The 129308-nt window shown below is 41.7% G+C and overlaps 2 protein-coding genes across 6 annotated transcripts; both read left to right on the forward strand.

The window, feature by feature from the left end:
• The first annotated feature begins 51615 nt into the window (after positions 1 to 51615).
• LOC121865064 lies at positions 51616 to 97897 on the forward strand. Of its 4 annotated transcripts, none has more exons than XM_042364396.1 (13): positions 51616 to 53308; positions 86962 to 87079; positions 88909 to 88988; positions 90120 to 90235; positions 90511 to 90725; positions 91175 to 91283; positions 91791 to 91885; positions 92128 to 92182; positions 92415 to 92493; positions 92934 to 93092; positions 93418 to 93686; positions 94566 to 94649; positions 94773 to 97897. In XM_042364396.1, exons 1-13 carry the CDS (start codon positions 53074 to 53076, stop codon positions 94908 to 94910), a joined length of 1752 nt encoding a protein of 583 aa, XP_042220330.1. In that variant the 5' UTR covers positions 51616 to 53073; the 3' UTR covers positions 94911 to 97897. The 4 variants fall into 4 exon arrangements, with proteins under 4 accessions (XP_042220330.1, XP_042220331.1, XP_042220332.1 ...); XM_042364397.1 differs by having other exon boundaries at positions 90123 to 90235; XM_042364398.1 differs by lacking the exon at positions 51616 to 53308 and adding an exon at positions 73589 to 74010.
• A 4274-nt stretch (positions 97898 to 102171) lies between these two features.
• LOC121865065 (multiple inositol polyphosphate phosphatase 1-like) lies at positions 102172 to 120370 on the forward strand. 2 transcript variants are annotated; one of them, XM_042364400.1, is made up of 11 exons: positions 102172 to 102453; positions 103474 to 103674; positions 105422 to 105562; positions 107622 to 107797; positions 111901 to 112026; positions 112524 to 112677; positions 112881 to 112981; positions 113704 to 113813; positions 114093 to 114165; positions 116654 to 116787; positions 117220 to 120370. In XM_042364400.1, the coding sequence occupies exons 1-11, from the start codon at positions 102447 to 102449 to the stop codon at positions 117386 to 117388; spliced, it is 1392 nt and encodes a 463-aa protein (XP_042220334.1). In that variant the 5' UTR covers positions 102172 to 102446; the 3' UTR covers positions 117389 to 120370. The 2 variants fall into 2 exon arrangements, with proteins under 2 accessions (XP_042220334.1, XP_042220335.1); XM_042364401.1 differs by lacking the exon at positions 102172 to 102453 and having other exon boundaries at positions 103558 to 103674; positions 104136 to 105562.
• Positions 120371 to 129308: the final 8938 nt, after the last annotated feature.

Raw genomic sequence — 129308 nt, forward strand, 5'->3', positions numbered from 1 at the left:
GAATAAAATCTATTCTTAGGGTCTTGTATATATGTTGAGTTTGGTTTTGGATTCAATATTAAAAGTTAGTTTGATTTTGTTTATTGTTTAACTTATCGTAAATATGAAGTTTTTGATTGGTCTTGTTGTGGGAAAATTACTTTGTATTGTACCTTTGGGGAGCTTGTAGGTGTGGCTGGTGTGACCTTTGGGTACGAGGTTGTGGGTCAAAAGGGTCATAGATGGAATTCACAGGTTATAGGTCACTCATATTTGGAGAGTTGTTGGTATGGCTGGTGTACAGGACCAATCAAGGTCATACAGATGAAATGTTTACCAAGAATATTTTCAATGTAACATCTTCGGAATTCACCTTGTAAAAATTTGCCTCCTCTCCTAACCAAAGTGCTCACCTGAAGTTTCACCCCTAAAGTGCACACCTGTAGTGATTCACCCCTTAAAGTACTCCCCTGAAGAGTCACCCCCGACATCTCAATCTACCTGATGTTTAATCACCCTGATGCTACCTGAAGGAGAGAGAGGGAGGCAGGAGAGGGGAATCTTCAGGTACTAATAACATTATCTTACATTTCAACTATACTGTAAACATTTCTTCATTTTTTTTTTGCTTTCTATCACCATTGTATCCTATGTTATCACCTTGTTATCTTCACGTTATCATTTGTGGTGTATTACTGAAAAAAGAGACACGCTGTTGTGATTGTTCCGGACACGAGGATCACCACAAAATATCACCTGTGTTCTATTTACGTCTTGCTCATCTGTTCTGGTGATAAGTGCAGGTGGTGTTAATTGCCTTGTTTGGTGGTAATTACCCCCCCCCCCTCGTTACCTGGTTATTAGTAATGTGTTAAGCGCATTTGTTGTTGTTTTTGTTGATGTATAATAGAATCAAGCGCAGTTGTTATTGTTCTTGTTGATGTATAGTAGAATCAAGCGCAGTTGTTGTTCTTGTTGTTATACAGTAGAATCAAGCGCAGTTGTTGTTTTTTTTGTACAGTAGAATCAAGCGCGATTGTCCTTGTTATCTTACAGTAGAATCAAGCGCAGTCCTCCCAGAATGTTATAAGTAGAGATAAGCGCAGTTGTCGTAGTCCTCGTTATCACACAATAGATTCGTGCGCAGTTGTCTCGTCTACACCGCGATGATTTTTATCTAAATCTCCCTAATTGTATCGACGGACACCATAATAATGCCTTTGTTGTGACCATCAGTTTATGACCAGACCCTGAATTATACAAGGCTGTTGGGGGGTGACCTCAGTGTTAAATGAGGAATATCTCTCTCTCTCTCTCTCTCTCTCTCTCTCTCTCTCTCTCTCTCTCTCTCTCTCTCTCACATTCATAAGACAACCCTCACCAAGCGTCAGACATACCAGGGTAGCTGATGACGTCACTATAGGCAGTAGCGGTGAGGTAGTAGTATGGATAAAGACTTAAATAAAGACCCTGGTGGTATTAATTTATTAGAAGTCTTTAATTACATATACTTTTTTAGGCTTATATTAATTCAGCATCATTATTTATCAAGTTCTTATTTAATGGGTTTTTTTAATATAAATTCACCATCCTTCTCTAAGTATGGTGATTTTTAATACTAACTCATCATCCTCATCATTTATCTAGCCAATCAAAAACACGATCAGACTTGACCTTTCTTAGACCTTGTCATTAATTCGTCGTAGAGAAAATGTTGTTGTTGGTAAATGATAAAAATGTTCCCAGTGGTGAAAAAAAAATATGGTTAAAGAAAATGGTAAAATAATATTGTTAAAAAGTATTATAAAATATAATGGTAAAAGAACATGTCATAAAAACATTGAAAAAAAATATGGTAAACGAGTATAGCAAAAGAGTATTGTCAAAGAATATGATAAAATAGCATTGTAAAATAGTAATGTCAAAGAATATGGTAAAAATAATCATACGAACCTTGAGGAACGTTACTTGCATGTGTTTATAAATAGAAGGAAGACAGTGAAGGAACAGAGAAGCGGCAGGAGGAGCAGGATTCTGGGGAAGTTAGTGACCTCGAAGTAATCCAGGAACGACCCGGTCACTCCTGCAGGACCCTCGGTAACTAAGAACCAATAAAAACCTGGAGACATAAAAGTAGTAATGACGTGTAATGTAGGAGATGGTAATGACGTGTAGTGTTGGAGATGGTAATGACGTGTAGTGTAGGAGATAGTAATGACGTGTAGTGTAGGAGACAGAACTCATTGACGTAACCAGGAAGGAATGAAAACCGGAATTAATGTATTTGTTGGTCACTGAGGATCCAAGAAAGAGCTGACTGAGGAAATAACACCCGTGAAGACTGAGCAGAACCTGAGGAAGGAGTGATCGGGCCTCACGAAGACCCCTAGAAACTGTTGTAGGTATTGACCATTGAGATCTAAAGGAACCTGGGCGTCCTCGTGTCCAAAGGAATCTCAAGAACTCTGAAGAATTTGCAATCATAAAAGCACAACTCAGTACATGAAGGACTGGCTGTAAATACTAACGGAAGTTTGTGGTTACTCAAAATCTCAGAAATTGGAGGATTCTTAGTTTTCTTTATAAAACCGTGAGAGACTTAACCAAAACACAAGGACCTGGTGTTTTACAGGAACTCGAGGAATGTGTCTCTTCAGGTTGTTTGTGTCCATGGCAGTGAAGTCTTCGGTATTTTACCCGCCCAGAAATTTATGGGTTGTATCGTGTTCGTTCGTTCTGTTTTCATTTCTACACCTGACTGTAATAAATGTCGTTATATCTCTTAATTAAGGAGGAAATTTATCGAATTTGGGTTTCAGCAAAATTTTCACACGTTGGATCTTTGAGGCCAAGACCAAAACACTTCTCTTCGTTGGCAGTTTATGTAATACTCCGCCTTTTGTGTGTTTTTTGTCTATCAAGTTGGCGCTGTGATGCGTGAAAAGCCCTGAATTAATCGTGCAGTCTTGATGTTATGCAACAAGGTCCAAGGTAGGCGGATCTAATCATGATGCTGAAGGGACCTTAAGTTGACTGATAAACGTGAGGGTGACGCTTGATGTCTCCCTGGGTGCTACAGAACAACCAGAGGAAACTTAGGGTTCCAAAATTTTTATAAACCTTTGAAATAATACCTAAAGAAATCTAAGGCGTTCTTCGCTCGAGCACAGGGCAAGAGCTTTAGAACGATACGTAAAGACTCTTTTTTTTTCTCCAAGAGGACACCTGAAGACCCTGGAATGACGGTGAGGAGGAGGCGGTGACGTTGGAGGACACCCAGGTATCATCAGATGGACCCAAAATGACTCTTCAAAACTTGGTGTAAATTACAAGTGTCGAGGGCGAGACACTAGGGGTTAAAAACGGCAGAGTGGGAGTGAAGGTCCGGGACGACACCTGAGGGCCTTAAGAGAAGTTAAAGAGAGACTTGATTATGTACATTTGATGGAGATTGACCCTGAGGACCCAAGATTGACGGAAAGAGGCCCAGGGCTGATATTTGATAATGTTGAGACTCTTGGCCGCCCTTAGACGACGGCGTAGGAGGGGGGGGGGAGGTGCAGCACAACCAAGATGAGGGGAGCCGTGATGTCATGCCGATGCACCATTAGCAGGCAGCGGTCCGTGACGGTGTTGCGTCATTGCTGGCCCAGAGGTGATCACGCTCCGCCCGCCCTAACCCCACCCAACCAACCTCTAACCCACTCACCCACCTCTTACCCACCCCTAACCCACCCACCCAACCAACCTCTAACCCAAACCACCCACCCGGGGTCAGAAGGGCCAGGCTTCCTTCACCCTTCTGAGCGACTCTCTCACCACGCTCGAAGCTGTACCGTATGTTGTCTCTGTTTTTGTCCATCACTGAATGACCTCGAGGCTAAACTGTTCAGTGTAGGATTTTGGGCCCGTGGGGGAATTTTGCCCAAGAGGATTTTTGTCCACTGTTGGTCTTAAGTCCTTTTGTGTCCACTTTGTAGGGTTTTTTCTTCATTATGTAGAATTTTTGTTTACTTAGTTTTTTGTTCACTATACAGTTTTTTTTTCCAAATTTTTTCTTACCAATTTTTGTTCACTTGTTGATTCTCCTTATACACAGTTTTGTTCATTTTGTAGATTTTTTTCACTGCAGGGTTTGTTTTTGTTCGTTAAACAGATTTTTTTCTTCATTCTACAAAATATACATTCATCGAAGGCACTTACTGGAGTGAAGGCGACTGTAGTGTATACTGTACCTTCACTCTGGGCACGACTGTAGTGGGCAGGTACTTAGATACCCGCCTGAGCCAAGATATTCAAGGTCAAAATGAAAGAGTTTTGATTATTTTGTCCTTAAATTTTTTGCTGAATGTTATAATGTGATAGGTAGATAGATAGATTTATGAATGTGACATCTTAAATGGTGGAGAGAGAGAGAGAGAGAGAGAGAGAGAGAGAGAGACCGTAAAATCGTCATGCAGGTTAACATTAATTCAGCATTTACATAAACAATACAGGTTTCGTAACGTAATACCCCCCTTCACCCCCCCCCCTGAAAAATATACATAATTCATGAGATTTAATCTAATGTAGGAGGATTAAAAATATAAATATCATTGTGGTGGTGAGTGTTTGACAATACTTATAATTAAGTGCTTGTGACCCGCAGCTGGACACGTGAGCCCAGGTCAAGGTAGGCTGACCCTCACAGTCTTGTGGCTTTAAGATCCTTGTGAGCTTTGGTTAATGACGAAGAACCATGTTGAGGAAAATATATACAGTACACACACACACACACACACACACACACACACAGTTACAGTTACAGTAATAATAATGGTAATGATGATGATGATGATAATAATAATTTACGGTTCTTTGAGAGAAAATTGCAGTCAAGTGCTGAAAATACGCAATAAATAGAAGTTGTGTGTGTGTGTGTTCGTTCACGCAAGTTTTTGTAAGCCAGGGGTCAAGAACATGTCATGTGATCATTAGAAACCGAAGAGTTGTCTTGTACAATTAGATGGTTGAGTATTTTAATAAAGTATACAGCAAGCGTTGTCTTGTGTCGTGGTAATACAGATAACATTTGAAGGTCAAGTTTCATCCTTGAACGTAACTCTCGTGTCGCTCTACATGTTACAGCTAAACGTAACTAGGATGAAGGTGTGTCGTCACCAAACAAAGTGCAATATACTCTACCATGAGTCCGATACGTCCGAGGTAAAGGTCACACTCGAAAAGTTTTCCCGAATATGACCTTTGTACCGTGATGAAACCTCAAGTGAATAAGTGATGCAATAAATTTTCATAGTGGTAAATGGCAAAGGGAACATTTAGACAAAGGGCGTTTTGGGGATGGTTTTGGTGCCGGAATTTTGAGTCAAGGACCTGGCAGCTGTGGTTCAGGGTAGTCCTCATTAGTCTGTGGGCTCATGGGTGCCATATAAGACTACATGCAGGTGACAGTTTACTGGTTAACCTGGGCCCAGAATCATCGGTGACTGGGCCCGTAGTGGGTACTTACAATGGGCGGAATAAGTTATGGTGGCTTTATGGAACAATAGACTGGTTGTAGAAATAGTTACGTTAGTGCTCCTGGTCTGTAATATGATACACCGCTCACTGATACTCACGGCGCGGCGGAACTTATTAAAACAGATGTTAGTAAATTTAGGGCAATTTCCACACAAAATTACTGAGAATAATTAGTCTCAATTTTTACATTAGTTTTAGTGATCATTTCCTTTGTATCGTTGACTGTGAAACTTAATGTCAGCCTCTTGGAAGTGTTTTGTTTCTCGGTATACTTCTCTTGTCACTGTATTCCTGTATTGTAACGTAACACCACCTGAGTATGGGCTTGATCTATGCCTCGTTATGTTCTTGAAAACTAAGTCACTCTGTTCTTCTGGTAGCTGTAGATCACGTTTTGACTTATGTTGGACTATGGTCTGTACTCACACCAGGGTTGTTCTGCATCCTCACCTAAATGACTCATAATTACGATTGTGAAAAATATATAACTATGAACCTTGGCCACAGTATATTATAGGTCACACAGATTATCCGCTGACCATCTATTGAATAATATGTCACTGTGACCTGCTTTTGGGGGAATTCCTTTATACCACTGTACGTTCGTTTGTGTTATCACCACGTACCCATCCTCGGCCTATGAGAACATCTGGGAGGATCCATGCCACCTCTGTTAAAATTCCATCTTACAGAACCTCTTCTTACCAGACTGCCACAGTACCCAGTATATTTTTCCTCTGTCTGATAACCTCGAACCGTTTAAAACATCCTTCTTCGGATATCTTCAATCTCTGGCGGCAGGGGGACGCGCCTCGCTGAATACATCTGACATTAACATTTTTCTCCCGTCTCCTTGTGGGTTTTTTTTATGTTAATACAAAGAACCACTGGTCATTGTGATGTGATAACCTAATAACATATAATCACTCCCTTGAAAAAGTAGGTCACTGTGATTAAAGAATAACAATTGACTCATATTTTGGGGATGTTTTTTTTTTTGGGATATATAGGTCAATGTCACAATACTATCCAGGCACCTACTGATGGTTGCTGCTAGGTGGCTGTGACCTGTTCTTGGGGCTGTACTGTAACACAAGACGATACAGCCACCAGACGCCATGGACACACACAAGTCTACCTGGTCTCGTCTTAAGGTTAGGTCACAGTGACGTATTTTGAAGAATTTATGTGTCACTATTTTTCATGTACAACTCTGGGTCAACACTATTGCAACATACACCACTCATCAGATTTCAAGTGTGTGTGGGTGGGTGGGTGGTGTAACGCCCTCGCTATGCCGCCCACCCTAACAAGCCACCCACGCTCATGCCACGTTGTCCACACCACTGAACCGCACACGCCCACGTAGCCCGCCGTAGGACAAGCTGCGACCACCCAGCAGGCGTGTAGTGTGTTGTATTACATGTGTGGTGAAATTTTCCATGTGTGAGAAATAAAAAATATGTCTTAGCGTCTACCACTTACTGGAGGTGTTTTCAACGAACACTCGCCCACTAGAGGGATACACGCCCACCGGGGGGATACACGCCCACCGGGGGGATACACGCCCACTGGAGGGATACACGCCCACCGGGGGGATACACGCCCACCGGGGAATTGTAATGGAATAATGAGGCTGTGGGTAGTTATGGAGTGGGAGTGGGTAGGAGTATTTATTGGAGTAGTGAGGGTATGGATGGTCATGGTGTGGGCGTGTGAGTAGGAGTATTTCTTGGATTAGCCACATTTCATTTGGACGAAAATGACCTTGACTTATAAAGAAATTGGACTAATGTAAACTCTCTTCATTTACACTTAATATGCGCCCAACTAATGTCATCTTTGTCATACTGTTGTCATACTGTTGTCATACTGGTCAATAGAAAACCCCCTATCTGTTTCTCTCCCATCACGGGTTACAGGTACAGCAGCAATCATTCCCCTGGTATTGATGTACTGTAGGTGGTGGTGGTGGTGGTGGTGGTCGCCTGTAATTTGTGCTGAACCTCAAGGAAGATTAACAATGAGGTGATGTGACGGGTAGAACTGTCTGTTAAAATGGACGTGAAAAAGACTCTGGTACATTGACGGGTGGGGGGATGTGGACTTGCATTGACGGATGGAAATCTGGACTCTTACATTGACGGGGGATGGAAATCTGGACTCTTACATTGACGGGAGGAAATCTGGATTCTTCTAACACGTAATTCTCTTCTCAACTATATACAGTACAGTAGTCCACAAAGGCAGTTCATCGTCTGTTATCTAGAATACTTTCACCTCCTAATTTCCCATAACCAACCATAACCACCTTTATTGTTTACAAGACGGATAACCTTTCACTTAATTACCAAAGGAAAGACCAAATGAAATATGCCGGTTGGAGTAGTGTGGGTGGCTTTAGTTTGGACGTGGGTAACTATGGTGTGGACGTGGGTAGTTAGATCGTGGGTAGGTATGGTATGGGTATAAGCGTCACAGTACACGGGGCATGATCACTTATCAACCAAATGAACTCCCTGGGAAAAAAAATATCAATCTGATTCTAATATTTCGGTATCATACTAATATAATGCAAGTTACAGTCACAAGTTACAGTCACTATTACAGGTTACAGTCACAAGTTACAGTCACTATTACAGGTTACAGTCACAAGTTACAGTCACTATTATAGGTTACAGTCACCAGGCGTGGTCACCTTGTCACTCCTCTTTTAATTTTTGACCTTATGTCCAGGAGTATAAGTCATGTTTAGTCTTTAACTCTTGTCACACACACACACACACACACACACACACACACACACACACACACACACACACACACACATATATTATTAGTCGTCATGCCAGTTCTGTTTTAATCATTGTATTCCTGACATTTCACATTGTTTCTTGCCTCTAACCTTTACTCCTCTTTTGTGTAAATTATTCCTTGATATTCCACCTGAGAGAGACGATACTGAGGACCCATTGAAGGTGAAGATAAAATACAGTGGGATTTCAAGGTTGTGATTTACTGTATAGGGTATTGTGTATGAAGTGGTTGGGTGTATGTATGATGTATGATGTATTTTATTAATGTAGGAATTTTATTACTAATTTATTCATATTTTTCCTGTTTATTTTTATTTTATTTTGTTTTATTTTGGTGATTCTAGAATTGAGTTTTATATGTTTGTGTTTTTGGTTTTTTTTAAGGAAAGTTTGATTATACAAATTTATTCAATCTGGGGGGGGGGGGTCCTAAGATGGATTTTAATTAATTTTAGTAATTATTTTTGCTGATTTGTTTAGTGAGAAAAATTATATACTGTATATATATGACTACAAAAAGAAAGATTAATTTGGCTAAACTTTTTTTCCTCCTCATCTTTTAATTTTCCTTTTACGTTTTCTTCTCTAATTTTCCCTCCACTTTTTCCCCTTATCTATTTTCCTCCTCCTCCTTCTTCTTCTTCTTCTTCTTCTTTATGTATAATCTACATTACAGTACAACAAATTCTGATATCATATCCATTTTGAAACACTAGCCTAACCTAACACTATAACACTAACCCAACCCCACACACAACCTCACTTTAGCCTACCTAGGAAGCCCACCCCACCCACCCAGCCCCCACCCAACCTCACCCAGCCCCACCCAACCCCACCCTAAACATTACCAATAAACTCAATTTAAAATATTATGATAAAGTAAATAAGAATAATTTATACGTTTATGTGTAAGCTTGGATTTTCCCAACACACACACACACACACACACACACACACACACACACACACACACACACACACACACACACACACAATATTCAAATGAGAAAGACCTAGACAGCCACACACCTCCCGGCACAAGCCCCTGACGTGGTGGGCTGACATCAGTGGTGACATAAGCTGGCCTCCTGTAAACATCAACTTGGTCCGATCCCTCCTACTGTCTTAGACTACGATTTGCGACTTTCTGGACACACACACACACACACACACACACACACACACACACACACACACACACACACACACACATGTCGCCACCTCCATGTGTTGTGTTCGCCACCGCCGTCTCCTCTCCTCTCCTGCTGCGTTGTTCATTGAGAGGAGGGAGAGAGAGAGAGAGAGAGAGAGAGAGAGAGAGAGAGAGAGAGGTTGTTAGGTGATCTTTTGTCTTTGTTCGCGTTTATGAATCATTGTGTATTTGTTTGAATATTTCCGGATATTTATTTGTTTCCGTGTGTAATCCTCTATATATCCTGTTTTGTATCCTTGTCTTTGTATTTTGTAACTGGTTGGTGAATAATGGTGTATTGTGTGTAGTCTGTGTTTTAAATTGTATGCTTGTATTAATGTATTCTAAGTATGGCTGTATTTTTAGGGTGATTTATTATTATTGTTGTTGTTGTTGCGGTATTATTATTGTTGTTTTTTCTTTACTATTATTATTATTATTATTATTATTATTATTATTATTATTATTATTATTATTGTCATTATCATTATCAATAGTTTTATTCATTATTTTGTTCGTAGACGCTGGACTTTCCTTGTTTTTTTTTTGCTTAACATTTCATTATAGGGTTTCTAGTTAGTTATGTATATTCCTGTGTGTGTGTGTGTGTGTGTGTGTGTGTGTGTGTGTGTGTGTGTGTGTGTGTGTACGTGCCTTATCAGCTGGTGACGTATTTCTTGAGGTTTGTCGTTTCTACACTTTCTTCTGTTTTTTTTTTACTCTATTTTCCTTATGTTTCCTTCATTCGTTATTATAATTAAGCTCTGTCACACCCATCTTTATCATCTGTTTCTTATTACCTATGTTTTTCTTCTTTTTTATCCTTTGTTCTTTTCGTTTATCAATTATTTTATCTGGGTTCTTTTTTCTTTATTTCATTCTTCCTGGAATTATTAGTTTTTATTATTTATTTAGTTAGATTAAAGCTTTTGTTATCTGTTAAAGCTTTTGTTATCTGTTAAAGCTTTTGTTATCTGTTAAAGCTTTTGTTATCTGTTAAAGCTCTTGTTATCTGTTAAAGCTTTTGTTATCTGTTAAAGCTTTTGTTATCTGTTTCTGCCTTTTTTTTTTTCGTTTAATTTCATGTCATTAGTTTAGAGTCTCATGTTATATCCTGCTGTTATTGTTGTTGTTGTTATTGTTTTGGTGTTGGTGGTGTTGTTGTTGGTGGTGGTGGTGTTGTTGTTGGTGGTGGTGTTGTTGTTGTTGGTGGTGTTGTTGTTGTTTTGGTGTTGATACTGGGTTTTTTTTTTTGGATAATGTTATTGTTATTTTGTTGTTGGTGCTGCTGTTGTTGTCATTGTTGTTGTTTGTTATTATTGTTGTTGTTGTTTTTGTTTTTCTATGTTACATTGTCATTACGTTATTTCTCTCCTATTAAAAACTTCAAAGGACTAAAACAAACATTTCTAAGCTTCCGACTGTGAGGTTATGTGAGGTGTGTGTGTTTTTCTCAAGGTCTATGGTTCGTGTTTATAAATGTTGTGTTTTACTCCTCTCAGGTTAGGTTAGGTTAGGTTACTGAGGTTAGAGTAGGGTAGGGTAGGTTAGGTTAGAGTAGGGTAGGTTAGGTTAGGTTAGGTTAGAGTAGTGTAGGGTAGGGTAGGGTAGGTTAGAGTAGGGTAGGCAGGTTAGAGTAGGGGTAGGTTAGTTAGAGTAGGGTAGGGTAGGTTAGGTTAGAGAGGGCAGGTTAGAGTAGGGCAGTAGGTTAGGTTAGAGTAGGGCAGGGCAGGTTGTAGAGGTTAGGTTAGAGCAGGGGTGGGTTAGGTTAGGTTAGAGGGTATAGGGGTTAGGTTAGAGTAGGGTAGGTTAGAGTAGGGGTAGGGTAGGTTAGGTTAGGTTAGATTAGAGTAGGGTAGGGTAGGGTAGGTTAGAGTAGGGTAGGTTAGGTTAGAGTAGGGTAGGTTAGATTAGGTTACTGAGGTTAGAGTAGGGTAGGGTAGGTTAGAGTAGGGTAGGTTAGGTTAGAGTAGGGTAGGGTAGGGTAGGTTAGAGTAGGGTAGGGTAGGGTAGGTTAGGTATTGTTAGGTTAGAGTAGGATACGATAGGTTAGGTTAAGGTAGATTATATAAGGTTAAGTTACGTTAGGGCCAGACAGTTTTCATTGGACCAGGGTAGGACAAGTTAGGTTAGCTAGATGTGTGTGTGTGTGTGTGTGTGTGTGTGTGTGTGTGAGTTACAAACACCAGCCTGTACAAGTTACCTGTATATGTTACCTGTACGCTCTTGTTTATATGCTAATGACATCTAGGTGTTCTTTCTGTACCCACTGATTCATCCTCCCGTGTTGAGTGAGTGTCAGTGAAGGCAGGAGATGAAGTGTGTTACTTTATTATTTTATTCTTACCTGTCCACCTCCACCTTAACATATTTATTGAGATTATTAATTTTGTTATAATCCAAGCACACTAAACCGTGATTATTATTAGTTTATGATAATCCTAGCAGACAAAAACAGTGATTATTGTTATTATTGTCAGTTTTATGATAATCCAGTGAGACTTTTAAAACCGTGATTATTATGATTATTGAAGGTGTTTTAATTAACTTTATAGACTCGAAACTACTACTACCTAAGGTTGAGTGATAGTTTGGCATAAATAGTAGAAATATATACTGTAGTAACTGCTGGGGGTCAGTCAGGTGTAGTGTATGTAGGTAGTTAGTTTATTAGGTAGGTAGGTAGATGTATGTATGTATGTATGTATGTATGTATGTATGCTAGAAACAGACACAGTGTACATATTACAATAGACAACAGATGCATCAGGTTCTCGGCCCAGCAACAAGTGAACCACCCGCTTTACCGATGACATAATTCTTAAACGAGGTTATTTGAGTGGTTCAGCAGTCTCTCTCTCTCTCTCTCTCTCTCTCTCTCTCTCTCTCTCTCTCTCTCTCTCTCTCTCTCTCTCTCTCTCTCTCTCTCTCGGAAATGGAGAAACAGATGAACAGAGACAAACACCAACCCAGACACTCCAAAAATCAGTATATATGGTGTCACGTTTGAACCCCAAGAATGAACCCAAACTCCCAAGAATGAACCCAAACCTCTAAAAATGAACCCAAACCCCTAAGAATGAACCCACGTAAGAATGAACCCAAACTCCCAAGAATGAACCCAAACTCCCAAGAATGAACCCACGTAAGAATGAACCCAAACCCCCCAAGAATGAACCCTTAACTATGTATGTCATGGATAACTAGTGAATCCCATAATAACCAGTTCAGAGAGATTCAAAGTTTCACGTATTGAGATCATGGTGAAGGTAAGGTATCAGATGTGCTTGAGTTTTGTTTGTGTTTATGAAGGTGTGTGTGTGTGTGTGTGTGTGTGTGTGTGTGTGTGTGTGTGTGTGTGTGTGTGTGTGTGTGTGTGTATATATAAAACAGGTTAGACCTCGACTCTATGGTGACATTTTGTTTACATATATATAGGTTATGGAATCCTTGTCACGTTACGTCTTCATATGTTTGGCTATGTGTGGTTGAGGTCTTGCCAAGGGTCGTGTTTGTTGACATATCTGGGCTTGAACTCCTGACATAGTTTATAATATATACCTGTCACCTGTTCCCTCTCTCCACACTTATACCTCTCACCTATCCCCACCCACACCCACACCCTCCACACCTCCTCCTCCATACCCACGCCTCCCTCCTCCACACCTACCCCCTCCTCCATACCTACGCCTCCCCCTCCTCCATACCTACACCCCCCTCCTTCACACCTGCCACCTGTAAATTTAGTCGTGTGAATATACCTTGAATCTTTTAATTATCTAATGTGAGTGTGTGATTTGTGATGTACGGAAGATTGACTGCTTATGACTTTACTCTCGAGTTATTTGATGTATGTAGGTTGTAACACACACACACACACACACACACACACACACACACACACACACACACACACACACACACGCACACACACACACACACACACACACACACACACACACACACACACACACACACACACACACACACACACACACAAGTGTTTGTTTACCGGTATATAGGTTGTAATAGAACTTATTGGTGAGTTCAGGTGGTCACCTTACCTTAATACATTACAAAAGAAATTACACGTTTGTTGTACGAGGCACTTGGGCTTATAACTAACATCATGAAGGTCAGAGGTCATAGGTCAAGATGTAGGGGTCAAAATCATCCTTTCGTCCATTCCTCCTCACCAGCCAACATGTACACGACTAATGCTGGTGTCTGTAAATGTGTTGCCCTCGTACTCAGTTGGTCATAGCTAAATCTGATGGTTATCTCAGGGCGTTGGTTCACGACTCACCACACTACTGAGCTTCACTACACATTACCTTTAGAAATCTGGAGCCTTTGTGCCGTGACTCTATGGTCGTAGTTCTGTGTGTGTATGTGTGTGTGTGTGTGTGTGTGTGTGTGCGTGTGTGGGTATAACTAAACTGGGAGGTTGGGTCACTGTGTTAGCCACTTGGCACTACCTGGCCCTCACAGATGTGGCCCTCACTGACCAATTAACACTCTGCTGCTTGAGGCCTCCACGGTGACCTCTGTTGTCTCTGGGGTCACATGACTAACATGACCCTTGAGTGACCTGTGTCTTAAGATTCTTTTACACCCACTTGACCCAGTATACATCTGAGGTCGCTCGACTAACATGACCTGTGTTGAGTTTGGCTGAGGTCATATTACACACTTGACCTTTGTTGAGGATTACTTAAGGTTCTATTACAAAACCTAACCTCATAACCTTTGTTGAGGTGTGTGCGTGTGTGTGTGTGTGTGTGCGTGTGCGCGTGTGTGTGTGTGTGTGTGTTAATGGAAGTTCATTGTGTGTGTCTTCTCCTGCTAACACTGCTGTAGTAATAATATATATATAAATAAGAGTGAACAACTGGACTCAAATCTTTTCACAGCTGTTTAGTTTATCTTTAACTCTATAGTGTCATCTTTCCTATGTTATTCATAAGTGATACTCCACCACACAATTATTTTCCTGCTTATGCTCTACCACACATAAACACGTATACATGAGCTCATACTTCCCATAGCTGTTTATTCAATCTTTAACCATATTTAATTTTATCTTTTTCCCCAAACTAAAAAAAAATAGTTAAAGTAGAACATAAATAACAAAAACTAATGACTGTCGTTATAATTATTGCGTCACTGTGAGTTAACCAATCAAAAATATTATTAATAGTCCCTCAGGCAAGTGGTGATGGTGTGTGGTGGTCTTGCTCACTAGGTCACATATTTATCCCTAAATTGCCAGAACCTTAAGACCTGTGGCCCGACCTCTAGCGGAGAGAGAACCTGGGACAAGTGTCAAGGTACACTGGTGCTGAGGGAGGAATGTGGAGTGAATATGTCAAAGGAAGAAATGTGTGTGTGTTAACGGAGGCTACAGTGAGGAATCCTGTCGAGAAAGATGCCATGGGGAAGAGGAGGAAGAATGGGGATGGGGAAGATGTAGAAGGATGGGGATGATGGGGATGGGAGTATTGTGGAAAGATGTGATGGGGGGAATGGTATGGGGAAATGTGTCAAAGAAGAAAAAGAAGAGAGTGTATTGTTTATTATAGATGGGTGTAAACAGTAGACAGAGTTTAAGAGAGGAGAAATATTGATGTGTTGAAGAATGGATATAGTGAAGGGTTAGGGGGGAGCGGCTATAGACGGCAGGTGTTAAGGGGAGTGGCTATAGACGGCAGGTGTTAAGGGGAGAGGCTATAGACGGCAGGTGTTAAGGGGAGTGGCTATAGACGGCAGGTGTTAAGGGGAGAGGCTATAGACGGCAGGTGTTAAGGGGAGTGGCTATAGACGGCAGGTGTTAAGGGAGTGGCTATAGACGGCAGGTGTTAAGGGAGTGGCTATAGACGGCAGGTGTGGAGGAGGAGACGGCAGATGTGGAGGAAGGAGATGGGACGGTAGACAAGAGACGGGGCATGTAGAACTAGGATACAGCAGTTATGGAGGTAGGAGACGCAGATGTATAGACAGGAGACAGGGGGGGGGCTGTAGGAGACAAGACCAGTAAGGGAGGAGAAAGTAGGGAAAGACGTCTCCAAGAAGGTGCTGGAGGCAGATCTTCCAGGAAAGTGAAACGACCCACAAGACCTAACCTTTCCGGGAAGATATTAGATTATGGGGAAAAATAATATTATCTCAGATGCCAACACTGGTGAAGGTGACGGGACAACACGATTATTATGTCTACCCATTAATTCCTCATTAATGTATTTTTTTTAGAATCGTGTATGTGTATAGGTATGTACGTATGTATGTGTATATGTATGTATGTATGTATGTATGTATGTATGTATGTATGTATGTATGTATGTCCCCCCAAAAAAAACAAGATTCACCATCATTCCCAATTCATCATTACCACAGACCACCAGTACCCCATAGTATTAACACCCTGTACACACAAACACCCATAACCTGCAGTACCTAACAGCACACCATTCTACAAGAGGTATTTCCTAGTTCAGTACTTCCACCTTCTCCCTACTGTTTCTAGCTCCTATGACAAGTATTTCCTATGATTTCTAAATTCATTTCTCATCACCGAATACTTTCTCCTAGCACTACAAGGACTAACTTCTGTCTCAAGTATGTGGTAGTTGTTTTAAGTAGTAATAAGTAATTTTAGTAGTTTTTAATATTTTGACTTTGTAGTGTTCATGTGAGCCTTTGTTAGTGGGTCCTGTTCCTCATTCCAATTCTTCTTCTTATATTTTCATCCTTCCTTAACTTCCTCCTCCTCCTCCGTCATCCTTCTCCTTCTTCGTCATTCTCCTTCTTCATCCTTCTCATTTCTCTATCATCCTCCTTCCTATATCATTTTCTTCCTCCTCTTTCTTCCTCAATTTTCCTTCTTCTTCCTCTATCCCCTCCTCTTCTCCCTTCTTCCTCCATCCCCTCCTCTTTTTCCTTCCTCCATCTCCCTTGTTTCTATATCCTCCTCCTTCCTCCTCCTCCTCCTCCTCCTCCTCCCTCCTCCTCCTCCTCCTCAGTAATAATTTCATTTTAACAACAGTGACCTTGACCTCTGAACCAGTGACTCCAGGATCAATAGGAACTCTGTCAGAGAGAGAGAGAGAGAGAGAGAGAGAGAGAGAGAGAGAGAGAGAGAGAGAGAGAGAGAGAGAGAGAGAGAGAGAGTAGGTCACGTGACTTTAGAACAGTTTTAATGTTGCTGCCTCGGGGTCACGTGATGGAGGAAGAGGGGGAGGAGAGGGAAGTGTGGAGGAGGGAGGAGAGGGAAGTGTGGAGTAGGGAGGAGAGGGAAGTGTGGAGTAGGGAGGAGAGGAGAAGTGTGGAGTAGGGAGGAGAGGAGAAGTGTGGAAGCTGGGTAAGCATTAGTGTTTAATCATCAGATAACATTAACTAGGGTGCCTAATCATCATGTAATCCATTGCTATACACAAATAAATTAGTAAACAACTTAACTACCCCCTACACGTAACTAACACAGCCAATGGCACTTTAAGGCATTCCTCAACCACCGTACCTGAAACAGCTTGGCACTTAAGGCACTCTCAACCACCGTACCTGAAATGTTTTGGCACTTAAGGCACTCTCAACCACCGTACCTGAAATGTTTTGGCACTTCACCTTGTTGCAGAATACATGGGAGGTGTGCTCAATAAACTAGCGCTCTCCTTCGCTCCTCGCGTTACAGAATACATGGGAGGGGTGCTCAATAAACTAGCCCTCCCTCCCTTCCCTCTTTGCGCTTATGGGGAAATCTGAATCTGAGGAGAGACTGGGATTGAGGGATTAATCTGGAGGTATACAACGCTGGGATTGTTTGGGTATACTACACTTTATTACTGGGATTGTTTAGAATGGAAGTATTGATTGTTGGGTAAGGTTTCAAGGTTATTACACAGATACATCAAGATATTTACAGATTTAAGTGCAAAGTGCAGATTTTAAGTGAAAAGTGTAGATTTTAAGTGAAAAGTGTAGATTTTTTAGAGTAAAGTAGATTTTAAGTGTAAAGCGTAGATTTTAAGTGTAAAGTGTAGATTTTAAGTGTAAAGTAGCACAGATTTTAAGTATAAAGTACATATATAAGTGTAAAGTACAGATTTAAGTATTATGTAGTTATAAAATGTAGTTTTAAGTGTAAAGTACAGATTTAAATATAAGTACAGATATAAGTATAAAGTACAGATATAAGTATAAAGTACAGATATAAGTATAAAGTAGAGAAAGTCCCGTGTTGTGGCAGTATGATAATCTTGATATGATTACCAAAATATAGCCACAAATAATTATCACTTAGATAAAAGTGGAATGTAATTTTCAAGTGTTAAGTGGAATCTATTTAAGCGTTTTACAGTAGTTTATAAAGTGTGTAACTAGCCAAGGGGTGCGTCATCATTAATAAAGTGCGTTGTGCAGTGGGGTGTGGTGCGTATCAGCGTAGTGTGTGTGTGCAATGAGAAAGTAAATGTTGGAGAGCCCCATGTTTCTAAATATAGGTACGTGTGTGTGTGTGTGTGTGTGTGTGTGTGTGTGTAGGTGTGTGTGTGTGTGTGTGTGTGTATACGCCTAAAAGAGTATTTGCAACAACAACAACAACAAAAAAAAGCAAATTAATAAACAAGTACTTCCCCCCTCACGTCCTCCTTCTAACTGTAATGAAGAATAAAAAACAAAAAACAAACAAACAGAAACAAATATCAAGGCTACTAGACAAAAAAAATCCTGTACTGGCAACTTTATTTATCAGTATATGTAAACAACAGAACCTTCGGTAACCAGTTAGTTGTTAGGTGGGTGGGGGAGGCCGTCCTGATGTATGTATATAACTTAGGTAACCTACACTTCGAAGCTTCCTCCATTAGGTGGTGTGGTGGTGGTGGTGGTGCTGCATTGTTGTGAGGCAAAACATTTATCACCTGTCGTCTCATTGTTTACATAGATTTTTTTTTTTTTTTGGCGGAAGGGCTACTATTGACAGATTTTTTTTAGCGGGAAGACTTACTATTGACAGATTTTTTTATGGGAAGACTTGCTATTGATAGATTTTTTTAGCGGGAAGAATTTATTATTGACAGATTTTTTAGCGGGAAGACTTACTATTAGCTGACAGATTTTTTTAGCGGGAAGACTTACTATTGACAGATTTTTTTAGCGGGAAGACTTACTATTGATAGATTTTTTTAGCGGGAAGACTCACTATTGACAGATTTTTTTAGCGGGAAGACTTACTATTGATAGATTTTTTTAGCGGGAAGACTCACTATTGACAGATTTTTTTTTAGCGGGAAGACTTACTATTGACAGATTTTTTTAGCGGGAAGACTCACTATTGACATTTTTTTTTTTCAGTGAGAATTCCCAATGTTTACTTAGATTTCTGACAGACAATTGCTAGTCATCTTTACGTACTTATTAATGTCATTTTTATACAACAAACTCTTTTTTTTTTTAATATCTCCATCTTTTTCTTTGCAGGTAAATATGAGTGATGACGTTTGTGTGTACAGATGGCGGTGAGTAATGTACAGTATTTTTTTTTATATAGATATATTCTCTCTAGTTTTTCCTAATATAAAGGTTAACGATATAATATTGGAACATTATCCTACAGTCGGTTAATGTTCGATTAGGTTAGTTTAGGTTAGGTTAGGTTAGGTTAGGTTAGGTTAGGTTAGGTTAGGTTTTATTAAAGTATTGTTAGTTAAGTAAGGTAGTTTACGTATCCACTAATCTTTATTAATTAACTGTTTTACCTTTATCACTGCCATACTATGTGGTTAATGTGACGATATCTGAACATTATCATCATCTGGTTAAAGTTTATTGAGGTTCATTGTGTTTCGGTTAATTTAGATAAGTTTACTAAGTTAATAGTTAATGTTTTGATATCGTAACATTATCCTGATCGGAATATCGGGACGTCAAGGCAATAAGGCTGAAATCCCTGATACCAAACAATGGATTATTGACCTTTATAGTTCTTAAGTCGTCATATCGTAAACACTATCGCCTGTCTTTCTATAAATGACACAGTAATGCGGTTTGTGTGTATGATTACTGGCTATATGGGTGATAGTGGTATCCAACAGACCTATGTAGAGTATAGTTCAGCCATAGTGTGTATTTAAGCCACCAATTTATGTCTGAGTTAGCTTGTTATCTTTTTATGTACAAGTTAGTTTGTTAAATTAGCTTGTGTTGGCGTCTCAAAGGATCGTACATTATTTTCTCTTAATTGTTGGTGCTAGAAAAAAAATTCCTGCTTCGGCTACGGCACAGTGATAGCAAGTATGGCGGGTAAGTTGTGCCGAGACTGTAGTGTACACTGTAGCGTTTACTCCCTCCCTCACTGAGGATAAATTTAACAAACGAATCGCAGAGCCCGGAGCTTCTTTACCGGGCGAGTGTTAACCAGTTGTAGTATTTGTTATTGTTTTTGTTTTGTTAGTGTTGGCGGCCCGTGCTGAGGTTATCTCGGCGTGTTGGTGAATGTTGGTGGTGATAAGTGTGGTAAACAGCGCCTCGCATGCGGCCACCAACACCTGCCGCATCACCGCCCTTACTACACATGCGCCACTCACTATTGACCTTTTAACACACCCGGGCAAGGTGAACCACACAGGTGATCATAGTTACCACATGTCGCTACTCTATCCTGGATTCTTGTCTTGGCGGAAATAAAGCAGTGGGGGAATCTGTAAATAGTAGCGTAAATCGAGCATGTTTTGAGTCTCTCTGGTGTTCTCAGGTTGCAGGTTGGTTGGGGGGATGATAATATGTGAGGAACGGGAGCGGCACTCCAGCGGCGCAGCCACTGATTGGCTGACAACGACGTAACCGTCGAGTGATTGGTCGCCGCTGACGCCATCCCGTCTCTCATTGGTTGCTGATGATGTCATTGGTTATTTCTCTGTTCCGTGGCGGTGTGTTCATATTGTTGTTTTTGTGTTTGCCGTCGCGAGGTGTGTAAAAGTTTTCAACGGGATTAGAAAATCAGCTGTGAGCTTTAGCACTTGTGTTTCCTCCGGCGTGTAATACAAGTGTGCCATAAGTGGTGTGTATGAGCGGTGACAAGTGTTAGTGGAGGAGTGTGGAGGCAGGGAGCGTGCGTGGCGCCCCGCTGCTGGGAGCTACAGTCTCTGCCGCCCCTCTTGCTCTTCCTTCCTCCTCCTCCTCCTCCTTCCCCATCGCCGCCGTCACCATCGCCGAGCCTGTGTGGGCGGAGGTGTTTGGGTGTTGGTCCTGCCATCTGCCACACTCCTCCCCTACACCCTCTGCCAACACACCCCGCAGGTCTCTCGTATTCTTAACTTACACATTTCGGTAATGCAGATATAGCGTAATGTATGTTTATGTGTACCTGTGAGTGCATGTGTACCAAGTAGTATGTGCGCGTGTGTATACCAAGGATAGTATGTGCTTGTGTGTGTCTACCAATGATGGTATGTACATGTGTGTACTAAGTAGTATGTACGTGTTTGTGTTCATCATTTAGTATGCGCGTGCTTTAATGTGTATGAGACAGCATTTATGTGTACAATCGCAGTGTGTGTGTGTTTGTTAATAGTGTAAGTGTACATGTGTGTAGACCAGATAATGTGTGTAGGGGGTAGTGTATGTGTGCGCGTGTGTATATACCAGATAGCGGATGCGTGTGTGTGCGTGTGTGTGTAACAGGTAGCGGATGCGTGTGTGTGTACCATATAACGTGTGCCTGCCTGTGCACCAATTAGCGTGTGCGTGTGTGTGTACCAGATACCGTGTGCGTGGGTGATTAACGGGTCGCGGATGCGTGCGTGTGTATCTGATGTCGTGTGCCTGCCTGTGTACGTGTGTGTACCAGATCATGTGCGCGTGTGTGTGTGTACGAAGAAGATAACAGCTATCTGCCTTATCTGTTATCGCAGGTGCTGGTATCAATGATAGTAGGTCAACGAGGAGGCCAGACGAGCAGTTATCACGTGATCTGTCCCGATAACGTGTTTAAAAGGCAATTGATAACACGGTCGAGCAAGGTCCAAATTTATCAGTGTAAATCCTTGTAATTATTTTGTGGTAAAAGTTATTATCTTTTCTTAAATTATCTTATAATTTTTTGGATCACCTGAAGATTAGACACCCTAGCTTTTGTCACCTGATAATTAAAACAGCCTAATGTTACCTGAGGGGGGGGGGAAGGAATAGGGTGGTTAATCTTAAGGTGAAAATAAGCTTTGTGTGTCTAAGCTTGAAGTGATTTGTACTATTTTTTGGCAGGAGTTAAAAGTATTAAAAGTTTACATTGAATATAACTTTGGTTTTGATGAATATTTATGACTGTAGCTAAGGTTTATATTGATGTAATATTTTGAAATTATACTTTGATATTTTGTGAGCGAGTTGTATATTTTACTGTATTATTTTGTACTTGTAATTAAGAGTAGTAGCTTGAGGTGGAGTAAGGGATGGAGTGGGTGGAGTGAGGGAGGGAGTGGGTGGATTGAGGGAGGGAGTGGGTGTAGTGAGGGAGGGAGTGGATGTAGTGAGGGAGGGAGTGGGTGGATTGAGGGAGGGAGTGGATGTAGTGAGGGAGGGAGTGGGTGTAGTGAGGGAGGAAGTGGGTGGAGAGGAAGGAAGTGGGTGGAGAGAGGGAGTGAGTTTATATAAAATGAATGCTTAGGTACGTTGTGTGTGTGTGTGTGTGTGTGTGTGTGTGTGTGTGTGTGTGTGTGTACATAAATTGTGTGTGTAAGACCGTGGTTATATATGTATAGGCACGTAGTTGTATTATTAGGCAGTTCGTTGTATTCTAAGGCACGTAGTTGTGGTTGTAAGAACGTTGTTGTGTTTATAAGTTCTTAGTTGCATATAATAACATAAGAATGGAGGAAACTGCAGCGGGCCTATTGGCTCATACTGGGCAGTCCCATTTACACCCAACCCCTATTGCTCATATATCCATCCAACCTGTGTTTGAACCTATCCAGCGTATTCGAGTTAATGATGATATTTGGTAATTTGTTCCACTCGTCCACTACTCTATTTCCAAACCAGTGTTTACCTATCTCGCGCCTAAATCTAAATTTGTCTTAATTTTAAACCATTGTTACGAGTTCGCTCCTGGTTGGATAGTTTGAGTACCTTTGTTATGTCACCTTTATTTAACCCTGACTTCCATTTATACACCTCTATCATATCGCCCCTCACTCTACGTCTCTCGAGGGAGTGCAAATTGAGATGCTTTAACCTGTCTCTGTACTCAAGGTTCCTAATGCCTGGGATTAGTCTTGTCATTCTCCTCTAAATTCTTTCTAAGGATTCTATATCCATATGTAGGTACCTAGTTGTGTGTGTGTGAAGGTACGTTTATTTATTATTGTTGGTAAGTAAATTTACGTCATCCAAATACGTATAAGAAAGTGGAGGTCTCTCTCTCTCTCAAGATAACAATATACCTAACCTAACCACATATGTCTTCCATCTCGTCACAACAACAGTTACTAAAGACGTGCCGGTGGACACAACAGTTACTAAACACACGCTGGGCATAATAATGAATAAATGATGCTGGTCAGGGTGATGGTGAGGGAAGAAGAGAAACAGGCTTATGTATGACGTCAACTATCGGATATAACGCGGGAAGATTCCATTATTATTGTTTTCTACTGGGGGTCGTGTTGTGGGGGGTCGGGGTGCTGATGGGGTGTGTGTGTGTGTGTGTGTGTGTGTGTGTGTGTGTGTGTTAAGATCACTATAGGTTCCAGAGTGTTGCCATGGGGTACGCCTGTGTTTACATCACCAGTTAACAACCTCGTGAGTATTACATCTGATAACACAAAGAACAATAATCGCGATATGATATGAGAACACAATCAGATGCTAAGATTATGTACATTCATGAGTTTAGTTCTTGTTGATGTTATAAAAAGAAATATATTTATCTTGAGTGACCACAAAGGCAGATATGAAGGACCTTGTAGTTATGAATATTTAATACGTATATATGTAAACTTTATATCTTAAAATGAAAATAGAGTTAATATTTTAATAGAAGATATGATAAACCTTTGTAGTTTTGAATTCTTGTAATATGTATACATGTAGAGTTTGTATTTTAGTTTACATAGAAGGTACAGTTGTTTGGTATTGTGGTGGTGATGGTCGGTCAAGCGTTGCATTCTTTTGTATCGAAGAAAAATTAATTTTTATATTATTTTTTCATAATTAGGAGAACAGATTGTAAATCGTGGACATATTGGAAGTAGATCTTGTGTTACCTGTTGTGTGGTCAAGGTGTTGTTGATTATACTTACACAGGTAATGGAAATGTACTGAGTATTGTGTTATATAATTTATAGAACTAGAACTTGTATAATCACACGAAACTTTCTCAGTAGTAGGTCTGGTGGTCTTAATTTTACCACATTTTCTATAATCATGAACTGAGATCAAGAGTTTTTTTTTATTATTCAGAACTACAAATAAAATTTTCTTTATTGATGAGAAAAATAAAATATAACTTATCATTATTTATAGCCAGGGGAAGTAAATCAAACTTATATTTAATTATTTATGGCTGACGATAACGATTACTGTTATCACAACTTACGACACAATTCTCTGCCTGTGATTACAATTTCTTCTTACCTGGGACTAAGAGAACGCTTCTAGAGGTGATAAGAGTCTCTGTGTAACTTAGAAGTCATTTTGGTTAGGTTATTTTAAATTAAATTAGTTTAGTTTATTTGAGGTTAGGTTAGATTAGTTTCCATTAGATTAGGTTAGGTCAAGTTAGGCTAGGTCAGGTCAGGATTGTTATGTTAAGTTAGGTCAGGTTAGGGAAGTTAGGCTAGGTCAGGTCAGGATAGTTATGTTAGGTTAGGTTAGGTCAGGATAGTTATGTTATGTTAGGTTAGGTTAGGCCGGTTAGGCTAGGTCAGGTCAGGATAGTTATGTTAGGTTAGGTTAGGTCACAGATAGTTATGTTAGGTTGATGTGTTAGATTAGGTTAGGTCAAGTTAGGCTAGGTCAGGTCAGGATTGTTATGTTAAGTTAGGTCAGGTTAGGGTGTGTTATCTTGTGAGGTGGTTGTCCTCTGAACGTAAGTGTAATTATGTGTACTTTTTCTTGACCTTGAACTAATTAATGTTTAATTGTGTGTGTCAGAACCGGTCTGTATGTTGTTCATTGTATCGAACTTGTTCTTGTTATTGTTCTTGTTAGCTTTTGTTGTTCTTGTTTTTATTTGTTTTTTAATGTTTTTATAGTTGTTTCTGTTATTTTTTTGTGGGTCTTGTTATTGTTTTTAATGCTTTATGGTTCTTCCTGTGAATGTCCTTAGTTAATGTTTTTGTGACTGTTCTTGTACTTGATTTTTGTTTTCTTGTGTGTCTGAGTCTGCGTCTGTCTGTATGTGTGTGTATAATACATTATTTATTTCTGGACGGTAAAATACACCAATGTACCAACTAAGAAGTGTAATTGAGACGTCTCTAATACACACACAACACACACACACACACACACACCCACACCCACCCACCAAGTACAGTATATTGTTACCTCTGAATTCATAATACACCATAAGAATCTCTTGCTGTCTGGCCTTGTGTATATGAGAGGAAGGGGGGGGAGAGGAGGAAGAGAATGGAGGAGGAGGAGGGAGTGGGGGGAAAGGTGGTGCAGAGGAAGGAATGCAGGGAAGTTGCACTTGGCACCTGCAGTGCTGTGTTAGTGCTGTTGTCTGCAGTGAGTATGGGGAGGGTAGGGAAGGGGTAGGGAAGGGGTAAGGAAGAGAGAGCAAGCGAGGAAAGGAGGGATGTAAGGAGATGAGGGAAGGGGATGAAAAAGGGTGAGGGTAAGGGGTGAGGAGATGAGTATATGTGTAGGGGCAAAGGGGTGGGGTGGTAGGGATCTGGCAGCTCAAAGTGTGTGGGGGGTGTAGGGTTCTGGCACAAGGGAGTGTTTAGGGGAGGGGGGTGGTGGGGGTCTGGCACAAGGGGAGTGTGTGGAGGGAGGGGGTGGTGGGGGTCTGGCAGCACAGGGAGTGTGTGGGGGAGGGAGAAGTGTGGGGTTCTGGCAGTGTAAAACAGGTGGGAGAGTGTCTCATAGGGAGGGAGCGGAGGAGGAGGAAAATGGAGTGGGTTAAAGGAGAGGGAGGGAGGGAAAGGAAGGGAGGATTGAAGGAGGAGATGGAGTGGGAGAGACTGAAGAGAGACCGTGTGTGAGAGTGAGGAAGGAGTGAGTGAGTACAGTGATGATTCTGGGAGTTTAGTTGAGGCCTTTCATCTTCCCCCCTCCCCCCCCTGTCATCACCGCTCAGCCTTCCTTACATAAACTGAAGGGGTGGTCGTGTATAGTCGTTACGGTGTTATGTGACGCTCGATTGTGTCATAATTGTAGTGATATTACAGTACGGAGATGTTATATATGACAGTGTATGTATATATGTATGTATGTATATATGTATGTATGTATGTATGTATATATGTATGTATGTATGTATGTATGTATGTATGTATGTATGTATGTATATATGTTCCTCACTCTAGAAAGCTGTGAAGCATCAAATAACATTATAATCCCGTGCTACACACACACACACACACACACACACACACACACACACACACACACACACACACACACACACACATCAAAAGACTCCCTCACCGTAACATAACAGGTCTACGTTAGTCACACAGGTGTAGGATGTCACCTGTGTGTCTTGCCAACCCTGAGAGTGTAAGCCAAGGCCTGGGTGTAGGTATGAATGGTTGGGGAGGGTGTTGGGGGTGGGGTGGGGTGTGGTGGGGGAAAAATACAGTTATTTGGGACTCTCACTAACTAACGTGTGTGTGTGTGTGTTTTCACTTTTGTATGATTTTCTCTACACACACACACACACACACACACACACACACACACACACACACACACACACACCAAATTTGTGTGTGGAGTTTAGGATCAAGAACAAGTAAGTATAAACACTTCTCGAAATAGATCGTTAGTGGTCTCTCTCTCTCTCTCTCTCTCTCTCTCTCTCTCTCTCTCTCTCTCTCACGAAATGTATTTATAAAAACAGATAGGAATAATTGTTGTTAGTTATGGTGTTATTTGTTGTTCTTATAGTTATGGTGTTTGTTGTTCTTATTAGTTATGGTGTTTATTTGTTTCTTGTTGGTTGTAATTATTTGTTGTTGTTGTTAGTTATGGTGTTATGGTGTTGTTGTTCTTGTTAGTTATGGTGTTGTTGTTGTTCTTATTAGTTATGGTGTTGTTGTTCTTGTTAGTTATGGTGGTGTTGTTCTTGTTAGTTATGGTGTTGTTGTTCTTGTTAGTTATGGTGTTGTTGTTGTTATTGTTCTACTGCTTATGTTGTAGTGGTTGTTGTAGTGGTTGTTGTTGTGGTTGTTGTAGTGGTTGTTGTAGTGGTTGTTGTAGTGGTTGTTGTTGTGGTTGTTGTTGTGGTTGTTGTAGTGGTTGTTGTTGTGGTTGTTGTAGTGGTTGTTGTTGTGGTTGTTGTTGTGGTTGTTGTTGTGGTTGTTGTAGTGGTTGTTGTTGTGGTTGTTGTAGTGGTTGTTGTTGTGGTTGTTGTAGTGGTTGTTGTGGTTGTTGTGTCTGTTTTACCCTGTTAGGAAGTGGAGACCTGGATGTTAATGGATAGTGTTCCGAGTAATGGTTAGCCAGTGCAGTTGGTGAGTTGTCCGGTCATCTCGGACTATTCCTGACACTGGGTTCATACAGCCCATTAACTTAGGGTGTGATGGTTGTGTTGGTGACAGCTTCTACACCTTAAACAAATTCATGAGGGACAATCATTATAATTATAGATGATGATGATGATAGTGATGATGATGATGATAGTGATGATGATGATGATAGTGATGATGATGATGATAGTGATGATGATGAAGATATATGAGATGAGATGATGATGAGAATGATGATGATGATAGTGATGATGATGATGTGATGATGGGATGATGATGATGATGATGATAGTGATGATGATGATGATTTAGGTAAGTAGAAACACTCGACAGTATTCGTAAGATGAAGGCAAAAACTAAAGAATTTGGCGACTAACGAAAAACCATTATAAACGGTAGAACAGAAAATAGAAAAAAAAAACAATAACAAAACAAGAAAACAAAAGTCCCAGTATATGTAAACAAAGCAAACAGAGATGCTGATATAATTACTGTCTAATATAAACCTATCAATTGTTTATGTCTTGCTATTATGTAGAAAAAAATGTTTCTTTTTATACCTGTGTAATTAGTTTCTCTCACCTTGATATAATGCCCAGGTGTTCAGGTGTTGGTCTAACAGGTATCTGATCACCTGAAGATTCGCCGATACTCATCTTATTGTCTTGGGGGTTAGGTTAGGTTAGTGTTGGGTTAGGTTAGGTTAGTGTTGGGTTAGGTTAGGTTAGATTAGGTTAATGTTGGGTTAAGTTAGGTTAATGTTAGGTTAACGTTAGGGTGGTTAATCATCAGGTGACAGTAACACTCCAAACACAATTCACACAGTAATATTTCTTCTCTTAACAAAAACAAACAAATGAAGTATTACACAGTGTTGGGTTGAGCCACTTTTTTGTGTTGCTGCTGTCGCCTCCTCTTAAGTGTTGTGTGTTAAGGGAATGTTTTTTTTGTGATGGTGTGTTGACTTCTGGAATGAGAGTTGAGTTATGAAGCAACTTGGTGGTGGAGGGTTTGTGAGTGGTGTGGGTAGGTTTGTGAGTGGTGTGGGTAGGTTTGTGGAGTGTGTGGGTAGGTTTGTGAGTGGTGTGGGTAGGGTTGTGGAGTGGTGTGTGGGTAGGTTTGGAGTGGTGTGTGTGGGTAGGTTTGTGAGTGGTGTGGGTAGGTTTGTGAGTGGTGGTAGGTTTGAGTGGTGGGTAGGTTTGTGAGTGTGGGTAGGTTGAGAGTGGTGTGGGTAGGTTTGTGAGTGGTGGGTAGGTTTGTGAGTGTTGTGGGTAGGTTTGTGAGTTGGATAGATTTGTGAGTGGTGTGGGTAGATTTGTGAGTGTTGTGGGTTAGTAATAGTGGTCAGTAGGTGTGTTGTAGCAATGATTTATTTTGTAAGTAATAATTAGAATTTGTATTTTGGACTTACTGTTACAAATGTTACCAATATTACAAAGATTTTAAACGTCAAAAGGATATAATTGTCTTGTGAAAAAAACAATAATTGAAACTACTGAACAAGAAGAGTGACTTAATCGTTTATCATTTGAGGCCTGGTCGGTTACATACCAACCAGCGCCTTTCGAGCGAGCTGGAGGAAAGGTGAGAAAGACTTTATTACTTGGAAAAACGTTTACGAACATTTTAAACTCGGCTAAAAATGTAAGTTGAGAATCCCTGCATAAACAACACTATGTAATATAAACAAAAGAAAGGCAATAAATGAAATAAACACAAACAAAGCCGTAATAGTATAAACAAAAGAGTAATGATACAATAAACAAAACAAAGCTGTAATAATATAAACAAAAGAGTAATGATACAATAAGCAAAACAGTTATAATATGGGGTTACGTAAACAAGACCAAAGTTGTAAGAAGGGCGTGCCTCCTGCCCACGCCCGGCTTACCGGCGGCGTGTGTCTCCTTCCCACGCCCTCCACACTCACTAAAAGTCAACTTGTGCACCTAAGCTACACGCCCTCCTACTCCCCAACGTAGTCTTCCAGGCGCCGACCTGCCCACTCACACGCACACACCACGCGCGCCAGGACGTTTTCCAACGACCTGTGTCTCCACGGCCTTTCTCCCTACGCCCTATATACCCACGCCCTATATCCCCACGCCCTCTGCCCCCACTCCATTTGTCGCCATTTCTTTTGTTCCCGCACCCCCTGTCTCCACAACTTCTTTTCCCATGCCATCTGGCCCCGCGCCCTCTGCCTCCACGCCCTCTGCCTCCACGCCCTCTGCCTCCACGCCCTCTGTCTCCACGCCCTCTGCCTCCACGCCCTCTGCCTCCACGCCCTCTGTCTCCACGCCCTCTGTCTCCACGCCCTCTGTCTCCACGCCCTCTGTTCCCACGGCATCTGTCCTCGCGTCCCCTACCCTCATGTCCTGTGTTCTTACAACAATATGTGTCATCACTAGACAAAAGTATAGAAACTCTACTTCAAGTTAAAAGTCACAGGTGAAGGCTGAGGCCACAGCTGGAGGTCAAGGTCTCAAAGCTGAAGGTCAAGGTGTCAAAGCTGAAGGTCAAGGTCACAGCTGGAGGTCAAGGTCACAGCTGGAGGTCAAAGAAACAGCTAGTGGTTAAAGGTCAAATCATTATTTTGAGCATAAATTTTACCGATACACATACAATGATGGAACTTCCCAAACCGATGTGTAACAGGTAGACGGAGTGCACAACAATACTGGTGTGTATATCAAAGGTCAAGATAACAGCTGAAGATCAGAGGTCATAACTTTAATTCAGGTAAATTCAAAAATTATTCTTTTTCCACCTGTATAAAAATAGGTGGTCGTAAACACAGTCCCTTTCCACTCTCTCACACCGACTTTTCCGTCAGGTGTCTCTTTAGTTAACAGGTTTTATTCTCTGACTTACGGTTTTACAGAAAAATTATAATTAGGACAAAAAGTTACATATATTTTCTCAACCACTGTAAGACAATGCAGTTTTAAGTCTTACAAGTCTGTGTATACGCCACTGTGCCCCCGACTCAACCTCCCCCCCCCACACACACACAACGGGAGAAGAATGTACCCGTGAGAGGCTGTTGTAACCTGCCAGTCAGTCCACTTAACCTGACCTTCCTCCACCAAACTGAGTCTATTCAAGTAAAAGTAACTAAATTTAACTGTGTCAGCAGCTCTATGTGTGATTAAGATGGAGGTTTTTTTTAGGTTAGGTTAGGTTAGGTTAGATGGAGTTAATGGATCCTTGATGACATATTTTACCTATTCGTGGGAAGTCGTGTTGTTTATCAGCCACCAGGTCTATGAGTGATAAGTGTGTGTGTGAGAGAGAGAGACTAGGAACCCATGAAAACCTTTACTTCTCTCTATATCCTTACCTGGAGAGAGAGAGAGAGAGAGAGAGAGAGTTAGTTTTAGTTTAACAAATTTATTGACAAATCCTGAAGTACAGTTCGCCTATTCCGAGCAATTCAGTCAGGAGGTCCTGACACTTCTCTGCCACGCAGGACAGAGGTTCATACACAAAGAAATACATCGTATTCATTGACAGCATACATATACATATATAATACATATGCATACACATACACACACATACCTACATATATATACATAGATCAGATTCATGTGGGTAATGTGTGTGAAATGAGGAGTGAGAGGGAAAGAGAGAATTAGAGAGAGAGAGAGAAAGTGATGTGGAGCAGGAGGTAAAGAAGAAGAAGGAGAGAGAGAGAGAGAGAGAGAGAGAGAGAGAGAGGCTTTGTCCACTGTAGTATAATGTATGAACCAGTCTCGCCACCTGCACTCTCAGCTTCACCCCCGCCCACAACACTCCTTCATACACTATCACATCCTCTTCCTCGCCCACACACACACTCCCACGCCCACACACATGCCCACACCCACACACATGCCCACACACACACACACACACACACACACACACACACACACACACACACACACACACTCTCCCACGCCCACACGTACGCCCAAACTTAGGGCATCTATGCTGGTTTCAACCCTCATTATCCCCAGCCTAAGGTGTACGACCGACTGACGAGGGAGCTGTGTCGTGGCCTCAACCATCTGATACGCCCACACCTGTTATACGCCCACACCTGTTATACGTCCACACCTGTTATACACCCACACCTGTTGTGCGCACACTCACACCTGTTGTACCCCCACACCACCTGTTGTACACCCACATCTGTTGTACACCCACATCTGTTGTACACCCACACCACCTGTTGTACACCCACACCTGCTGTACGTCCACACCTGTGGTCTTTATACGTGTTGGCCCGTTACCTGTCGCTACTGATATAATAGTGTAAATATTTTAGGTGTAATGTCATTTTTATTACTGTTCTGATATATCACCTGAAGATTAGCCCCAGTTTATTTTACCTGTGATTCAATGCCTTAACACTGCCTGTGGGGTTAGGTTAGGTTAGGTTAGGTTAGGGTGTTTAATCATCAGCAATATTTGTGTGTGTGTGTGTGTGTGTGTGTGTGTGTGTGTGTGTGTGTGTGGTTAAAAGATACTCCAGAGATGGTCGAGTTAAAAGTAATGGGTCCGGTTAAGAAATGCATAGGATGATTTGTGGTGATTTATAGCTGGTGTGGGCGTGAGTTAGAGTTCGACTGCCTCTTGAGTTACCATTGTGGGTTAGGTTGGGGTTGGGTGTGGTTAGGTTAGGTTAGGTTAGGTTATGTCTTTCTGGGAACTCTCTATATAATTTTGCGTGTCCATTACAACCAAAAAATAGGACAGATTCTTACAGTTCATATTAAACGCTTATCATTATATCCCAGAATAAGTTAGTGGAATATTATGGGATTTTTTTGTGTCTGCGTTCGTTGCGCCTTCGTCCGTTGCGTCTGCGTCCGTTGAGTCCACTAGATCACCACTGGAAGTATTTTTTTTCTGCTGTCCCTGTGATAACTCGAACAACATTAAGTGGATAAATATCATATTTGGTGAACACATTAGTACCCCCCATGGCTCGAGACCTTTTGATTATGGACCAGTTACCTTTATCATAATTGACTTGACAGGCACTTAAACGTTCATACTATCAATAATATATTACTTGGTCGACACACATGCATATATAACGCTTACATGGCTTGGCTCAGGGGCTGTCAGGGTACACCATATTAAATCTTGTGATGTATCTTGAAACTGGGAGAGTTGACTGTAAGTGGGGTGGTATGTATCCCATTTGTCCATGTGTCCTTGTGGCTATGTGTGCAGCCACTCCGTTCGTCCTCCTTGACCATTCAGTAAGCCAGGGTCGGGGAGAGGAGTGATGGACGACCTTAGATGACACTTAGTTCCAAATTACCTTCTCCTTTCCTTTCCATTCCTTCCTTTTACACGTCGAGTTAAGAGATGGATGGGTAGAAATCTCTCTCTCTCTCTCTCTCTCTCTCTCTCTCTCTCTCTCTCTCTCTCTCTCCTCCCCCCAAGTTTACATGCCCAGGTGAACGAGATGTGACGTAAGCATTTTTACCTGGAGGGAGAGAAAGGATCCAGTCGATTTTAGGGTTAATATGGGCGTCTAATGTGCCGCCCGCAGTACTCTCGTCCATGCTGCCACTTCCTCTTTATTTTCTCCTCTTACTTTCTCTCCTCTTTATCTGTCATTTCCACTTGTTTTTCTCTTCTCTTTCCCTTGTTCTCTCATTTCTCCTTTTGTTCTTCTACGCCTGACTCCTCCTCTCCTTCATCCATACACCAGGTACTCTATGTTTTCTCTCCCCTCTTCCTCTCTTACTCGCTCCACCATCACCCTCTCCCACACCATCACCTCCCCTCCTTCCCTCCACCATCACCTCCTCTCTACCTCCAGCGTGAGTGACCTTTGACCCCTAGGCCGAGGACACCAAGTCGATCAGCCACCTGGTGACCTCTGCATCGGGTCTGGAGGTCGCTACCTGTGTAGGGTAGGAGGGGGTAGTTCAGGGTGGCACACACACACACACACGCCCATGATGGTATGCACAACCAGTTGTAAGTGGCCTAAAGAGGAGACTGATGATTGCGTATCGCGCCCACACCAGCCACTGACCCCCGTGCGTGTGGGCGTGGGCGTCACCGTTCAGGTCTTACGTGGGCGGGACCGTATAGCTCTTATGTGGGCGGCAGTGTCCAGGTCTCGTGGGTGTAGGCAGCGTCTGTCAGTTTTTACGTGGGAGGGACTTTTCACCTCTTTATGTGGGCGTTTGGGGCATCTGCCAGATTTCATGTGGGCGTGGGCGACATCTCTCAACTTTCATATAAGGTGGGCGGCATCTTGCATCTTTCATATGGGCGTGGGCGGCCTATTTCAGCATTCATATAGCGTAGTGTTCGTGGTGGGGGTGGTGTAGGTGGTAATGCTGTTGTCGCTGTGTCGTGCAGGTGGTGCAGGTGGTGTAGGTACTGTAGGAGGTGCAGCTGGTGTAGGTGGTGCAGCTGGTGTAGGTACTGTAGGTGGTGTAGGTACTATAGGTGGTGCAGCTGGTGTAGGTACTGTGGGTGGTGCAGCTGGTGTGGGTGGTGCAGCTGGTGTGGGTGCTGCCAGCTGGTGTGGGTACTATGGGTGGTGCAGCTGGTGTGGTACTGTGGGTGGTGCAGCTGGTGTGGAGTGGTGCAGCTGGTGTGAGTGCCTATGTGGCCTGGTGTGGGGTGGTGCAGCTGGTGTGGGTGGTGCAGCTGGTGTGGGTGCTATAGGTGGTGCAGCTGAATTGTAGGTGGTGCAGCAGGTGTGAGTGGTGCAGCTGGTGTGGGTGGTGCAGCAAGGTGTGGGTGGTGCAACTTCGGGTGTGGGTGGTGTGGAAGGTGCACTGTGGGTGGTGCAGCTGGTGTGAGTGCTGTATGGCCTGGTGCAGACGGTGAGAGAGGTACAGTTGGTGTCAGCAGCCAGACACCCGGGCAGTGAGTCCCAAGGTAATGGTTATGTTGCAAGGTTATGGTTTGGTGGGGCGTGGCTGGTCCCTCATGGTGGTAATGGCGATGATAGTGATACAATATGATGTTATGGTGAGGACAGGAAGATGATGATGAAGAGAGAGAGAGAGAGAGAGAAGAAGAGACGTCTTCATGTTATAGTGAAGGCCAGGACACATTACCTACTAGCTTCCTATATTTGGCCAGTGTTTGTATATTAGTGTGAGGGGCTAATAACACACTCTCTCTCTCTCTCTCTCTTTCTCTCTCTCTCTCTCTCTCTCTCTCTCTCTCTCTCTCTCTCTCTCTCTCTCTCTCTCCTCATCCTTCCTCCCCTTTTCCCAATCCTTCTCTTCCTCCTCCTTCCCCTCTTCTTCCCCTTCCTCCTCCTTTCCTCCCTCCCCTTCCTCCTTCCCTACCTCTCCCCTTCCTCCCCCTCCCCTTCCTCCTCCTTTCCTCCCTCTCCTACCCTCCCCTCTCCCCACTCCTCCTACATGCACTAATATACTGGAGTTTAGTCACATATGTGGGGTTTGAATATATTGATGTTCAGCTTGATAAATGGACCTGCCAGACGGGACGATTTTAGTTGTCCCTAACGAGGTTGTGTGTTGTGGTAGATCATCAATCACAGTGTCGTTATCCTGAATCAATCAGTCATAGTGTCATCATCCTGAATCAATCATAGTGTCGTTATCCTGAATCAATCAGTCATAGTGTCATCATCCTGAATCAATCCCAGTGTCGTTATCCTGAATCAATCACGGTGTCGTCATCCTGAATCAATCACAGTGTCGTTATCCTGAATCAATCATAGTGTCATCATCCTGAATCAATCCCAGTGTCGTTATCCTGAATCAATCAGTCATAGTGTCATCATCCTGAATCAATCCCAGTGTCGTTATCCTGAATCAATCACGGTGTCGTTATCCTGAATCAATCACAGTGTCGTCATCCTGAATCAATCAGTCATAGTGTCATCATCCTGAATCAATCCCAGTGTCGTTATCCTGAATCAATCATAGTGTCGTCATCCTGAATCAATCATAGTGTCGTTATCCTGAATCAATCCAGTCCTTAGTGTCATCATCCTGAATCAATCCCGATGTCGTTATCCTGAATCAATCACGGTGTCGTCATCCTGAATCAATCACAGTGTCGTTATCCTGAATCAATCATAGTGTCATCATCCTGAATCAATCCCAGTGTCGTTATCCTGAATCAATCACAGTGTCGTCATCCTAGATCAATCCCAGTCATAGTGTCATCATCCTGGATCAATCCCAGTGTCGTTATCCTGGATGGTCATAGTGTCGTCATCACAAGATCAATCACAGTGTCGTTATCCCAGATCAATCACAGTGTCGTTATCTGGATCAATCACAGTGTCGTTATCCTGGAATCAATCACAGTGTCGTTATCCTGGATCAATCCCAGTGTCGTTATCCTGGAATCAATCACCCAGTGTCGTTATCTGAATCAATCCACGGTGTCGTCATCCTGGAATCAATCACAGTGTCATTATCCTGAATCCAGAAATCACGGTGTCATCCTGAATCCAATCACGAGTGTCGTTATCTGAATCAATCACGGTGTCGTCATCCTGAATCAATCACGGTAATGGGTATCCTGAATCCCAATCATAGTGTCGTCATCCTGAATCAATCACAGTGTCGTTATCCTGAATCAATCACAGTGTCGTTATCTGGATGTTCCAATTAATCGTTATCCTGGAATCAATCACAGTGTCGTTATCCTGAATCCAATCACGGTGTCGTTATCCTGGATCAATCACAGTGTCGTCATCCTGAATCAATCACGGTGTCGTTATCTGAAACAATCACGGTGTCGTTATCCTGGAAACAATCACGGTGCCGTTATCCTGAATCAATCACAGTGTCGTCATCCTGAATCAATCACAGCGTCGTTATCCTGAATCAATCACGGTGTCGTCATCCTAAATCAATCACAGTGTCGTTATCCTGAATCAATCAGTCATAGTGTCATCATCCTGAATCAATCATAGTGTCATCATCCTGAATCAATCACAGTGTCGTTATCCTGAATCAATCACAGTGTCGTTATCCTGAAACAATCACAGTGTCGTTATCCTGAATCAATCACGGTGTCGTCATCCTGAATCAATCACAGTGTCGTTATCCTGAAACAATCACAGTGTCGTTATCCTGAATCAATCATAGTGTCGTCATCCTGTCTGAGAATTAACGTAAAATATAAGTGTCCAAATGAAACCTAACCTTCCTCCTTCCCTTCCTTCTCCTTCCTTCCCTTCCTTCCTTCCTTCCCTTCCCTTCCCTTCCCAAGTTAAGGGAACCAAGACAATAAGTTAAGGGGGATGAAGATAACAAAATAATTAAATTACGGGAATATAAAAATCAGGTTAAGTTAAGTTAAGAGTATGTTAGGTTATGTTAGGTTAGGTTTGGTTAGGTTAGGTTAGGTTAGGTTAGGTTAGGTTAGGTTAGGTTAGGTTAGGTTACAATACTGTTTTTATTGGCATTTTTTACACAACAGAAAATCTGGTGGTTAAAAAAAACTTGTCTGTTGGGAGGAGTGGCCAGGCAAGTATCATGATCTAACCTCTCAAGTTTGTCCTCAAGAGCTGCTGCTACCACCACCATTAGTACCACCACTACCACCAGCACCACCACTACCACTCCCCCACCAAAAACACCCCCACCAAAACACTCTCCACAAACCTCCCCCACCAAAAACACCTCCACCAAAACCACCCCCACCAAAACCACCACCTCCACCATCTATACCATACCACCACTACCACCAACACCTCCACCAGAATCACCACCATTAGCTACCATCACCACTCTCACCACCACCCATCACTACACACGGCAATAACACACAACACCTTACCGTCACACCTTCCTGAATTAAGACATTGATTAAAGTTCTTACGACGGTGAATTGTTAATGGGATCAGGTTTTCCATCCACACATCACATAGTTGCCATGATTAAGCTGTTAACATGACCCCCCCCAATATTAGACATAACATTATCTATTTATTTATACCTTAATTTCCCGCTGTTAAGTCTTACCTGCTGGTTTATGTGATACTGAAGGCTATTATAAATTGTTGTAGAAAGGCGGGTTTGTGGCTCATATTATCCTGACGTCTGGGTTTCTAGATCAGTATCCCTGTTAGTAGAATCGTTTATACTGTGGTGGTTTGGTGACCATTATGAAAGTCCACTTGTGTCTTTAATTTTACGTAATAAAGTTAATGAGACGAGTTGTAACTCCTCGGGTGTTCTCCAGCAGGCATGGGGCCTCCTTCGTATTCCCCCCAGCAGGCATGAGGCCTCTCCTTCGTGTGTATAGATGGAATGATAGAACATACATGCAGGAAGCGTTGTTGTGTCGTCAGGTGAAACAGTCTCAGTTCAGAATTAGGAAGAATGGGAATTGTTTACAGACCTCTGACTAATGAGAAGAGAGAGCGAAGGAACTCATTGAAGCTATAGATAGATATTACCGATATATAACGTGTTATTATATGTGAAATTAATCTCTTCACCTGGACAAACATAAAGTCGATATAATTTACTAAGGTATTTTACAACTGTGATCATTAATAATATTTCCAGGTCACTTAACCTGAGAATTATCGTCATAAACGTTATATAATTTCGTATTTAATGCACCATCATGAAATAGGAAATAACGTCATATGGGTTTTATGTATTTTGTCTGTGACCTTGACGTGTGTGTGTGTGTGTGTGTGTGTGTGTGTGTGTTAGTCATGTTTAGACTCATGAAAGTTGTCATGAGGACGAGCAGTAAGGTTGAGGTCGGATATCCTGAATGTAGGTGTTGGTCCGGTGAGGAGTGAGGGCGGGGGCGTTGATCCCATGAGGAGTGGGGAGGAGTGGGGCGGGGGCGTTGATCCTGTGAGTGAGGGCGGGGCGTTGATCCCAGAGGAGGGCGGGGGCGTTGATCCTGTGGAGTGAGTGAGTGCGGGGGCGTTGGTCCTGTGAGTGAGTGAGGAGGGGGCGTGATCCTGTGGAGGAGTGAGTGAGGGGGGGCGTTGATCCCGAGGGAGTGAGTGGGGGCGTTGATCCTGGAGGAGTGGGCGGGGGCGTTGATCCTGTGAGTGAGTGAGTGAGGGCGTTGATCCCAGAGTGAGTGAGGGTGAGGGCGTTGGTCCTGTGAGAGTGAGTGAGGGGCGTTGATCCTGTGGAGTGAGTGAGTGGAGGGAGGGGGCGTTGATCCCGAGGAGGAGGAGGCGTTGATCCTGTGAGGAGTGAGGGCGTTGGTCCCAGAGGAGTGAGTGCGGGCGTTGGTCCCAGTGAGTGAGTGAGGGCGTTGGTCCTGTGAGTGAGTGAGTGAGTGCGGGCGGGCGTTGGTCATGTAGCTGTGAGTGAGTACAGGACACGCGCTTCCTTCTGTCTTACGCATTTCCGTTTAATAATTTTTACCTGAAGTGTTGTTAATAATAATAGCAGTTGTTTGTTATGTTCGGTGTATGACATTCTCTTATTACCCACACCACCTACACACCCACCGACACACCTACACCACCATTCACACCCACACCACCATCTACACGCCTACACCACCACCCATACACCCCCACCACCCACACACCCCACCACCTACACACCCCCACCACCCACACCCACACAACACCAAACCCCCCACCACACACCCACACACCACCATCTACACCCACACCAATCACACGCCACACCACCACCCACACCACCACACACACCACACCACACACCCCACAACTCCACACACCCCACTACACACCTACCCAGCATACCACCTCACCTACACACCACCAACACACTGCTCCAGGCCAGGGAACCAAGAGTGGCCTGGTATAGAGGGTTAAGGTTAGGTTAGGTTAGGTTAGGTTAGGTTAGGTTAGGTTAGGTTAGGTTGGTAGGTTAGGTTAGGTTAGGTTAGGTAAGGTTAGGTTAGGTTACTCTTAATACACCATAACAGATCAGTGTAAGGCTTTAGGGTAACAGTGACTGCCTTTGACGTTTTATTCGTGTAAAAATGACTATAACATCGAGGAGATATACTTTAAATTTATTGATAATATCTATAATATAATCTGCATTTATGTCAAGTGAATGTCATATAAATATCAAAGTGCCTCAGAAACTGTTTATTATCAATTATTTAGACTGAGGTCGTGTTTATATTTGTCAACTATCATCATTGTTTACTGCTCCTGGCGCTTAAAATATAGTCCCTAAGGCAATATATTGTTGTACATGGAGAGAGTAAAGCAAGAAGTTTAGGATCGGTGAAATATTTAAGTAGTGGGCGTTTTGTCTCGCCAGGATAGTCTGAATACAAAGTCAGGTGTCGGAGTTATTTAGGACAAGGAATAATCAGTAACTAAATTGGTGAAATAGCTCATCTTGTAACTATTAATGTACACACAATCCGAAAATTATCTTAACTATTTGGTGTTAGACAATATAACACAACGGCTGAAGAATTTTGACTACCCTACCGAGACAACAGGAGTCATGCTGTTCGTTTTGAAATTCACTGGACCCAACCGTAAAGGTACTTTTTTGGTGGTGTGTACAAAATCTGATATTATCGTCATCCAAGGCCACATTTAGGTGACAAAGGTTAAATTATTGTAATAAAAAGTGGACAAAATTTTCAGGCAATAGTCTTCCTGTTTAATGAAAAGCTGCATGATATTTCAGTCTTCAGTCTTCATGTAAAGTGAAAAAAAAAGGCCAAATTCTTCAGCAAATAACATATGTGTCATCATAAAGTCCCGAACTGTGTCACAATGGCGTTCATATTTATATTTTGATCGTTGTGGTATTTTAGAGTTCGTAACGTCAACACTAAACTTTGTAGTCACCATCACACAGTACCCATCAAGGTGTTATCTGTAGCTGGCCTTAAAATACACTATATCTCAGTTCTTCATAGACTTCATAATGTTGGCTGGAGTTTGTTGACACTAGATACTGATGTTCCTTAATGCCCCTTTAAAGTGCACGACACAGCCTTAGCGTTGTGGTGAATGTGTCAAGGCTCGTTGATCCTCTTGTTCTTTTATTAAAATATTTACACATACTGATCAGGATTTTTATTAATTTTAGCTGAAGAACCAAAACACAAAGCAAACACTGGAACTTGTTTATATTCGGCAACGGTATAATATTTCGTAATAACAGGAAGTAAAACCTGTCACGTATCATTTAATGGTATAATATATAACGTTTCTGTTTTTGTTTTGTTTTAATATAATGACAAATAAAATCAGTAGGCCCGGAGGGAAGAAGGAGGGAGGGAAGGGGAACGATTTAGAGGAAACTGAATGGGTGGGCGAAACGGTCCACCATTAAAGCCCCACGGCCCCCCCCCCCCCTCCCTCACCAACCCCGTGTCTAAGGCATTGGTTACGTCCTTGGCCGCCGTCAGGGATTTACTTGTCTGCATTAAGCCGGTAGGTAAACAGTGTGCCCCCGCATGATATATTTTATGGGACCTTTAGCTAGAAGTAGGCGGGGCAGTTGATTGCTCAATGTGCCGTGTTTTGGGATTTCAGACGCGTGGCGAGTGACAGAGCGTCCGGGCACAGGAGTAAACAAACACACCTGTTGGCTCCTAGTAATGCAGAGAATGAAATATTTCTCCTACTGTAAATTAATCAAAGTATATAGAGATGATTTTTGTTTGACAGTTGAACCACTTGTTGAGTTTTTATTTGATAATATGAAAGTCGTTATGTTTAGTGTTGGTTTTATGGCAATTTACTTATGTCAAGGCAGATGTTATTGTGGTGCCATGTGGTGCCATGTGGTGTCTGTGTGTGTGTGGGGGGCAGTTATTGCCATCCTGTAGCTGTATGTCATCGTTTAGGGAGAGGAAGTTCCCTGTTGATGTTAGGGTCATTGATAACTGGAACATAGGGGTGAGGGCTGTATGGTTGACCTTAATATTGTCACACACACACACACACACACACACACACACACACACACACACTATTGTCCACTAAACTTACAGCACACCTTCAGAACTATTACTATATGACATTAAAATAATCACCTGCACTTCCAAACATCATGTGGCCCAATACTGTCACCTCTTTATTTAAGTTTTTCTCTCTTATAACATTACATTGTTACTCCTATTCACATTAATCTGATATTCTTTACATACGACTCCTGGGGCAGAATTACCTTGCCCTTATCCATACATCAGTTGATAAACGTCTAGTTATTAATATTTTGATTCACTTTGCAATTCGTCCAAAGTTTATTTGTGAAACTGTTTAATTAATCCTGATGGAATTTAGCGAGATGATGCAAGTTAATAAGCTAATGTGCAGATGACCAACTTCAAGTCTCGAGGTCAAAGGTCAAAGTAATATAACTCTTGCATCAGTGTATATATGATGATGGAGGTTCTGTATTTCACCACTAGATGGGGTCACTGGGTCAAAGGTCAAGGTCAGGAGTGTGGCCAAATAAACCGAGAATCAATGATGAATTGTTGCAAGAAGACCAGCTCAAGCCAGTCTCTGTTAAGGTCAACGGGAGAAACAGTGCAGACCGAGTGGTGGCTCTATGGGTAATACGCTCGTCCCCACAATGGCGATTTTGGGTTCGAAGAAATGGCAAATTTGGGTTCGAAACAATAACAATTTTAGGTTTGAAACAATAGCGATTTTGGGTTTCAAACAAAAGCGATTTTGGTTTTGAATTAATAACGATTTAGGGTTCGAAACAACGATTGTGGGTTCGAAACAATAGTAATTTTAGGTTCGAAACAATGGTGATTATGGTTTCAAATCTCAGAGAATGCCTTTGGGTAAATTTAGTTAGCAGGTTGGTGAAGGTCAGTGGGATATATGCAGATGTGTGTGTGTGTGTGTGTGTGTGTGTGTATAGAGGATGAGCCAGGTGTAAGTGTGGCTCTGTGCCAGACTTGTGTTGCCCATCGTAGTGCCTGGTGACCTGCGCTCTCCTTCCATGCCCACACTCCCCCACCACCGTACCCACACTCCCCCACCACCATAACCACACTCCCACCACCCCTCCACCACCACACTCCCCCACCAACACACCCACCAACATCCACACTCCCCCACCACCACACTCCCACCCCCACCACCCCTCCACCACACACCCCCCACCAACACATCCACTCCCCACCAACACATCCACACTCCCCCACCAGCACCCACAGTTATCTATACCACCAACTACCAAGGTGTGGAGTTGTCCTGACAACTGCTTGGTGACTCAGTAAACCAGCTCAGAAGCTGGAAGACATCTTACCTGAAGACTTTAAACAAACACCATCATTCATTCTGGGTTAATTCAGTAAATGCTTGCACACACACGCACACACACACACGCACACACACACACACACACACACACACACACACACACACACACACACGACATGAGTTGTATATAAGATGATTATGTTCAAATGGGTTATCAGTGACTCTTATCATGGGTAACCATTTAATGTATGGTACAAACTGATCCACCTTTTTTTTGTGTTGTATGTTAACTGATGAGATATTGTGACAACCGATAATATCTCCACCACTACTCCTGTGTGTATTAATATATATCTTCGTACTATTATCTGATCTATGTGTGTTTATGTGTGTATGTCTTTGTGTAAGTGTTTGTATGTGTCTTTCTAGGTCTGTGTTTGTCTTTGTGTATGTGAGTGTGTCTTTGTGTATGTGAGTGTGTCTTTGTGTATGTGAGTGTGTCTTTGTGTTTGTCTTGTGTTTATGTGGATCTTGGTGAGTTTATCCTATGTAAAACGAAGCGCTGAATTATTAACATTAGCCAACAGGGAGGCAGCGGAGTTTATGCTGGCCTTCATAGACTTACTGGGTAGACGAGAGTACCTGAAGTCCACACACACACACACACACACACACACACACACACACGCACACACACACACACACACACACACACACACACAACAAAAACAGTATGATGTCAACTTTGAACTCATGACACGACCTCTCACTGCTATCTGTTGATCTTGGAGTGAGTTTTGACGTCAGTACCAGGGAGAGAAACAAAGTAAATGACATTATTAATAGTGATTTTATCCACCGAAGATGTAAACTTATTTATACTTGCAAATATACTGGGGGTAAGGTTAGTAGGTTAGGTCACACCTGTTGTACCTATAATTTAACAGTTGTACACGTGTTCTGATTGGCGTTATTGGGTTAGACAAGTATGGTAGAAATAGCAGTGGTGGTAGTGTGGTGGGGGAAGTTTAATGGTGACAGTGGTGATGGTGTGGTGACGTGTTCGGTGGTGGTAGTGTGGTGGGGGGAGTTTAATGGTGACAGTGGTGATGGTGTGGTGACGTGTTCGGTGATGGTAGTGTGGTGGGGGGAGTTTAATGGTGACAGTGGTGATGGTGTGGTGACGTGTTCGGTGGTGGAAATGTGGTAGGGGGGTGATGGCGGTGGTCGTGGTGGTGATAGTGGGGAAAGCAGTTTGTGGTATTTTGTGATGATGGTGGAAGCAGCGGTGGCATTGGGTAGTGTGATGATAGTGATGATGATGATGTTTATGGTGTTGGTGGTGATAATGGCAGCATCACACATCACCAGCACCTGAATTAAAACTAAAACCTTTTGGCTTAGAAGGAAATTGTTTAGCTGTCAGTAGGAGTGGCGTGTGTGCATAAGTGGACGACACTGCGGGTCCCTCTTTAGTCACCTCAAAACTCACTAACCTAGGTGACATCCCTAATAACTCATATCATTGTATCATAGCTGGATGATCGTCATATTCGATTCCGAGTGACAGCAAAGTAGTAGTAGTAGTAGTAGTGTGTGTGTGTGTGTGTGTGTGTGTGTGTGTGTGTGTGTGTGTGTGTGTGTGTGTGTGTGTTAACAATCGTTGGTTCGATCCCGGGGTACTCCTAATCCACCCAGCTGCCTCCTAGTGTACCGAAGGCTTGGAACACAATGTACTGTACGTTCTCTCTCTCTCTCTCTCTCTCTCTCTTCCGCTACTCTGTGATTCAGTTCATCTCTCTGTTCCATTTCCTGTCACATCTGATCTTTGGTATCTGAACCATTTCACTTCCTCCATCCTACTTCTGTGTGAGTAAGCTGGTCTCTCTCTCTCTCTCTCTCTCTCTCTCTCTCTCTCTCTCTCTCTCTCTCTCTCTCTCCTCTCTCTCTCTCTCTCTCTCTCTCTCTCTCTCATAGACTACACACACACACACACACACACACACACACACACACACACACACACACACACACACACACACAGTCATGCACGCACAACTAAAAATATAGTGGGAACCTTTTTTATACACATGTTTATCCGAGTGGCGGTGTAGTAGTGTGGTGGTGGTAGTGAAGTCGTGGTGGATTGATGGTGATGGTGGTGGAGTGATGGTGATGGTGGTGGAGTGATGATGATGGTGGTGAAATGGTAGTGATGATGGTAGTGTTAGTGGCGAGATGGTGGTGGTGTGGTAGTGTTGGTAGTGCAGTGGTGGAGGAGTGGTGGAGTAATGATGTCGGTGGTGATAGTGGTGGAGTGATGGTGATGGTGGTATGGTGATGGTGGTGGAGTGATGGTGGAGTAGTGGTGGAGTGTTGGAGTGGGCTCCCTGCCACTGACCTTCTCTCAGGCCCAGGACGTAACGCTGCTGTCACGGATATTTGTGTGTGTTGACGTAGCGTGTCTGTCTGTCTGTCTGTCTGTATTTGTGTCTGTTTTTTTGAGTGTGTGTGTGTGTGTGTGTGTGTGTTTTACTTGTGTCTTTCCGTCTATCAATGTGTGTGTCTTTCATTATCTGTGTGCGTGCGTGCGTGTGTGTGTGTTGAGTGACATTCCACGACGGATAACTAGTTGAAAACACAGTGACATTTCCAACTCGGTAATAATCTGGTATATAACGAGATCTTGGCTGGATCACATCACCGAGATAAAGAGGTCAAGTTTAACGAGTGATCTCCACTTACCACCTGACATTTCAACCACAATATCTCGGTCATCACTTCCATGAGACTCCACACACACACACACACACACACACACACACACACACACACACACACACACACCTCAGGTCATTTTTACTGGTGGAGTAAAACTATCCCACACCCCTAAAATATGTATGTAATAATAACTTTTCTATTGACCTTAAGTACATAGAGAAGGGGTCTCTCTCTCTCTCTCTCTCTCTCTCTCTCTCTCTCTCTCTCTCTCTCTCTCTCTCTCTCTCTCTCTCTCTCTCTCTCTCTCTCTCTCTCTCTCTCTCTCTCAAAATTGTCCAGCTACAAGAACATCTTCTCAGGTCTGTGTATCTGTCAGGGTGTTCAGGGAGATTACCATAATAATCTCTCTGTGTATGGGGTCATTGAGTGGCTCAGGTGTGTGTGTGTGTGTGTGTGTGTGTGTGTGGTGTGTGTGTGTGTGTGTGTGTGTGTGTGTGTGTGTGTGTGTGTGTGTGTGTGTGTGTGTGTGTGTCAGATGGTGAAACTCCTGACACTATACTGATCTTAGACAAACAGTGGTGGTAGTGGTAGTACTGTGTGTGTGTGTGGGGGGCAGCACAGCAGTCAGTCAGAGGTGAAGCAGCCATGAAGCAGCTCGTGTTGGCAGCCTCCTGCCCTGCCCCAGGATGGTTCGAGGCTTCATTCACCCCATATTTTAAAAGCCATACCTGTACTGGTGACAGCTCTCTCTCTCTCTCTCTCTCTCTCTCTCTCTCTCTCTCTCTCTCTCTCTCTCTCTCTCGGGGATCGTTGCCTATTGAACGAAGAGAAAGAGAGAGAGATGGTTTCAAGGTGTACTCAACTAAAATAACTCTGCTAATATAGTGATATAATAGAGTAAAATAGACTGACTCTTTTATCAACTAGGCTGCACTCGAGGGAAATACAGATTCAAGCTGATTGATGCTTTTTACAAAATTTTGACCTTGACCTTTGACCTTTTGACTCCCAGTACATTACAACTGTAGGAGTCACTTGGGGAGTATTTGCCAGGTATAAGCACTGTAGTTCCTTTAGTTCTTGAGTTATTCTTGTAGACACTTACATGACCTTTGACCCCTAAATGTATTCCTGTTGTATTAGTTGTCATAGTGAATACATGTAAACCTTGTATGAACACTTACATGACCTCTGACCCCTAAATGTATTCCTGTTGTATTGGTTGTCATAGTGAATATATGTAAACCTTGTATGAACACTTACATGACCTCTGACCTTTGACCCCTAAATGTATTCCTGTTGTATTGGTTGTCATAGTGAATATATGTAAACCTTGTATGAACACTTACATGACCTCTGACCTTTGACCCCTAAATGTATTCCTGTTGTATTGGTTGTCATAGTGAATATATGTAAACCTTGTATGAACACTTACATGACCTCTGACCTTTGACCCCTAAATGTATTCCTGTTGTATTGGTTGTCATAGTGAATACATGTAAACCTTGTATGAACACTTACATGACCTCTGACCTTTGACCCCTAAATGTATTCCTGTTGTATTGGTTGTCATAGTGAATATATGTAAAGTTTGTATGAATGTCGTAGATCGTTCCTTTCTTAAGTTAAGCTTGAGACATACACACTAAGTTAGATTCAGTAAGACAAATAATACTCAGTCTATATCTTAGTCGACCCTCCACACACACACACACACACACACACACACACACACACACACACACACACACACACACACACACACACACACACACACACACACACACACACACAAGACACTAAATTACCACCTAGTTACTTTCCTTTAAAAAAATAAATATTAAATATATAACTTGGAAAATGTGTTCTATAAAAGTATAATTTATTCAGAAGTAAAAGTTTTGAAGTATGAGATGTACACACTCACTGACACAGCCTCTCACTCCATGAAGTATATAGAATTTGAGTGCGTTGGGAAAGTGTTTTAAGTTCGCTACAGTTTACGCCAGAACAACTTATCAAGCAACTTTTATTTTTTTCTCAGTTTCGTATTAAATATTTCCTAACGTCAATACTTGGAAAACCGTCATTTGAGTTTGACGTGTCTTATTTTTTCCCCCGAGATCGTGTGGTAAAAAATTTATTAAAATCTTTGTTCCTGGTTTTAGAGTAAGTATTTCCCGGTTAAATAAACTTGTTCCCGGTTTTAGAGTATATGTTTCCCGGCTGATTAGATGTGTTCCCGGTTTTAGAGTCAATGTTTCCCGGCTGATTAGATGTGTTCCCGGTTTTAGAGTCCCGGCTGATTAGATGTGTTCCCGGTTTTAGAGTCAATGTTTCCCGGCTGATTAGATGTGTTCCCGGTTTTAGAGTCAATGTTTCCCGGCTGATTTAGATGTGTTCCCGGTTTTAGAGTCAATGTTTCCCGGCTGATTAGACGTGTTGTTTCTCCGTCACCTGGCTTCTCTCACCACCACGTCTGTTTTCTCTTGTTCTTGAGGTGTGTAGAACAGTTGATAGAACAATGGTGAATAACATGAGGTAGTTTTATCAGAGTAGATATGATTAAGAACTGTATCATTACGTAGAATAGATAAATAGATTTAGTGTCATGGAGTTTTACGTAAGTTCTGAGGAAAAGATGAGAAAAAAAATATGAATTACTTGAATATTCGTCTCTTAAGTTATTTCACATGTAGATTAATCACCCTAGCGATACCTGTGGGAGTTTTGTTTAAGTTAGATTTGATTAGGTTGGGTTAGGTTAGATTTTGGTTAGGTTAGGTTTTGGTTAGGTTAGGTTAGGTTAGGTTAGATTTGATTAGGTTTTGGTTTTGTTTGGTTGGGTTAGGTAAGGTTTTGGTTAAGTTGGGTTAGGCTAGGTCCTTAGGTCTGGTCCTCCTGCCGAAAACATCCCAAACTAACCTAACTTCCTAAAGAGAAACTTCCCCTAACATCTCCAAGTTATTTATCTGTTAAGTTTTGTTGGGAAGTTTGTCTTACTAGGTCACGCTCCACAGTTTTGTTTTGTTTTATTGTTTTCTTAACCACGAGATACAGTAAGAGACCGTGAACAAGGGGTCCAGGTCTCAGTACGTGACGAGGCGACCCATGACGTGAGGCACATCATCTCGGAGTCACGTATCCCTGGCAGGCTGAGGCAGGATGCATCTATTTTTCTCTGACAAGTTGTGAAAATGTATTGTTGTTTTTGTAGAGTTGTTAGTTTTTGTCAGTTATGGGAGTTATTTTTTACAGGATTAGCCCACCCGTGCACTGGTCACTGACCCACATCGGGACCTGGGGGGGGAATGTAATAATAATAACAACAACAACAACACTGATAATAATAATAATAATAATAATAATAATAATAATAATAATAATAATAATAAAGAACTTTAAAGAAATACAAAAATGAAAAAACAGATCAATAGTGAGAAACGATATATGTACTGTATGTCATATGGCAGCAAGGTCTACCATTACACAACACATTATGCTTCCAATATCTTCCCAGGCGGTAGTACCTCCCTGTTTGGTAGCTGCCTACTACCTGTGTGTTGTTGTATGTTTGTTTTGGGATTTTTATATTAGAAAGAATTATATTTTTACCTGAATCCATTACGTTAGTTGTTGATGATCTTCGAGAAATGAAACCACCTTATGTACAGCACATTGTATAACTTGTTTGACATATTTAGGAAGCATTAGGGTGAAAGTTGCTTGTGTTGGCAGGAAAACCGGTCAAGAGTGTAACGAGGTTATTATTTGGAGTAATTGCCGGGTTGTAATTGGTTAGTAAGTGGGTGAGAGGGTGTTTGGTTGGTGGGGAAGGGGTGGTAGGAAGTGGGATGTGGTTGTGGGATGTGATGAGGCTGTGGGATGTGGTGGGTGGGGGTGTGGTTGTGGGGTGGGGTGAGGCTGTGGGATGTGGGGTGGGGTGTGGTGGGGTGGGTGAGGGAGCGGAAGGAAGTGAGATGGGTGGGGGGTAAGGGAGAGTGGTGAGGAGGAGGAAGCGGTGATGGAGAGAGAGAGGAGAGAGGGGAGGCACTGTGGGTCAAGGACTGTTATTGTGGCACGGGGCTATGTTGGTGGTAATGGTGGGAGGAACACAGGGCCCTCACAGTGGTTATGTATATTTTAATTCTTCCTCCTCCTCCTCCTCCTCCTCCTCCTCCTCCTCCTCCTCCTCCTCCTCCTCCTCCATTCACCTCATCTTCCTCTTCTCTATTCATCTCCACCTCTTCTTCCGTTTTCATCCAGCTTTCCTTTCTCACTTCATCCTCTCTCCTCCTTTCTACTTCCCATCACTCTACCCACGTTGTTATTCCTGTTATTCTTTCTTTATCCTACACCTCGTCTTCGCTCCCCCTTCTCCCCACTCTCCTCCTTCCACTTCTCTTTCGTGTTAATATTTATCTTTGTGTCTCTATTTATCTCTCCCACCTTTCCTCTTCCTATTCTCTTTTGTTTTATCTCTGTGTATGTATCTCTCCTTCCCTCTTATAATTCCCTCCTATTCTCCCACCCTCTTCCCTTCTCCTCCCCCTTATCGTCCTTTCTCCTCCCCCTTATCACCCCTCTCCTCTCCCTTATCACCCCCTCTCCCCTTATCACCCTCCTCCTCCCCCTTATCGTCCTTTCTCCTCCCCATCCCCCCTCCTCCTTATCACCCCTCTCCTCCCCTTATCCCCCCTCCTCCTCTCTCTCTCCCCTCTCCCTCCTCCCTCTTATCACCCTCTCTTCCTCTCTTCCCCTCTCCCATCCTCCACCTCACTACCACCACAACTGACCCAATATCAGCTGATCCACACCTGCCAGACCCTCATTACCACACCTGTTGTGCCCTTGTAGCTGAGTGGCTGAAAGAGGGGGGGGGTTGGTGATAGAGTGAGTGGGTGGCGTTGGGGGAGAGGGGAATGGCATAGGGTTAACTAGGATCTGGTAGGGAAGTGGGAGGATGGTGAGAGAGGGAAGGAGGGAGAGAGGTTTTGTTGGGGGGGGGGGGTTGTGGACGGAAATAGTGGTAGTGGGGGAGGTTGGAGATAAAGGAGGAAAACTCGTAGTAGTGAGGAGTGTTGGGGATGAAGGAGGGAGGAGTGTGGCACCGATCACGGATGTGTTGAGGGAATGTGGTCAAGGTCGACTCTGCCTTGCTTGATCGCCTTGCCCTCACCACGCCCCCAAAATATAGAGCATATGTGATATTCTAGTGTGTGTGTGTAGTGCTCTAGTGTGTGTGGTGCCTAGTGGGTGTGTGTGGTGCTCTAGTGTGTGTGTGGTGCTCTAGTGGTGGTGTGGTGCTCTAGTGGGTGTGGTGCCTCTAGTGGGTGTGTGTGGTGCTCCAGTGGTGTGGTGGGGTGTGGGGTGTGGGTCTAGTGTGGTGTGTGTGGTGCTCTAGTGGTGTGGTGGGTGTGTGGTAGGTGTGTGTGGTCTAGTGGTGTGTGGTGGTGTGTGTGGTGCTCTAGTGTGTGTGGTGCTCTAGCTCTAGTGGGTGTGGTGGTCTAGTGGGTGTGTGGTGCTCTAGTGGGTGTGGTGGTCTAGTGGTGTGTGTGTGGTGGGTGGTGGGGTGTGTGTGGTGCTCTAGTGGGTGTGGTGTGTGTGTGTGTGTGTGGTGCTCTAGTGGGTGTGTGGTCTAGTGGGTGTGTGGTGCTCAGTGGGTGTGGTGCCTCTAGTGGGGTGTGTGTGGTGCTCTAGTGGGTGTGTGGTCTAGTGGGGTGTGTGGTGCTCTAGTGGGTGTGTGGTGCTGTCTGTTACACGTGTCTGTGTGTGTGTGTGTGTGTGTGTGTGTGTGTGTGTGTGTGGTCTAACTAGTTTGAGGTGTGAAGTGCCACCCATGTTGTGCCAGGCGGTTACCACCCGTGTTGTGTGCTGGGGTACAAGTCTTATGAGTGTAGGGTGCCACTTTTACTGTGCCAGACGTGTTAGTGTGGGGGTGCCAGCCGTGTTGTTAGGTGTGGGGTGCCAGCCGTGTTGTTAGTGTGGGTGCCAGCCGTGTTAGTGTGGGGAGCCAGCCGTGTTGTTAGTGTGGGGTGCCAGCCGTGTTGTTAGTGTGGGGTGCCAGCCGTGTTAGTGTGGGGTTGCCAGCAGTGTTAGTGGGGGTGCCAGCCGTGTTGTTAGCCGTGTTGTTAGTGTGGGGTGCCAGCCATGTTAGGGGTGGGGTGCCAGCCATGTTAGTGTGGGGGTGCCAGCCATGTTATTGTGGGGTGCCAGCCATGTTAGTGTGGGGGTGCCAGCCATGTTAGTGTGAGGGTGCCAGCCAGCCATGTTAGCCATGTCGTGTAGTGTGGTGTGCCAGCCATGTTAGTGAGGGTGCCAGCCATGTTAGCCGTGAGGGTGCCAGCATGTTAGTGTGAGGGTGCCAGCCGTGTTAGTGTGAGTGCCAGCTGTAGGTGTGGAGGGTGCCAGCCATGTTAGTGTGAGGGTGCCAGCCATGTTAGTGTGAGGGTGCCAGCCATGTTAGTGTGAGGCCAGTGCCAGCTGTTATGGAGGGTGCCAGCCATGTTAGTGTGAGGGTGCCAGCCGTGTTAGTGTGAGGGTGCCAGCCGTGTAGTGGACGAGGAGTGCCACTCATCCCGGACGTTCAAATTTTTTTTTCTGTGTTTTTCTTGTTTAGAAACCAGATTCAGCTTTGCCATGTGATGTTCTGCCCCGTCTCATCCCGCCGCTCCCCTCTCAGCCCCGCCTCGCCCCTCTCAGCTCCGCCTCGCCCCTCTCAGCCCCGCCGCTCCACCTTCAGCCCCACTTCGCCCCTCTCTTCTTCGTGTGATCCAACCCTCGTGGCACCACACAGGTTCTCACTGCCCCTTCAATTCTCCAGTAGGTGCAGGAGGCGACCATGTGCGACACGGGTGTAGTGTGTCAGTGTTGGTGCGGAGGAGAAAGTTGTGTTGGCGCGTGCAGCGTGGAGGTGCTCATGCGCGCGCGTGTTGGCCTTACTCTCGTCATTATTGCCACACTCCCGCAGGAGTCGCTGGGGAACAACCTTCGCTGGTGAGAGTAATTGTTGAGCAGTGGGTGGATGTGAGAGCTGTGAGCGGGTGGGACCTGGAGGCAGTCGTCGTTGTGCAGCACCCGGAGCTGCACACACCCTCAGCTACACACACATCCTCGGCCACACACACACAAGTACACACATACACTCACACAGGCACTGGAGGGAGGCAGGACCGGCTCTACAGGTGGGTGCGGGGGGCTCAAGTGTCTAATGTTATACCCTGGACTCATACAGTGTTGCCAGCACCCTCTCTCACCACATTGTCCTCACCCCCCTCCTCCTCTGGCAACATGGCCGTAGGGTGGCACTGTCCTCGAGTATATAAGGACACCTACTTCCTCCCCCTGGTCAGTCACAGCCACTCTCCACCCCGGCAGTGACCAACCCATCAAGTGTGTTCTTGTGCAGTGAAGCGATAGGTAATTAGTGTGCGAGTGGACAGGTTTTCAGATAGAGGAGTGCCTCATTTGGGAAACGGGAAACCAGATATATCTTGCCTGCGCTCAGTGACTCCTGACTTCCTCTGTGTTTGGGTGACAGACAAACATTACACTTCAGTGTGTCAACTTTCTGGCTGAAGAATACATCCGTGACCTGCTCGAAACTTGACGCGTACGGTCACCTGTGAGGTGGACGAGGGGAATTTAGTCGTGGTGAGGTTCCTCTCACCAGCGTCCCACACTATTTTCCTCCTCTAGTGCCCCCTCATTAGTGTCCCTCACCTGTGCCCCATCATATTTGGGACACCCCTTGTCAGCGACCGCCACTTATGGTTTTCCACAAGTAGAACGTCCCCCCTGAGTGTCCTTCACTGCCTGAGTGAGAAGGAGAGGATAAGGGAGCCCTCACAGCCTGCTAAAGAAGGAAGGCTCCGCGGTTCCAGACCCACAGGTTTGGCCCCTGCCACCGCTCTCCCTCTCGGTGGTGGGAACATTCAGTACACACTTGAGGCTGGTGTGACTTGGAGCTAGTTGATGCAGGGCGGCGTCAGTGCCCTCTCCCCTTCCTTCGTCACCGCCCTCGTCAGGAGCCTCGTCATGTCTACTAAATGTACAGCGGTGCGGCGGAAGGGGCGACAACAGCGACAACGGCGGCGCCTCATCTCCGCCCCAAAGCCACGACCGTCTTCGTCGTCGTCCCCATCATCGTCCACAGCAGGAGAGGCGGCCCCCGAGACGTCACGTCCCCAACTCCACCGTCAGCAGCCTAGTAAGATTATCTTGTTCCCTTGTCCTTGTTGACTTGATCCCTGTGTTAGGTATTTAGCCCTTAATTACCGGCCATGTGTGTGTGTTGTGGTCGTCCATGTTGGTTTACTGATAATGTCGGTTGAGAGAGAAGTGTGGTGGGAGAGTTATGTGCGGGTGTAAAAGTGCACACCTGTCTTGGTATACATGTGTAAAATACTGTAAGCCTGTCCAGAAGTGCACATTAAAAACACAAGGACAGGTGTACAGTGTTGGGATATAGGTCAGATATCTTCTTTACGGTGGGCAGGTGTAATTGTACACTGTGGGATTTGACCTAGTACTGTGTTGATGAACTACTGAAGTAATATACACCTGTAGCGATGTAGAGGTAAGTGTAGTGATGTACGTAGATAATTTAGGTATGTAAATTAGAAGAATTTATAATAAGACTTTTAACTGAAAATTAAAACAGGTTAATTGAGAATGCAGGTGTAAACTTATGAGTATTGCAGGAATTATAGTATTTTATTTGATTATTTTTAGTATTTTATTTAGTTATTGTAGAATTTTATTTAGTTTTTGTAGAAATTTATTTTGAATTATTTTAATCAAATGGTGACATAAAAGGGGAAATATGTACCTTAACCACAAGAGTATTACGGAAGGTTAACTCGGTGTTCTCTGAGGTCAAGACAGATTATACCTTCACCTGCCACCTCCTACCTCTGGCACTGATTATATGTTCAAGTAATAAGTGTCGGTCTGTTTATATGTATGTATATAATGTTATGGATCACCTGAATATCCCCCCCCCCCCCCTTCAGCTTAAATTACCTAAAGATTAACTACCCTAATTTTAACCTAACCTAACCTCATCCCTCCCCAAATAATGTTAGGGTGATTAATCTCTAGGTGAAAATAAGCTAGGGGGGGGGGGGGGAGAATATTGAGGTGGTCCAAAATTATTGAGACATTTTCACCTTAAAATTTTAACCCCTTGTGTACGGTGGTTTCTCTGTGCTGAATAAAATCGTCTGGTGTAGTGGAAAGGTTAATGTTCTAGGAATGAGTGGTACAGTCGCCTCCCCTTATACCTATTACAGTGGCTGATGCGTTTTGTGAAATGTTGCAACTCTGTGGAAGGCTTAGTCTGACTACTATGAGGTTCGTTTGGGCTATTCTGTGAGGTTTAATACAATGTAAACAAACACAAATATGCCACATCTCACAAAAAAGCGCCAGCCACTGTACCAGGTATAATTGGAGGCGACTGGACATGTTGTTAAGTATAAGCCGATGATGTAATGCTGGAAATCTTATCTCGCTGGCTAGACAGAGAAGCCAGAGATAATATTTACCACAGACCGAGTAACAGTTCTCATATGTTGCCGACTAGACAACAGTGATGTACAGATAGTGTTTCCTTACCCGGGCTGACACGTATTGCTAACCTCCTGAATATCATAACATAACATAATTAAACTTAACCTAACCCGCCAGATAGCTTGAGGGTATTTAATCACCAGGTAAAATAAATCTATGGAAGGGGGGGGGGTGGTGGTGCTAATCTTCAGGTGATCCATCTCTTATTAAAGACTAGTTGTGGTCTTCATAGGTTATAGTAAGTTATTGGATAGTTAAGAGCTGCACGTCACAATAATTTCTGAAGATGATGTCACTCTTGGGGGGACATGACGAGCTGTTGTTATCTGTTGAGTGACACTTGTGATATTTATTGACATTTTGCTTGTTATCATGTACAGTTGTGTGTGTGTGTGTGTGTGTGTGTGTGTGTGTGTGTGTGTGTGTGTGTGTGTGTGTGTGTGTGTGTGTGTGAAAAAGTATACCAAACATACTTAAATAAACAGATATATTAATTATACCTCACAAGATTATATTAACTTAAATATGACTTAACCATAACATACATACATACATACATACATACATACATACATACATACATACATACATACATACATACATACATACATACATATTACATACATACATACATATTACATACATACATACATATTACATACATACATACATACATATTACATACATACATACATACATATTACATACATACATACATACATACATACATACACTCTAACTATATAACTGGTGTATGTGTTAAGGATTATATGCCTTAGTTATTACCATTAAGATAACCTGGAAGGGATTATAGCACATTAAGTTATGTTATTAATAAGAAACTAAACTACATGGACATAAGATAACAAACAATAATTAATAACAATAACTAATAAATAAAGGCGATAACATAAATAACACGAAGAACCTTGAACCATGATTATTATTGTAGTAAAAAATAATAGAAAAAAATAAATAAACAAAATAAAATATAGATAAGAAAAATAAAAAATAAAAAATAAAATCCTCCCTTGACAGATATGACAAGACAAGAGACAGATGAAGGTCGCCCATGACATAGCAGGCATGTGACAGGACGACTAAAATGACATTGACAGTCTAAATTACCGTCTCATTACTACACATCGACCATGGACGGGAGGGTCTGTATATAGATACACCTATCCTTGGGGTCTGTCAAGTTGTGGGGGGTCTTTGGTATCTGTCTAACTGGTTTCGCTTCTTAGTTTAGGTCTTAAGTAGTTATGGTCTGGTCTATTTTAAGTCTTAGTGGATAACTAGTGATATAAACAGGTGTAGACAGACATATATAATAATAATAACAAAGTGAAATATATATAAACATAACGATGGATAATAACAACGTGAGGTAGTCAGATATAAACATTGATAAAGATAAACATTGATAAAAATTCATAAACATACACGCCATATAAACACTCATCCTTAAAGTGTGTTACAGTGTATTTATATATAAACTCTTAAAAGATGTGTATTAAGAACTTTGAAATGGCTGTAACGAGAGAGAGAGAACTGATCTCCGTGTGTTGAGATGAAAAGTGGACTTGAACCTTTCTCCTGTGTGACCCCTCCCCTCCTCTCTTCTCCCCTCCCGTCTCCCCCTCTCCCTTCCCCATCCTCCCCGCCATCACTAGCTCTTAGGACACGTGACCTTGCAACATAACAACAACAAAGAGAAGGAGGAGGTCTTGCAACATGGTTCTGGTAGTTGGGTAGGAAGAGGAGTGTTTGTCTTAATGAGAGTAGGAGGGGAGGGTCCTTCTCTCCTATAGGTAGTTAGTGACGTCATGGGCTCAGGTACACATGTAAATATTGTGTTGTGTTTTTGTATGTCGCTTGCACACACACACACACACACACACACACACACACACACACACACACACACACACACACACACACAGTTTCTTATCGGCACCAGCATCCGGTTGTCTTACACCATACACCACACACTTGTGTAGGCATGAATGACCACACTCCATGTATGAATGGCCGTGGCCACACTCCATGTATGAATGACCGTGACCACACTCCATGTATGAATGACCGTGGCCACACTCCATGTATGAATGACCGTGGCCACACTCCATGTATGAATGACCGTGGCCACACTCCATGTATGAATGACCGTGGCCACACTCCATATATGAATGACCGAGGCCACACTCCATGTATAAATAATATCATAATATGCATGAAGCAAGCAAGCTTTTGACACTTGACACCTCTGCATAAAGGAGTACGTGTGTGTGTGTGTGTGTGTGTGTGTGTGTGTGTGCGTGTGTGTGTGCGTGTGCTTAATAATAATAACAAACTCCATTAACTATAAGCCAGGTTAAAAGGTTGAAATATACAAAAGTCACACTTCAAACATAAACAACATCTCGTATAGTAACATGAGGAGGGTAAGGATCATCAAAATGTTCTTTGTTTTCATTCATTACTGGAGGAAAAAAAGTGGATTGAATACACACGTTACCTACGAATCCTTGATGATGTTGACAGTGGTTGGTGTGTGTGTGTGTGTGTGTGTGTGTGTGTGTGTGTGTGTGTGTGTGTCTGTGTGTGTGTGTGAGTGAGAACAGTTACAACACAGAGGTATCCTGGTATTTTTCTCAACCACTGGGCACATAGTGTAGCCAGATAACTTACTCAATGACGGGCTGACTGATGTATTAACTAACTCAACTGCTCTAACACACACACACACACACACACACACACACACACACACACACACACACACACACACACACACACACGCAAATTTTCTATCCGCGAGTGAATTTAAAGAGCGTAACTAAATTATTTCTACTTCTGTATTGGGAGAATTTTTTGTGCTTTTATGTTGAGGATAAAATTATATTAAGGTTAATGACGAAAGGTTATAAATTCCTATGTTCTTTATTGAGGATTTGATCGCGTAATGTAATAAAGAATAGGAGGATCAAGGTGTTTATTTCAGGTATAAAATTTGATGGGAATAGTTTTGTCTTTTCCTCGCATTATAGTTGATTAAATCCCTTTATTATGGATGAGCTAAATGATGTGATCCTTTATTTTACGTTGGTATAAAGAATCAAGTCCTTTTTAAAGTATAATAAATCACCTTATCTCATAAAGGAATGGGTGTCTTGATGTCCCTCAGTTATATTTACAATGAGTCATCTGAACCCCTGTGAACCCCTCTGAACCCCTGTGAAGTTATGTGAACCCCTGTGAAATAATTTGAATCCCTTTGAACTCCTTTGAACCCATGTGAAGCCTTGTGAAATCATGAGAACCTGTATGTTGTCAAGGGGTTCATAGGTGTTGATCCCCATGTTAAGAGTTCAGAGGTGAGGCCATCAGAGTATTAAAATCATATCATGTCTCTGTACTTCACAACACACACAACCTCTCAATGTTTTTTTTTTTTTACAGGAATTATAGCGCCATAGTTACTTGTAATTTCCCTGTGTACCCGAGTAGTAAGTTTTATTTTACATTAGGAATTGGAACCGAAGACCCAGCAGGAGGGGGAGGAGGAGGAGGAGGAGAGTTGTACCTGTGTAACCGAGTCATAGGTTTTGAACATTATTAACAGGAGACTGGTTAACTCCTGTGTTATGCTCAGCCTCGAGTCATTGGGGAAGGTTCCATGACTAAAGGTAATTAAGTAGACGTTGATGAGCCGCGACAACCACATACCTCGTGAAAACAATTGTTATTAAACCAGTACTACCCCCCCCCCTTCCCTCTCCCCCACCCCCTCAAATAAGTGTGGAATGTCATGTTATCAGGAATGAACTTGCAATACAGTTGAATGTTTATGTTTTCATTACCAGGTGGAGATAAGATATGAGGGTTTTTTTTTTTTATCTTTGTATCTTCACGCCACAGCCAAGCTAGGACAAAAGTTCCCTAGAGTAACCTTTAAAATAATCTACACACCTCCACGTACACAGATAATATTTATCAGTGAGAGTATAAAACACCTCAACAACAATGACTTGGCTGGATAGTAGAGTTCTCAGATTTTTTTTTTTTTAACTTCCACTCATATCTTCTAATGTTCACCACTCATATCTTCTAATGTTAAGCAGAGTTAGTTGTACCGCGCGTGTTGTGGAGGTGTGTGTTTGTACTGGCGGGTACGTTCTTCACCCCCAACTAGTAAGTGTTAGTGTGGATTGTGTGACCGATAACATACAGTACTTCCTCATACTCAAGTTCTTCATTCTGAGAAACTTATTTTATTTCAGTTCGTTGTTATAATTGTGTTATATTAACCTGAGAAAACAATTATCCATTTTTTTTCGTTCAATATGTGACTGAAAAGCGTCTGTGTGTGAAGACTTGTTAAATCGTTAATGAACAGGAGTGAACAGTTCTCAAATGTGTATTGAACTATGCGAGACAGCTGGCAATGGTGGTAGGAACAAGCGTTAATAATGTTAGTGGTGGCAGGAACAAGCGTTAATAATGTCAGTGGTGGCAGGAACAAGCGTTAATAATGTCCGTGGTGGCAGGAACAAGCGTTAATAATGTCCGTGGTGGCAGGAACAAGCGTTAATGTGTCGGTAATTGGCAGGAACAAGCGTTAATAATATCAGTAGTGGAACAAGCGTTAATAATGTTAGTGGTGGCAGGAACAAGCGTTAATAATGTCAGTGGTGGCAGGAACAAGCGTTAATAATGTCCGTGGTGGCAGGAACAAGCGTTAATAATGTCCGTGGTGGCAGGAACAAGCGTTAATAATGTCCGTGGTGGCTGGAACAAGCGTTAATAATGTCCGTGGTGGCAGGAACAAGCGTTAATAAACAAGCGTTAATACGTCAGTGGTGGTGCAGGAACAAGCGTTAATAATGTGAGTGGTGGCAGAAACAAGGTTAATAATGTGGTGGCCAAGTTAATAATGTTGGTGGCAGGAACAAGCGTTAATAATATCAACAAGCGTTAATGTGGTGCAGAACAAGCGTTAATAATGTCCGTGGTGGCAGGAACAAGCGTTAATAATGTCAGTGGTGGCAGGAACAAGCGTTAATAATGTCAGTGGTGGCAGCGTTAATGTCGGGTGGCAGGAACAAGCGTTAATAATGTCAGTGGTGGCAGCGCGTTAATAAGTAATGTCGGGTGGTGGTAGGAACAAGCGTTAATAATAATGTCAGTGGTGGCAGGAACAAGCGTAATAATGTCCAGCGTTAATAATGTCAGTGGTGGCAGGAACAAGCGTTAATAATGTTAGTCAGTTAATAATGGTGGTGGCAGGAACAAGCGTTAATAATGCCAGGAACAATGGTGGCAGGAACAAGCGTTAATTGGCAGGAACAAGCGTTAATACGTCAGTGGTGGCAGGAAACAATGGATGGTGGCAGGAACAAGCGTTAATAATGTCAGCATTAATAATGTCAGTGGTGGCAGGAACAAGCAGTTAATAATGTCAGGAACAAGCGTTAATAATGTCGTGGTGGCAGCGAATACGTCAGTGGTAGGCGCGTTAATAATGTCAGTGGTGGCAGGAACAAGCGTTAATAATGTCTGTAGGCGTTAATAATGGTGCAGGAACAAGCGTTAATAATGTCCGGTGGCAGGAACAAGCGTTAATAATGTCGGTGAAGGTTAATAATGTCAGTGGTGGTGGCAGGAACAAGCGTGTCCGCAGGAACGAAATGTCTGTGGTGGCAATAATGCGTCCGTGGTGTAGGAACAAGCGTTAATAATGTCAGTGGTGGCAGCAACAAAGCGTTAATAATGTCAGTGGTGGCAGGAAACGTTAAGCATGGTGGCAACAAGCGTTAATAATGTCAGTGGTGGCAGGAACAAGCGTTAATAAGTGGTCAAGCGTGGTGTGCGGAACATTAATAATGTCGTGGTGGCAGGAACAAGCGTTAGTCTGTGGTGGCAGGAACAAGCGTTAATAATGTCTAACAGCGTTAATACGTCAGTGGTGGCAGGAATGGTTAATAATGTCGTGGTGGCAGCGTTTAATAATGTTAGTGGTGGCAGGAACAAGCGTTAATAATGTCAGTGGTGGCAGGAACAAGCGTTAATAATGTTAGTGGTGGCAGGAACAAGCGTTAATAATGTTAGTGGTGGCAGGAACAAGCGTTAACAATGTCAGTGGTGGCAGGAACAAGCGTTAATAATGTTAGTGGTGGCAGGAACAAGCGTTAATAATGTCAGTGGTGGCAGGAACAGGCGTTAATAATGTCAGTGGTGGCAGGAACAAGCGTTACTGACAAGACGTGAAATTAGTGTCGCCTTCACCAGCTCCTGTGTTCCGTCACTTGTCTCCTCTGGCTATCTGCTGAGTGCATACTTGACTCTTGTTAAGTCTGATAAGCTTAGATTTAGTCAAACTTATTTAATGTAAGCTTAGATTTAGTCACACTAAGGTAAAGTAAGATTTAGTCACAGTAAGGTAAAGATAAGCTTAAATTTAGTCAAACTTAGTTGTAGTATGCTTAGAATTAGTCAAACTTTGTTAAGGTAAGCTTTGATTTAGGCAAGACAAACATAATCTACAGTAGATACATCAGGTGTAGGTTGGAAAATATTAGAAAAAAAAAACGACCAACTTAACTGAATCTAGGTAAGGTGGAAGGCTTGGTTTATGGCAGACAACATTCAGGTTAAGGCGCTCCAAGAATCGCGAGTGGTAAGACGAACAATGGAAACATGACACCTCCGAGAGTGAAAACTTCCTGTTGCTAAGCTTACACCTCCGTCTGTTGGCACTACTTGTACAGATAGACTCTCTCTCTCTCTCTCTCTCTCTCTCTCTCTCTCTCTCTCTCTCTCTCTATAATTAGCCCCGGCCAGCACTCCTGTACCGACGAGTGCACCTCTGCCTTAACACAAGATCATAAACACCCACACGAATCAACCTATTTATGTTGAAGGCTTTCTTTTGTTTTGGTATAGATACTTTGAAGGGATTCTGATGCTCTTAAAGGGTATTGGATACTCCTCTTGTGTCATCATCGCTTTGTTGTTGTTTTTTTTTTAGTATAGACACTTTAAAGGGATTCAGATCAAGCACTTAAAGAGTATTGGATTCCCTCTGTTAAGGTCTCGTTGTGGATCTTCTGATGTGATCAATAGCTTAAGAGTGCTGCGGGAAGATAAAATACCCAGGTGTTTTTTCATTGGGTAATTTTTTTTTTCACTCTCTATCAGGTAATATCTTATCTTGTGATGTGTGTGGGGGAGAGGGAGGGGGGGTCCTCGTGAAAACAGTTACACACACTCACCCGATTATTTAGAGATTAAGTTACCAGAAGAGAAAAGGGGAGTTGTCGTTGAACAGGTGTGTCATTGAACATTTGTGTCATTAAACAGGTGTGTCAAGGTGTGTCATTGAACAGGTGTCATTGAACAGGTGTCATTGAACAGGTGTCATTGAACATGTGTCATTAAACAGGTGACATTGAACCTCCGTTGGAAATTTTTTTATCAAGTTCTCTCATCACTTATCTGTGTGTGTGTGTGTGTGTGTGTGTGTGTGTGTGTGTGTGTGTGTGTGTGTGTGTGTGTGTGTGTGTGTGTGTGCGCGCGCGTTATTGTTTCCTTCCTTCCCTTGCCTTCTGCGTAGCGTGGCGCCGGTGGAGCCAGGAAACACACACACACACACACACACACACACACACACACAGTAACTTATTTCACTTGACTAAACACCCTTATGCTACTTGTGGGGTTAGATTAGGTTAAGTTAGATTAGATTAGGTGAGATTGGGTTAGTTTGGATTAAATATAGTTAGGTTAAGTTAGATTAGATTGTGTTAGCCCTTAGATTAGATTTGATGAGCATGAGTGTGTTTAATCGTCACGTGAAATAAGGAGTGCCTAATCTTCACGTGATTCAGATTATTGATTCACAGGCAGAAATATGCAGAATAAGTGGTGTTTTGTGTAAGTGGTAAGTGGTGTTGTGTTAGTGGTAAGTGGTGGTGTGTTAGTGGTAAGTGGTGTGGTGTGTTAGTGGTAAGTGGTGTTAGTGGTAAGTGGTGTGGTGTGTTAGTGGTAAGTGGTGGTGTGTTAGTGGTAAGTGGTGGTGTGTTAGTGGTAAGTGGTGTTAGTGGTAAGTGGTGTAAAGGATGAGAGAGCCACTACCTCCTTGCCCCACACTCTGGACTGACATGAGTGCGAATATAATTGACAGTAAGCAGATGCAGGGCTGGAGACGTGTGTGTGTGTGTGTGTGTGTGTGTGTGTGTACGTATCCCACACCTTACTTCACATAAAACAAATTAACTCTTCGTAGTGTACTTAAACTTACACTTACCCACCTTTATAGAGTCTAACTTACTTAAGACACCTAAGCTAACTTAAACCATACATTACCTATCTAAAATTACTTAAAACAACTTACATACCTTTTTATAGTGTAGCTAAATTTACTTAATGTAACTAATTAATCTCTTGTTACATAGCCGAGTTAAGTTTATGTCGCGTAAACCAATTTTAGACGGTATTGAATAGGTCAAAGGTCGTTAGGAAGCTTTGTACCTGGCAAAAGGAGTCGAGGGGACATATTTTCTCCCTGGGGTTCATACTCGGCTGATTATAGGCACTAACGACATCCTTATAATCTCCCATTGACTATGATAACGTAATCCCTTCAAGTAATCAAATCATGTTTAATTATCTTCCATTTTAGAAGTGTTTATTAATTCTAACCTACATGATACGGTAGTTTGTAGGTTAAAAACATTGACGTGTGGATGAGGTGATTGACAACACAATCTCTTCCTCGATATAGACAGTAATTCATTCATCTTTTTTCTTCTGTATTATTGATCCTTCTGCTGCCGGTTATATCTGCACCCTTCCCCCCTTCCTCCTGCTATTGAGAAGAACCCTATTGAGAAATATTTAATCCGCCCGTGTCAGCTACTGTATAACAAGAGTTTGGCACGCTCAGTCTGGGAGTGTATTGAGGAGTCCATGGCTTGAGCAGACAGGGGGTGTGGGGGTGAGTTTTCTCGTCTGTGATTAGTCGGGTAGACGTTCATAACAACCTAAAGGCGTTCATAACATAGCCTAAAGGCGTTCATAACATAGCCTAAAGGCGTTCATAACAGCCTAAAGGCGTTCATAACATAGCCTAAAGGCGTTCATAACATAGCCTAAAGGCGTTCATAACAGCCTAAAGGCGTTCATAACATAGCCTAAAGGCGTTCATAACATAGCCTAAAGGTAGCAAAATATCTGTTAGGAATGAATATTAAATCAAATAATGAAGTTAATGTACTTTTTTATGCGACGTTAATCACTTTATTCAGTTTTATGAATTGACTGACTGTAATTTTCCCCCACGCTCTCAGCTCACTCGTCAAGGGTTCCACACTGGGCCCAGATGAACTACACCACTAACACGGCTCATAACTAGTCTTGCTCACCTCTGTCCAGTATTTTTTTTTTACTACTGAACTCTTCCAGATTCCAAGAATTTAATCTACCTCTACAGTATAAAACTTTTGCTTGATAATCTATGTAATATAAAGAAGTGCGTGGGGCAGGATGGGGAGGATGCCTGGGTGGGCGCGTGCCGCCAGTTTCTCCGACCTTGTGCTGAGTCACGACAATAACTCGTAACTGCTGGTGAAAACTGAGAAAAACATATTGCAATGTTTCCTATACGTTGTAAAGTTGACATACGTGTTTATAACATTATTGTATGGCAGTACTGTACTCAAATTTTAACTTCTGAATGAATTGTATTGGTCATGTTCTGTACATTAAAGTTGGACAAGACTTGTATTTTTATTTATCCGTGTTGTATAGTATGGAAAGTACATAATGTATGATGGTTGAGTAATGAACGTGTGTCCTGGCTGTCGACCGGCAGCCAGAGCGGATGAAGCTCCTGCCTGTACAATCATAAGATTTCCCACCACTTGGACATACTGGCGCCTTGTCGTCTGAAGGAGGCGTGGCCGCGCCAAGTTTGAATTTAAATTCTCACGCTTCTCCCTCCGTTATATGTCTGGAACAAGTGTTTTGTGGCCACTGTGTTGTTTCTTAGGGCGGCTCATGTGGGACGTCGAGAATACAGTCTGGAGGTTATCTAAAATTTGTTCCGGTATAAGGCTGCCTTGGGTTAACGGGAAATAAAGGTAAACAGTTGTGAAACATTAACAAATATTTAATTGCGGAATGAGTTTTGTTTATCGTCATGGTGTTTTAGAGGGTTGTAGGTATTGAGATAAAAACACGTATTTTATACCATGGACGTCGCTTATGTATTTTGATTATTGTTATGTTTTACAACACATCGAGCAGAACTCAAGACGGGAAATCCATGTTTATATATCATAAGTGCGCAGTCCTCTCTCTTTCTGTGTGTGTGTGTTTACTGAAAAGTGCATAAGTCAGCGGCCACATTGTGTGCAAGAGACCACAGGAGTAAGGGTTAGAAGTGAGGGTGAAGTCATGCGTATATCTGGACGGTCGTAATCTGTGGGTCGTGCGTACCTCCCCTCCACGAGGAGACGGCGTAAACAAAGCAAAGACGTACATAGAGTCCACCGTAATTTTTCTTTTGTTCGGAGAAAAATTATAGCTGGTGGCCATGATAGTGATTGTTAAAGAGTTTTACATCATTTTTCTGGCAAGACAGGTTCGATGAGTGTCGATGGACAAGCGTGACGGAAATGTCTGAAAGGTTAGATACTCCGCCCCTCGGCTTACGTGTACCTACCTCAGGCACCACCACAAGGCATTCTCGTTCTTCTGCTGATGTGTATTTAAGGATCATTTACGGTGGGGAGTTAAACCTTCGTGCAACCATCACCCCGAGCAGCTGACAGCCACACAGAAGCCTCTTGCGGTGGATGACATCAAAATTAGGCTGAGAGTTCTCGCGAAGTTTAGGTCACTCTTAGGGATTGATGAAACTCTATATGATAGTCATATGGGCTTGGCCGCTGGTGGAGAGTTGGGGGAGAGGTTAGGGTTGGGCTAGAGATCAGTCTCACGAGGTCAAATCGTCGCTGTTTTCACACCCTGGCGAATTTTCTAGTTTTGAGGAAATCACTCTTGAACATTAAATATTCAAGGGCGATTTCCTCATAACTAGAAAATATCATATTCGCCAGGGTGTGAAAACAGCGACGAATTGTCATACGTCCGGTTTTGAGCTTTTGATCTGTGGCAACTCCCGAGAGCCAAACCTGCAGGAAGATCAGTCGTTGAGGGCGCTCTCTACACTAACCGAAGCTGGAACTACAGCATCTCTTAGTCATCAGCGAAAAACATCAGCGCTTACGAGGCTCAACACGCCTTCCATCTCCCTCCCTAGCTACCATTGACACTGTTGACCACCTCGCCAAAGAAACAATAAGACATAGATACCATCACCCAGCAGCGTGAGGCCCTCGACGAATACCGGACGAATCTTAAAAGTCAAAGCAGTCGCACGTTGCACCATTACGCTGCAGTTGCTGGTGATCCTAATTGTCACTACAAAGAATATCTACCCGTGACTCACCCTCAACAGATTGTTTGTACGAGGCAGCACACTGGATATCGGCTACAGAGAATACACCTCACCTCACCTTTACCTCTCAGACCCTCCCACAACTCACTTGAATGGCCTGAAACATTCTCGTACAGGTCCTCAGTCACCACCACCATGTCTTGCCTCCCTGGTTACATACACCTCTTACAGACAGGCCTCACACATGACACATTTTATTCTAAACAGAAGACTACAGAGTTTCTTGTAAACACTTGTTCATCCATCACTCACCTGCCACTACAATTAATGACCACTTAAGGGGTTGTCACTGTACTCAAGGGGTTAAGGTCACAGTTAACACGTGACAACAATTTTACTTCCCCCAGATTTACATAGTTGTTATAACTAAACACTATAGTAAACTTTGTATTCTATGTATTTAGTGTTCGTAATAACTTGCAACCCAGAGAGAATAAACCAAACTTAAATCTAACCTTAGAGTTTGAAGGCAACACAAATTTGCGTCACGGGGGGGGGTAGTTTATTGGGTGACTTGGCATCTTGTGCAAGGCGGAGCCAAGAGCATTACAGGCGCCTCAAAGAGAAATATGAGACGATTCTATAATACTTGCTTTCATTGACTTAGATGATGTATGGGTAAAAGTTCTTAATGCATCCTAGTCATCGAACTCAAAGGATTAAGTCATCGAACTCAAAGGATTAAGTCATCGTACCGTACTTGAGGGTTGTCATCGTACTCAAGGGGTTAAATCATTGTACTCAAGGCATTAATGAGCGAAGAGCATTTTCCTGTTCTCTGTTAGCTGAAGAACAAAGAACTGACACAACATGTTATGAACCACCACTGTAAGTAAACAACAATATTCCCAGCAGAAGACACTCGCTTAATAGCTGCTGGTAACCTGCCGAGGCTTCTGAAACAATGATAAAAACTTGGAAGATGTACCGGCAGACCTCAGAAGATGCGGAGGATTAACTCAATTTCACTAAGTTTACACACTAGCTGAAAGACAATAAAAAACTGATGTAAACGAACTAGATTTTTTTTGTAATGTAATAAGTTTGTGTACATGTGGGTTAAGGTATGTATCTACGTGTGTATGTCCTCGTCTACATATAAACCAGTTATTAATCAAAAGAATATGTTTGGCAAGGAAACGGGCGGGCGAGAAGGTAGTGTTGTTAACCATGAAGGAGGTACGCGAGCTGGTAGTAAAACGTCTTTACGAGGGTTTATTACCCAGCTGACAGTGTGAGATAGACTCGGGTCCACTCACATGTTCCTCCGTTAGTTTGTTTATTTCGATTAACTGGGTATAATAGATTGTATTTATAGGTACGATGACGTTTCGACCCCAGGCTGTCCGTCATCTACGTGTATTGGGCTCGTGGGGTCACCAAAACATTAGACACCTCAGTTTATTTCATCTGAAGATTAACCACCCTACTCTAACCTACCCTACCCTAACCTACCCTACCCTACCCTAACCTACCCTAACCTACCCTACCCTACCCTACCCTACCCTACCCTACCCTACCCTACCCTACCTCCCAGCTAACATTAGGGTGATTAATCTTCAGGTAAAATAAGCTGGGACGTCTAATCTCCAGGTGATCAGTCGTCATCTCACACCATCAGTTAATCCTTTCATTACTGGGTGCCACTTTTAATATTTCATTTAGCTGACGCCAGGCGATTCTCTCCAACACACACAGAGAGAGAGAGAGAGAGAGAGAGAGAGAGAGAGAGAGAGAGAGAGAGAGAGAGAGAGAGAGAGAGAGAGAGAGAGGTTTAAAGGAGTAATTCAACATACAGTGCAACCTTTGATATCAGTGTGTTGGCCTGTCACCCTGTATACTGTACACACACCAGATGCATCACCTTTTAATTCTGATGCGTTTAGGTTTGGACTCTGTATATCTTGGTCTGAACTGTACACTAAGTAGGTCTAATTATTCTACACTTATCCAGACTTGCCTAATCAGGGAGTGTTGGTGAATGTGTAATATGACTTGGACCATCTTGATATAAAACGCAGGAAGTTTTATGCTGAATATACTGAGTGAGTTAAGTGCTACTCACGGGTTCTCAACATTGGTCTGAGGAAGGAAAGGGATACCAGCTTTAAAACCAGAATATTAAGTAGTTCCAATAATACAAACGCTAAAGGGATCAGGTTTTCATTCGTTCTGTGTGATTATTGACGATGATGATGATGATGATGATGATGTAAAGTTTTCAATCTGATGAATTTCTTGACGTTTGTCCTTCCACTGACGACCAGAATTTACACAAACACCCTCAGCTTTCTCTTCAAGTAAACACACCTTAAATAGAATCCTAAATCACTATTGCTTCCCAACGATAATTTACTGCAGTTCAAAACCAATTATATCTAACAAATAATAAACCACAATAATTAATACTTTTTAACCAACTTACAACAATTTCTTCATCCTTCCTTATCGACGTACCCACTTCCGAACGATTGGGTGGGTGGGGTGGGTGGGTGGGTTGGTGAATCTTCCCATATTAATTAAAGATGTACCAGAGGAATGTTTATTAGGGGACACTGGAGGTATCTGCTCTTATAGTGAAGATCAGGTAAGATGATAATAAACAGAGAAAGTGTCAAGACGGAAGCGGCGTCTGTTTGGGCTTTTTGGTGGAGCTGTTTAGAACTCCTGCCTTGATAAACACGATTCCGCCTCCTCTTTCACCTCCTCTTTCTCCTCCTCGTTTTCCTCTCTCACCTCCTCTCCTTCTTTCTTTTCCTCCTCCCCCCTCCTCTTCATTTCCCTCCTCGTCCATGAAAGCATCTTATATAGCAAAGCTGTGTAACCTAACCTAACCCTGCTCCCACCTACACCTTCACACACACACACACACACACACACGTCTTCATGTATCTGGGAAAATTTACACACGTCAGTCGAGTTACTTGAGTGACCTGAATCACTTCCTTCGTGTGTGGTTAAATGTGATAGTGTAGAGTGTAGTGTAGCGTAGTATCGTGTAGTGTAGCGTAGTATCGTGTTGTGTAGCGTAGTATCGTGTTGTGTAGCGTAGTATCGTGTCGTTGTGTAGTGTTGTAACCCCAACACCCCTGTAGAAATTGACTATGGTCATATGTGGTGTAATGGTACCGCTTTCATTGACGTAACGCCTCCCCCCCAAAAAAAATGAAAAATTACTTGGAATAATGCAAAACGGTAGCGTCAGACCTTCATTCCAGGTAAGATCCGGGCGTAAGAGAGGAAAGCTGCGTTGGGTTGCGTAATGCGTAGGGCGTGTGCGTCATAAACCCACTCAATCGTGTGTGTGTGTGTGTGTGTGTGCGTGTGTGTGTGTGTGTGTGTGTGTGTGTGTGTGTGTGTGTGTGTGTGTGTGTGTGTGTGTGTGTGTGTGTGTGTGTGTGTGTGGTCATTCCGTTGCAATGAAGTGAAGGGGACAGTTTTGATGACTTGCAGTACGGTAATCCACACTGTATGAGGCGTCACGTGTTATAGCGTAATCTACTTTTTTCCATTTATATATTTCGTGTCCTGTAGTGACGTAGATTTCCTTTGACAAGATATTTATAACTTAATTGAGGTACAAACAACTTATATAGTCAGTCTGTCTGTCTATTTGTGTGTCTGTCTATTCGCCTGTGCGTCTATTCGTCTGTCCGTCTATTCGTCTGTCCGTCTAATTAACCAGTGGATAGACTAAGCTAAAGGAGCTGGATCTCATACATACATACATACATACATACATACATACATACATACATACATACATACATACATACATACATACATACCAGTACATACATACATACATACGACACACTATACTTAATTCAAACCTACCCTGAGTGTGATTTCTTTAACACCATATCACCACCAGATTGTAACACCAGAGGTAACAAACAATGAGTCAAACACACACACACACACAAACGGACACAAACACACAAACAAACGGACAAGATGTAGGTAAAGGCAGGAGGTTGACGTCAGTGTGTTAGGGAAAGAAAAAATGTAATGGTGTGTTATTTTTGGGTAGTATCTGACACTGTCCTAGTTCTGTCTCACGTACACTGACCGACGACAGTACTTCCCTGAGACTCACCCACCACTTTCCTGAAACTCTGATCAGATACGTCAATGAGTCTTTCGTGGGAGTGTGTGGGAGGGGAGAGGGAGTGTGGGACAGGAGAGGGAGTGTGGGAGGGGAGAGGGGGGTGTGGAGAGTGTGGGAGGGAAGAGGGAGTTTGGAGGGTGTGGGAGGGGAGAGGGAGTGTGGGACAGGAGAGGGAGTGTGGGAGGGGAGAGGGGGGTGTGGAGAGTGTGGGAGGGAAGAGGGAGTTTGGAGGGTGTGGGAGGGGAGAGGGAGTGTGGGAGGGTAGAGGGCATGGGAGTGTGGAGGGTGTGAGAGGGTAGAGGGGGTGTGGAGATTGTGGGAGGGTAGAGGGAGTGTGGAGGTGGGGGTATGGGAGGGTGGGGGTGTGTGGAGGTTGTGGGAGGGTAGGAGTGTGGGGTGTGGGAGGGAGAGGGAGTTTGGAGAGTGTGTGGGGAGGGGAGAGGGGGTGTGGGGAGGTAGAGGGGGGTGTGGAGAGTGTGGGGAGGGAGGGAGTTTGGAGAGTGTGGGAGGGAGAGGGAGTGTGGGAGGTAGAGGGGTATGGGAGTGTGGAGGTGTGGGGAGGGTGGGGGGTGTGGAGATTGTGGGAGGTAGAGGGTGTGGAGGTGTGGTAGAATTAGGGGTGTGGAGATTGTGGGAGGGTAGGGGATGTGGAGGGTGTGGGAGGGGAGAGGGAGTGTGGAGGGTGTGGGATGGTATACCAACACGTGTGGTCTTAGGTCATAATAAAACTGGGTAAAAAAAAAATCAAGTTTGTGGTCATTATCCAACATGTGAGCTCACTGTGTCTCAAAATATATAGTAATTCATATGGCTTATCCATTAAATCAGACACCAACATGACCCCGGTAGTGCCAGAACGACCTCTGTAGTGCCAAAATGACTCCGATTGCGCCACAGTGACCCCGGTAATGGCATAGTTACACCGATAGTGCCAAAGTGTCACTACAGATTCAGGCAAGACAGGCATGGGAGTTAGTTTACTCTGTACTCCCTTGTAACCTGTGAGAGGTGAAGTACTGAAGCATTACAACCTCCACACTCCTTCTCCCCTCCCACACCCTCCACACTCCCTCTACCCTCCCACAACCTCCACACTCCCTCTACCCTCCCACCTCCCACCTCTACCCTACACACCTCCCCTCCACCTCTCCCACCCTCCCCACCTCCCACCTCCCTCTACCCTCCCCACACCCTCCCCTCCCACCTCCCTCCTACCCTCCCCACCTCCACACTCCCTCTACCCTCCCACACCCCCCCTCCTCCCCTCCCACCTACCTCCCTCCCTCTCACACCCCTCCCACACTCCCTCCCTCACCCTCCCACACCCTCTACCCTCCCCTCCTCCACACTCCTCTACCCCTCCACACCCCTCCCCCCCCACCTCCCTCCCACTCCCCCCTCCCCTCCCACACCCTCCTCCTCCCTCCCTCACCTCCTACCCTCCTCTACCCCTCCCACCCCTCCCCACTCCCTCTACCCTCCCCACACCCTCCCCCACTCTCCCTCACCCTCTCCCCTCCCACACCCTCACCCTTCCCTCCCCTCCCTTCTCCCTCCCACACCCTCCTCCCCTACCACCTACCACACCTGCTCCCCTCCCCTCCCCACCCTCCCACTACCCCTCCCCTCCCCTCCCCACACTCCCTCCCCACCCTCTCCTCCCTCCCCCTCCCACCACCCCTCCCCCCTCCATCTCCCCTCCCCTCTCCCCTCCCCACACCCTCTACCCCCCACACTCCCTCTCTCCCACACCCCCACCCTCCACTTCCTCTCCCACACTCCCTCCCTCCCACAACCTCCACACTCCCTCCCTCCCACCCTCCCTCTTCCCGCCCACACCCTTACACACCTCTCCCCACCCCCTCCCACACTCCCCCACCCCCTCCCCTCCCACACCCTCCCTCTCCCTCTCACACCCTCTCCATGTTAAGTCAACAGCGGCAGACAGGACCAGGGATGACCTCTGCAGCCAGCAGTGAGTGACATCTCCCTCACGTACACTCCCCCTCACGTACCAGGGCAGTGACCTCCCCCTGCGTACCAGGACAGTGATACCCCCCTCTCACGGACCAGGGCTGTGATACCCCCACCCCCCCTCACCCATCATGATTCTTCCCTTTACACTTTAATTCATCATGGCAAGAACTTGGCACCTCTCCTTCCTCTCTCCTACAGTAACCATAGGCTCCCAGTCTCGTCTTGTGCCTACAGGTGTACACACTCTCCCCCATACATGCGTACAATAAGCTCACATACACACACACACACACACACCTTTACATATGAGTAATAAGGTGTAGAGAGTGCCAGCGTGAGTGTCGGTGTGTGATGGGAATACCTTGTGGTGGGTGTTCACAGAAACATAGTGGTCGTGCATGTTAATAACCCCAGTACACTCATGGGGTGAATTTCCCAGCCCCACCTCGCCACCCCCTCTTATCACGTGAGTTGTTTATCTTCCTCCTGGTCATCCGTGTGTCATAGCTCCACTTCTCATTCCCAGCCACAGCTTCTAGTATGTTCCATAACTTTGGGAAATACGTTCTCGCCAGTGTTGTGCAACTTGTCGTTTAGTCTCATAATTCCCTCACCACCCCCCCCATCCCCAGCCTGAAGCAGGACAGCGTGGGCGGTTGAGTTGACAGCAACGTTTCCTGAAGTGTCGTACCACGCGCCCTCTACACCAGCAACTCAATATTCACGTGTAGGAAAAAATCCACGCTCGCTGACTGACTATCTTGGTAGACCAGTTCGACACACTGGCTCCTCAATGAACACCTGATTTATTAACTACCCACCTACGCTGTCAGTCACCAGCTGTGGTAATGTCTGATGGGTACATAGACTTGTTCGTTGGGTGGTTGGCAGACTGCCGTGCTTATTTTTTTCTGTCACACAAACCCAGATAGATCAGGGTCTTGATCTTGAGTGTTGCAGTAAATTCGGAGGAGGCGTCAGTGCCTCTTTTGGTAACTTGACCGTGGAGCAGGAACACTTCCACATATTATTTACTTTGTGTTGCGTCCATCTTGTTCACGAGTATGTGAGGAAAAATAACAGATGACGGAAACAACTACGTCACTTGATCTGGTCTGTGGGTTGTAAAACATTCGTTATAAGAAAATGGGAAATGCGAGCGAGTTTGTGTCAGAGTATATTATGTTAGTAAGGTTTACCGGGACGATGGAGGCGACACGGGAAGCGACAAGTGTGTTGTGGCAACACTAAACCACAACGTTTCCTGTGGCTGGTGTAGTATTTAGTGCCCCATCTACGAGTGCCAGATCCTCGCTGGACACCACTTGGCACGGTCCTCTCGCCGCCGGTGCTCACACAGTGCCACACTCACTCACTACCCCGCCTCGTCATTCATCCATAATATTGCAGCTGACTTTATTTATTTTCGCTACTGTACTGTGACAAGCTGCGTGAACAATACAGCTTACTGGAGACGTGGTATTTTAAGGAGTGTTAACTAGTTGAAGCAGTGATGACGAGGTATCACGTCTGTGGTGGAAACGGCTTAAGTTGAGGGTGCGAGGTATTTGGCAGTGGTAGCGGGGTGCCGTTGTTACAGAGGCCAGTAAGAGGGCAGAGCAGCGACCCACACAGTCAGTGATCATCCTGTCAGTGTCCACCATGGTACTACCGCCAGCACCTACCTGTACACTCTCCAGACACTGCCCCACCGCCATGACAGGTCAGTCACACTCACTATCCTATTTTTTTTCTGTGTACATAGATGGTTCGCACGGGGCCTCCGCACACCCACCTGCACTCCTTACGTGGGAACCTCACACCTCCACCCAAGTACAGATTTTATCTTATCCAAATCTTCTTCACTCGAGTCCAGACTTTCTTTCGTGTCCAGCAGTGTTATACGAGATTTTTCTTTTTTTTTTACTTTATTTATATATTTTTAAGTATATTTCAGTGGGTCAGGTCAGGGGATAGCATTAGCATATCTGTTGACCAAGGTGTCATCCTGCCAAACACTGAAGATATTTGCTGCAAGATGTTGTTGAAGATATGGTACAATAAAACACCACTCAGCAGAATTAAGGGCTCTGCTAGGTGTTATATGAGGCCGATGGAGACAGCGAGGTGGTGGCACTATTTGTGTACCTTGCTCAGAACAGTAAACTATGGCACTATGGCAGTGTCTTATAGAACGGAGGAAAGTGTGGAGATGGTTCCTGTACATGCGCAGTGTTGGAGGCTCTTATGTTACAGTAATTGTTTTGTTAGGCAGTGAATCAAGTCGACGAAGTGTTGTCACAAGAGCAAACTCATCCTAAAGATAACATTTCCCTTCGTATTTTGAGATGTTTTTGTATCTGTGAACAGTTTGCACTTTGTATAGTAAACGTCACGTGATCTAGAAAAGAAAACTTAATCTGTTAAAAAAAAACAAAAACGTGTTTTTCGGTAAGTTGGAGTGAGGCCATAGAGAGAGAGAGAGAGAGAGAGAGAGAGAGAGAGAGACTACCCCTCACCCTTGACCCCTCACTCCTCATCATCGTACACCTCGTGCCTGGTTGGCCATTCTGGAGGAGAGTCATTAGAAAGGTTTTCCATAATAAGGGGTCGAGGCTCACCACCTTCCCTGTAGTCCAAAATATTGGGATGGATGACGGACTACTAGTTGATAGCTCTGGAATGTTAAGTGCTAAAGGTGGGCATGGGCGTGGGCGAGGATTGTAGTGACCCTGAGTAACCTCGTTCTCTACCCAATGGTTGCGTCCTTGTAAGGGATAGTTAGTGTGTTGTGGGTGATCTGACGTCGGCCGAGAACTGTAGTGGCTGCGGCAATACATGATCAGGCGAGTAGGTCTTTATGTTGTATTGATTTGGGTTATCAAGGATAGCCTTCGTGGAGCACTCTAGCCTATACCGTAGTGAGTGTGGCAGGGGTGTAGGGTTGTGTAGTGAGTGTGGGTAGGGGTGTGTAGTGAGGTGACAGGGGTGTAGGGGTGTGTAGAGTGTGGTATGGGTGCAGGGGTGTAGTGAGTGTGGGCAGGGGTGTGTAGTGAGTGTGGCAGGGGTGTGTAGTGAGGTGGGGGTGTGTAGTGAGTGTGGGGGGGGTGTGTAGTGAGGGAGCAGGGTGTGTGCAGGGGTGTGTAGTGTGTGCAGGGTGTTGGGGTGTGTAGTGAGTGTGGCAGGGGTGTGTGGTGAGTGTGGCAGGGGTGTAGTGAGTGTGACAGGGTGTAGGGGTGTGTAGTGAGTGTGGCAGGGGTGTAGGGGGTGTGTAGTGAGTGGCAGGGGTGTAGGAGTGTGAGAGTGCGGCAGGGGTGTAGGAGGTGTAGTGAGGTGGCAGGGGTGTAGGGGTGTGTAGTGAGTGTGGCAGGTGTGTAGTGAGGTGGCAGGGGTGTAGGGGTGTGTAGTGAGTGTGGCAGAGGTGTGTAGTGAGTGTGGGGGAGTGTAGTGAGTGTGGCAGGTGTGTAGGGGTGTGTAGTGAGTGTGGCAGGGGTGTAGGGGTGTGTAATGTAGGGACTATTGTGGTTCCTCACTTTATCATCAGGTAGACGTGCCTAGCTGGAGGTAAATGGGTTGTCCATACTAGGTGGAGGTTGATCTGTAAAATGTGTGTGTAGTACGTAGGTGGAGTGCGTGGGCTGAACGCGCCAATTAGGCCAGGTACTTGTAGATTAGACTACCGCATCAGGTACTGGTGTAGGAGCTAGGAGTAGCGTGTTGGTGGCAGCAGGTGGCAAGCTTTTCATCATCAGGGGTCACCATATAATTCCTCTTCCAGGTGGGAGTGACCCCTGGCGGTGGCTCCCCGCGTGACCAAGTGCCTGATGTGGGGAACAAGGGTGGGGGCGTGACCTGAGGCTAGAGAGAGCAGCCTAGGTCAACAGGTGGAGAATGAGTAGAGTAGTACTGTAATTATTTCGGCCATGACACATCCCCAGGCTGATCTGACTGCCAGAAATCGTGCTACTGTGGATAGTATGTCCTCTTATGTGCCTGGTGACCACACACGGTTGAGTTGTCTTGTTGTACCTCTGTCATGTTGTATAATATTTTAACTTTTGTTATATGGGGGGAAAATTCTTCAGGTGGGTGTGCCTGGGGTGGATCACCATGACCAAGCACTCAAAAAATGCGGTCAGTTAGGTTAGGTTAGCCCCTAACCTAACCGACTGCATTAACTTTTTCATAAAGTTATTGGGGTTATGTTGTAATTTTGTGTCCTGAATACATTCTTTAGTGACTTAAAGTACCAAAACTAGTGAGGGAAAGCAATTGATCAGTTAAAACAGAGTGGGGAGATTCTTCAGGTGGGTGCTCTGAGGGGGGTAGAATCTTCGTATGATCCCAGTTGCCTCGTAAGTCTGAGCACTGCAGTACAGGAACTATGGTTGATGATTTGTTATATCGGTGTGTAATAGAAGTAATGTTTGTTCTATACACAGCGCTGGTACAGAATGTTTACATATGGTGTATCAACACCTAGTGTAGTAGCTCACTTGAGTACAATTGTGTTAGGGGAAGGTGGGTGAAAAGACCATAGGGCATTTGTCCCCTTCTAAATTTTTTATCTGGGTAGACAACCCCCCTTCTCCTCCCCCTCCCCCTCCATTGAAAACCTTAGAAGTTTGGGTCACCGAACGTAACCTAACATTGTAAACTTCTTGTATTGGGAGTGGGTTAAATGTTCCTACGCCCACCTTGACCACCTCCTTCAAAGGGGTAAATGTTTGGCCTGTGAAACGGTCTAGGCAACAACTTTCATGGTCGTGATAAATGTACACCCCCATTTAGCTTACACTTCCTCTCTGGTGTTTCTATATACCGGCATGTGTTGTACACGGTGGACGGACGTGATGGGGTAAGTAAAGGACAGTGGGTGTGGGCGGCCGTGGGTGGCAATGAATGGGCACAATCTGATGTGTCCAGCGAGATCCCTCCCCCTCCCCCTCCTCCTCCCTCACTTACATGGATTTGGGCAGGTATTTGTGGTGGCCGGCCCTCCACCACCCTTGTTCAGTGTGGCGTGGGCGACGCTCCCCTGCCCCCTTTACCCTTGCCGCAGGTGAAGGGATGGAGGAGAGGTTGGCACCCCCGGAACATTATCTAAAACCAGCTAGCCCCCATTTGTGTGTGTGTGTGTGTGTGTGGCAGGCACGTCGAATGAGTAAGAACACATGGCTGTAAGGTGTGCTAGGCGAGTAATGAACCACAGGTGTCGCCAGACGTGGGCGTGTATGCAAAGTAGCCACGCCCACACCCTCCTGAGGTTGTAGGCCAGCATGGATGGTCAAGAATCCTGCTGTAAGTAGTGTGATGGTGAACTTTACAGAGGATGTCGTGCGTAAAGGATGGTGGTGTGGGTGTAGTGGGGTAGTTGTGCAGGTGTAGACACAGGTCCAGATGGGCTGTGTGGGCGTGGATACACTACGGGATGTAGTTGTGGGTGTGAGTGGAAGTTGGGCAGGTAAAACTGTATGTACAGGTGTGTGTGTGTGTGTGTGTGTGTGTGTGTGTGTGTGTGTGTATCAGTTGTAGTAATCATGACGTTTAATGTTATGGGTAACTTGAATTGTGTAAGACGGTCAATGGATGTGTCTAGGTGGGAGAAAGTGCTGCATTGTTGCCCAAGTGGGTGGTGGTTCACGCCGTGATGGTTGTGTGCTGGAGCAAATGGCTGAGGAGGGCGGCTGATGATGGTGAAAATGGATGACATACAGTACTTAGGGGGGTCGATTATTGAAGAAGAATAACTGGATTAAAAATGTAAATGGAGGAAGAATGGTGAAACAAGAACAACGAATAAATACGTTCATATTAAGGGTTGAGGTGGTGGATGGCGGGTGAGGATGGATGTGTGTGAGAAGCATCGCGCAAGACAGTTTGTTTGGGAGGAGGTGAGGTAGTAGAGTCATCCCCCACAGAGGTGCACGTGAGAGCCCTCCGCCTGGTCCTGCACACACACACACACACACACACACCTCTCTCTCTCCCTTGCTTTCTCTTAAGGTCGTCGGCGTGGTGCGGGAGTCCTAGCTGGGCAGGGTGTTTTGATAATGTTTCGCTGGCAAGCGGGAGACAATTGTAGGGGCAGGCGAGCTGTGGCAACGTACAGTGTAGCGACCGTACCATGACGTCAGGCACCAGTTTAGACCTCTCTACTCAGCCTTCTCCCAGCCCCTAGGCCACACCTGCCTCTTCCTTGGCTTACTTTCGCTTTTTTTTATCCGCGTAAAATACAATTAACACAATTGGGTGATTATTCATTAGGTAAAAATAAATAGAGTGTGTATAGTATGCGTGCGGCAACATGGGTTATGAAGGGAGGGCGGGCTTAGAGTAAGGAGCGGGGCCGCCATGGTGAGTGGTGGGTGTTGGGATGCTGGCGTGGTACTCGGTAGTTGTGGGGCAGCCTTGGTGACGTACGCCTGTGTCTCTCTTCACTCTCTTACTCCTGCTCCTCCTACTGTTTCTGCCCCCACTCCTATACCCCCTCCCCACCCCATCATACTACTAGAAGGCCTCCTCCTCCAAAGGATTATTGGCAGTGGTCGGTGCTAGTGAGGACATGGCCTGTACTACTGGCTGCAGATGACAACAAACCCCAGTGATAGTTACAACAGTGTATTGATAGTGTTGTTGACTGATAGTGTTAATACAGTGCTTTGAGGATGTACCTCATGGACGCCACCTTATGACCGGGATGATTTTTATCGGCTGTTGACTCAAGGTAGGTGAAAGAAGTTGTGCAGTATTCAACCTGTGACCGTTATGGTATGTGGCCTTCAGGTGTACAGGTCCTCAGGTGTCACGCTTGGACCTGAAGCGTGCTCTACATGGCCCCATGTTGACATGGGTCGTGTCCCCTGATACCAAAATAAATCTGTTGATACCTTAGAGTCAATCAGGTACGAGAAGACATGGTACCGATCTTAATCGCCTTACACCACACAGGACTGAACATGTTTTAAAACCTCACTAAACCTGACTAATGTTCCACAGGACCCAGACACTACAGTACCTGTGTTTTGTGAACTTGATCATTGAGATATTAATACTTATATGAATTAATGTCTTACTATATCATTATTTGTTTTAATCGCTAATCTTTTTGTTCTTTTGCAGTAGTCTTAGTTCATATCGTATACCTGTCATTTTTATTCATGTATTTTAGTTATTCTGACCATGAACATTTTTATACTGGGTGTGACATTCAGCTCTTCATCATCGTGTTTATTTTGATATTTCCGTCTTCATAACCTTGAGTTTTTAACAGCTCTGATAAATTCAATAATCTTGTACACCCACTAAAAATTATTCGTCACCCTTCCGGCGTGATATTTGACACGGGTGCCGAATATTTTTTTAGTGGATGTACATCTCATCCATTCATCTTCAGGTGTCATTATGCTAGTTGCCAGTTTTCGTTAATGTGTTTTCCTCGTAGAATTTCATATTGCGACGCACGTGAATAGATTAGAGGAATATGTTATGCCAAATAATAAAGAAGTAACAAATATAAGAAAGAGGGTAGAATAAGATAAATTGACGTAGGTAAAAATAACTGGATGATAAGATTACATATGGCCAATATAACAAAGACTGAGCGTTGAGGAAAAGCAACAAGTGATATGAAAGACAATAACAAACGGATGAAGCAAGTGAGAAAAAACTGAAGATACATTAGTGAATAATTTCGTTCGTGTGCTATAAAAAGAAATACAAAAGTAATATGAAATTGTTGAGGCGGCAGTGCTTAGGAGGGTGTGCAGAGATAAAGACCATTGGTAGGAAGGAAGGAAAAATGGGAAGTGAGGAAGCCTTGCGTATGAAGAGTTACTTGATAACGGGAAAACGGAAATCATCTCGCCTGAAAATTTGGGACAAGGGAAGCCAAGCCCCCCTCTCCCCCTACCCCTTCTCTCCCACCAACCACAGTGTCTGGGGGGGGGGGTGTCGGACGAGACAGATGGTCACCTGAGTAGACTAGTAGACTAATTAACCTTCAGCGGGAGATGGAATGCTTGTGAACCATTTAGGTGAGAGGGCGAGTGGTGTCAGATCATCCAACCAGGTTATTGGACAGTTAAAGAAATGTACTCGGTGTACACATATGTAATTTACACTCATATATTTTTTACGTTTGTTACATTTTCTTATTTGTGTTAATACAGTATACTTTCCATATCTTTTATTACACGCGCCTACTTGAATTACTAAATGTTATGGATCCTTTATGTACTCAGAGATCGTTGTTCCTACCCACTGAAAGTTGATGCCTCTCGTGTACTGCAACACACCAGACTCGCAGACTAACAAGCATTGATATTCAACAAGAAGAGGTATACCCAGCATACGTAGATGTGTTTAATTCGCAGAGGTATATTTTGCATACACAAATATGTTCGACACATGGAGGTGTGTAAGACTAGGATGTGGGTGTTGAGTGATGACACGGGCCACTAGTCCTCTTAGGCTACCTAGTACAGTAAGTGAAGTCTCACCCGGCAGCATCCCCCCATCTTATCTCCCGCATCTCACACTCTTCGCTATCACCCTCTTATAGTACACCAGATAACCAGTTTAATATTTATGAGTGCCTCGTTCAACTTGTTGGTGAATGACGGCCACGAACAAATTTGTTAACAGCGACATTGAGTTTTTTTTTATTTTATAAGACAAGAGAAATGCTGAAGGTTACGAGTGGTTGTCCGTTGTAATAGATTTCTTCTTGGATGCACGTCCTTCACAGAAACTAAGGCCGGCTGACTATTAATATCTCGGGGTAGGTAATGGCCGCTAAAGCACATAAACAACGATATCCTAGTTCCCCGGGCAGCGTCCTTCACGCCACGCAGGACGGTTAATAACCCTTCCTTCTTCCGTTTCTGTTACAACGTTTCTCGATGTTTCATAGAGGATGGTTATCTGCCACCCTCTTTCTTTACGGTGGAATACATGACAACATTTTGGGTTCCGGTAGCTAACATTCCCAAATATGTCCAGGACTTGGGGCTATCAGTACATTTTTTCAAAGTAAGGATGAGAAGACGCAGCGGTCGTGTCGCACTGTAATTGCCACCCCGTGTCTGTTAAATCACATATTTCATTGCAGTATTCCTGGTGTTCAACAGTAAGCATCTCGAACGGTCGTGAGAATAAAGACCAGCAAATATGTCTTTGGGTCAGTTCTCCTTCTAGCAGAACCTGGTGCGCTTGTGGACCTACTTAAAGTTATGGATGATAGAAGGTGTGTATGTGGGGGGGGGGGATGGATAAGTGGCGTTTTTTGGTATGGATAAGTGGCGTGTGTGGTGTAGTTGAGTGGCGTGATGAGTGACGTGTGTATGTGTGTGTAGATGAGTGACGTGTGTATGTGTGTGTAGATGAGTGGCGTGTGTATGTGTGTGGTGGTGGTTGTTAGTGTCGGGTCGGGGTGGTAGGGGAGGAGGGAGGCATCGTGGTGCGCCAGGATCCTGGTGGTCAGTGATGTCAGGGCCGAGGTTGTCCGCCTTGCGTAATGGCTGATGGCTGCCTCACTGGGCGGACTCCTTGTTCTGGCTGCTCCTTGACCACCCTCCCTCACGACTCCCACCACATAACTAGACCATCACATAGGATACTTTCAGAATCTACCGTATTATATTTCTATCTTCTGTTTTTCACCCTCATCCATCAGGAAAAGTTGTCATGTGTATTACCGAACAATATGGCATAGAGAGAAAAAAAATAACTATGGTGATTCACAAGTTCTGGCATTATTGTTGTATTTTCTTGAGGACAGTTGGTAGCCAGGTACTCAACCCAAAATAGGCCCAGTCATCTCTCTAGCTGTGTTGAAGTGTTTCAGGAACTGTTCTTCTTTATCTCTGTATTCAGTTTGACTAATTAAAATATAATAAAATAAGTACAATGTGTGTTAGATTTACAAAAAACAAAACTACTTGCCATGGTGCGCCGTCGGCCGTCATCAAAACTAACAGACCAACACCGCGCGTTACTACTCCACAATTGAACCAAAAGGAGAGGAATTAGTTTAGTCAGTTGTGCCGAATATTTAACAAAATAAAACTGCTCTGATATTAAATTATGAATAATGCTGTTCATCGGTGTTGATTCTTACCGTATTTTATGTAAAGAAAAACAATTTAATATTAATCGTTTGGATTGGTATTTTACCGGTTTTCGTTTAAAGAGTTTGAATATGATGTTATAGCTTGGTGAAAACGTTTGATGCTCTGATTTTCAAGTTCTTGTTATTTATGGCGGAAGTCACTATGCATCCTTGCGAACTCGAATTTCTTTTCCTTTCCTTTTGTCTGGCGGAAATCGTAGCGTAATTAATGAAAGTTTCCTTGTTTAGAATCTTGATTTTATTAATTAATTTATTCTTATCAGTAAATTATTTGGTTTAGTCTGACAAAGGTCATAAAAATTTCAGTTTTCTGGCCCTATCCTAATGAATATCTCTTCTTTCTTGCGGAAGTTGTGTTATACCTGAACAGTGGTCAGACGCCCGGGCGGAAGTCAAGGTAGGCCTATAGCCTTTGCTTACGAAAGGACTGGAGTCAGGCGAGCTGAGGACACACGCCCGTTGTGTAAGGTGTAAACAATTTGGGTCGCCTGAACAATTAGTTTTATTTTATTTAGTTATTTTTATAATATTTACGTCATGTTTTGATGATTTTTCATGAATGGTTGCTGTCAAGGAGGTGGTAAGATGTCGTGTGTTAAATATTAACTTATATAAGTAAGTAATTGCTAGCTCCGGCCACTTGTTATTTTCATTGATTACACAGGTAAATATAGTTCACGCCCAAAGTGTTTTTTATTACTGTTATATGATTTTCTCGTATATACAAAAGGTGGGGTTGTTTTGTAGGAAGTTAAGCCTTGTTATTGTTGAGATCACTGACAAGGCGGACTTTAGGTAGGGTGGTGTGGGGGTGTGGAGGTACCACGTGAGCCCGGGTGGTGGAGACGTAAATATCCGTGGCTGGGTGTGATGGAGTTAATATTAGCCGGTAACACACGTGGAGGGTGTGTGAGTGGGGGTGAGGAATGCTGGCCAGCTTGTGTGTGGGCGTGGGAGCCGCCCACGCCGCGCCTTGACCTACCCACTGATGTGAGAGCTCCTGGCGAGCCCCCAGTCAAGGTATTGTTTGCCCAAGAGAACACATGAGCCGACTGGAGACATTATTGCACTGTGTGGAGGGGGTGAGGCGGTACACAGCGGGCACCACAAGTGTGTCCTGGCCTGTCACTCACTGCTGGGCAATGATAAACCACAGATAGTCCTCACCCACCACCACGAAGTAATGATGTGCCACACTAGTGATTTATGGTGTATATGTCATTTGATTTTTATAAACTTATTTATGAAATTAAGTGAATATGCTGTGTATATAAGTAATAATGGTTTTTATGTGCGTTTATGAATGCAGACGTAAGACAAAAAACCTCTTCGTTTTGTACGGTGATTTTTTTTTCATAGTACTGTTACTTCACTTATTAAAAAATGCATTTTTTTTCAGTTGTGCCTTATTTATTATTATTATTATTAACATAGTTGCAAAACAAGATTTTTTTCACCATTTTTTTTGTGGTCTCGCAGTTTCTAATATAATACACGAATCTGTAAAGTAACAGCGTTTCAATAATATGGCGGACGCGCGCAACTTCCTTGAAATCTCCCCAATTATATTATCTTTGTCATAGTGTCCAATTATACAATATATTCTATAGAACAAAGACTAACTGTTTGAGCAATGCCAAACGATCTGTGCCGCAATTCAGCTTCGGTGTATGGGCTGTCCCACACGTCAACATATGATGTATACTACGCAGTGCAATGAGGTCTGTGCCACACGACCTCCCAATGTCTCTTACATAAACGAGGAACCGCGGGGGAGCTTTCGTTCAACCATCATCAACGTGACGTCACAGTGGTGGATAAAATCAGGTTGAAACTGTGCTGCTTCTTACAGTCTCCGGGAACAACACGCACTATCTGTTAATCATTCTATAGTAACGCAACATTTCATACATATTGGAGTATTCATATCATTCTGTCTTATTCGACCCTGTTGTTCTTAATCCTATATCCGGTCTGATCACCTCCCTCTTTCCAACCCCTGTTGTCCGCACCACTATTTGGTGTTGGTGAAAACAGTGTGCGTCAAGTGTTCAAGTGCTGGACTAGGCACACGGTAAAGTGGTGCCCAGTTTACAGGGAGCCAAACGTCAGAGATATTTTAAGCGGTGTTCTATCACTGATAACGAGGACACCACCGGCTATAAACACACTATTAGCGTAATCAATGGAGTCGGCTTGTGTTATGTTTTTCTCAGTAGCTGTTACACAAGGAAGAGACCTAGGTTTTGTGTGTGTGTTTTCACGAGTACAGGTAGATGGATTGTAAGTGTGCTGATGTGTAGAAGATCCTGGCTAGTTTATAGTAAATATATGTGCGACGTGTTTTACGGATAGGTGTAGTGTGTTTGGGTTATATTTATACAGAAAAAAATGGGTTATGGACGTGATTGGAAGGGAAGGGAGTACAGGTAAGTTGTATTCTCTTCCTCAACTTATGTAATAAACTTCGTGTGTGTGTGTACGGTGAGGTTGTTAGAGTTAGCGCCACCTGTTGTATAGAGCGTGTGGGTATAGGGGGGGGGGAGTCACCAGACCCTCACATCTTGACTCCGTAACCCTGGCCCCTGTGAGCCTTGGCAGGTCACTTACGACGTAGTAATACGGTAAGACTTGAAGGGGCGCGCCCACTTGTTCATGGGCGTCACCCACCACTTGGCATGGGCGGGACACGCCACACGCCCGGCACGCCCGTCCCAGAATGCCGCGTACGCCCACTACCAGTGTTATCTCCAGGCTACAGTACCCAGTAATCCTGGCCCACACCTGGGCCACGGGTAGCTGGTATGTGGCCCCCGCCCTCCACTTTCAACTCCGCTGCTCTACTTCCCCTAGGCTACTCCCTGGCCAGTGCCCAGTACTGTACCCACTCTGTACCTGTAGTAGCTCCACACTGAAGAGTAGCCTAGTCCTACATGGGACCATATCGCCAGGTTAAGTTCTGTAATCTAAAGTGATGAGTGTAGGCTTACTGCAGTGTGGTGGTTTAAGGATAAGGTGATCGCGTGGTAGTCTTTGATAGGCTTTACTTCCACTGGATGTAGAATGTTAAGTTGGGTTGCAGTGTTATTTGGGGAGTGTAAGATGTGTCTACGGGTGTGGAGAGAGAGGCGTATATGTGGGTGTTGTGGTGATAGTGTGTGGTGTTGACCTTGGTGTCCCTCCCACTTGAGAGGGGAAAAACGACGTGTCGTGAAGCGTTTCCTTGTATGGAGAAAATGATGTGTAAATTCAGCTGTGCAGACCAGCGTCACATACATACAACCAGACACGTCTGATCCATCATATTTTCGCCCACGTACACGACTTGTTTGTACTGTTGCTTGGATGTATGCTGGTTGATGGGTGTAAACATCTGTGTTAAGAGTTTGCACGATGGTTCAGTTGTGTGATGCTTTACTAGACTGACGAAGAACTGAAGGGGAGATCAGAAGTTACTACCTGTGCTAGTGTCATGTGTATATGGTACACTATTTACAGTTTGCTATTCTTGTATGGTACTCATAATTATCACTTTTGTATTATGTGCATAATCAAGTTATTTAACTTGTATCATCAGATAAACCAGAGGCGGAATACACTACAGAACATAGCTATCAGGCCTGGCCTAGTCATTGAATACAAAAAATAAATATTTTAATTGTAGGACGCCAAGTACATGCTTACTTAGGCTATTAACCAGACACCCGTGCCAAGTTAGGCATTGCAGTTATAGGTATACTAGAACCTCTTCCGGGACTAAAGACAGATTCATAGAGCATAGTGGAGTGGGGTCAACAGTAGTTGTGGGTGGGAGTCGCACAGAGCGATGGTACAGGCAGTGGTGACAGGATACTTGCCAGTGTCCACCCACACCTCAAAGTTTGGCTCAGCCTTGTGGTGGAATATCACTGTTTAACACCTACATGTAATAGGTGTTCAGACACGCAGCACCATAAGTTATATCCTCCTGCACAATGAATGAACGTTCACTGTCACGATGTAACATTATTATTTGAGTACATTGGTACTCGTACCCAGTCATGGAAGAATATCTGTATAATTCTTTTATTTATTTATTATCGCCCCCAGTCCTCTTCGACTCGTTCTATACTTACATATATATACATTAATAATATATGTTTAAATCCTTTTTGGGTGGAGTGGTGACCAGGATAGCGAGTTGAGCACATGTGTAAAGCAAGGACACCCACTCCTTCCCAGGGGGACTTGACCGTGCGCCATATGTTACCAGCATTCGTTTAACGGTGTGCATAGATTCTTTTTTACAAGTCAATTATAAGTCACATCACCCCCAGATATAGTATCTAAGGTCTAAGGAAGGGGGAAGTAAATATCAATAGAATAGAAACGAGAGTAAGGCGAGAGGAGGGGTGGCAGTGTGGGGTTGACGGTAGGTAGGACAAGGTCACACAGATGAGGAACACCCCAGGCAAATGATAATTTCACGTTTCACAGAATTGGTTAGGCAGTGTTGGTAGGGTTTATTATGTGTATTTACGGTATTGTTTTCTTCTGTTACAGTGCATGAAATGCTGCATGTGGCGCGTGAGTGCTCGGCAAGGGAGGCGGCAGGTCACCTTCTTACCTTCGGCGAATTCTGCCTCTTTACCAACGAGCTTCGACAATGTTACGACAGGGAGTAAGTATTCGCGCCTCTTGGAAGGATACACAATAGTGTGTTAAACTTAATATGAAACAGAATCCCCGATCTTGTTTGCGCGTCCAAGTGAGAATACTAATATGCAGTTCAACAGTTCGACTGTTCTCCGGCCTTGTGACATGAACAGCGAGTTTTTCTCCTAATGTCTCGGAACGCCTGATGTTATACAATACTCTTTTATCGGGACTGCATGCTGCTAGAGCAGTGGGTATCATCTGAGTGAAGCCAGGCAAAATAATATACGGTACATTTTACACATCGCCACATGTGAGTTTTCAGGCATATAGCATTTTGTACATTTCAGAAAATATTTTTATGGATATTACGGGCAGTGAAAATGCCAATTATTCTTAAAAGATAGAAATGCCGTTTTCTACAAAAACTAGTGTTTACATAACCAGGTTAAACTCTGAATGGAGTTTAATCTTGTCTTTCAGTCCAAGCTAACGAATTCTTCATACAATAATAATAATAACAACTATCATTATTATTATAACAATTCAAAAATTTATAACAAAATACTAAAAATAAAAATAAAATACTAAAAATAATAATAATAATAATAATAATAATACCCATAAATAAATACACAAACGAAAAAAATAATTCAAGAATGAGAAACGATATACATTGTGTATGTTGTGTTGTCAATGGTAAGAGAAACATCTGAGACCCTGCAGTTGTGTGTAAATGAGGCAGAAATTCAGATCAGCAACCTGGGACTTGGTCACAATTTTCGCGGTGCCAAATGGCAACAAGGTCTACCGTTAGACAACACATTATGCTTCCAATATCCTCCCAGGCGGTATAACCTCCCTGTTTTATGCACTTATTTTGAACTAGGTATAGTACATTGATCTAACCAAACTCAACTTAAACAATTGAAATACAGCACAGTGTGTTGTAAGATTAATAAGTTAGGTGCAGGTGGTTCATTTTACCTGTTCTGTAAGAAGAGGCCTTTATGATAGAACTCAGTGAGTGGAATATAATCTCTATGGTTTTATGGAAATAAAAGTATCCCTAATGGGTTAAAATTCATTGTGATAGTGTAAGAGATATATACCATGGATAGTATATACGGCAACATATACTGTACTATCGGTGCATTCTATAGAAAATAAAAACTAGAAAAACAACGTTTATTATAGTTACAGTTTAGAACTTGTTTAAAATAAAACTGCCAAAAATTTTAAGTATTCTGTCTGAAATGTTATGTCGTAAGGGGATCATCATCAATAATTTATATCTAAATGTACAGTCAGGGTCAAAAGATCACTCCCTCTCAAAACGAAGTACTGTACTGTACTGTATATACAGCACAGTAGCATCGAACCCAAACGAGATACAGTACAACAGTTAGGGTAATTCAGTTTGGAGATTCATTCCCATGACTCAGTTTCACCACAAGGAGCAAACTTTTGTCCTTGACTGTACACTATGGTAATTATAAGATACTGTATACATATACAGTAGAGATCTTTACAGTACAACATGAATGTATGAGGCAATTCATCAGTACTGTTTATTGCAATTTGCAATTAAAATGTTATGAGCCAAGAGTTAACATTACACATCAGTACTGTATGTTAAAGTAGCTGAACTCCAGAATGATATGAATTTAAGAATAACTGAAAGAAGGTTTTCTCCACCTTGCTACCGAAAAAACTATATTAAATGTTGCAAATAACATAATTTTCTCTACAAACAAGTACTTTTAGCTTGGAAACACTTAGCAGTAATTATTATTGAGAAATTAAATGGCATGGGCTAACAGTTAAACATTGTAAATCATTCTTCTTTTCTAGGTCCCCACGACCAGTTCCCCTCTCCAAACTTTCCGACAAATCTTGTGTAGACAAGAAAAGAAGTGAGAGGAAAATGTCAAGTAAGTACTCTTGATGCAGTTACTTCAAGCACTTAATTCATTTTAAAATTGAACTGGAAAGTAAAATTTTCAAAGGTCATCTAAAAACATTAGGACAGTATTCTGTAATTGGAATAAACTTACCAATATGCAGGGATATTAATCTCACACACACCCCTATAGTCAGAGCCATTTGGGGGGGGGGGGGTAATATAGCTCAAGGGGTTAGTTTTACTGGTAGAACTTTAGACCTGAAAATCATTTGTACAAGGTGTACCAGTATGCATATGATGGGATTAGTGACTTGAATTTTTGGGGGATTACAGGTGTATTTGCATTTATTGTTAATTTTTCATAATGGTGATTGAGATGGAAAAAACAGCATTCACTGTTGAAAGTTTGCAAAACTGGTCCCAAAGAAGTAAATTACATATCCAATGACTCAATTATTTTGGGACAGGTTCTTATTTTCACGAGCAGTTGATTATTTTATAAAATGTTGTAGCTGTAAAATTCCGGTCCGACTAATTACCCAAATGTAGCAAAATGTAGCCGCAATGAAGTCAAATAATGGTCCTACATGAATAAATCGGACTGCTAATCACTTCTCGACTCGTATTTGGTGTCACAAAGTCACAAAAAATTGGAAAACTTACTTTAATCTGAGTTAGTAGATCGTGTGCATGTACCAAGGGAGCGAGTAATTACCCAAATGTAGCCACAATGAAGTCAAATGATGGTCGTACAAGCGTAAATCGGGCTGTGAATCACTTCTCGATTATTATTTGGTGTTATAAAGTCACAAAAAATTGGTAAACTCAATTTAATCTGAGTTGTGTTAGGTTAGGTTAGGTACATGCACTTGATCTATTAATTCAGATTAAATTAAGTTTACCAATTTTTTGTGACTTCGTGACACTAAATACCAGTCGAGAAGTGATTGGCAGTCCGATTTATTCATGTAGGACCATTATTTGACTTCATCGCGGCTACATAAGTTGAAACAGTTTGTCATGCATACATTCTTTGAAAAATTATGTTCTCTACAGTGACTCTTTGTAAAATTTGTAAACAAGGTACTGCACATGTAAAGTACTGCATGTTGTGAGATTCTTTTGTGCATGTTAAATTGAAGGAATGTTTATTGCTCAGCAGAGTCATCGCCAAAGTATGAAGTATTCCTGGGTGGGTCGTGCAACCCTACAACCTGGCGGCAGAACGTAGCCATCCCCATGTTGAAGGACCAAGGCATATCTTTCTATAACCCGGTAAGATATTGCTGTTATATGACATTGGTGACATTCCTGTTTTTATATGCAGAATGCAGTGAGACATCTGAGAGGGCTGACGTTGAGTCTTGAAATCTGACGGTGCAGCACTTAATGTTACTTGCTATAATTGCTTTACTATAAATAGATAGAGATAGGCTTTACTATAAATAAATAGAGATAGACATTTATGATAAAGACAAATCTGATACTGAACTCTATATTGTTTCTATCTGTTATACTTTCTTTAGTTAATTGTGTGTTTGTGTTTACAGCAAGTGTCTCACTGGGAGGAAGCACTAGTAGAGCTGGAATACCAAGCCAAACAAACTGCTTCTGTCTTGTTTTTCGTTTTGGACCGTAATACCCGAAATGTTGCATCCATGGTTGAAGCAGCATACATGGCTGGCTGCCGTCGCAAGCTGGTGGTCGTCATGGATTCCTACAGTGGCCCAGGACAACTCATCAATGGGGAGGCAATATCTGAACTGTGAGCACAATAATTTACCTTTTTCTGTACAGTAATACAGTTTTCCTGTCCACCAACTTACAGTTTGACAACCTTTCTATCACCACTATTGTCCTGACTTTTTATTGTAAAGAATTTTGATTCTTTTTATACCATGTATTCCACACTTTCACCCTCTGCATGCATTCCTACCATTCTCTCTCCTCCATTTATTTCTAGCATTCCACATTTCTCCTTAACCAACTTCCACATTTAAGCCCCACTCCCCTTGCTGTTGTAATCACTCCATCTTTAACACTGAAGCATTCACTTTAGTTATTCAGGTATACCAAAACCTCTTTTGTTTTGTTTTTCCATCGAATGTTATGCATACCTGTCTACTGTACTGTACTGTACTGTACTGTATACCATATAAAGAAATTGAACGAATTCAGTATCAGTTTATCATGACCCATAATTGGCTATTTCAGAGAGTACCAAGATCTGACAAATGGCCTTCACACAGTCCAGGACCTTGTAGAGCGTCAAGGAATCCCCGTCTTTGGCGAAATTAACCATGCCCTCAACTGTACAGCCAAGGTGAGATTATGATGTGCAGTTGAAGGGAAATGACAGTTACTTTATAAGGAAATTTGTTGCATTTTCAGACTTTTTTAAAGAGAAAACTAATTAGATTGTAAATCATAAATGTTACATTGGATTTTATTTCTTTCATTAAAAAAAAAAATGCATCGTGTATCAGTGTCAAGACTTCAAGTTTGGAGAAAGGGTTACGTATTGTAATGAATCTGAAGGATTTAGTTTAAACAATAAATACTGCACTACTTGATACATGTAATAGCAAAAATATTGCTACACTTTCAGAGTCTTATTTTATAGGGTGGTAGCATTAGACACTAGTGCAGTATTGATATGGAAAATATCATCTTTCAGTATTTGTTTTATCTCAAAACACATTACAGTATTAGGTAAGATACTACAATATTGGAAACATGTGTATTGCATCAAATTTTATTCTGGCACCCTCCATTACACCTTTAGTGGAAAAAGACATGAAATTTATCAGTGTAAATATTTTATTTTCAGATTTTGCGGGAGAACCTGCGTCCTCAAGACTTAGGTTTAGAGGATCACGTTCAGCCTATTAAATACCCTTATCTTCAACTAGGGGATAAGCTAATGTGAGTAATTCCTAAATCTTTTGGCTGCATGTACTGTCTTACTGACATAGAATAGATAAAGTCTGTTACCATATGACAGTAATCACAATGTGAACTGTGATGGTTATATTCTTCAGAGCTTTTTACTCAACTCTCATATCATACTAAATTGCTTCTTCTTGTTGATTTTGAATTATTATTATGGTTTAAATAAAAAAGAATGGAAGATTACAATTAACAGTTAAATATTTGAAATTTTTCAGAAAACTGCACGATGCCTTTGTCAACACGAATTCAGAACAAATAACGTTAGCAGAGGTATGTAACGATAGTGTTATTGCCATGTAATGATATCTTTTGTTCTTTGATTTTTTATTGTTTATTATTGAGGTGTCTTTATTGAGTAGTTTTCTTATAAGATTTTTAAGAAGAAATATTTTCTTGCATGTCATATTGATCCTGTTTTATGCATGAGTTAGACTTGTGAATAATTTTGTTGTCCATAACGTGAGACACATCATTACTAGAATTTTTATTTTGTTCTTTCTAGGCCCGTGTAGCGTTTAAAGTGGTGACTAATAAGGACCTGACTACAGAAGTACTACAAGCTATAGTCGCTGCCAAGAAAGGTATGACCAAATTACACCTTGTTACATAGTGCAGACAGATTTTGCATGTAAATTCATTAATGAATATTGTACAGTTATATTCTGTACCTACAAACTACAATCCATAAAGCTGTGAACTGTAACCAAGAAACTCTTAATGATAAAAGAAAAAGTGTGTATTGTACTGTACAAATGAAGTTATCATTAAATCTAGAATCTGAAGAATTGTTAATGGGTGTTAATTGATACTCTATATATTTAGAGGAGAGCAGAAGTTTCCAGCATCACTCTTCATTGTATAATCAGACTTTTGTGCATAATCAGATGTAGTTACTTTGTCTTAGAGAGTTCACTGTTATACTTGCACTGTCTGGAAAACATAATTAATATACTGTACAGTTATTTGAATCAAACTTATTCAATCATTTGCTAATGTGTATTTTTTTTTATTATTATTTTAGGTATAGAGATGCAAGAATTAAATGGTGTAGAACTCCCACTGAATGAAGTGTTTCTCACATTTGATGAATTTTGTTGTATAGTTGCTGAGTTTAAGAACCAGCACTTAGAGAGCAAGAGACTGTGGGATGTTTTCACTCATTCTGTACAGAAGGTACTAGGTAAGTAAGTCATCCTTGTGTCTTGTATGAATTTAGGCCAAGAGAATATTCTATAAGTCTACATAAATATCTTTTTATCTCTTATTCAAATTCCCTAATTTACCACATACATTGCACAAAGAATAATAAATGACTGAGATGTATCACTAAGTCTGATCCCACTTGGAGCAGAAGGTAGTTTTTGGAATGCTATTTTAAAATCTACATACAATACATTTGATCACTTTTGGAGATAAGATAGCAATAATGAGAATATAATTTTAAATAAGGTGGCTGACATCATTTCTTCAAAGTAATGATTTAGAATTGTGTTTTACATTAACAGGTTGGGCACTCCCACGCAGACCGCTACGACCAATCAACAGCACTGGAGGTCGAGACATATATTTAGGAGGTTCTATAGGAAATAGAGTTTCATGGCGTGATGATATTGCCATTCCTATGCTCCGGAAACATGGGTTGTCTTATTTCAATCCTGCAGCAGGTGCCTGTTCTGGCCGTTTGTTGCCCATGGAAGCTGCTTTAATGGAGCATTCAAGGGTCCTGTTCTTTGTGATTACAGACACAACTAGAGGTGTCTCGGCCATGACACTAGTAAGTGTTACGTATTTAAGAAATTGTAATCGTTGTATATCATAATTTTTTTCTCATTTACTATGCTCTTTATAGGAGTTAATCAAATTGATCAATTTAATTTACTGTATTTTGTAAATTTCATTGTGAACTTTCAATTTACAGTATTTTTATCTATTATCAGTTTGGTCCAAAATATATTGGCTTATGTAAAATCCTACAGTACATGTACATCACTATGTTTAGTCAATGTACAGGTATTTTGGTTCATTCATTACTTATACCTATATATGTAACTCGATATTTATTCAGTAAACTTTTTCCTACAAGTTCACTTTTGTTTACTATATACAGTATACATATACAGTACAGGTATACAAACAGTGGTAAACAGTTGACCAAGGATAGCCCAAGAAGTTTGGTTTTACCAGGGTCCCATGTGGGATTGGAGGGACTAATCAAATAATATTAAATCTACAGAAATAGACAAAATAATTTTGTGACATGCACTACATTACACTAGACTAATAGGCCCATTGTTGTCACTGCTCGGTCTACATTAGTCGTCCTCTCATCAATACTGTATACCTCTTCATCAATCTCTGGAACAATATACCTCTTCATCATTCTCTAGATCAATAAACCTCTTCATCATTCTCTAGATCAATATACCTCTTCATCATTCTCTAGAGCTTTCTTTTTTTTTACTATCTTTACAGTATCTCAAAACTCTTCTATTTTAAAGTAATATTTGTGTGCTCCTGCTATATTACTTTGGCCACAACTAATCCAACTGTTATTGCTCAAATCTTTTTACTGTAAAATAAAATATCAATTTCTTTGCCAGTGAATTTTAAAAGAAAACGATATTTACAAATCCATTTTTACTTTCTTTTTCAGGCCTCACACTACATAGGGCTTGGTTGTAATGTTGTGCTGTGTGTCCAGATGATAACAGAAGGGTCACTTGTTAATGGAGAAACGGTAAGTTTATATGCAGTTATTATTAACGATAGCTATCATAAGTTGAATTATTATTTTAAAATTTTTACACACACGTTTCCACATTAGAGAGAAATAAACATTAACAATAATTTTTGTCACCAGTTATCAAGATTAGCACTGAAGGATTACAACAGGGGAAGAAGTTATCTCACCGACCAGGCTAATAAGGACGGGATCCCAGTTTTCGTAAACATCCAGGAAGGTATTGAGTGTGCCATTAGCAAGTGTCGTGCGAGATAGTCAGTGTAGACAATGTACAGAAACTTGTGTGTGCGTGTGTGTGAATTACAAAGTGAGTGATGTAAACATGAAGGCACTATTCTCTTTTGATGCATAAAGGACATATGGTTTGTCCTAATTAAGACAAATATCCTGATATTGGAATATCAATTCCATGGAAATTCGGCCACTGAATTTTGAAACTCAGTGTCATAAATGTTGAGAAATTTACTAGTGCTGCAAGTATAAATATTTAGTAATCTGAAAAGGAAAATAGCATGTGTGGAGGAACTCCAAATATTACTGGGAAAATTACTATATTTCAAGTGCAAAAAGAAGTATGATTAAGATTGTCTTCAATTCCATGGGAATTATCGGTTTACCAGATAGTAATGCAGTGAGTGCAGCTTTTGGAGACCCACACTGCTTCTTAGTGCAGCAAGTATTGGGCAGCAAGAAGAATTCTGTGCAGTTAAAAAGAGTTGTGAAAGTCTAACCATAGACTATGTCTTGACTTCAGTGAAGTTCACATAAGCTATCCATTTACTATTTTGTGTAATTTTGTGTGCATTTGGCTATTAATTCTAAGTGTGCACATAACTCGTCTTCTGACAAATCCTCATGGAAATTGGCAGATTTGCAGACTATAAGGCGTTAAAGCCTTGATGCTGATGTGATTTAGCATGAGGTAATGTGAATTACTGTGCCAGTGCAATCTATCAAATCATTGATAATCATCATTGGTCCAGAATGGCAGGAGCCACTTTGAGATGGGAAACAAAATTTTTATGTTATACGATTTTCATTACTGACTGGTGTAAAATCTAGTAGAGAGCAGTTACTGCTTGAATATGCCAACTTCCTTGTACTGTTTTTTTTTATTTATTTTTTTTTTTTATTTAAAGGTTACAAGAAAATTCTTTTATCAAAAGTGGAAAACCACACCATGTGCTTTGCATAATTAAAAGTCATGATTTAAATTAGGTTCTTTGGAAGATGCATTAGATTCCATTGCTATCAAGGAAGTTGTGAACAACTGAATTGAAAGCATAGTTAAAAAGAGTTAAACTGTGGGTCACATGCCCATGACAGGAGCAGCTATTTTGATTCTTAGAAGATGTATTCATCCCGAAAGACAATTTACCTAACACTAAGGACTAGAATAGCTGATCATCCTACATTAGCAGTGGACACGGGAAAACTTCTCAGGTTACAGGAAGATACATAGTCAGATTGTAATTTTGGAAAGTGAAATCTTAATCAAACGGATAGTTGTGAAAACATTTCTCAACCAGTGAACAAGCACCATCAGTACAGTATTGTGTACTGAGGCTGGCCATGTGATTTTCACTTTCCAAAAACAATCATGGTACTTTGCATGTCCATTGTCAAGTACAGCGGTGAAAGTGTGCCCCATACTGGTTCTAGGAGGAGACCAAGTACAATCTCCCACTGCAGGAAAATCTCCAGCGTTGGATGCAATAGTGTGTAATTTAATATTATATATGTGAGGTGTTTGTAGGGCCGAAAGAGGTATGTTTCTCAATGTTTAAGATTCTCACTAGGTTGTACAACATGATGGCGCATCACTTACCAATACATTCCCATTGTTAAGTGTTTTAATGGTGCTTCTACGTTTTAACAGGGAGGGTTACCGGTACAAGGCAGCTTAATCTTCACATTGCATCTGGCTTAACGCTCACTTGATTAAGCTATGTCCACTGTCATTCCATTGTTTTTAATGACAGTGATGATAGTAAAACATCTCCAAATCAACCAATAATTTTTCCTAAATGTTTTATACAAAAAGGGGTTGTTAGCATTGAAAATTTTAATAATGTTAGCCCTTACAAAAAAAAAAAAGCAAATTTTGATTTTTTTTTTAAGAAACAAATGAAATAGAATTTATAGATTTGTACAAATTTCTTCAGAATAGTTTGAGCTGTGCTGCTCATAAGTCACAAAATTACCATTTGGTTTCAACTCTTAAAGTATCACCTAATTGTTAATTATAGATATTTAATAAAAATGATTATGCACTATCATCATTCATATATAAAACCATTTCTCATTATAATTTGGGTATCCAAGCAAAATGTTTGTGAAATATTTTGATCACCATAAATTTTGTATCATGTCACATTTTTATGCATTCAAAGCTGGCAAAACTTTCAAGATCTTGGTTAGATGGTTTATTAACTGACTACAATAAGGGTTTGTGTCAGGGTACAAAGTTAGTATGATTTTGTCTTTGGAGCTGCCTGTGCAAAGGTGTTTATAATGTGCGTTTGAGTGTAAAAGTCAGGTGACCTGGTAACTACGAACTACTGAACTTTAACATGCACCAAAATTCATTTTAGTTGAGATTTATATCTCTAGCCCTTGTTCAAAATTACCAGGCCAGTGATTTTTGAGTCCATAAACACATTAAAACATGTTTAAACACAAAGGGTTCAATTGACAATGTTGAACCCCTGACATGACCGCTTCACTCCTCCAGCCTTTAGAACCCAGCAAGATTGCATGAAATATTGGCTGAAGAGTCATAGATATTTTTTCTGTATCAAGTAAATGAAAACGTCACCACCTGCTGGTTTGTGAAGGCTTGTTGAAAGAATCTCGATCACACTGAGTCTTGTTTAAGAATTAATGCACATCATGCCAAACCTTCCTCTTCATAAGGCAGTTGGTAGAAATGTACAGCCAACTGGTCACATCACTGTAAAGAAATCTCCATTTAAATTAATGTGAAAATATCACATGTTGATTAAATACAGTTTAAACTCTATAATATTAAACAATAGGTAAACAGTACAGTATTGTGATTTTGAAAATATATCTTTATTTACAGCTCCAGTTAGAATCAGTGAAAGATCTTATGAAACCAAAAACGATACTTTTGCTCTACTTACTAACAATGTGTGACAGAGTCGTGACCAATAGTCCAAGTGGCTAACGGGCCAATCTGTGGCAAAGAGGATAAAGTAAAGTAAAAAAAAAAAAAAAAATATCAGATTATACATCTAGTACAGGTATATTACAGCGGACTTTGAATGAGAGCGCTATGTTTGCTTTAGAGGAAGTGTTGGATAAGGAAAGTGTAGGCGTTAGGTTTTTGAATAAAATTACTATTGATTAGCAGCTTGAAAATTAAAAATATTTTATTATATATGTATATGTCATGTCAGCAGATCTGAGAACATCATTTTCCTACCATGGGACTGAACTTGCAAATTCCTTTTCTCATAAGGTGTTCTTGCACTTGCTTATATGAAATAAAGGTGTTAAAGAGAGAAGCAGAATAGTGAAAAGAGAAGGAGAATAGAGAAAAACTTGAAACTACAGACAGGTTTTATAGGTATTTTAACTGCTATAATAAAATGTAATCCTAGGAATCTTTTGCTCTTTTTTTTAATATTGTTTCCGTATAAATGGTGTCTGTTTACTATGGCTTGAGCATGCCATATTTCCCACTGGTAATTTATTTGTAACATTTCATGTAATTCTTGCTAGTTAATCTGTACGGTACATTTTTTATCAAGGAATATTGAGCAGTGAGTAAAAGAGGAGGATGTGTAGTCCATTAAGTTCAGCAGATATTATGATGTGACCATTATCTAATGAACTTGTGCATCTAGTACAAATATATTATTGTACACTTATTTTGTTTCATCATTATAACTAATATTATGATGAACTGACATGCAAGTGAAAGCTCTGAAACTGATTTACTCCAGAAATTGTGGAATTATTTATCATAATTTCTTCTTTATTGCGTATATATTATGATTGTCAAATTATAATACTTTATGAACCTCAGCTGATGGCCTAATGTGTGCCCATTATCTTTGCAGTTAAATTATCTAGACTGAACATTAAAAATCTTATAGTGAGGGATATTTACAGTACAGTATCCTTGGGTGCCCTCTCCTTCAAAATTAGAAAGTTTATTTAGTAGTACAAACCCAACATATAAATTGAATCTTTTATAAAATAGTCATTGATAATAGCACTCATTGCCATTAAAAGCAATTAAGAATATGATTTACTATGATTTAATGGATACATTAGTAAATATGTACTGTTTGATGATTTGTTTTTAATGATCTGATTTGGCTTCTCTATTCATTTATTGTTGTCTCTGTGTTTTGGCCCACATGTCCCAAATGGCCATCAGAATACTGTACGGTATGTGGTTGTAAAGAATATTAGAGTATTAAACAATAATTATATCTTACTCACAATATATATACAGTATATATATATATATATATATATATATAATCCATTTGAGCTGTAAATACCAATGAGATGGAAGGTTTGATACATCATGGACAAGCATTCAAGAAATTTTCAGTCTATCAGAGTGATCATTTAACCCTTACCAGGAGCCCCTGTAAAGTGTAATGGTGACAGGTGTCAATAAATCATATGTTCATTATACCATGTATCAGTGATAGGTAGGCTTTGTCATATTTTGTTGCATTCGTTACACTTAATCATGTACTGTATATATAATTATATATTATAGATTATTTTTACAAGAATCTTAACTCACATTGAAATACCTTCTTTTATTCTCCTTTAAATTTTTTACATTTATATTCTCATAAATTTATTTTATGATCATTGAAGCCATCAGTTAGTGACTCGCGGTATTTTAGCACACTGATAAGTGAAAGTTCCACTATGTCACAGATTTGTACTAGATTAAGCCCAGGGTTTAGGAGGTGACTTGCATGTAATGTTCACAAATGTTACAGGTTCTAACCTGAGAAACCCTAAATACTGGTGGATGAGATTAATTCATGAATTAGGGAAAAAGCAATGAGTTGTAGGTGACACAAGCCTTGCCTGCTGTATTTGTCAGCTGCAACCCCACACTAATTCCAACTGACTATTCTATGGGAAAAGAGAGTATCTGAGTCACCTTTACTCTGGACTTAACCACGAAATGTGATAGCTGAATCCATCTTTCATTTATAGCCTGTTCATTTAGGTAACCTGCACATCTAAGGCCAGGAAACAAAACCGTTTTAAAATCAGTCTAATTGAAACAAAACTAAAACCATTACCTGAAAGGGAATTTGTAATTTCTGTACAGTACATCAAAGGAATCTCAATACTGGTGCCAACATACAAAAGGGACAGATAGATCCTTGAAGACCGTCAAAGAGACCTCAATAGCAAAAGCCTCTCGTAATGGCCAGGCCAAAACACAACAGTATGCTGATAATATATATCTTTGTAGCTAGACACCCGATACCCTGAACCCAGAAAATATTTGCCCAAAGTACCGAAATAATGTACCTGTAACACGAAAGAAAGACAGAAAACTCTCTCAGCCACCACTGTAGAGGGACCACTAGCCCCTTTAGAACTGCGTACAGTATTACACCCAGTTGGAATACTGAAGATAACCACTTAAACACTCAGATGCAGTGAATAGATTAGTGCCCGACTGGGTATTCACCAATACCCCTGTATTTAGGCCTAATGAGGGTGTGACGGCATCTACCTGTGCCTGGAGAATGCAACTCCCTCTGAACGTCCAATGGTAGGACCTACAAGGCCTCGGGGGGGGATATAATAAAATAATAATGATAATAATGAAATAAATAAAGTAAATAACAATTATAATAAAAAAATCAAGAGTGAGAAATTATATATGCATGTTGTATTGCCAAAGTAAGAGAAACAATTGAGACCCTGAAATTGTGTGTAAATGAGTCAGAAAGTCGGATCAGCAACCTGGGAAATTGGTCCCAATTTTTGTGATGCCATGGCAGCAGGGTCTACCATTAGACAACACATTATGCTTCCAGTATCTTCCCAAGAGGTTGTACCTCACTGTTATGATAGCTGCCTACTGTCTACTACCGCGGCCGCCTACTCGTTGATAAATTATTTTTTTTGGCTCTCCCACAGGTTGTAGAAGTTTTATTTCTTTTAGTACATATTATTTACTTTACTAAACCTGCGGGCACTTCGGATCACCTGAAGTCCACAGCTTATTTCACCTGTTATGCTAATAATGGTAATGCTGGAGCAGACAACTAACACAAGAAGTTGTTCGATTAGGTTACTTTTTTCCACGTGATCTTTGGGTCATAGGAAGTAATGAAAACGATACGAAATTGCACAGAACCTGGATACAGCCCGTTAATAATCCTGTAAGCGTGATGTTGGACTTCGTAACCATTGTGGTCTCTTGTATTCACTAGCGTAGCTAGGGGGGGGGGGGGCGGTCCGCCCCGGGCGGCACTTTTGGGTCTGCTCATCACCCATATCTGCAGCTACTGGAGACGTTAATCCATCCCTTTGTATCGGCGGCAAGTTAATCCTTGTCGTGTCTGACCTAACACCTGACCCACATCATCACGGCCACGTCATGAGCTACACCCTTGCTATGCGCCCCCCGCCACACACACAACCTGTAACCTGTTGAGGATTAAGGAAACAACTTCAAACAAGTACGCCAGTGAGCTCATGTGGTGTGGGTCAGGTGTTAGGTCAGACACGACGAGGATTAACTTGCCGCCGATACAAAGGGAAGGATTAACGTCTCCAGTAGCTGCAAAACCATGCAGTCTCGGGTCATATCAGTTCATGTACAGCCGACCAATCCACCAGTTACAAGCAATTCACTTCAGTTCTGCACAAGTCTCCATCGTGACAAGACGAGGGGAGGCTAGACGACTTTTAAGTTCTCTTGTGTTTTCGATCCAGTTATTTACTTCGTTGGAAGACATAATACTATAAGGTAAGAAATATTAAAGTATTGGTTAAAAAATATTGATGTGACTTTTGCTGCGGTACTGAGATTAAATATTAAGATTTTGTTTCACTGCATTGCGATTTTATACTAAGACACTATCCTCACTGGGGTACAGACAAAAGCCACCCAGACGAAAGCCACGGGAGGGGGGGGGGGCAAACTCAAGGGCCGCCCCGGGCGGCACACACTCTAGCTACGCCACTGCTTGTATTCATGTCAGGAATAAATCTCATCATTTTGTTCTGAATGCTGTAATTAATACCTTGGATTTTAGCATCTTTGTTAAGGCAGAGTCCGTCCATGACCAGCCTAGCAAAGGTTCCTACGGGCATCAGCTGAAAGGCATTTAGCATTTCTATTGAAAATTTTTATCCCGCCATTTATTTTATTTTTTATGCTCCGATTAATTCACCAGAATGAATCCGTCGCCCTTGTGTCCAGAGTTAAACAGATTTGGGATGCCGTAAAAATTGTGAAAACAATCTAAGGTATTGTGGATGCATCATATAGACAAGTTATTTCAATGTTTATGATATTATTACTATTTACTACATTTATGGTATAGATATATCATAAGTGATATTATATTTTCATATTGAGATATTAAACATATTGATTTAGCTTTGATTACATGGCTATATCCCTAGACTTATTAGAGGTTTATGTCCTTATTATCTGTTCCCTCGCCATCACCAGTGTCAACAACTGTGTTCGTCTACCCAAGAATGTTACGTTGACTCACACATTATTGTTTTGTTGCAGTTTAGCAGATTCCAGCAATGAAAGGTAAATATTAAGTAATTTTAATGTCTTTATTGTATGATTTCCCCCATCAGGTACAGAAGCTGTACAATACAGCTTCATGTTAGTGTCAGGTGAAGTGGGTTGGCACCTCCCCTTATGAGTGCTCTCCTTCCTGTTATTATTTACATGTGTGGAATTTCTCAGACCATTGTATATGTGGTCTGAGGGTTAATATTCATTTTAGGATCAACAAGGAACTTCACAACTCTGTTTATATTGGGAGAATGAAAAAAATAAGTAAATTTTCACTAGTTGCTACTATACGAAATCGGTATTATTTAGCTTTAGTGCCCCCGAAAGTTATAAACTACCTAAACATTTACATCTCGCTATTCTGAGCATTTCGAACCCCATATATACGTTACGGAAATGGATAACAACGACACAATTGAATTTAATTGATGTTAAGTAGTTTTCACTCTTCATCTGTGAGATGTTATCTGCGCATCACGCATGCGCAATGTTGACTGATGTCATCCAGTCGTGACCAATGAGTTATCGATATCATCATGCGAATTTTTTTCGACCGATTACAATTTTGTTTTTCTCAAAGGAAGCAGCTTCGGTATGATTTTAATTTCATTGACCAGTTTCACAATGGCCGTGGTGGAGGTTGGTTGTCGTTTGTGCTCCTACGATAATTTTAAGTTTATTGCCGAGCTTTACGAGAAAGACGACTGCATGGTGTCACTTCCACCAATTAACCAATTAGTACAGAGGCACATTCATGGATGTATAGTAACAGGCTGCTCTGTCCTCGGTTTCAGTTCATATTGTGTACAGCTCATCCATGCTCGTGTTACAAGCAAATTTACGAATATAATATCTCATTGAAATTTAAGTTTTAGGTAATGAAGTAAATGTTGGTGTAAAGCACATTTACTCCAATGTTCTTGTATTGAGCATTAATACTTTATTTAATGTCGGTAAAATACAACCTGCTTACCTGTTTTTGAAAATTCCTATATGCTTTTGACATTTCACCTTTGCATATGTCCTCAGGTGGATGCATGTTGCTCAACAGTAGGATGCACCAGAAATTGACCATAGGTGCTGCACTTGTTTCTTTATTGTGCTGTTGCTCCGGCTCCCACATATGTGATGGTGTTGAAGATGAGACGCCAGTACACCACCTCTCAACCAAGACTTCATATTTTAATGCAGAAAAAGATGAAAGCTACTGGGAAAATTTTAAAAAGGAAGGTATGTAAGTACAGGTGTTTCCACTAGAAGCTTGGGTGTTTAGGACCCAGGACAGGCTTAACCTGGTACAATAGTGGCAGTAGTTTAAAGATTAGTCTTCTCCCCAAAAACAACTCTAGCACTTAGGAAGGGGGTAAAAAAGAAACTGCAATTCTCACTCAGAGTATTGTCCTCATATCTGAGGGTTGGCGACCACAGTCCTCCACTCTAAACGTTTCTGGGCTGTTCTTATCAATCCTGCGAAGTTTTGTATCTCTCTGGGGACCCAGTTTATAATTTCATTCATCGATCCTAGTCTCAGTCTTCCCAATGCATTCCTCCCCTCAACTTTGCCCATTAATATTTCGGTTATTATCCCTTCTTCCCTAATTATATGACCAAAGTATCTAAATTTTCTTTTTATAGGCGCTAACAAATCAGATGTTTATGCATGATTCATTTTCATCTTAATGAACCAACAGCAGGGCCGGATTCAGGAGTGGGCAAAGTGGGCAGCTGCCCAGGGGCCTCCACAAAGAGGCTGCCCATGGGCCTCCACAGGTCTAAATCCGGCACTGACCAACATCACAACCAACTCCACTTCTCCTGCCCACAAATAGTGAAAAGACTTATGATCTTTGCTTTTGCATCAGAAAGATAAGTGCTGGTCACTTGAGCCCATTTCTCACTAGCCCGTTTTGATGGCAACTATTATTACCATAAGCCGGAATTTAAATTCCCTGTACTTTTCATTACCCAGAAAATAAAATTTTAGCATTCCGAGAAATTATGAGAAAATCTCTGTTCCAGGTATTCAAATAAATTTCCAAGCAATTGCGTCATGTGCTGAGTGGGTGGATGGATAGGCTCAGAATGCTCGTGAGCGTGAGCTACGATTCAGTACTACTTTCATGTGACAAATCATGGAAAAATAATTATTTAAAAATTCAAAAAATATCTTTCCAATTATGAGGGTCATTTATTATTGTTGTGGAGTGGTCCTGCGTGGACCACGTGGACCTTCCAGGCCACCCCGCATGCCAACAACTTAGCCGTGCCACGCTCAGTCATAATCATCATAGGATAAGGTAAGAAATTGATTTCCAGTACAGTGAACCTTTGAAGATTCGGACCCTCGTGTTTCCTAGCTGGAATTGATAAAATGCTACTACGACCACATAGTTGGCACGAGCAATCCCTGATGGAGGTTCATGGTGCTTAAGAATAAGGTGAATGAACAGGCTTTGTGTGAAATAAAACAAAGCCAAAGATTGCTCTTGTTGTCCTTGTGGCACGGTGGTAATGATTTCTGTTTGCACACAGAGGTCCAGGATTCGATTTCCGACATGACTAACTACATAAGAGGTGCCAAGTCTACATGTGATCATTACATATAAGGAAAGTTATTTGGGAAATTTCAGTAGAGTGGTCTGATCTTCTCAATATGAAGTGTGAAGTGGTTGGCTTCTGTTCCTTCCAAGATTACAGTAGTTCTGGCCAACAGGTTTCATCCTGGAACATGAGGTTTCACCCCTTAGGCATGGCTGGCATTGCTGTTCTTGAGTTACCTAATCACTGGTCAGTTATGAATTTGGATTTCCTAATTAATCCTTCACTTATAGCTTAATAGTTAATGTTATGGAAATTGTACCGGTAATGTACAAGTAGTATTAATTCTCTCTAAATATTCATAAATTTGATAACTGTGTATTCACTTTCTTCTTTGTAGTTTTTGTTTGGTTTTAACTCAAAACTATTTTCTTGTTAGTTTGGGGATGCGCTGCACAGCAGATGTGGCTCCTCAATCGCCACGGTACACGCTACCCAACGCAGAATGATATAGGCTCACTAATGAATACATTGCCAAGCATGAGCCAGCAAATAGAAGCAAATCATCACCAGGGCAGAGGTACAGTACTGTATATAAAAATGTTTTGGTATTTGGTATTTTCCACAATATTTCTCATACAGTAGTAAAATAATACAGTACAGTGACCCCTCCGTTAACGAACTCAATCCGTTCCAGAAGTCGTTCGTTAACCGAAAAGTTCGTTAACCGAAAAGTTCGTTAACCGAAACCATTGTTTCAATGGGTTTTTGGGTAATTGGTTCCAGCTCACTGAAAATTTCCTAAATTCAACAAAAATGGTAGAAAAGTTCACTTACTTTGAGGTGTGTATGTAGAAGGCTCCTGGATGATGATGATGATGATGATGGGATTTAGAATGGGGGTGGAGGAGAAGAAGAAGGAAGGCATTGGGGTGGAAGAGAAGTCACCCCATGGCGCCATTTCACCCATAAAATTTTAGCTCTCTTGGAGTAATTCAAGATTATTTTCTTTAAATCAACACTACACTGCATTATATATTGTCAATATGTAAAATATATTTCAAAATGACCAATAATTTGCTTGGAAACACAGAAAAAAAGCGTTTAGTTGAAGAGAGTCTCAAGCAAGATGTTACCTCCAGTGAAAACAGAGAGAGACTAACTCCTGTTTGCTGTGTTAAGAGGCTGGATGCCGCGCATTAAACTAGTCACTTTACCTTCAATAATGTTCAATAATTGTTAAAATGACTAAATAATTGAATATTAAACTTTTAAAATTATTGAATAGTATAAACAACTTGATATTTACTAAAATAGTAAGGAATTTAAGCCCTAGAACCGATTAATGTATTGGCGGACTGATACTAAAGCTGGTTGCCCGGTCAGTGCAAGCAAAAACATGTTGAGGTCGGTTCGTAAGAACTTCGTTAATCGAATTTTTTTTCGTTAACCGAATTGAAGATCCTTATGGAAGGCAGTTCGTAAATCAAAATTACGTTAACCGAGGTGTTCGTTAAACGAGGGGTCACTGTATTATACAGTATACTGTAATTTTAAAATGATGTGTATTCATGAAATGAAATTGTTTATGATTGTTTTATTTATTATAGATTTACAGAAGTTTTATATATATACAATTAGTCCCCGACTTAAGACCGACTCGACTTACGTCCACCTGCACTTACGACCGCCTCAGTCGTACCAAAATGTGGTCAAATCATGTATTTTTGAGTCCCAGAGTCAGTACACAAAAAAAATTTTGTACTGTATGTGTTATTTAAGCATTTCCGACTTACGACCTGGATGTCGGTCCCTAACCACGTCGTAAGTCGAGGAGTACATATATATATATATATATATATATATATATATATATATATATATATATTGATAAAATCACACGGGGAAAATGGAAACAACGGAGTACCTTAGCTTTCGTCTTTATTCAAGACATCTTCAGAGGCAACTGGATTACATGGACAGAGAGAGGCTTAAATATACAGGGTGACCTTAAAAACATGAGGTCAGGTCATAATGATGACATCCACTAATCCCCACACCAACACACACGTAGAGGAGCTTAAGAGAAGGGTGGTGACGTGACTAGCCAGGTCAGGTCAGAAAAAAGGGACCCACACTAATAACTATCATACATCTAGATCAAAGGTTTTCAAAGCATTTTTAACCTTGGGCCACTGACAAATAAATTTATGTAACATATTATCAGTTTTGAACTGACCATCACTAAGGTTTATTGATTTTAATTCCTTAATCAAACTAGCTTCAACCAGAAGTCTCTGGACATGTCTGACTCTTGATACTGGATGTTCATATACAGTACAGTATGTCACTTTTATCATATTGTTTGCTGTGAGCTGAGACTTCATTCCTTAATTCTTTCTTTGAATCCAGAAATTAGTTTGAACAAATAGTCCTTAATGTAGATTTCTTGCATATTCTACACACAACTTTTGTTCACCAAGGTGGCTCTTAGATTATCTTGCTTCGCTGTTCACTGAGTAGTCCTATCCATAGTCGTTAGTGTTTAGATTCATTCTCTGCTTTTGTTTTTCTGTACTTTATTCACATTAAGAGTAGTGTGTGTTTATTAATTTTTTTATATTGGTTTCACTCAACAGGTTGTTTAAGACAAGAAGATTTAGAGCAGATAAGCAATTGGTTTCCTCCATATAGTTCCCGGGATAAGGAGCAGTTGCAGGAAGTGGGTTATGATGAGCTCTTCTCCATTGGGGAGTACTGGCGTAACATGTTCCCTCACCTCTTCAATGTGACCTATGATCCTGCCAAGTTCAAGGTAGACAAATTGTGAGCATATCTTAAGTGGTTTCCTCAATTTTTCATTATCCTTTTCTTAATAATTATTCTTTGTTCTGTTTTAATTTCTTGCTATCGGTAAATAAACTGGATATTCTCAGATATGTAGCATTCTTACAAATACAGTTACAGTGCAGTAATTCCTTTGTTATATAGATTTGCTGCACTTTTCCTAATTTTGATATTTATATAACTGTGCTTGCATACTGTCCCACCCCCTTTTACTTAACTACAGCTCTTATACCCAAATAGGTGGAGGTGGACGGTAACAAAGTACAGTCAGTTGCTGAAAAACACTGCCTTTTAGAAAAATCGTGCTGTAGCCATTGATTCAGTGGGAATTGAGGTGTTAGTTGGTAGTAGGTTCAAGAACACCAACATCACTGACATGGGACCACTTTCATATTATTGCTAGTTTTTATATGTTCTGTTATACTAACTGTTTTAGTTTAATAGAATAAAAACATATCAAGGGGGAAAAATTCTTGTGGTATGTTTGTAAAGTTTCTATGCGATAGAAAACGGAACTGTGAAGGAAGGTGCAGAATGAACATGGTGAGCTAATATACTTTTACTTTTGTCCTCTTCACCAATGATCGGCTCGTTAGCCGCTTGGGCGATCGGTCACGTCTCTGTTATGCACTGTTGGCAAGTACTGGGCATGCACCGGCTCCTGAATGTGCTTGAACCTGCTTCAGTGTTGGTCAAGTCTGGTCTTGAAAGAGCTCACACTCGGTGTCGTCACAACACTTTCTGGCAGATTGTTCCAAGAGTTCACAATGCTCACTCCGAAAAAGTTTGCCCTCACAGTTTTCTGGGCCTGCGGCTTCTTCAGCCTTGAGCTGTGACCCCTTGTGGGGCGAGCGTCCGCCAGCTCCAAGTAAGGACACCCGACTGAGTAGTAACCCTTGAGATGCTTATACACCTCAATTAGGTCGCCCCTTGCCCGTCTGTAGTATATGAACATCCAATCTCTCAGGGTAGCTAAGTTGCTGAGGTGCAGGCACCAGTCTGGTGGCCCTCCTTTGAACATTTTCAATCAACTAACAGTCCGTAGTATATCTCGGGGCCAGGCGGGGTGACTACTCCAGGTGGGGAAGCACTTCACTCCTGAAGATCGTTACGAGGGACTGACCGTCTAGATATTTGAACGATCTTAAAAGACCTAATAATTTATTTGCCTGATTTACCTTCTTCTCGCAATGGCCTGAGAACTTCAGCTCATTGTCAACATACAAACCTAGGTCCTTCTCACATTCAGTCTCAAATAGTGCAGTTTCTTCATCCCGTTGGGGCATATGATACGCTTCCTTACCGTTGGTACGCCCCAGGTGCATCCTCTTACACTTCGTGACGTTGAATCTCAGCAGCCATTTCTTCGACCATTCTTGGAGCTCACAAAGATCATTCTGCAGCTCTTCACAGTCCGCTTGGTTCTTGATTTTCTGAAAGAACTTGGCGTCATCCGCAAACATTTGTATTTAGGAGTGTACAGCGTCAAGCATGTCATTTATGAAACAAACAACAGCGGGCCCCATACACTGCCCTGTGGCATCCCCCTCGTGACAGGTACAGATGATGATTTCGTGCAATTAACCACCACACACTGCTTGCGGTCATGCAGAAAGTCTTCTATCCACGCTAGGACATTTCCCCAAATTCTGTACCCTTCCTGTTTGATTTTCAGCCTTTCATGGGGTACACTGTCAAAAGCCTTGGCAAAATCTAGGTATATAGTGTCAATATTACCACCCTGTTCCAGAATATGGGTCCAAATATCCAATACCTTGAGCAATTGTGTTAAGCAGGAGCGCCCCAGCATAAAACCGTGTTGGCAATCCTTTACAAGGTTGTTTCGTTGTAGATGTTCCATCGCGGCATCTCTGATAATGCTCTCAAGTACTTTGCATACTATGCTGGTCAGGCTTCAGTACTTACACCAGCACTGATCATGTCACCCAGGTAACAGAACTCATGACCAGGGATATATCTCCAATGTTGAGTTTCTCCAGCCTTGCTGTGGGCACATGGTTACCTGTACGTAGAGAACACTTAAAGTCAGCAACATCATGCAGTCTGCCATCTGCCCCACTGCACTTTGTGTGTTCCCACCTTCCACACTCCTTGCACATTATTGAGTTGCTACCAGCATCTTTCTTATAGACAACACACGGTCCTTTTCCACTTTCCACTTTGGATCCCCCACCCACACCACTAATCATTACTTTTGTTAACCACATTAACTCTCAGGCCCTTTAACTATATTCCATCCTTCCTTTTCTTAAATTTCTCCATTTCCTCATCAGTCCTATTGGCTGTTAGCACAAGTCATCAGCATAAGCAACTTTCAGGGCAGGCCAGTCCTAAAGTCCCATGATTTTGTCTTCATGGACACAGTATCTTTCCACTCTGGGATTGTGTACAAACAAGGGAAACAGACAAGAATTATTATTATATGTGGTGGGAAGATATGTTTTGCTTTGATTGACCAGCAACGTACATAGTGTGCATTCAGTGTTGAGTTATGCTTGGCTAGAAATATGTGCCACACTCACTGAGCTCTGATTACTTGAGGAAATGTCTCGCACTTGCTGCTGAAATGTCCAAATTAAAGTAACGAGGTACGAGACCTCCATAAAATAAGTAGCCGGTTAAAAGTACCGATAATGGGGTAAAATGTTACCCAGTAAAAGTAACAAGAAGAAAAATTACAGTGCAGTACTTTTAAGTTAATTATTTATTCAATGGCACATCATATTAAAAAAAATATGGATATGGTGTTAGGAAAATACCGTAGGGTCAAAGTAGGATTAAGGGAATTAGAAGGAGATACAGCATCCTGAAGGTTTAGGATAAAAGAGTTAAAATTGATGTTACACATATGAGGCCCCCCGCATCGTAAGGTTTGCTCAGACCACCCTGGGTGAAACCCGTTTTTTGTTGGAAAACACTATTTCCGGCCTAGCTCTATGTGATGGTAGTTGATAAGATCTCCTTACTACACTGTAAATAAGGTTGAAAGCCCTTTGAAAATAGGGTAGAACATCAATTTGTGGCAGACAGGAAAGTATGGGCTTGGCTATCGCGTCGTCAGGTGCTCTTGTCCCGTCAGTGAGTGAGTGAGAGGAGCGAGCTGCCAATCACAGCGGCCAGCCAGCAGCCTCCTTCCCCATCTCAGCCAATGACAATGAGCGTCTGCTATCTACGTCACGGCCCCTCCAGCCAATGAGCGCGGAATCCCTCTCTCCTTCTCCCTCAGTTCTCTTTTGTTGTGGCGGGATCTACACTCTGATCAGGCCCGTCCTTTGGGGTGAACAGGGGCGACCGCCCGGGGCCCCGCAGGACCCAGCACTAGACGCAGTGACCTCGGACACATTACCTGTTGACTGGTTAATCTGACCTGACGGCCTATGCCACCATCGCAACCGTGACTTTACCATCCATAGCGACAGTCCCATGGGGGTTGGTGGAGGTGGGTTCCTCTGACCGCATAATCTGGGGCCCCGCAGTGGCTGAGTTGCCCCGGGCCCCGCACCCTCCTAGGGACGGCCCTGACTTTGATATTGATTAAAGTCAGAAAAGCCATAAGCGGGTGGGGGTTTTGTTGCTTCAAGTCATCATTGCAACAACCCAGTACATTACTTCATGTCGTGCAAGTACAGTCCTTTAGCTTCAAAATGCATGAAAAATGAATGCTGTATCTCAAAAAAACAACAAAGTTATGCATGTTTGAAGTTGGAAAAACTTTAAACACGGTTTTCTCGGCTTTCAAATTTTGGCGCGAGTTACCCATACGATGCAGGGCGCCTCATATCTGGTCTGATTATACGTGAAGATTGGATTTGAAAGTGTATTTGGGTGAAGTTAGTGGAATGTGGTGTAAAGGAAAACGGAATATAAAATGGGAGGGCAGAAGAAAAAAATAGCTTGTGTTACAGATTTATTAATGAATGTGCATTGTACTACAGAGATAATGATTAACAGGGCACCTGTTATATAATTTACCCAATTTTACAGTAGGTGTAGACATATGATAACTAATAGGTAATACAATGTTTTCTATTACTCCATTACTTTCTTCAGGTAGATTATACCGTGAAAAATCGTACTGGCCAGAGTGCTTACCATTTCTTCAGGGGCATGTTTGGAGAAGATGCAGTTGGAAACATTGAATTTCCTCAGCCATACAGCCCAAACTTCATCTTGAGGGTTTGTGTCAATTGTGATTTTATGTTTCAAATGTAAAGATAAGTGGTTTGATCTTGATTTTTTGTATTATAATCTTCCATATGCATATAAATAATCTTTAGAGCAATTTGTGAAGTTTGTTGTCTGATTCTCAAGTTTATAATTGAAGGATTTGAGTCAAATTCAGGGTTCATCTTGGTGTACATGTTGATTTGCTGACCTCTGAAGATTCAAATTTGGGTCAAAGTTTGCTTCATAAACTCTGGTTGGACAAGGTAAGCTCTATTGTAAACCACTGTGTAAAATAATTACAGATTTGAGTAGTGTTTTGTAGAAAATTTAGTGGTAATATAATTTATGGTACAAAATTGAATTTGATTCTAAATAACAAAATCCAACTGTGAAAATCTTGATACGGTATCAGGTGGCATAGTACTGGAGACTGTAGGTCTTTATCTGTGTTTCATGTATGTAGAATAATTTTCCTCTTTACTTTTTTCTTTCTTTGACAAATCCAGTTTTACAAAGCTTGTCCTCGCTGGCTTCGTGAAGTGTATAAGAACAATGAAACAACATATAAGGAACGGAGATTATTTGTTCAAACTGAAGAATTCCAGAGTATGGCTCATGCTGTGAGTGCTAGACTGGGGTTCATGCATCCTCTTAAGCCAAGTATGTACTATGGACTATAATGATATTTATGTATTGATTTTTGTATTTTAATGTTTTTAATGTTGTAAAATCTGAAAATGCCAATAAAAATGTTAATGCTAAGAAAAGTCTCTCTGAAGTATTTAGTTTCTTGTCTGATTCATAGCTTGTTAATCAGTTGTTCATTTAATATTTTAGCTTCACTTGTCATTTCTCTTCCACAGGAGAAATTGTAGCGATTTATGATGAATGCCGTTATGAAACAGCATGGTGGCCAGCTCGAAGAAGTGCATGGTGTTCAGCTTTCTCTCCCTCTGATTTTGAGGTTTGTTGTACTTCATATTCACTGTGTCATGCAGGACAGGTGGAAGCTCCCATATCCTACATTTTAACATACAGTAACTCCCCCCAAAACGACAGTTTTGGTAATGTGAAAAAATTCTACTAACTGGCAAACCTCCCATTGAGTGCCTCTCACACCACCCACCACACTCTGGTCACCACCACACTCCGGTCACCACCACACTCCTGTCACCATCACACTCCTGTCACCATCACTACCTCACACCACTGTACGATTGTGGTCAGTACAAATTTGTACTGACCACGGTCATACACCACCACCACCACCCTAATGCCATTACATAAATACATACATACGTATACTGTATACAGTACTGTACCCGGGTTATGAATATCCGAATTATGAACATTCTCCAATGCGAACAAGGTTAAACTTTAAATTTACAGTATTTTTTGTACCTGACGACTTTTTTTTTTACTTTAATTTACTGTATTTGTCATTCTATATATATATATATATATATATATATATATATATATATATATATATATATATATATATATATATATATATATATATATATATATATATATATATATATATATATATATATATATATATATATATATATATATATATATATATATATATATATATATATATATATATATATATATATATATATATATATATACACACTTTATAATGTATCATATAACATGATTTGTGACTCACTTCATCAGGTGATGGAGTACCACCAGGACTTGAAGTATTATTATGAAGACAGCTATGGTCACCCCCTCAACTCAAAGACAGCATGCAGGACCCTTGCTGATCTCTATACTAATATGAGGTGAGTTTACTATTCTTTCTGTTTATTTATTTGGTTATCAATGTATCAGTAAGATCTATACCTAGTTAAATGGAACAGAACAGAGCACCAAGACTCATTAGAGAAGGAAAAGTATAGTCTATACAAAGAAGAAATAAATTCAAGTAGACTTTTTTTAGCTTCAGTAAGTTGACTTTGTTCTCCTAGTTGTTGTCTCAGTGTGATGTCCATCTAGATTGACTCTTCCACCCTCATTCATGAATTTTGACGATTCTTTGTGGTCTCTTTTTCATGTTTCAGAATGACAGTCAACAATGGGGTGGCCAAACCTCAGGGGATATTTTACTTTGCACATGACAAAACCATCTTTAAGGTTAGTATTGATTCCATATTATGCACTGCAGAGTGTTTTTACAAACTTACGTGAGCACAATAATCAAAAGAACATTAAAGTTTTACATGGAAGTTCAGCTAACTGAAGGGCTGAGAAAGACTGATTACCTAGTCTTTCCATGCCATTTCTGATGTCAGTATCTTCATGTCAATTACGTTGTACAGGTTGAATCTCTCAAATCCAGCACCCTCGGGACCTTACCAGAGCCATTCCAAAGAATTTTCTAATCCTCTTGTGGTCAATATACGCATACTGTATTATGGTGCCAAAACACCTAAATAAGTTATCTTTGTTGCACAATTTTTAGGTGTTGGCACTAGGATATACATATAGGAAGCATAAAAAAATGACATAAGACAAGAAATATAGGGTATAGTTTATTTTAAGTACATACAGGTACTGTATTATAAATACAGTACAGGCAAACTAAATTTGTGCCAGACTACAGTTGATGCCAGACCATGGAATTCTGGACTAGCGAGGTCCAACTTGTATCACTAATGACCCAGGACAACAGAATTGTTATTTTGGTCAGCTCAGATTTTCATTAGCCCATATTTTCTTGTTTTAGTTCTTTCAGGTAAAGTTTTAAGATACCAGGAAACTATTGGGATTGCTTTTCTTAGTACTGTTTATTATTAAATTGTTGACTGTCCAGATGCTTCTCTTCTAGTCCTGATGTGGATATTGTATTCCAATTTGGGAGAAATTATAGTAGATCATTAACCCACATAGCATACATACACACACACACAATTGGTTCCATGCACTTACTACACATAGCAACAAAAATTAAGCACTAAATGTACAGTATTGTGTAAGTATCATCAAACATTATTGATAGACAATATAGTACAGTAATAAAATAATATTAATATTGGAACATGTACAGTATTGTTATATAAAGGCTTGAACTGCATGTAAAGTCCTTAAGCTGTAAGCCATCACAATGACCTAAAGCACTTAAGATTAAAATGCTAAATAGGAAGTTAAAAATTCAAAGAATTAAAAGGAATATCATGTTTACCATAATTTAGGAATTTAAGGAAAGTGAGAAACTTGAGGTAAAATAAATAAAAAGAAAATAGCTCATTTTTCAGGCTGTACATCTTAACATACCTGAAGATCCACCAAGTACAGACACTACCCGGGTTACAGAACACTCGATTTACAGAAATTTGATGATACAGAATGCCTTCCATAAGTCCCATTATAAATTTTTGGGGGGATGCACAGCAGTTTATTTTATTACAGAAGGTAACTAGTACATTACAGCATTACAACACTATTTATGGAGGATTATGCATATGGCAGCAGAGCACATACCCCCCTGTGAGATTCAGTACAGGGTATACAGTACATATTTAGCTTGTGGATGGGTCATTTTCGGTTTACAGAAAATTTGGCTTACAGATAGGGTCAAGGAACGGAACTTTTTCGTAAACCGGGGAGTGTCTGTACTGCATTCACTGGCACATCAAAATAAGTGATCCACCGGTTTCAGTGGAGGGTTCATATACAGTTCATCTCTTAATATTGAATATTTATGAACACTATATATTTACAGAACAGGTAGGTGTTTAGATAAAAAGTCTGTATATAATTTGCAGTTACCCAAACTTTTCACATATGGAACAAATATATCTTTTTGTACAAGTTTGATTAAGTACAGGTAATGTTAAAATATATATTGCAGGGGGCAAAAGCTTTGTTAGACTGGAATTTTTGCTGTAGGTATATCTGAAAATCTGACTCATGATATTTTTTTCATTGATGAACATTGGTGCTCAGACTGTGTAGTACATGGAGAAATTTCAGCAGGAGTTTTTTGTTTTTTGGGGGGGGGGGTATTTTTTTATAGCATGGCAGTCTTATAAACCATTGAGCCATTGATTATATTCGTTTTTATCCACAGACTAAAAAAGTGGGGGCATGCAGGAGGGAAGAAGAGGGAGAGAGTGAGAATGAGGGAAATGGAAAGATTGGGATGGAGGGAGAAGCAGGAAGGAATGGAGGGACAGGCAGGGACAGGGGGAAGGGTACGGGGGGAGGAAGTTGGGTTAGAGTGAGAGAAAGAAGAGATGGAGAGGGGGGAAGTGAAGGAAAGAATATGGAAGGGAGGCAGATGGTGAGAGGGAAGGAGGGAGCAGGATAATCTTGGAGTTCACTTTTCAAATTACCTCTAGGTTATAAAAGTTATATATCTAGTTCTAATTTATGATACAGATAACAGCTGAAATTCTGCATCAGGTACTTCAGTTTTAGGTATGTAGATAATAAAATATGAAGATATGAGGACATACATGCATTATATTCTTTTACAAACATACACACCGGATGATTTAAGTACAATATTGTATATAAATACCATCTAGAATCTAGATGGTATTTATATACCATCTAGATTCTAGATGATAGACAGAGTTTTATTAAATAATCAAGCTAATCTTAAAAAATGTGATTTCAGGTTCTGGCTGGTCTGGGATTATTCCGGCCTCCGCAACATTTAAAGCATAACAATTTTGCAGAAATGAGGAACAGATATTGGCGAACAAGTTTTGTGTCTCCCTTTAGTGCTAATGTTGCATTTGTTCTATATAGGTAAGTTGAATTCATGGGGTGGAGTGTTCCTCTGCTGATACTTCAGAAAAGCATTACTATACTATAGTGTGTCAAGATGAAGATTTTTCTCCATAGTTTGTCATTTCCCATTTCTTGCAGTTCATTTCTTTAACTTTAATTTTCTATTATCACAACTTGTCATAATCCACTAAAATAAAGTTACCCAAAGTTACTCAAAGTTTTATATATTATGTAAAAAATATTGTTTATTATTCATTAACAAAGAGTGTGGACATAATGGCATCAGCTAGAACAGAACTCTTTGACAGTTTTAGTGCATAATTCGTAAAATACACATGATGATCAAAGCAATTTAAATTTTTTTTTTTTTTTATTATGATTCATGAAGTGCATTAATAAATAAGTACAGAATGATAAATTGCTTACATGATTCTCTCTTACTTTCTCCAGGTGTGGTCTAGAGTTTAAAGTGGGAACCTTCTTCCAGGGTCAGCCCACACCCCTCAAAGAGATTTGTCAGGGAGTGACTTGCCGCTGGGAGGAAATAAGTCCATGGCTGAATGAGAATTACAAGACGTGTGACCTAAGCAAATTGTGTATGATGCATGATGAACTCTAATGAGGGATTGTTTAATGTTTATGTAACTAAGTTATAAAAATATAATTTGAAGTTTTACAAATTATAATGACTACTGCGTGTAATTTTTATTTATCGATTTTAGATTGTGACAGACTTGAAATGCCATTTGTTAACTTTTACCTGTGATTGACTAATGTGTGAATAATCCTGAAATAATGTAAGACATCTGAGATATAGAACAAGCACAATATACCCTCAATTTAAGCAAGGGATATGTTCTTGAGGAGCCTTGTGTATGTCACATTCATTCAGATCGTACTGTACTTAATTTCTCGTAGGAAATAAGGGTATGCAATTCTAAATCTTCACATCTCCCAAGATACCATTCTTTGCAAAGAAATAAACACTGAATTGTCTTAAATGAATGATGATAATTATTCCAGCTATTGAGTTGAATTTAAAAATTTTGCCACATACAGCAGCTAGTTTAATGTGCACTCCATATTGTACTGTGTATATATTACACTAATTACCTGTACGTTGCATTTATAGTATACATGATTGCATACTTTACTCACTCAGTCTTTTGCCCATCTATTGGTTGATGTGGCACACCCCTTGTAGCCAGTGTGTAGGAAAGTAGTCACCACTGCTATTGATGGTAGTTTGGGAGTGAAGAAAACACAACTAAGAGATGGAGAATAAAGCTCCATCTCTTAGTCATGTTTCCTTCACTACCATCTGTCCACTATGAATAATGTTCACCACTGCTACTTTATCACTTAAGGTTCAATGGGGCTGTCAAGAGCAATGGTGATGATAGTAGCCATTGTCTCCATTCTACACGACACACACGTAACCATGCACGCACATACATACACAGGCATTAATAGATGCCAAGGTCATTAGACAGTGGTTTTCATAAAATGTTCTTTGTTTTTTACAGTGACTAAAATTTGTTAATTGTAATAATGTTATGCTTTTAGAGTAAATATTATCATGCTTTAGAGTGAAACTGTGTGAAAATTCAGTTAAAAGACAACAGTTCCTGCTCTACCAAGCTGCATTCCTGCCAAACCACCCCACCACACCCAGTATGAAGCGTTAGTATGTACATGAGTGCCTACAGGCTGTAAGCCAATCACAGTGATCTGTGAACCTGACATCATAGGCACAGCTAAGCTGATTGGCTAAGACCAATGAACTTCCCTTAAGGTGCCATCACATTGGCATTCTTTCATCGGCTTTTTTGTCAACTTTCAGAAAATCGTCAAACTTTTTGTTGTGCACCGTCACACATGCGTTTAGAACCAATTCACCAGTTTCCCTCGTTCGACAACTGTCAACAAACAAGATGGATCCAATTGACGAAGAAAGCGCAGCATTTCTACACCTTTTTTGGTGTATGAAGAGTCCTGGTGATCCCAGAGACAGGGGCGCTGCCTTATCTGGTTCAACAAGAACTCCTCAGAGAGGCGTGTCCATACTTGGGATATTATTTTATCTGTTGGCTCCGTCATGTTGTTCTTATTCCCACGTGGTCAAAATGTAAACAAATTACATTTTCTTACCTTTTTAAAATCACAAAATTTAACATAATAATGAGTAACCTGGGGAAGAAGAGTAACAATTACTATCTAATAATTTTAGCTTTATATTTTAAGTAAAAATCTGTTTATTTTTTATCACTATTTGTAGTATCAATTACAGATCTTGAGTTGACTCTGGTAAGTTGTCGTACGAGTCGTCAGTGCAGACGGTCTGCACCGTTTGACAAAAAGCCAACAACAACGCTGACGATTCGTGAAAAAAGTTGACAATAGAAATGCTAGTGTGATGCCGCCTTTAGAGAGTCAGTCTTACTTTGCTTGAAATCTCAGTCTAGGTTTGTTTGTGATTCGGTGAACATGGTTTGCATTAGTGGCAGTTGGATTAACATTAATTAACCCTTAGACCCCAGGCGTTGTAAGACCCGCTGAAACCCCCCCCCCCCCAAGCAGGCATATTTTGGTAAAAAACATTTTTTAAAAATCAATTGTCACCTTATAAATGGGTTAATCAATATAAGAAATACCAGAAGACTGTAATTACATTCAACTTTCATTTTAGCTTTGTTAGAGAGTTGTCTGGGGTGTTGATGAGCAGTGTGGAGTGATGGAAGATGTCTTGTTTGAAGCTACTATGCATAGCCCACAGCAAGCAGGAAGTGAATTTGACACGCACTTGCAACATACAATTCTTACTTGAAGGCCCTTTTATATCATATTTCAAGCATATACAGTACACAATATATTTCTATTTTCCTCAAAAGAATTATAAAATACTGAGCAGTAGGAATATTTAGGCAGCACAAAACTTATCACTATTTTCAAATATATACACTATTTACATGTACTTAAACTGAATTTAGAACTTCTTTATTGTGTGGAAGTGTAATTTTGTAATATAAAATGCACAAGGCAACTCCACACTCTTTGCACCAAGCCACTATGGTTCATGATGGCTGGTGGAATGGGGAGGGGAGGGAGTGTCAGTCTCTAGGCCTATCACTGTCCTCACCGCCTCAACAAACTCAACATCATCTGGGTTCTGTTTCCTCCCTGTCATTGTCTTCGTCAACCAATACTATATCAATGCCACTCAAATCAAGCAATTGATGATGAACTCAATTACTGTCAAGCGGGTGTGGAGGAGTGAGGTGGGTGATAAGAGAGGTCTAAGGACGTGCATTCCTCACAATATCTGGCGGGTAACTGACCATCAGGCACAGTTTTAAGTCAAATACATACGTGAGTTGAGTTGCCAATTACACAAATCTCTCATACAAAGTATTTCCTCCCGCCTAGACATTCAAGATATGCAGTGAAAATTAAGAACCTGGGGTTTAAGGGTTAATGAGTGCTCTTTAGGTATTATCCATTTCACGAAATGTATTGTGAGATATGTGATCTATTAATTACTGTAGGCTTATATTGTCTATGTCATTCTTAAATTTTTTTTTTAAATAAATGAAGAAAAGTTTTAAGTCATAAATTCATCCCTCCCTTAATCCTGAGTTAAAAGTTGATAAAAATAGAGTACTGTAACTTGATGTAATAATTATAACCAAGTGAACTTTGAGTATAAGCCTGATGGTATAAAGACAGTACCGTACAGTATCATAAGTACCACCATGTTTATGTTGAGTCAGTGAGTAGTGACTGTTAACCCCCCCTCTTACACATCTATCCCTACGAGCTGTCTGATGTAATGAATTAGTGACGAGTACACACACACATGTACACACACTGGGCTTCCACCATGAACTTACTAAATTAATAAGTTAAAGGTGTTTTAAACTGATATTAGTGCTTGTTATATTTCTCTGCCATTGTTATATAAAAGAACATGTGTTTTAGTGAGAAGTATATGATAGCTAATAATTGTTTAGAAGATAAGAGAAGGCTGTGGTTAAATTTATCAAGGGAAGGATATTTTTTCTTTCTTTTTTTATCATTTTCCGATGTGTAAGAACATGAGAGTGAGAGAGTTCCTCTCTCTCCTTCAACCTCTCCCCCTCCTTCCAACCCTCCCTCTCTCCTTCCACCCCTCCCTCTCTCCTTCCACCCCTCCTCCTTTTCTTCCACCCCTCCTCCTTTCCTTCCACCCCTCCTCTCCAACACCCTTCAACCACTTCATATTCATACTCCTCCTCCAGGCCCTACAGTCCCACACCCTCCATACCACACCCTTCCTCCACGCCCTCCATACCCACACTCCTCCACGCCCTCCATACCCACACTCCTCCACGCCCTCCATACCCACACTCCTCCATGCCCTCCATACCCAAACCACTCTCCCATACCCTCCATACCCAAACCACTCTCCCATACCGAAACACCTCTTCCATGTCTTCCATACCCGTACCCATCATTCCACTCCCTCCATACCCACATGTATCCTATACATCCTCCATACCCACACCCCTCTTCCACGCCTTCCATATCCACACCCCCTCCTCCATACCCAAACCCTCTTCCACGCCCTCCATACCCATACCCCTCCTCCAGGCCCTCCATACGCCCTCCATACCCACACCCACGCCCTCCAATCCATCCCAATACGCCCTCCATACCCACACATGCCCTCCATACCCACAACCACCCACCTCCCGCCCTCCACCCTCCTCCGCCCTCCATGCCCCACGCCCTCCATGCCCACCCACACTCCTCCACGCCCTCCATCCACACCCTCCACACCCTCCACCCTCACCCCTCCTCCCACACTCCATACCCTTCCTCCTACCCCACCTCCATCCCCTCCACGCCCTCCACCTCCACGCCCTCCATCCCTCCCCTCCTCATGCCCTCCATCCTCCTCCGCCCTCCCCTCCTCCACGCCCTCCACCCACTCCTCCACGCCCTCCAGCCCTCCATACCCACACTCCTCCATCCAACCTCCTCCTCCACGCCCTCCACCCCCCTCCATCCCACACCCGCTCCATACCCACACTCCTCCACGCCATCCATACCCACACCCACGCCTTCCATACCCACCTCCACACGCCCTCCATACCCCACCCTCCTCCACGCCCTCCACACCCACTCCTCCACGCCATCCATACCCACACCCACTCCACCCTCCTCCATACCCACACTCCTCCATGCCCTCCATCACCCACACTCCACGCCCTTCCATACCCACACCCCTCCACGCCCTCCATACCCACACCTCCACCCCTCCCCCACTCCCTCCACCCCCCTACCCTCCTCCATGCCCTCCATACCCACACCTCCTCCACCCCCACACCCTGCTCCCTCCACGCCCTCCATACCCACACTCCCCCACGCCCTCCATACCCCACACTCCTCCACCCTCCACTCCCTCCACACCCTCCATACCCACCTCCCTCCACGCCCTCCACCCACACCCACAGTCCTCCCACGCCCTCATACACACTCCTCCCTCCCTCCATACCCACCTCCACCTCCATGCCCTCCATACCCACCCACCCCTCCTCCTCCACGCCCTCCATACCCACACTCCACCCTCCATACCCACACCTCCCACGCCTCCCCTCCACCCTCCATACCCCACACTCCCACCCTCCATACCACAACCCCTCCACGCCCTCCACCCACACTCCTCCACGCCCTCCATACCCCACCTCCCGCCTCCATACCCACACTCCTCCACACCCTCCATCCACCCCACCCTCCTCCACCCTCCATCCACCCACACTTATCCACGTCCTCCATACCCACACTCCTCCGCCCTCCATACCCACACAGCCTCCCACCCCACCCCCCCATCCTCCACCCTCCATACCCACTCCTCCACGCCTTCCATACCCACACTTATCCACGCCCTCCATACCCACACTCCTCCATACCACCTGCCCCATACCACCATGCCCTCCATACCCACATCCTCCATACCCATATTCCTCCAGGCCCTCGATACCCACGCCCCTCTTCCATATCCAAATCCCTCTTCCACAGCCACACTCCTACTCCATGCCCTGCATACCCACACTCCTCCTCCACGCCCTCCATACCCACACTCCTCCACGCCATCCACACCCACACTCCTCCACGCCATCCCTACCCACACTCCTCCATGCCCTCCACACCCACACTCCTCCACGCCATCCATACCCACACTCCTCCATGCCCTCCATACCCACACTCCTCCATGCCCGCCATACCCACATCCTCCATGCCCATACTCCTCCAGGCCTTCTATACCCACGCCCCTCATCCACGCCCTTTGAAGACCAGACTTGACCAGCACTGGAGCAGGTTCAGATACATTCAACCTTCAGGAGCCAGTGCATGCCCAGTACATGCTAACATTGCGTAGACTCAAGAGACGTGACCGACCGCCGAAGCGGCGAACGAACCGATCAGTGGCGAAGAGGATAAAAGTAAAAGTGAGTCACAAGGTGACGGCTATTTTGTTTCGAGTTCCGCTATAGAGAGGACTTACAACCTTGAAGATCGACTTAAGTGTCAACTGGGAGATACAATTTTGTAAAAACTTTTGAGTATTCGGCCTCTGAATACAGATGTAGTGTAAATTTATTTTTTTTGAATTTTGGGAATGACTTCCATCACCGCATTTACAATTATCACAATATATTAACAATTAGTATTGTAGGTAAAATTACATTACACTATTCAATAGTATTTACTCGTTTTCTTTTAAGCCGGAAGTAAGTAAAGAGCACCTGATGTATAAATTCTTTATTCCTTTTTTTTCACCTATCTATCTGAAATCGACATAATGCGTATTTTTTTATATTACGTAAATGAATAGGTGTAACAAATTGATTGTAGCAGGTATACACAGTAAGTATTAGATAAAATAAAACTGACCTACAGTACTACTGGTACTACTACTAATACAATAAAAACAATTGTTATTATTACTACTATTGCTACTAACACTACTCTTAATAAATATAACAATATTTTTTACTGTTAGGGAACAATAAGAATGACGATGATAAATGGTAAAGATCTTACAACTACTACTAGTACTACTACAGCTGCTACTACAATAACATCAACAACTACTAGTTTACTGCTACTACTAATAATAATTATAAAAAGGAGTTTCATAGACGTGTAAACCTTTAGGTAATTATTGTGTTCATGTTAACCTTCAAATTCCAGCCGTTTGTTTGTCTATTAAGATGAATTAAGGTGTTGGAGTCAGTTTAGAAAGAGTGACATGAGTCGGACCTGACCTTTGTCGAAGTTTGTGAAGGTGAATCATCGATTAGTATCGACAACTGCTCAACTGTATAAGAGGAGGAAAATGGCGTCTTCAGAACATGGTTTCCAGAGTAGAGTATCATAGAAAACGGGAAATATTTATACTTAATGGGAAAGTTGGTTATCTACTTATCATAGAAAACGGGAAATTTGCATCATAGAAAATGGGAAATATCTACTTTCCGGGAAAGTTGGTTATCTACTTTCCCGAAAAGTAGATTTTTTTTCTACTTTTCGGGAAAGTAGATTATCGACTTTTCTGGGAAGTAGAGTATCGACTTTTGGGGAAATATTACCTAATTTTGCGAAGTAGATTATCATAGAAAACGGGAAATTTGTATCATAGAAAATTGGAAATATATCTACTTTCCGGGAAAGTTGGTTATCTACTTTCCCGAAAGTAGATTTTCTACTTTTCGGGAAAGTAGATTATCGACTTTTCTGGGAAGTAGAGTATCGACTTTTGGGGAAATATTACCTAATTTTGCGAAGTAGATTATCATAGAAAACGGGAAATTTGTATCATAGAAAATGGGAAATATCTACTTTCCGGGAAAGTTGGTTATCTACTTCCCCGAAAAGATAGATTTTCTATTTCGGGAAAGTAGATTATCGACTTTTTGGAAAGTAGATTATCGACTTTTGGGGAAATATTACCTAATTTTGCGAAGTAGATTATCATAGAAACGGGAAATTTGTATCATAGAAAATGGGAAATATCTACTTTCCGGGAAAGTTGGTTATCTACTTTCCCGAAAAGTAGATTTTTTTTCTACTTTTCGGGAAAGTAGATTATCGACTTTTCTGGGAAGTAGATTATCGACTTTTGGGGAAATATTACCTAATTTTGCGAAGTAGATTATCATAGAAAACGGGAAATTTGTATCATAGAAAATTGGAAATATCTACTTTCCGGGAAAGTTGGTTATCTACTTTCCCGAAAAGTAGATTTTTTTTCTACTTTTCGGGAAAGTAGATTATCGACTTTTCTGGGAAGTAGAGTATCGACTTTTTGGGAAATATTACCTAATTTTGCGAAGTAGATTATCATAGAAAACGGGAAATTTGTATCATAGAAAATTGGAAATATCTACTTTCCGGGAAAGTTGGTTATCTACTTTCCCGAAAAGTAGATTTTTTTCTACTTCTCGGGAAAGTAGATTATCGACTTTTCTGGGAAGTAGAGTATCGACTTTTGGGGAAATATTACCTAATTTTGCGAAGTAGATTATCATAGAAAACGGGAAATTTGTATCATAGAAAATGGGAAATATCTACTTTCCGGGAAAGTTGGTTATCTACTTTCCCGAAAAGTAGATTTTTTTTCTACTTTTCGGGAAAGTAGATTATCGACTTTTCTGGGAAGTAGATTATCGAATTTTGGGGAAATATTACCTAATTTTGCGAAGTAGATTATCATAGAAAACGGGAAATTTGTATCATAGAAAATGGGAAATATCTACTTTCCGGGAAAGTTGGTTATCTACTTTCCCGAAAAGTAGATTTTTCTACTTTTCGGGAAAGTAGATTATCGACTTTTCTGGGAAGTAGATTATCGAATTTTGGGGAAATATTATTTAATTTTGCGAAGTAGATTATCATAGAAAACGGGAAATTTGTATCATAGAAAATGGAAAATATCTACTTTCCGGGAAAGTTGGTTATCTACTTTCCCGAAAAGTAGATTTTTTTCTACTTTTCGGGAAAGTAGATTATCGACTTTTCTGGGAAGTAGATTATCGAATTTTGGGGAAATATTACTTAATTTTGCGAAGTAGATTATCATAGAAAACGGGAAATTTGTATCATAGAAAATGGGAAATATCTACTTTCCGGGAAAGTTGGTTATCTATTTTCCGAAAAAGTAGATTTTTTTTCTACTTTTCGGGAAAGTAGATTATCGACTTTTCTGGGAAGTAAATTATCGAATTTTGGGGAAATATTACCTAATTTTGCGAAGTAGATTATCACAGAAAACGGGAAATTTGTATCATAGAAAATGGGAAATATCTACTTTCCGGGAAAGTTGGTTATCTACTTTCCCGAAAAGTAGATTTTTTTTCTACTTTTCGGGAAAGTAGATTATCGACTTTTCTGGGAAGTAAATTATCGAATTTTGGGCAAATATTACCTAATTTTGCGAAGTAGTTTATCATAGAAAACGGGAAATTTGTATCATAGAAAATGGGAAATATCTACTTTCCGGGAAAGTTGGTTATCTACTTTCCCGAAAAGTAGATTTTTTTTCTACTTTTCGGGAAAGTAGATTATCGACTTTTCGAGGAAGTAAATTATCGAATTTTTTGGAAATATAATATCTATTTTCCGCGAAAGTTTTAGATAACCAACTTTCCCCGAAAATAGATTATCATGAACGGGAAATTTGTATCATAAAAATGGGAAATATCTACTTCCGGAAAGTTGTTGATAACCAACTTTCCCGAAAATAGATTATCATAGAAAACGAGAAATTTGTATCATAAAAATGGAAATATCTACTTCCGAAAAGTTGGTTGATAAACCAAATTTCCCGAAAATAGATTATCATAGAAAACGGGAAATTTGTATCATAAAAAATGGGAAATATCTACTTCCAGAAAGTTTCTAGATAACCAACTTTCCCGAAAATAGATTATCATAGAAAACGGAAATTTGTATCATAAAATGGGGAAATATCGACTTTCCGAGTTAAGTTATCTACTTCCCGAAAAGTAGATAGATTTTCTAATTTTCGAAAGTAGATTATCGACTTTTGGGAAAGTAGATTTTCGTATTTTCGGGGAAATATTACCTAATTTGGGAAGTAGATTATCATAGAAAACGGAAATTTGTATCATAAAAAATGTGTACTTTCCGGGAAAGTTGTTAGATAACCAAATTTGCCGAAAATAGATTATCATAGAAAACGGAAATTTGTATCATAAAAATGGGAAATATCTACTTTCCGCGAAAGTTGTTAGATAACCAACTTTCCCGAAAATAGACGAAAACGGAAATTTGTATCATAAAAAATGGAAATACTTTCCGAAAGTTGTTGATAACCAACTTTCCCGAAAATAGATTATCATAGAAAACGAGAAATTTGTATCATAAAAATGGAAATATCTACTTTCCGAGTTAGTTATCTACTTCCCCGAAAAGTAAATGATTTTCTAATTTTCGAAAGTAGATTATCGACTTTGGGAAAGTAGATTTTCGTATTTCGGGGAAATATTACCTAATTTTTGGGAAGTAGATTATCATAGAAAACGGAAATTTGTATCATAAAAATGGAAATATCTACTTTCCGAAAGTTGGTAGGATAACCAACTTTCCCGAAAATAGATTATCATAGAAAACGGGAAATTTGTATCATAAAAATGGGAAATATCTACTTTCCGCGAAAGTTTCTAGATAACCAACTTCCCGAAAATAGATTATCATAGAAAACGGAAATTTGTATCATAAAAAATGGATCTTCCGAAAAGTTGGTTAGATAACCAACTTTTCCCGAAAATAGATTATCATAGAAAACGAGAAATTTGTATCATAAAAATGGGAAATATCTACTTTCCGAAAAGTTGGTTAGATAACCAAATTTACGAAAATAGATTATCATAGAAAACGGGAAATTTGTATCATAAAATGTGGAAATATCTAATTCTCGCGAAAGTTTCTTAGATAACCAACTTCCCGAAAATAGATTATCATAGAAAACGGGAAATTTGTATCATAAAAATGGGAAATATCGACTTTCCGAACGTTGGTTAGATAACCAACTTCCCGAAAATAGATTATCATAGAAAACGAGAAATTTGTATCATAAAATGGAATACTACTTCGAAAGTAGATCTACTTCCGAAAAGTAGATAGATTTTCAATTTTCGGAAAGTAGATTATCGACTTTTGGGAAAGATTGTATTTTCGGGGAAATATTACCTAATTTTGGGAAGTAGATTATCATAGAAAACGGGAAATTTGTATCATAAAAATGGGAAATATCTACTTTCCGGGAAAGTTGGTTAGATAAACCAAATTTGCCGAAAATAGATTAATAAGAAAACGGGAAATTTGTATCATAAAAATGGGAAATATTCATTTCCGCGAAAGTTGGTTAGATAAACCAACTTTCCCGAAAATAGATTATCATAGAAAACGGGAAATTTGTATCATAAAAATGGGAAATATCGACTTTCCGGGAAAGTTGGTTAGATAACCAACTTTCCCGAAAATAGATTATCATAGAAACGAGAAATTTGTATCATAAAAATGGGAAATATCTACTTTCCGGGAAAGTTTATCTACTTCCCCGAAAGTAAATAGATTTTCTAATTTTCGAAAGTAGATTATCGACTTTTGGGAAAGTAGATTTTCGTATTTTCGGGGAAATATTACCTAATTTTGGAAGTAGATTATCATAGAAAACGGGAAATTTGTATCATAAAAAATGGGAAATATCTACTTTCCGCGAAAGTTTTAGATAACCAACTTTCCCGAAAATAGATTATCATAGAAAACGGAAATTTGTATCATAAAAAATGGGAAATATCGACTTTTCCGGAAAAGTTGGTTAGATAACCAACTTCCCGGAAAATAGATTATCATAGAAAACGAGAAATTTGTATCATAAAAATGGGAAATATCTTCCGGAAAAGTTAGATAACCAAATTTGCCGAAAATAGATTATCATAGAAAACGGAAATTTGTATCATAAAAATGGGAAATATCTACTTTCCGCGAAAGTTTTAGATAACCAACTTTCCCGAAAATAGATTATCATAGAAAACGGGAAATTTGTATCATAAAAATGGGAATTTGACTTTCCGGGAAAGTTGTTAGATAACCAACCTTTCCGAAATAGATTATCATAGAAAACGGGAAATTTGTATCATAAAAAATGGAAATATCTACTTTCCGCGAAAGTTGGTTAGATAACCAACTTTCCCGAAAATAGATTATCATAGAAAACGGAAATTTGTATCATAAAAAATGGGAATATCGACTTTCCGGGAAAGTTGTTAGATAACCAACTTTCCCGAAAATAGATTATCATAGAAAACGGAAATTTGTATCATAAAAATAAATATCTACTTCCAGGAAAGGTTATCTATCCCCGAAAAGTAAATAGATTTTCTAATTTTGGAAAGTAGATGATCGACTTTTTGGGAAAGTAGATTTCGTATTTTCGGGAAATATTACCTAATTTAGGAAGTAGATTATCA

Source organism: Homarus americanus, unplaced genomic scaffold (assembly GCF_018991925.1).
Source record: "Homarus americanus isolate GMGI-L3 unplaced genomic scaffold, GMGI_Hamer_2.0 scaffold2539, whole genome shotgun sequence".
NCBI classification, from domain to species: Eukaryota; Metazoa; Arthropoda; class Malacostraca; order Decapoda; family Nephropidae; genus Homarus; species Homarus americanus.

Coding starts and splice junctions, on each gene's coding strand:
- LOC121865064 (XM_042364396.1), top strand. CDS start 53,074: ATGCAGGGCGGCGTCAGTGCCCTCTCCCCTTCCTTCGTCACCGCCCTC. Junction 90,726..91,174: donor GGGGAGGCAATATCTGAACT/GTGAGCACAATA, acceptor TGGCTATTTCAG/AGAGTACCAAGATCTGACAA. Junction 92,183..92,414: donor AACAAATAACGTTAGCAGAG/GTATGTAACGAT, acceptor TGTTCTTTCTAG/GCCCGTGTAGCGTTTAAAGT.
- LOC121865065 (XM_042364400.1), top strand. Junction 105,563..107,621: donor AAATCATCACCAGGGCAGAG/GTACAGTACTGT, acceptor TTCACTCAACAG/GTTGTTTAAGACAAGAAGAT. Junction 107,798..111,900: donor ATGATCCTGCCAAGTTCAAG/GTAGACAAATTG, acceptor TACTTTCTTCAG/GTAGATTATACCGTGAAAAA.